At 39.0% G+C, this 144179-nt stretch overlaps 3 protein-coding genes across 8 annotated transcripts in view; all 3 read right to left on the reverse strand.

Annotated features, from left to right (window-relative positions):
* Window positions 1–5674: 5674 nt before the first annotated feature.
* TM9SF4 (transmembrane 9 superfamily member 4) lies at window positions 5675–62695 on the reverse strand. Of its 2 annotated transcripts, none has more exons than XM_074292764.1 (18): window positions 62388–62695; window positions 36931–37047; window positions 34980–35079; window positions 28026–28194; window positions 27782–27911; window positions 26241–26364; window positions 24815–24933; window positions 24602–24713; window positions 23813–23883; window positions 23514–23646; window positions 22865–22946; window positions 22675–22750; window positions 21603–21686; window positions 11763–11938; window positions 10630–10693; window positions 9418–9537; window positions 8805–8894; window positions 5675–7871 (listed from the first exon to the last, which is right to left on the reverse strand). In XM_074292764.1, the coding sequence occupies exons 1-18, from the start codon at window positions 62400–62402 to the stop codon at window positions 7722–7724; spliced, it is 1932 nt and encodes a 643-aa protein (XP_074148865.1). In that variant the 5' UTR covers window positions 62403–62695; the 3' UTR covers window positions 5675–7721. The 2 variants fall into 2 exon arrangements, with proteins under 2 accessions (XP_074148865.1, XP_074148866.1); XM_074292765.1 differs by having other exon boundaries at window positions 62341–62406.
* Window positions 62696–68805: 6110 nt separating this feature from the next.
* HCK (HCK proto-oncogene, Src family tyrosine kinase) lies at window positions 68806–110155 on the reverse strand. 5 transcript variants are annotated; one of them, XM_074292770.1, is made up of 13 exons: window positions 110057–110155; window positions 98137–98254; window positions 97249–97291; window positions 96074–96182; window positions 95397–95495; window positions 94327–94430; window positions 85938–86087; window positions 85362–85514; window positions 84884–85066; window positions 84221–84297; window positions 76249–76402; window positions 74306–74437; window positions 68806–70727 (listed from the first exon to the last, which is right to left on the reverse strand). In XM_074292770.1, exons 2-13 carry the CDS (start codon window positions 98251–98253, stop codon window positions 70525–70527), a joined length of 1524 nt encoding a protein of 507 aa, XP_074148871.1. In that variant the 5' UTR covers window position 98254; window positions 110057–110155; the 3' UTR covers window positions 68806–70524. The 5 variants fall into 5 exon arrangements, with proteins under 5 accessions (XP_074148871.1, XP_074148870.1, XP_074148868.1 ...); XM_074292769.1 differs by lacking the exon at window positions 110057–110155 and adding an exon at window positions 107286–107327; XM_074292767.1 differs by lacking the exon at window positions 110057–110155 and adding an exon at window positions 106883–107290 and having other exon boundaries at window positions 96074–96179.
* A 15638-nt stretch (window positions 110156–125793) lies between these two features.
* The window catches only part of CCM2L (CCM2 like scaffold protein), a 20730-nt gene continuing 2344 nt past the window's right edge, over window positions 125794–144179 (reverse strand). Inside the window, exons 3-10 of the mRNA XM_074292774.1 lie at window positions 141636–141719; window positions 141241–141424; window positions 138017–138564; window positions 134545–134680; window positions 131304–131367; window positions 129265–129394; window positions 128450–128588; window positions 125794–127379 (exon numbers count right to left, since the gene is read on the reverse strand). Of these exons, the coding sequence (XP_074148875.1) occupies window positions 127066–127379; window positions 128450–128588; window positions 129265–129394; window positions 131304–131367; window positions 134545–134680; window positions 138017–138564; window positions 141241–141424; window positions 141636–141719 (1599 nt within the window). The 3' untranslated portion in view covers window positions 125794–127065. The remainder of the gene's footprint in view (window positions 127380–128449; window positions 128589–129264; window positions 129395–131303; window positions 131368–134544; window positions 134681–138016; window positions 138565–141240; window positions 141425–141635; window positions 141720–144179) is intronic.

Here is a 144179-nt window from a genome sequence, read left to right on the forward strand (position 1 = left end):
TAAAATATAGAGAGAATTGATTCAAATTTATAAGAACACAAGCCATTCTCTAATTGGTAAATGGTCAAAGAATATAAACAGATAATTTTCAGATGAAGAAATTAAAACCATTTCTAGTCATATGAAAAGGTGCTCCAAATCATTATTGAGGAGAGATGCAAATGAAGACATCTCTGAGGGACACTCAGAGTGTCTACACATCTCTCAAATTGGCTAAAGTGACAAGAAAAGATAATGATAAATGCTGGAGGGGATATGGGAAAACTGGGACACTAATATATTGTTAATGAAGTTGTGAAGTGATCCAGCCATTCTGGAGAGCAATTTGGAATTATGATCAAAGGTCAATACAGACCTTTTGATCCACAGTGTCTCTATTTCCCCTCATCATGAATCAGTAATAACAAGATAAGTTAAGGAATAGAAATGCTAATTATGTAAAGACCACAATGATTTGTAAAATGAGGAAAGTTGGACCAGAGGTTCTCTGAAACCCTTTTCTAACACTGAGATTTTTGTGAGCCTGTTTCTGGTCTGACCAAGATCTCAAGGAACCAGCAGTCCTTCACTACCACTTCTGAAGAATGAAGAAAGTAAAAGGAAAGCCTAATATAGTTCAAAACCAGAACAAATAAAACACAAAAAACTGAGCACTGAGCTTAGAGTTTCAGGAAACTGAGTCTGGAATCCTGGCTGTAACACCAATATTTGGCAAGTTACTAGCTCCCTGGACTCTTGTTTTCCTCACTTATTGAACAGGGATTCTGATACTTGTATTCACTTTAGTTCACATAACAAGAAAACAGTAAACAGTATATTTCTATAAGAATATAAGCTACTAAGGAAATACTAATCAGGTACCTGGAAGCACATCTGAAATTTGGATTTGACAAATGCTGGCATCAACTTCTGTAGCATCATCTCATGTCTGCTGTTTTTTGAAAATCACCTCAAACTACAGAAGTTCTTTTTTTTTTTTCCACTAATGACTGTTCTCCTTCCTTTGACTACACACAGGAAATGGAAAAGAAACTAAAAGAAACTACCAAAGATCATAGGATGTAAAGTGAGAAGGGTCCTTGGAAACCATGTAGTTCATTGCCCGCACTTTAATTTTCTATGAATAAGAATGTTTTCTCTCCCTCCTATACAATTGTGCAGGGGAAGGAAAGATACCTTGTAACACATATACATAGTCAAGGAGAACAAATTTCACCATTGACCTTTCCCCCCACTAAAAAATGTATATTCTGCATTTTGAGTTCATCACTAATGTCATGTCAGGTGAGTGACACACTTCACCACTTTCAGAGTTAGTCATCTTTATAAATAACCTCAATTCACAAAGGAGGAAACCATCCATGGAGCTTGGTGAAGAATATAGGTAGGACTCAATTTTTTAGCTTGAGCCTTTGAGCCTCAATTTTTTCTCCGGTAAAACAGAATTCCTTGAAATGTCATTTTACAGGGTTGAGTGATTCAAGTACAAAGATGTTGATAAAGCATTTGAAAACCATGAAGCACTGTACAAATGTTAGCCATCTCATATTATCAAATTGCCCACGCAGTTATCTATTTGGCTAGTTATCTAGCCAGAATTCCAGCCTAGGTCTTCTGACCAAATTGAAAATGCACCATTGCATGGAGGTGCTTTTCAGCTATCATGATTTGGGATCTACTTCCTGTTTCCTAACTTCTCTCTTGATCTCCAATCTTGCATCTCTCCACCTATTTTTTAGACATCTTGAAGTGGATATCCAGTAGGTATTTTAAACTCAACATATCCAAACTTGATCTCACCTTTACCTCAAAAACCTCTAACTTCTCCTGCTGCCAAGGGGACCATTATCATCTTAGTTCTCAAGACTCCCAGCCTAGGTGTGATCCTAGCCCCTTTTCTCTTACTTCCCACATCCAATAGTTGCCAAGTCATTTCTACCTCAGTTAGCATTTTTATATGCCCTGTTCTTTCCTCTGGCATGGGCACTACCTTGGTGCAGGCAGGCCCTTATCACTTCCCATCTGGAATACCCTCATGTCTTGCTGCTTGGTCTCCCTGCCTCAATTCTCTCCCCACTCCATCCTCCACCAAATGTTAGAATGATCTTCCAAAAATTCACCCCTCTATTACGTGAACTCCAGTGACTATCACCCCTAAGATCAATGATAAAGTCCTCTGGTTTTCAAGTCCCTTCTAGTCGTCTTACACATTCTCTGTGATCCTGGCCTCTTTGCTGTTCCTCAAACTCTGTCTCCCAAATCTTGAATTTTCACTGGCTGTTCCTATGCCTGCAATGCTCTCTCTCTCTCCCTCATCTTCCTTCCTGTCTCAGAGCTTAAGCACTTCTTTCTGCAAGAAATCGTTCCAATCTTCTGTAATCTTGTTTTTCCTGAGACTCTCCCTGATTTTTGCTATATTGTTGGTACATGTCTGTTGTCATGTTGTCTCCTCAATTAGACTGAGCTCCTACTAGAGCAGACTAAATTTTTTTAAACCTTTCTTTGTATCCCCAGATCTTAGTATAGTGCCTGGCACATTGTAGGTCCTTTAATAAGTGCTAACTGACTTTCTATGCTAAGGTATAGAATTTAGAGCTGGAAAGGACTCAGAAAAATGAACTATCTTAAATGTCTTGCTCAAGGATCTTACCTAATATGTAGATCTAGTTATGTCTTTCCCTTACTCAAAAATTAATGGTCTTGTATGGTTGTCTCCCCTGGCTTTATGTATGCATTTGAATATTAGTGAGGCAGGCCAAGATCAGCAACCTCAAGGCTCACTTATGAGATCCAATCCATTTTTTTTTTTTTTTTTTTTTTTACCATATCTCATAGATGGGAAGGATTAAGGCCCTCTGAGCAGTTGGGCTGCTCTTATATGCAATCCAGGGAATGCCCTGGGCAAACAAGTTCAGTTTCATTTGAACTTCTATAGATCCCCAAAAGGCTCTATTTGTACCTCCAGCCAATGTCAAAATAACCTTTTTTTCCTCATGCTTTTCTTCAAAGTTGGACATATTTTTTCACCTTAATGGAAAAGTCAGAGTATAGACTTTAAGAACTAGAAGCTCTGTAAACAATTTCCAGTCCAACTTTTGTAAAGAGTTTCCAGTCCAATTATCCATCCTCATGTAGGAGGGAAGCTAAGCTACAGAAAAGCTTGTCTACTTCACACCAGAGAAAAACATTTGTTAAGGAAGTGGAATAGATTTAGCACCCGGTATGATTAGCAGACACTGGCAGGGTTGAGGATTGTCATAGAGAGCTTGCCTAGCTCTTAGGAAAACGGTGAACAAAGAACCATGCTGCTCTGGTGGGGAAGATGGAGAGATGTGAACTCTTAGGTAGGGTGTTCAGAGTTAGATCAATGAGAGTTCTCCTAGACTCTGCTCCAGTCAAACTACATCTGAACTCTTAGTGGGGAAAGGGAAAGAAATGAGCATTTATTAAGTGCCTATTATATTCCAGGCATTGTGCTAAGTGCTTTTTACACATATAATCTCATTCCATTTCATACACATCCAGGTGTTATATTTTAGAAAGGACATTGACAAGGTAGAGGGACATCCAGAAGATGCTGGGTGAAGGGTCCCAAGCTCAAGCCATCTGAGGATGGGTTGAGGTCTAAAAAAGACATCCTAAAGGAGAGATGACTGCTTTTGGCGATAGTGGGTCCCTTTTTACTGGAGGATATGAAGTAGAGGCTGGATGATTCGTTACCAGGGATGACAGGGTACAGGGCCTTCTGAGTCAGGTGTGGATGAGACTTAAGTTTCTGAGTTTCCTTCTAATTTAGATTCTGTGATTGACCTCATCCCAAGTCTCTAGTGGTAGAGGAGGAAAGAGAAAGAGCCTTGGGGAATCTGAAATTCTAAGGCAATTTGCTGAGTCCTGCTTGGGGTTATTTCTGGTCGATGGTATTTTCTATTTTTGCTCCCTCTCTTTGCCTCCTCTAAGGGTTAGGGCCAAGGTAGCCAGGGGAAACAGCCCTTTGAGTAAGGGAAAGCCATGACTAGATCTTTATATTTCTTTATAGGGAAGGTGGTGGTAAAGCAGTGCAGGGGAAAGACGATTGGATTTGTAGTCAGAAGACCTTGGTGCACAATCTAGCCCTGTCTCATCCTCTGAGCCTTGTTTTACTTGTAAAATCATCTGTACCATCTATCTCATAAGAAAACTGTCAAGAAAATGCTAGAGAAATGGGTATTATCACTTTTATTTTTAAAGAAGACATACTTTTTTTAAAGGGGCAAGCATACTCCTCAGAGCACGATACACAGACGAGTACAAGGGGGAACATTTTAATATGATTTGATTGATTGCTGGAAAGAAAAATAACATTGGTCTCATTTTAAAGGAATTTCTCAGTTATTTTAATTCAGAGATCTCATGGTAGCCCTGAGCAGGGATAATTTTTATGATTCAACAGGTTGCTAATCCCTGGCCTTCATTAGTACAAATAAGTATATATTCAAGTTTGAGGGAAACTCCTGAGAATATGGCCAAAGAGCGGATAAATGTTGGAAAAAGAGTTTCCCTGGAAGGCAAAGGGGAAGGGGTAGAGAGAAAGAAGAATGAAGGGAGCACGATATAGTGGGTAGGGTGTGATATTCCCTAGTGAGGAAAAACAGGATTCAAATCCCATCTCAGACATTAGCTGTGTTGGTCCTGGTTGTGTTTCCTCATCTGTAAAATGGACAGGATGACTTCTAAGGTCCCTCTAGCTATAAATGTATGCTCCTTTCTAGACCAGCTTGTTCCTTCCCTAAAACATAAGGGGATCAAATTCACTGATTAGGAAATTTCAATCTCAGAAAATGGAAGGTGCTTAAATTAATTCTGTCCAACCTTATTATAGATGAACAAAGTGATGTGGAGATGGGAGTGTGCCTTGTTCATAGATACACAGCACATTAGTGGCAGGGCTGGCACCGGTATTTTGATTCCCAGGTCAATTCTAGTTCGTAGAAGCCTTAAAAGAGCAACTATCACATATTCCTTTGGCACTTTAAAGCTGTAAATAAGCATGGCTATTTCCTCTTTACAGGTGAGAAAGCTGAGGCATGCAAAGCCATTAGCCTATGGCTCTGACCATGGTCCAGAAGATTTGGAGCCCCAGGCTCAATGGTTCTATTTGCTGTGACTTCTGGACAAGTCACTTCAATTCTTTGGGCCTCAGTGTTTCCCCTTCTAAAATGAGAGGGTTACTGCACTAGCCTGGAATCCTCCAGCCTGAGAACTGGGATTGTGGGAACCGGCCTTCTGCCTCCCAGACCACAACTCTCCAGGACTCTGGCTCCTAGACTAAGAATCCACAAAGGCCATCTAATCCAAGGCCCTCCTTTCCTTTGACTATAAGGAAACTAAGGTGCAAAAAGACCTTGCTCACGATGTCACCTAGCTGCTCAACCTCCACAGTGAGTGGCAGAGCAGGTCTGCCTTCAGGTCCCCTTACAAGGTAGCCGTGTTCACACACATGGGCGATGTGACAGGCTGAGCAAGAGCACTAGACAAATACGGAGTAAGGTGTGTCTTCATGTGTTTGTGTGGGGAGAAGCAGCACTGACCCAGCATTATGGAAAATTAATTTCCCTTCTTGCTTTGGGGCACTCGCCCACCTTGGCATGTGAGGAAAGAAAAAATGCATATTTACATAGGATCCAAGAGACAGAACAACAGGACAATGGCATATTTATTTACAACAGGACAAAAAGATATACATATTAATTAAAAATTAAAAACCATAAAAAAAGTCAGAAAAATCTATGATGGTTTGAACTTCTCCATGAGAAGTCCATCCCAACATTATCTCTTAGAGAGAATATCCCAAATCTAAATGAACTAAAGTTTCCAAATCACAGTTTAATGATTGTCCCCTGGTTCCCCTTTCCCTTCCTGATTCTTGGCTGATCCAACTTTGGTGTTACAAAGTAACCCTGAAAGACTATTAGACAAGATTGTAAAGTATGTTCAATGCTTTTAGCTGGTGAGTGGGTGGAGCTCAGAGAAACTAGAGGGGAACAGTACCTCACTTCTCTCTTAAAATAGGAGTTAAATCAGTCAGCCATCTATAAAGAAACAACCCTGAGCTTTGTTCTGTGGTGGGAACCAGTGAGAAGGAATTAGGGCAAGAGAAAAATCCCAAATACATCCCATCCAGGTATTAATTCTGACATGGGCTTGGTCTTTTACAACAAAACAACAGGAAAAATTGGTCAGGGCAGAAAGAGAACTATTCCTACGAGGTCCGTGTGAATGATTAAGGTCACTGTCTGTTGAAGGGCCACATTTGTCCATATATGTCAAGATGCCTTGCCTATCCCAAAGAAAAAAGATGAGGAAAGGCTTCCCGTTCTCTCACTGATATTTGGGGAAGCCTCAATCCTACTTCCCTCTTTCACTGCTCTCTCCATTTTAAACTTAGTAGTTGTGATTCTTCCAAAGGAGGAAGGTGAGAATTCAGACTTGGCTCTAAAGCCTGGAGATGGATGGAAGGGGTTCCTGGAGAAGGGAAGCTGGCTGTAAGAATACAGTCTACAGACTGAAGGAAGGTTTTTTCCCCCCCTTTCTCAGCCAATTTGCCACCAAAATGCGCTAAAATAAGGAAACCAGTTTTCTCTAATCTAAGTCCGTAAGAGAGCGCCAAGGGCCTAAAAACAATAATGAGACGAGCTATCAAAACATATGTAAAAAGTTCAGCCCTTTTGAATTATAAAGATGACTCCTAAGTGAGATAAGCCTCCCCACCCATTCATTCATCAAAGTCCTCCCCTCCCATAGTGATGCAGGAAGGCACATTGCTCAGTCATGCTTCTTGGCACCTCAGAAACACTGATTGGTTTGTGTGAAGGCCTCTCTTCCTCTCATCCAATCCCTAAGACAAGGAGATCCCTGGTGCCCAGAGAATGATGTCATCCCGGCATCTGGGTCTTTTCCCCCTCATCACGGGTGCTGGTGTTCAACTCTGACCTTCCTCTTTCTGGCCAAAGGACAGGGCTTGAGTTTTAGTTGTCGTAGAGGGCATCACCAAGCTCTTCCCTGCATTGCTCTGTCTCTGAACATCCAGGGTCAAGCCTGGGGAGGGGAAAGAAGAAGCAGGATAGGTGGAAGATGGAGGCAGAGGGCACTTAATGCTGGGGAGACAGAATGGCCCATCTCCAGAGTGAGAACTGCATTCGCAAAGATCCATGGAAAACACAACCAGGGGATGATGGGGAGAACCCCAGAAAATGGATGAAAAGCAGCCTCAAAGATGCCCTGGATGTTTCAGGATTTCCTCTTCCAGGTGGTTTCTGGGGGCAGGAGGCGGAAAGGCTCTCCCCAAATCAAAAGCCCTGGTGACCAAAACTCAGTGTCCTGGAGACTCCTTCTGTTTCCAATCTTAAATCCATTTTTGTAAAATCGAGGGAAGAAAAATAAACAAGTCAAAGAATTATGAATGGCGGGGCTTTTCTTGGCTTTAGAGATTAAAAAAAAGTCCCCTATAGAACTGGAATAATATAATAAAATGCAAGATTTATCTACATGTCCCTCCCCCCCAAGTAGCCTCAGGATCCATGAACACTGTGCCAAAAATGACATTCCAAACGAGCAGGAGTTATTTTATTTCACTCATCAATCCCCAATGGTTGGTTTCCTTCAGAGACCAGGGAAAAGAATCCCCCTTCCTTGCTGGTAGGAAACGCACAGGTCTGTCTCTTTGTGCCAAGCGAGTTTCCTATTCAGTCTATCTTCACCGCTGCATAGATTTTGCGAACAAACATGTAGGCTGCATAGAAGCCGATGGTGCCGGTGAGCAGCCAGAAGGACAGGACCATGAGGGCTGTGTAGCCAAAATATAGCAGAGAGGGAATGAACTCGACGATGTCCAGCTAGAGGAAGGAAAAGAGGAAGGAAAGGCCATGTCAGAACTGCCCAGTGCTCAGTGTCAGGGCCCCTTTCTGTCACTTTGCTATATGAGAGGGGAAGCAGGGTGGCCTGGGGGAGCCAAGGCACTGGGAAGGCAGGAGGTTAGATCTCCAAGCTCATATTTTTCTTTTGTTGGTTTTTTGTTTTGTTTTTTAGCACTTTGAGGTTTAAAAGTATGTTCCTCAAAGAAACTCTCTTAAGTCAGGGGGTATAAGTCTCATCCTTATCTTACAGATGAGGAAACTGGTTGGGTTGAGAAAAACAAAACAACTGGCCACAGGTAGCACAGAAACGCTAGAAGCTACCTAGGGCTAGAACTCAGGACTTCCTAGTTGCCTTTTTATACCTGAAGGGCCGCAGTTTGTGGTTCCATTGTTAAATTTTGTGAGCAAGTCTTTGTCCATACAACTTAACCCCTTAAGGTTTTTACAGTATTACCATAAAGAAGAGATCAGCCAGAAGGCACATGGTTTCCAGTGTCAGACTGGGAGTCAGGAAGACCTAAATTCAAGGCCTATGCTTATTGGCTGTGTGATCCTGGGTAAATCCCTGTACCTCTCAGCCTCAATTTCCTCCTCTGTAAAGTGAGGAAAATAACAGGATGAGTCCTGTTGTGAAGATTAAATGAAATAATCTCTTTGCAAACTTTCAAACACTAACTGCTAGCTTATCTATCCATTTGTTTATTGAAAGAAAAACCTAAGAACTTAAGTCCTAAATTAGGGGCCAACTTCTCCTTTGTCAGAACTGGGGCGGGAATAGATTGTGATAGAAGGGGGTGGGGAAGATGGCTGGATACCCTTCTGGACATATGGGGATCAAAACTCAGAAACTTGACTGTTCCTAATCCCCTGAAAGATGGGAGATGGTAGTGGCCTCTAGTTTGTAACTTATACCTTATTAACGAAGTAAAAAATGGCATAAATCAGGACGTAAAAAGCAGAGCCTCCAGAGACCAGGAAATTCCTCCACCACCAGCGATAATCCTGAGCAGGAAGCAGAGAAAAGAGGGAATCAAAATTACTGACTCCAGCCAGACCCTCCTTCCCCTACCTACCATGGCTAACCAGAAGTCTAAAATCAACAAGTTCAATTTATTGAGGGGATGAGATAGTGAATTACTTGGCCCACTCATCCTTCTGACAGGACACAATATTGAAAACCTGGTATACCCTAAGGCCCTGATTTTGAGTCTTTTAAGGTCCCTTTTACCTCTGATATTTATGTTCCAAAGGACCTTTTAGCAGTGACATTCCATGTTCTAAAAGTTATTATAGTCATAACATATTCTTTGCCTCATGTTCTAGGATCCCTCTTTGCTTCTAACATTCTATGTTCAACTCTGACATTATATGGTTCTATGATTTCTGAAGGCTGATCTTTCAGTTGAGTAAGGGCTGAATTGTTTCTCACCAATTCTGCTCATATTTGTTCTAGATTCCTTCCTTTCTCTTGGGTGTAAGCTAACAAAATCAGGTGCTAGCTTCCTATCCCTTCACTCTTACTTACCTCAGCGCAGAGCTGAAAATACACCATGACAATGCTGATTTGGGAGCAGGACACAACCAAGATGATAAACACGAGGAACAGAAAGCCAAAGAGATAGTAGAACTGATTCTCCCAGATTGCCTGCATATAAGAGGGAAGTGTTTCAGATAACCTGCCTATCCCGGTCCTCTTGTCTTTCTATTGTTCTGTCGTGATCCCAGAGAAAAAGGAAAACAAGGCAAGCTTTTCCTATTTTAGGGATAGGATTCAGTATATGAGCTGAGAAGTAGGTAAAGAAACAATCTTGCAATGTGTCAGTACAGAGGACGGTCTAGGTCTAGCCTTAAAAACTGAATAATGGGTGACCTACAGCAGAAGTGTCAAACTTCCAACGGCCCGTGGGCCAGGGAATCTGGCCTGAATCAGATTAAAATCTAACTAGTTTAGTACTCACAACAAAACAATAATAATAATTTGTGATTTTCTAAGTCAATATTTTGCTTACAGGAATACAGGGATACAGGGATCTGTTTCCAGTTTAACACCATTGATCTACAATAAATGAAGCACAGAAGAAGCCAAGAGTCCTAGTCAGCAGAGGCCGCTCTCCAAAGCTGTGGCCTTATCCCATGCTTTGTATGACTCCTTTATTGTCCTACTTCTCATGGATTCCAGAAGCAATAAAAATGAGAGGCAGCATACACTGAGACACTGTGATCAACAATAATACAAGACTCCATCCTTTTTAAAACTATTTTTTCACAAGAAAGAAAAGATAGGAAATAATTAATTTATGATTAAATGGGCAAAGGCTTTCCAGATAACGTGGGCTAAAATCTTGACTCCACAACTTACTGCTTATGGGATTTTGGAAGAGTCATATTCTGCTCTTTAGGTCTAAAATAAAGAAGTTGGATTAGATGATTTCTAAGGACCCTTCCAGTTCTAAGATTCTATGATTACTTCTGAGCAGTGCTTTACACCTTAAGCACCAAAACAGTGATAGCTCAGGACTCTCCCATGGCACCTGGGGCAAGAAGTAAACCTTGTAAGAAGCACCAGGGTTCTTTATTATGGAAGTTGGAGGGAGAAAAACAAAAGAAGAAAGTCACCATCTACACAGTATTCTGAAGGCAAATGGTTGTGTGTGTGTGTGTGTGTGTGTGTGTGTGTGTGTGTGTGTGTGTGTGTGTGTCTATTTCTGTCTCTTTCTGCAGGAGAGGGGATGCTCACACTGAAGATGAAGAAGAGTTCAATGAACATGGCTCCAAAGGGCAGGATCCCAGCCATTAGGATACTACATGAGAAAAAAAGAAGAGAGGGTGAGGTTACAAAAGGGCACAAAGTATCACAGGAAAGCAAGACCACCCAGCTTTACTGCTATGGATCGCAATGGTCTCTCACACCTACATGAGGAATGTTTTCAAACCACATTCACATTATTCATCATACATTAGTCCTATGACAGCACTATGGGATAAAGATAGGTGTAACATTCTAATTTTATTTTGTTTTATTTAAATCTGAATTTAAAAAAAAAAAAAAAAAGTTTTACCAATGCTTTTCATTTTATCACAACTGTTTTCCCTCCAGATTGACAAACAGTTCAACAAAATGGCTTATACAGTGACCTTATCAGACATTGTATATAATATTCTAATGTTTCCCTGTTTCTTTCTTATAAAGGGAGATAAAACAACAGAACAAAACTTAATTTTTAAATGAGGAAACGGAAATACTCAAGTGACTTCACATAGGTCACATACAGAAAACAATGAGTGAATCAATGGTGGAGATAGGATTTGAACCCAGATCTCTCCATTGGCACTTTCTCCATTAGATCAATATACGGGTGAAATGGAGAGGAACAGTGCCATCCCTTTTAGTCCCTCTAAGAGCACCTTCTCTTTAGGTACTAGTCAACTTTGCTTCATCTGCTGACTGGCTCTAAAGAGATGAAGGGAGAGCATTGGAATGGGGTGCCCAATTTCCCAATACAGTGAAAAGTCACTATGGTGTGTGGAAAGAGACTGGATTTAGAGTTTAAGCCTGGGTTGTTATGATGAATCTTAGACATGTGACTTCTCTGGAGAATTCAGTCCTTTATCTATTAAATGAGGTTGGATACATTAGGAATATAGTATATTGTAAACTGAATAGCAATACCTGAATGGGAATTATGATGCAAAGTACTAAACAATAAAGACACTAAGGTTTAGCAGATAGCCTGGTCAAGATCCCCTACTAGTTCTTTCCCAAGGGCCCACTTGTCTACTCTCTTGGAAGAACAGATAACTCTCATATACAGGGAAAGGAAGGGCATTTCCCCTTCTGCCACCCAAGAAACTTATAGGCACTCAACTCACCCCACGAATCTGTTCATGTACCACCGTTGCTCAGGGATCTGCCTGGGGATCTGGTTGGTGCGCACTGGGTTATCATAAGGCTGCTTGCGGAATCCAAAGTAATAGCCTAGGTACACCAGCGGTAGAGAGATCCCAAACCACATGCACAGCAAGGCTACCATCGTAGGGAATGGTACCTGGAAACATTGTATTCAGGACATGAATAACTTCTAAGAATCTATGAAGATCCTACATATGCAACTTGATTACATTTAGGTTTTTAGAAATCTGCCTAATATTTTCTTAAGGAACATACACTCAAGATAGTTTGGTCACTGGCAATTAACTGTATGACAAAGAACAGAGAATGTTTGAGGTTTCATAAAAGAATTGTCGTTGGAATGTAGTACCAAGAAGAGGTGAGTTTGCCATTGAACAAGCAGGGGAGCTATAAGCCTTAACTTATAAAAAATTTCTAATCATGGAAACTGGCTCAGTGACTTATTGGGATTGTGATATGTCTGTTTTCCTGCCAGAGGAAATCACCAACTGGAAAGGCACGTAGGAAATGCATACTTCTCTACCTTCTTGAGGAAAAGGCAAAAGGATTTGGTTTCTTTACAATCCAGATTATTTGGAAGAATGGAAAGTTCATTATATAAAATTCAAGAAATAATTTAACAAAGAAGTCCAGAAAATAAAAGATCCTAAGGAGGCAAAAGAATGTTAGAATGAGGGTGTGGAAGTTGTTGAATAGAAGAACATGATGTAAGGGAAGAAGAAGAATAGATATCTTTCACTTAGAGGGAAAGGAAGGAAAAGAAGGGAGAATCCCCTCTGCCACTCAAAGAATCCAAGTCAGTTAACTCACCCCATGAATCTGTTTATGCACCACTGCTATTCCACTGCCCAGTGAAGCTAAATAATAGATAGGCAGTATTTTTCTTTCTTTCTTCTTCTTTTTTTTTTATTATAGCTTTTTATTTACAAGACATATGCATAGGTAATTTTTCAGCATTGACAATTGCAAAACCTTTTGTTCCAACTTTTCCTGTCCTTCCCCCAACCCCTTCCCCCAGGTGGCAGATTGACCAATACATGTTAAATATGTTAAAATATAAGTTAAATACAATATACATGTCCAAACAGTTATTTTGCTGTACAAAAAGAACCGAACTTTGAAACAGTGTACAATTAGCTTGTGAAGGAAATAAAAAATGTAGGCAGACAAAAACAGGGATTGGGAATTCTATGTAGCGGTTCATAATCATCTCCCAGAGTTTTTTCGCTGGGTGTAGCTGGTTCAGTTCATTACTGCTCTATTGGAACTTATTTGTTTCATCTCATTGTTGAAAAGGGCCATGTGCATCAGAATTGATTATCATATAGCATTGTTGTTGAAATATATATAATGACTGATAAGAGGTTACTTTTCAAAAAAGATCTATTTGGGACCTCAGTGAAAAGCTGCATCTATAAAAAAAGATAACCCAGAAGCACCAGTATGTGCTTGCTAAAAAATCAGTTACAGGTACCAGGAGAATAAGACAAGTTTTTGTCTAGTTTTAGTGCCTAGTAAATCACTACTGTGCAGCACAGAAGCATGTCTACTTTAGAGAAATGCTTTTTTCCCATCTGCTGTGTTTTGTGATGTGATGGAGAACCTGTCAGGACTACTTAATCATAATGACTAGCTATTTATTGTGAGAGTTTCTATAAGAAGAAATCTGAAAAGGTTTGTAGGGACTATAAGGAATCTGGGCAGGAAATAGATGTGGGGCCTAAGTAGTAGGGCCATATCTTCTTTCCAATGAAAGGTTTGGATTTCAGAACAGAAAAGACAATAAAAGAACTAAACAGAGTTTAGTTAAATGTTGGTATTCAAGAATTACCTGCCAAATCCAATAGTCTCAATCTTCTTGAATTTTCTATAGCATTGAACCAGGCTCTCCTCCCAGACCAGTAGTCTCTTAACTACTTTAAATTTAGATGGTGGAAGCCTGGTGAAGTCTATGGCTCCTTTTCAGAATAAAACTTCTAATGTATAAAGTAAAACAAGGAAACCAATTATATTGAAATAAGGTTCTCAAAATATTTTTTAAAATAACTTCATGGATCCAGGTTAAGAGCTTCTATCTAGATCCTCTGTCCTCTATGAGTTTTCATAACACTGCTCTCACCTGGTTTTCTACCTCATCTATGACTCTTTCTTCTCAGCTTCCTTTACTATTTTTTCATCTTTATCCCATCTCCTATCCCCTTGTTGTTTCAGAGTTGACCTGAGCTCTCTATTCTTTTCTGTCTAAACAGGCATCAATTCTCATTAACTCAACAGTGGCCTATAGATCTAGCTCTCTAGTTCCAGGCTCATATTACTAAATACTTATTAGATATCACCAACTAGATATCACCCAGAGGCATCTTGAAATCAATGGTATTTGAAAAAGAAATCATGTCCTACCCCTTCCCCATGTTCTCCTTTTCCAAACTTTCCCATTTTTGGAGTAGAAAGTTAGAGGGGAGCGCTTCCAATGTGTTAAGTTCACAATCTCAAAATCATCTTAACTTTGCCATCTTCAACCCTCATCCCCAAGCAGATGCCAAGTTCTACTGATTTATTTTCACGCTGTTGCTCTCATTCATTTCTATATATTTTCTTCCCTTCATATGGTCACCATTCTAGTTCAGACCCTCGTCTCACCTAAACTACTGGGAGAGCCTCTAGGCTTTGTCTAAGCACTGTTGTTCCTAAATGTTGATCATAGTGCTTAATATTTAGAGTTGAAATAATACCATATGATGATCAATTCTGATGGATGTGGCCCTCTTCAACGATGAGATGAACCAAATCAGTTCCATTAGAGCAGTAATGAACTGAACCAGCTACATCCAGCAAAAGAACTCTGGGAGATGATTATGAACCACTACATAGAATTCCCAATCCCTCTATTTTTGTCCGCCTGCATTTTTTATTTCCTTCACAGGCTAATTGTACACTATCTCAAAGTCTGGTTCTTTTTGTACAGCAAAATAACTGTATGGACATGTATACATATATTGTATTTAACTTATACTTTAACATACTTAACATGTATTGGTCAACCTGCCATCTGGGGGAAGGTGTGGGGGGAAGGAGGGGAAAAATTGGAACAAAAGGTTTTGCAATTGTCAATGCTGAAAAATTACCTATGCATATATCTCGTAAATAAAAAGCTATAATGGAAAAAATATATTTAGAGTTGATAAAATGGGCAATGGCAAAGCATTATATGTTAAGATGATACTGAACTGATAGCATAGTATGTGGAAATAAAAAGGACTTTCTTAGTGTATAAGTCTTAAAGTACTATAAGTGCTCAAAATGAGGTGAGGGAACATTAAGAGTCCCAATGAGGCAATTTTAACTCATCGTACCTCATAATTCTATATGCAACCATTTCTTCTTGATCAGTGACTTATTGGGATTGTGATATGTCTGTTTTCCTGCCAGAGGAAATCACCAACTGGAAAGGCACGTAGGAAATGCATACTTCTCTATCTTCTTGAGGAAAAGGCAAAAGGATTTGGTTTCTTTACAATCCAGATTATTTGGAAGAATGGAAAGTTCATTATATAAAATTCAGGAAATAATTTAACAAAGAAGTCCAGAAAATAAAAGATCCTAAGGAGGCAAAAGAATGTTAGAATGAGGGTGTGGAAGTTGTTGAATAGAAGAACATGATGTAAGGGAAGAAGAAGAATAGATATCTTTCACTTAGAGGGAAAGGAAGGAAAAGAAGGGAGAATCCCCTCTGCCACTCAAAGAATCCAAGTCAGTTAACTCACCCCATGAATCTGTTTATGCACCACTGCTATTCCACTGCCCAGTGAAGCTAAATAATAGATAGGCAGTATTTTTCTTTCTTTCTTCTTTTTTTTTTTTATTATAGATTTTTATTTACAAGACATATGCATAGGTAATTTTTCAGCATTGACAATTGCAAAACCTTTTGTTCCAACTTTTCCTGTCCTTCCCCCAACCCCTTCCCCCAGGTGGCAGATTGACCAATACATGTTAAATATGTTAAAATATAAGTTAAATACAATATATGTACCTAAGCTAGACATTCTTAACCTTCTATATATCATGGACCCATTTTGCAGTCTGGTAAAACATGTAAAGTTGATCTTTTTAAAAAAAAAAATTCATAATCGAAGAAAATGCTAAAATTTCACTTAAAGATTAATAAACATAAAGATGTAATATTCCCCCCCTCCTTTCCCCTCCCATCCAAGTAGATAAGATCCCTTGAAATCTACCTATGGTTAAAATGGTTAAAAAGTCCTGCCCTAAGCTGAAAGAATTTAGGAATATGATAAATGGCTTTTTATAAATTTTTTTATTTTTTTGCTGAGGCAATTGGGGTTAAGTGACTTGCCCAGGATCACACAGCTAGGAAGTGTTAAGTGTCAGAGGCCACATTTGAACCCGGGTCCTTCTGACTTTAGAGCTGGTGCTCTATCCACTGCGCCACCTAGCTGTCCCACTTTTAGCAATCTTTTAAGAAATTTTGTTGATAGCAAATAATTGCAAACAAATTTGATGTTCATCAATTGGGGAATGGCTAAATAAGCTGTGGTAATTCAATATAATGAAATATTTTGATCAATACAGAGAAGCATGAAGAGTTCTACATGAACTGATGCAGAATAAACTAAAGAGAAGCAAGAAAACAGTAGACTCAATGACTATAACGATGTAAAATAGAACAACCACACACACAAAATCAAAAATGAATATAACAAAACTATAAAGTTCAAGCAGGACTAGAATGAAAAGATAAAAAGGGACACTCCCAACTTAGCCTTTCATAGGAATGAGAGGTCTAGAAGTGTTATGTATGTTTTTGGACTTTTTCAACATATTAATCAGTTTGTGCTGATTTTTTGGAAGAAATTCTGGTAAACAAAAAAAAAATTCTGGAAGCTTGAAAATGGACAAGTGTATCAATTTTTTAAAAAAGATTAAGAATTATTTTATCAATTATTTTCAGATAAGACACTGATGATGGCAACATTTTATAGAATGGATTATTAAAGAGATGATTTGTGAACAGTTAGGAAGTAATCATTACTAGGAAGGAGCCATCATGTGTTCATTAAGAACAAGTTTGACAGGGTAAACCAGGGGAAAACTTAAGCAATATTTCAACAAGACAAAGTATCTCCTGGATAAAGTCCTTATGGACAGTGTGCTGGAGGTTACTACAATTACAACGGCTGCTCCAAAGAAAATTGGTTTATGGATTCACATCAATCTGACGAGAGGTCTCAAATGACTTACTATGCCACAGAGCTTTATTCCAAACTCTGTTCTGCTCAATATTTTTTATCAATAACACAATATTCTATCTGTAATTTTCCATTTTCTGTCCTCTATACCTAGAATGCCTTTCCTTTCTAACCTGTGCCTCTTAGACCCCCTAATTTCCTTCAGGCCAATCCAAATGCCACCTTCTATATAAATTAGCCTTTCAAAGTTTTCTCAACTCTGTCTCCCCCCTAGTTTCCATGTATCAATTGTATCAATCTACCCGTATACATACATATTTGTTTCTCCTAACTAGACTGGAAGTTTCTTGAGGGTAGATGCTATTTTATTGTCATCACCAATACTCAGCACTAAGTCTAGTACATAAGCATGTGAAAAATTCTTCCAGTGAATTCAACATACATAGTGGGGAATGACTGTGATACTAAACTACTTTAATACATAAGTATAATTTCAGAACCATGTCTTCCACATCCTCTCTGAAAAGATCATCTACAATACACACCTCCCCTTTTCTCTCATTTCCTCTTAACCCTTTACAGTCTGACTTCTTACCTTATCACTCCACTGAAAGTGCTTCCTCCAAAGTTACCAATGAAGTAGTACTTGTCAAATCCAATGGCCTTTTCTCAATGAAAGGATTCTCCATGACCTCTCTGTAGTTTCTGAACTTGATCATTCTTTCCTCCTTGATACACTCTCTTCTCTATAGTTTTTGGGGTACTACCTTCTCCTAGTTTTCTTCCACATTTGTTTGTTTCTTCATAAGTCTCATTTGCTGGATCTTCATCCATACCACACCCTCTAACCAGAAGTGCCTCTCATAGTTTTGTCCTAGGTTTTCTTCTCTTCTCCCTTCTATACTACTTTATTTAATAATCTCATCAGTTCCCACAGATTCAATTAGCAATGATATGCTGACAATTTTCAAATATCTCTATCTTGCCCTCATCTCTCTGACTACCTCCAATCTTTCAGCTCCAACTATCTTTCAAACATCGTAAACTAGATGTCTAGTAAATCTCTTAAACCCAACATGTCCAAAATTGAACTCATTTTTTGCCCCTTTAAACCATCTCCATCATTTATCTTCCCTGCTGATTGTAGAAAGCAATACCATTTTCACAATCCCTCAGTCTCTCACAATCAAGGAGTCATCGTAGCCACTTCACTATCTTTCCTGTGTTGTTGTTTTTTTTTTTTTTTGCTGAGGCAATTGGAGTTAAGTGACTTGCCCAGGGTCACACAGCTAGAATGTGTTGTGTCTGAGACAGATTTGAACTCAGGTCCTCCTGACTTCAGGGTGGTGCTCTATCCACTGTGCCACCTAGTTGCCCCCACTTCACTACCTTTCAAACCCACACTCCCTCCATCCAATTTGTTGCTAAGACCGATCAATTCTGCCTTTGTAATATTTTTTGAATATGCTCCTTTCTCTCCTTTGACACTGCCATTATTCTGGTGAAGGTCCTTATAATCTATCAATCATACCCATTATACCTTGAAACACATGAACAAAATATGATTTGAATACTTACTTACTGTCTCAAGAAGGGAATTTCCTTCAAGTTTTTAGACCCCATGGGTTACAGCTATGAGTTTTGTTATGATTTATTATTACTGCTAGAAGATCCACAAACAGGGAATTGAAATATTACTTTCCCCATCCCAAATCTCTCTCCATTCTAATCTATCCTTTATTCACCCAGCAAAGTGATTTTCCCTAAAATGCAAGTCTGACAATGTCACCTGCCTAATCAATAAATTCCCAGGACTCCCTATCACCTCCAAAATCAATACAAAATCCTGTCTGGTGCACAAAGCCCTTCAGAGACTAGCCTTCTATCTTTTCAGTGTTCTTACACCTTATTTTCCCTCATATACTCTTCAATCTTGTAACATCATCTTCTGGGCTGTTTTATGAACAAAATATTCTATTTGTAGACTCCAGGCACTCTCTCATGCAGGGGAATACTTGCCCTCCTCATCTCCATCTACTGACTTCCCTGGATTCCTTTAAACCCAACTAAAATACTATCTTGTACTGGAAACCTTTTCCAATCTCTTTTCAGAATCTCATGCCTTCCTTCTCTTAATTTTCTTTTTATCGTGTATATAGTTCATCTGTACACTGGTGGTTTTTTGTTGTCTCCCCATTAGACTGTGAGATTGTTGAGAACAGGAACTGTCTTTTGCCTCTTTTTGTTTCCCTAGTGCTTAGCATAGTGCCTGGCACAGAGTAGGCACTTAATGTTTACTGAATGACGGACTTAGAAAAAAAGGCAATAGTCCTATCTCCTGGTCAAACCATATTTAGAGCACTGTGTTTAAGTCTGGGCACCATATTTTAAGTAATACATTAACTGAGTAAGCAACAAAGATGGCAAAGGGGCTTTGAAAGCATGTACTAGGAGAATTTGCTGAAGAACTGGTCAGGGGGTAAGGTGAAGAAGGGGCTTAGCTTGGAGAAGAGAAACTCCTAAGAATCTGAAAGATTATCATGTGGCAGGGAATTAAATTTCTTCTGTTTAATCCAAAAGGGCAAAACCAATATTTAGAGATGTTTGGGGTTGGGCATGGTGTTGTACACCTATAATCACAGCTCATGGGGAAGGTTAGGTTATTGGATCTCTTGGGCTCAGAAGTTCTGAGCTTCAGTGTATTATGTTGACTGAGTGTCTTCATTAAGTCTAGCATAAGTACGGTGAGCCTCCAAGAGTGGGAGGCAATCTGGTCAGTTAAATAAACAGAACATGACAAAGTCCTCATGTCAAATCATAGTGGGATTTCATCCATAAGTAAGGCCCTATCAGCCTGGTGACGTAGGATAACCTAATCTTTAAAAAAAGAAAAAAGAAATGAGTGGGAAGGAGAACGTATGGAAAAACTTTATAACAAATGGAGCTTTAAAAAAATGGAGTAAGATTTTTTTTATTGAGATGAATTCCCCATCTCTGGAGGTCTTAAAAGAGAGCTGAAGACCAGTGGTTGGGATTTTTGGACAGGGGACTCTTAGTTCAAGTAAAAGTTGGGCTCCTACACTCTCTTTAGTCTCTTCCAGTTCTAGGATTCTATGCTTGGATAACAAATAGTTCAACAAAGAGTCTTGAGCATCAGAATGGGAAGACATGAGAGGTGAAAGTTTTTTAGCCGTGAAACAGTTGGGCAAGACTGGACAGTTAGTTCAGAGGTAAAGATAGTAATGGTCTCATCAGGGAAGCAGATAAGTCCAGAAAAAATAAATTTCTAGTTAGTGAAAATTTGTTAAGGAAAGCAACCAAAGCATTATCCCTTGACCTTTTCACACACAGTTTGGCAGAAAACAGCAAAGAAGGAAGAGGTCCAAGGAGAGGAAAAAGAACAATTCCATCAAGGGTAAGAAGGGAAACATTAATTCATCCATTCATCTAGTTAGCATTAGCTAAGTAAAAGAGACCAACTTAAAAATGGAGATAGTGAGAGCTGAACAACAAATTACACCCAGAAATTCCCCAACTACAGACCCAAGGTGTCCTGTTTCTTGATATCAACTTCAATAAAATGGTTTGCCTAGCTTCTGAGAAGGAATATTTCCTTGGCACATTGGTACAGTGTGGAAGAGATTTCTAGTCTGAACTAAGAATCCTTACCTAAAACCTTTAAAGGACATCTTCATGACACTTTTGCATAGGAGTGGTACAAGATTTCCCAGGCTTGCCAAGACCATGCCCTGGAACTTGCAGTAATAATCCCTTAGGTTCTACAATGGATGACATACATAGTGGGCAGAAGCTTGAAGGAAAGTCCCTTCTTGAAACAGTACAGATTAATTCAAATAAGCCTCTGCTTTGTTCATGAGTTCCAAGGAAAGAGAAGTTGCCCATTCAATTTTGTAACCTGCAGAAACTTCTAAGTAGTTTCCATTTGGAAAGCCTGTGGGTAGTTTATTTTTTAAATAGCATGCTTCAGTCTGTATTCAATCAATATCAGTTCTTACTCTGGAAGCATATAAATGCTTTTTCATTAGTCCTTTGGAATTATCTCAGTTCATTGTATTGCTAAGAATAACTAAGTCATTCATAGTTCTTCATCAAACAATAAATTACTGTGTACAATATTCACTTTATTCTGTTCACTTCACTATGCATCATTTCATGTTTTTCCAAGTTTTTTCAGAAATACTTTGCTTGTCATTCCTTATAGCACAATAATATTCCAAATACAATCAAATACCAAAGCTTGTTTAGCTATTTCCCAACTGATGGATATTCTCTTTGATTTCCAATTCTTACCCACTACAACAAGAGTTGTTATAAATATTTTTATACAAATAGATCCTTCCCCCCTTTATAAAGCCTGTTTTTTTTCCTTTTTTTTTTTAAGTAAATTATATAAAAGATATTTAGGAGCAATTTCGTAGGACAAAAGTAGGCAGGGCTAAGGAAATCCTGCTTACTACAGAGTGCTCCCTATCAGGAATAAGACCCCATTGACCCTAAACAGAAAAGCAACAGCAATCACCACAGGAAAACAGATTTGACCAAGGAGTTGGGGACTTAGGGAACACTTACCGCTCCTGATGAATGCTTCCCCCAGATGAAACAGTTCAGAACAAAGCAGATGCCAAAGACCACCCCAGGATACAGCATTGCCGTCTGCGGACAAGAGTGATTCAAGTTGACTAGAGGGACCTGACAACACGCAGACACTATCTACCTGTCCTAATCAGAGCTCCCTTTGCTGAGTGTCTATCTGACCCAAGAGTGTTCTCCCTCAACAGGTAGAACAAGCCCATAAGGACCCATTCTATGGTCAATGCTACAGCCTAAATAGAAAACAGATTTAGTGCATTTAGTGCACTGCAAATTTCTCAAGTTAATCATAGGTAGTTACAGCCTCCAGTTGCCTAAAGTCCTTCCTAGTTAGGAGCAAGGTACTCCTGGCAGTTGTACATGAATGATTTTCAGGTCACTGATGACCACAGTGTTTTGCTGCTTTGATGGACTGTTTCAAGTCTAATATCTTATGAATCTGCAAAACTGTTAATTTGAAGAGCCAATGCCATTTCCCACAAGGTTTAATTTTCTTTTGAGACAAGAGTCAAGAAGATACTGCATCATTCTTTGAGATATTATTTCTAATAGTTAATAGTAACAAAATATTTTTCTGTTCAAAGCCTGTATTTATTTTCCCTTCCTCACCAGTTCTGAGAGGGACAAAGGGCCACATATGTTCTCAGTTGATAAGAAAAAAAAAAAAAAAGCCCTAAAATACAAAGGGATTATTTTTATTTAATAAAGCAATTTCCCTTCTCTTCTTTCTCCCAGCCATTAGTTTTCATTGTTGTTCTGAGCAGGAATCTGTAGAGGTTTTATGGCAAAGATTATTAGGAAAGAATCCTTCTAAATTTCTACAGCTCTACACTTTGCCATTATACTGACCCACAATTCTTTACCAGGATTTTCTGTCTGTTTTCTGACTTATTACAAGTCTTCAAAATCTGACCCTCCAGCAAACTTTCTTCCCAGGTCTATCTTTCCCCTAATATCTATCACAGTCCCAAATAAATGAATAAAAAACATTCAGGCCTGCTGAGGAAAATCTCTGCTTCTATCATAATACTGGATAAAGAGAGCTACTCACACAGAAGGCTCCTTTTTTCCATCGATGACCCTTCAGGGTCCGGTACAGTCGGCCAGCTGAAAATCCACCAAAAACCCTGTGGGAGAACATTGGGAATTATTCTACTTAGGGGAAGGACTATTTAGAAAAATAATGAACATAAAGATTTCCTCCTGACCCACCCTTCCCAAATAATGAATACATAACCTACCCCATGAACATGAAAAGGAAACAAGCTGTGGTCATTAGAGCACCCCGACTGGAGGGAGACAGCATTCCCAGCATAGCAACAACTGGGGAGGGAGAAGGCAGAAATGATGAAGCAGACATACTTCACACCTGTTTTTTTGCAATCTTACAACTCCTTTGACTCATTCTTTTCTCAAGATGGGAAAATCCCCTGTTTATAGCAGGTGGAAATATGGATGCTAACTACATCTTTGCAGTAGCTCTGTTTTGGAAGCTTTATTAGTCATGGAAAACAATCTCTAAGCTTCAAGTAAAAGAGAAACACACACACACACACACATACACACACACGCACATACACACATGCACACACAGAAAAAGAGACAGAGAGAGGGAGACTGGGATTCCCAGAGAATATGCTATGATCACTGATTAGTAAAAGAAACATGTGAGACTAGTGTGGACAGCTTCTTCAAAGACGGCACTTGTCTGTTAGGGACCTAGAACCTCAAGAAGTGGTGACCCTCTTGAGCACCTGCTCTTACCTTTCTCTCTAAAGTGCACCCTGGGCAAAAGAGAGTGACTAATACACTGAATAAGCTATTCTGGCACAGAAAATGACTTGAGCATCAGGACAACCATTATCCTTCCAGTCCCAAGGTATTACTCACAGATGACAATCAGAATCATACAGAAGAGTTGAATTCCAGAGCCTAGCAAGGAGCTGAGAATCATGGGATACTGGGGGGGCCTGAAGACATCACCATGTACCAGTTTCCAGCCAGATTCCTCCATGGTGTCCTCCTATAGCAAAAATCCACAGAGATGGTATTGTAAGTCTATAGTACAATGATTACCATGTAAGAGAGTTCCTTACATCCTTAGCTCAGATTCAATCACATCTAAACCCCTTCTCCCTTCCCTGATGCTAGGAGGTACCCTCTCCCATTCCCCACCAAGGCCATCATACAATGTCGTCCTCCTTGTTATAGTTGGCAATGTCCTTTCGGAGAGTCCGGATGATGATCATACTGAGGATACCTGAAAGATGCACACAGGTGGATCTATCAGCTCCATTATGTGCTTCTCTTTCCACCGCCTGTCAGTGTTTCACTGAGTACTGATGGGGTTTCTTCTGTTAGATGGACTATTAGGTGTAGAGGATCAGGGATTCCCCCATCAGAAGACACATCAGAAGGGATCTCTAGTCAATCTGTATCTGAGCAGAGATCACCTCTTTGACATTCTCAACATGGAGTAACTCATCTATTGCCTGTAGAGCTCCAGTAATGGGAAAACCCATTATCCCATCTGAGGCCACCTAAGGCCCTTTTGGATAGCTCTAATTACTCAAAAATTTATTTTTACATTAAAAATAAAAATCAGCTTCTCTGCACTTTCTAAGATTTGTGCTTGTTCTGCTTTCTGGGACCAAGCAGAATAAATTTGATCATTCTTTTGCAGGATAACCTATCAAATACTTAAAAGACAAGAGACAGAGAATTAAGAACCTTAAAGTTCAATGCAGACCACTCAGCTCTGTCCTTAGGACAGGACATATGGTGGCCCACTCTCCACTTGTGAGAAAGGTTATGTATGAGATGATAGATAAAAGGTAGCACAGGATGACTTTACTCTTGTGGGCTATTATTCTCACCCTCCAAAGGCCCTACACCTCCCAGTCAATGCTCTTGCCCCAGTCTGTAAATGGGGAGAGGAATGATCCACAGACCTCTTCCACAATCAACACCTCTCTCACCTGAGAGGAAGAAGACCACCACAACAGAATTAATGATGGAAAACCAGTGGATCTGCACATCACTCATTGTCAGATAGGTATCCCAGCGAGAGGCCCATTTAATATCACTCTCCTGGGAGGGGAAACAGACAGCAGGGTCAGGGCTCTTTCAGTGGAAATCCTTGAAAAAAACCAATCATTTTTCCAGCCCAAGGACCCCAGCTCCTGCCTCACCTCCCAGTGCACAGAGTAGGTGAACAATAGCTGGTTCTCCTTGGTGGGATCAATTTCTTGTGGGGCAGAGCCTGCAGCATCAGGCAGTGTACACGAGTTCTTCTCATCCACCTTGAGGTCTGTGGGAGATACAAACTTGGTCTGTCCCTGACAAAATATCCAAGCTCCGAGAAAGGCTGATATATTAGTTTCTTGATGCTGAGACTCTCTCCCTTTTACCCTACAAAAGATGAAACTGGACTCTAGCATCCTGGCCTGGTGAATTAGGGAGAGTATTCAACTTGCTAACTAAAGGAGAGATTAAGCTCACTCATCTCCCAAAAGGTTCCACAGCTAGGAGAAGAGAATGTCTATCTGAATGAGACTAAATATCATGAGAAGCTGACTGAAGGAATATGGAGATTTTTAGAAAGAGGACTAGGATTCTTACAATTTTAACAGGACAACTTAGCTAAATTCTCACCTCCCTGATATGATGCCTAGTCAGGGCATAAGAGCAACACATTCACCATTCCATAGCACTTTTAAGGTTTACAAAATACAATTATCTCCCATCTTACACATGAGGAAACTGAGACTCATAGAGAAGTCCCAAAACTAGAGAGCATTTGAACTGACATTTGAACCCAGGTTTCCTGACTCCAAGGCAAGGACTCCTTTCAGTACATTACATTCTGAAGGAGGCTACAAGGTCCAAATGTGACATGCCTCCCAAAATAAAAGTGAAGCAAGGGCCTCCAAAATGGAAGCTAAAAATAACCAAAATTAAAAGGATAAGATCAGCCTCTTACAGAAGTCAACCATCCTAAGATTTTCAGTGTATTCCTAAAGAGACCCAGGCATGGCCCATTACACAAAGCAATCTAAATATAATTCATATATACAAAACTACTCATTTTTAGGGTAGCACTTTACTTACATCATCTCATTTAATCCTCAATAACTGTGAAGGAGTAAGGCATTGTATTATCCATATTTCACAGCAGGGAACACTGAAGCTCAGAGATTGCCAAGGTCAGAGAAACCCAAGGCTTATAACTCAATGCCCCGTGCTCTACTTTAACACACTGTAAGGTGTTACACACATTGTTTACCAGTAAAACACCAGTGTTTTACACAGTCAGTGTGTTTTCTCTCATTCTTTAGGGACTGACCTACCTCAGTCTACTTAGTAGGTAACAATACAGTATACGATGAAAGGGTATTTGACTTGGGAGAAATCAGACCTGGCTTCTGCTCTGGATGGATCTCTTTGGCCCAAGAAACAAACTTCTAAGAAGCAAGTGCTCTTTGGCCAGAATCTGGCCTTTCCCAGTTTTATGGAAGAAGCGAGAGCTCAAGCTCTTACCTATCTCTGCATCTAGAAGCACTCTGGCTGCGGAATTCCAGCCTAGTCCTTCCCCTCTGACCACAGCCCCCCACTCACCCTCCAGTCTGATGCTCTGGGGAATCACCTCAAAGCGGACGACACGATAATTGTGTTCCTGATCTTCTTCTACATCCTCTCTGTGATAGTAAAGGATGAACGAGAGATGGTTATGTAGATAAATCTGAAACAGAAAGAAAAGGAAAAATAATTATACATATCAATGGTTAGATGAATGGCTGTATAGAGAAGTAGAGTTGGTCTCAAAGCCAAGAAGACCTGGGTTCAAGTCTTGCCTCTTATAAGTACTTCCTCTATGGTCTTGGGCAAATCACTCAGTGTCATAGCTTTCTAGGCAGTTCTCTAAGACTATAAATTATATAGAGGAATTCCCTCACTGCACCACTGGAATCCCAAGCTCAGTCCCTCCACCTATCTAAGTTTTCTGTTAACATCCTTTTTAAGGAGAAAAGGACCAATCCAGGGGTCTAGAGAACAACATACTGGGAAGAGCACAAGTCACTAGGAAGTACTACCAGGTGAAAAAGGCATGTACAGGCTTAGCAACACACTGTATCTATCACTTCAGTTTCAGCCTATTGTTGGAATTCAGGGAGGCTTCATCTTCAGAAGACCACCTGCGGTTCTGATTTGCATGCTGAGGAAATAATGGATTCATGTATGGAAAGTCAAATGAGATACCTGAAGAAGTTATCAGTTGATGAGAAGACTGACAGAATGACCAGTTAAAAAACAAAAACATTTTAACTGATCTTCCTGACTCCAAGCCCTCTCCATCCTTCAATGTAGTCCAGCTACATTGCCCTTCCTAGAATGCCTCCTGGAAGATGTCTTTCTCCTCCTTCAAAAACCTGCAATGATCCTCATTCTTTTTGGAAAAATTTCAAAGTCCTTCACCAGGCTTTCAGGAATCTATCTCCTTAATGTCGTCCTGTTTCTCTTTCCAAGCTTTCCCCATCTTACCTGAACTCCAGCTAGATGGATATGCTTCGCCATGCCCCAATACAGAGTTCTTCTTCCAGAACTGAATTCCTTCCTTCTTGTCACTGCACTCCAGCTCATCTTTCCAAGTCTAACCTAATCCAATTCCACAACCTATCCCCTGATTACAGTGTGCTCTTCCACCTCTGACTCATAAAAGTGACCCCTTAGCTAGACTGAGTGGTCCTTAATGAATGGACAGGATCTTGTAATTCTTTGTATCTCCTTAGGCTCCTATCAATGTTATGCACACAGCAGACTTTCAATAAGTCAAATCCAATTATAATAGTTAACTATTTAGGTTGCATAGTTATGGGTAAAGGAGAGAACCTTGGGCTGTGAACTAGAAGCCCAAGATTTGAGTACCAATTTCACTATTTACTAGGTATTGGAGAACCCTCTCTCTGGGACTCAGTTTCTTCTCCTACAAAATGGAGTTGCTGGACTAGATGGTCTCTTCTACTCTGTGCAGATGGTTCCTCATTAAATTTTCTGTGCTATGGATTTAGTCTTTAACATCAAACTTTCCTGATCCCTAGCTGGCATCCTATGAATATAAACCGTGGAAAGAAATTCCTGAGCATTTGGAACCTGTTTACCTTTGTAGCATCCGAGAAGCCTAGCCTGTAGCCATGTTCAAACTGCACTTCCTTCTCCTTTTTTTTGCCCTCATCATCACGGTTTGAGTACAGCTCCAGCCGAGTAGCCACAGGTAAGTTATCTGCAATGCTGAAATGCCAAATCCCCAGTCAATCCCTCCAGGTTTGCCCCAACTGGAAAGCAATCCTCTTGGGCAAGGAGAAAAAGAAGGAAGAAGAGGAGGAGAAAAGAAAAGTCACTCACAGGTGGACATAATAATCCTCATTGATGCGTTCAGCCACAAGTTTGCTCTGCTCAACTGTCAGCACCACCGGCTTTCGGAGCTGGTAACACAGAACCTCACATTTCTTCTCGCTATTCATTAACACCTGGAAAGGGGTGTTAACAATCCGATCCCCTCTCAGCACCTCTCCTGACACATGAAAGAGACACAGAAAGAAGAAGTCCATCACAGAGTACCTGTTTGGTCTCAACAGAGGCTCAACTCTTCTCTATCCCCTAAGGACAATGTGAATTTGTAATAACAGATAAATGTAACATATAAATGCTTTATAGAGAGATTATTTTCTATATTTACAATTCTGCCTCTGAGGCAGGTCCAACACTTTTTCCTATTGTTTACTTAAGCTTCTTCCTTTAAGAAGGAAAGACGACAGGGGAAAAGTGAGAAAAGTTTATCAATACAAACATCACTTTTTGAAATACAGAAAATATACCTAAAACAAGAACAACAATATAGTGGGGCACTTTGTCTTTTTGACATGGGGCATCATTGTGCCTTATCACTTTTTTTTCTGTTGCAAGCTGATGATTATGCTACATGAGCAATAATAAACTATGAAGACTGACTATATGAGAATAGAATTTATTGTTCTGATTAAATAAAAATGATAAAATTCATTTCAGTATATTTAATGATGATCATAATACAAAATATGTTTCATAATAGAGCAGATAACTCCTAAGTGGATAGACACATTAGTGATCAATTGATTCTGTAACACTTACATACATGGTAAACAGACTTTTTGTACACCCCAAGCAAACATTTTTCTTCTTCTTCTTTTTTTTTTCTGAGGCAATTGGGGTTAAATGATTTGCCCAGCTAGGAAGTGTGAAGTTTCTGAGGCCAGATTTGAATTCAGGTCCTCCTTACTTCAGGGTGCTCTATTCACTGTACCAACTATCTATCAAAGCAAGCATTTCTTAAGCAACTAGGGAAAAGGAAAGTAGAAGCTTCTTTGAGGTCTCATACAAGATCTCTGGAGACATTAGTCAGGAAGACTTACATATAGGTTTTCCTACTTCTGTGGCGGAAGGGAAAAAGTTAATAGGAAACTGGAAATAAAGAGACCCAAAGGGAATTTGGGACTCTCAAGCCTTTTTCCTTGCCAAGGAAATTAGGAAAAATTAGCCAGAGAAACAACCATCCCCCTTTCCCTTCTTAGTTTCTTCTTAATTTGAGGATGAGGACATCCTATTTTCTGTCTTTTAGTCAATCCTGTTGAATGCTGACACATCTAGTTGACCTCAAGAAACTAGTATTTGCCCCACCTTAGATTCCAATATCTGGACGTGGTAGTGCCTGGTGACCAAAGGTTCCAAAAACACTAGATCATGGCTGCTCTCTTTTTGAGAAGGAGGCTAAGTACGTGAATCCCCCAGAGTTGCAAAACCTGATTCTATTATACTCAGTTCCTTTGTTCTTTCCCGCCTCCCATGTAGGAGGAAATAGGAGACAACAAATGCCCCTCCTTTCTCCCAAGTCAAACATATTCTACTTAAAAGCCCACCATTTAAAGAGACTCATTTCAGTTAACAAGTAAACAACAGCAGATGATAAGGGAGGCAATCTCCACCTTAGTGTGAATTTATTTAATAACATTGGTTGCCAGCTGAAAAGCATTGTGATTGGTCAATAGAATCTTAAGTGTTAAAAAGCACTTTGGATTCCCTGGTCAAACCTCAATAGCTAATACAGGAATCTTCTCAGTAAAATAAAAACAATAATAATCCTCTCTATAATCACAAAGTAGACGTCCAGGCTCTCTTGAGGTTGCAGGGGCTACTGTTAGTTACTTCTTCCTTATGTTTTGTTTTGGTTTTTGGTTTTTTTTGGTGCTGAGATAATTGGGGTTAAATGACTTGCCCAGGGTCACACTGCTAGGAAGTGAGACCATATTTGAACCCAGGTCCTCCTGACTTCAGTGCCGGTGCTCTATCCACTATGCCACCTAGCTGCCCTATTCTTCCTTATGTTTTAATTGATACAGTTTATTATGGCACATTAACCACTTCCCCATAAATTTTCCCCATATACATTTCTAGCAAAAATTTTCTAATATAGTCATCATACTGATTCTGAAGAGTTGATTATTTTAACATTAGTCACAATATTGGGCTTGAAATCTGTTGCCTTTTAGTTGAAATATGTTGCTTCTTCACTTAACAATACTGCAATCATTATGTATACAGTTCTTTTGGTGCTGCTTTCATCACCTGCATCAATTTATATATACTTTCTCACATTTTTCTGAATTCTCCAAATATTGTACTTAAAGGAACAATAATAATCCATTATTTTCTTGTTTCACAATTTGTTCAGTCTTTTCATAATCAATGGGAACTTACTGTGTTTTCAGTTTTTTGTTCCCATAATAAGTATTACTAAGAATACTGAGACACATAGAGGAATTAACAACTTCTTTAGGGTATGATACCCACTAGTAAAAATTATAGGGCAGGTAGGGGGCACAGTGGATGAGGACTAGGCCTATCTTCCTGTTCAAATCCATCCTCAGACACTAGCTGTATGACTTTAAGCAAGTCACTTAACCCTGTTTGCCTCAGTTTCATCATCTATCAAATGAGCTGGAGAAAGAAATGACAAATCCCTCTAGTATCTTTGCCAAGAAAACCCTAAATGGGGTCACAAAGAATCAGGTACTGAAATAACAAAAACAATAACAGTAAGATGGACAGATAAAAGAGTATGATGTACTTATAACTTTTTTCACAATTCCAAACTGTTAGAGGGAACACCCAGGTCAATTCACAAATCTGTCAGCAGGTAATTAGCATGTCTATTCAACACTGACTATTTCTCTTTTACCATTCTTCTTTTACTATCTTTGCCTGTATGATGGGTCTGAGAGACAACTCAGAAGTGTTTTAATTTGCATTTCTTTGATTGTTAATAATTTTGGATATTGTAAAATATGATTTTGATAGTATGTAGTCTTTTCTTGAAAATTTACCCAAAGTTACAATATATGAATGTAATAAAATATTACTTATATGAAACGATGTGCAGCCTGATTTCAAAGTCTGGAAAAACACAAACTGATGCAAAGTGAGGTAACTAAAACCAAGAGAACATTGTACACAGCAACAAGATGATTATGTGATGATCAACTCTGATGGACTTAGCTCTTTTCAATAATAAGGTGATTTAAGGGAATTCTAATAGCAATAATTCTTTTTTTTTTTTTAATTTTTTTATTATATATATACATATATATATATATATATATATATATATATTATAATATTATCCCTTGTATTCATTTTTTCAAATTACCCCCCCTCCCTCTATTCCCTCCCCCCGATGACAGGCAATCCCATACATTTTACATGTGTTACAATATAGTCTAGGTACAATACATGTGTGTGAATATCATTTTCTTGTTACACAATAAACATTAGAATCCAAAGGTACATGCTAATAGCAATAATTCTAATGGAATATGTCATACTCATTTAGAGAGAAGCCTATGAAGACTGAATTTGGATCAAAGAATAGTATTTTTACCTTTTTTGTTTTTCCCTCATTTTTTCCTCTTTTCATCTTTCATGTGGAAATATGTTTAGAAGAATTGTACATGTTTAATCTATATTAAATTATTTGCTGTCCAGGGGAAGGGGAAGGAAAGGAAAGAAGGAGAAAAATTTGGAACATAAGGGTGAATGGTTAAAAACTATCTTTGGGGGGCAGCTAGGTGGCGAAGTGGATAGAGCACCAGCCCTGAATTCAGGAGGACCCGAGTTCAAATCTGGTCTCAGACACTTAACACTTCCTAGCTATGTGACCCTGGGCAAGTCACTTAACCCCAGCCTCAGGGAAAAAAAAAAAACAAAAAACAAAAAAAAAAACTATCTTTGCATGTATTTGTTGGGGAAAAAAAGCTATTATTACTAAAAACAATAATAATGACTTATTTATAAACTTTAAACACTTAAGCTACTTAGGAATGGATGCTTACTCTTAAAGATTTCTGTTAATCCCACATAGATTTTGGATGTCTGTTGTTTATAAAAAATGTTGAATGAAAAATATTTTTTCTTCTTCTTCTTGTTGCACTTTTGTTCATCCAAAAGCCTTTTAATTAATATACGCGAAATGATCCACTTTGACTTTTATTATCTCAAAAATCTTTAATCTAGTTATACATATTTCCCTGATCATAACTGTGAAAGATAGTACCTTTTGCCCTATTCTATTTTTCTCCACACATCCCTCTTTATATTTAAATTTGTGTTCATTTAGAATTCATCATGAGATTAGTCCAAATATGACTCCCTCTAACTTCTACCCAATGGCTCTTATTCTCTCTTTTGGAGACACACAAAATATGAAAAATCCCTATTCCACACAGCAGCCCTTCAAACATTTGTAGATTATTATCATGTCCTCTGGAGTCCTCTCTTATACAGTTACCTCACTCATTCTGCTTATAACATAATTTTTAGAGCTCTACCTCCCCCTTCTTGGGAAATCTCCACTATGTCAAGGTCCCTCTTAAAATGTGAACCAGGGATGAATATAATACTTTAAATGTGATGTGATGTGATCAGGGCAGGGTATGTAGAGACTATCACCTCTCTCTTACAGATATTATATCCCATTGATGATCCACTGTAGTTAACCAAAATGCCCAGATTTTTTTTTTAAACAGGAACTGATGGACGCTGTCATATCTAATTTATCTCATACTTTTTTAAACCTTAGTATTAGACTTAATAACATTAATTATCCCTATTAAATTAGTTAAGCTAGTTTATTTATTTATCTTGGAGGCTTTTTGGAATCCCAATTCTGTCACCAAAACCATATTAGTTTTGTTTCACTTGCTAATTCATCAGCACTGATATTATGTCTCCTTGAAAACTGCAGATGAAATGTGGAACCCATCATGGTCCCAGACAGAAACTTTAGCTACTATTCAAGGCCTTTCTCCAAGTTCAACTCAACAAATATTTATCAGATGCTAACTAGGTAGAAACCATTGTATCCAGAATGGGGGATATGGGAGCAAAATGAGAGAGGCAGCAGGGTGTAGAGGACATAGTGCTAGACTTGAATTGAAGACTTTGTTTTTTAACCTGGAGATTATGGGTCACCTAATTTTTTAAGCCTCAGTTTTCTATTTGTAAAGTAAGGTCCATAATATCTATAGGGCCTACTTACAGAGTTGTAAGGCTCAAATGAGATAATATATGCAAAACATTCTGCAAACCTTAAAATAATTATATGTCAGTTGTTATCAATAAAAAGATAAAAATTATATAATCACAGTCCTCAAGAAGCTCATACTCTCACATGAGGAGGAAGTAGTGCAAGAGGAAGAGATAACAAGTGCTCCTCTGATGAAGGTAGAATGTCACAGCATTAGAAGAGAGCCAGGAGGGGACCTAAATAAAGCACCTTCTTCTGGAAGTGTAGGGGAGAGAGTGGGAGTGGAGTGTTTTGGGCAGCAGATGATATCTGAGTGAAATCTCTTAAGGGAAGTGAAGGACTAGGTTCTAAGTATGGCTATGGAATGAGATAAGAGTATCCTTCAACAAAGATGGGAAAAAAGAAAAAGAAAGAAGGCTAGAGAGTAGTTCAGTCTGATTGGCACACAAAATAGATGGCTAGGTAGATGGGCTAGAGCAGTGGTCCTCAAACTTTTTAACTGTCCCTCAGTTCACTGTCCCTCAGACTGTTGGAGGGCTGGACTATAGTAAAAACAAAAACTCACACTCTGTCTCCGCCCCTCAGTTATTTGCCATAACCCGGTGGGCTTCAAAAATGTCTTCAGCGGGCCGCATCTGGCCCATGGGCCATAGTTTGAGAACCCCTTGGCTAGAGCCTAACTTTTCCTACAATTACAAAATATTAAAAAGAAAAAAAAAACAGTTCACAGATCCGCCAGTGTTGAATTAGTGTGTCTGTCCAGTACCTCTTAAAGAGGGCCTAGACAAAAAAAAAAAAAGTTATTCAAGCTGATGTAAGGAGGTCATTAATGCAGCTTCTGCAAAGTAATGGGGCCACATGACAGACCACAAAGAATTTAGGAATGGTTGGCAAGAAAGAGGCAAAACTGCACACAGACTAATGTAAGAGTTTGGTGATAAAGGGTAGGAAAAAAGTGGAACAGATGATGAGATCAAGGAAAAGTTTATTTTTATGAAAGAGAGCCCAGAATGTTTATAGGCTCAGGGGAAGAAGATGAGAGAAAAACTGAAGTTGCATGAAAAATGGAGTTAGTTCACAGAGAACATGGGATAGAGAGATATATGTGGAAAGGACAGCTTTAACAAAAAAAAAGGGGGGGGGGAATCAGTGAAGATACTGTAATGAAAAGAAGGATAAATAAAAATGAAAAAAATTCAAACTGGATGGTCTCAATTTTCTTAATAAAGTAGGAGGCAAAGTAAATCTTCAATTAGGGAGAGGGAACAGAGAAGGCAAAGGCAATCCTGGAATATGAGACACTTTGAAAGAGGTCAGGCTTGGGAAGGATAGAGGTTTTGTCCATCCAGAGGATGACAAATTGATTACAAAAGACAAACTCTTTTCAGTCTACCAGTTCCCATCTCCACCTTCTCTTAATTTTACTCCTGAAGTGGGAAGGGAACAGAAGGTTAGTAAGGAAGATATTTAAAACAGATTCAGGGAGCTACCTATTTAGTGATCAGTATACCAACTTTTACTGGGACAAGAGTAGATGTGGGCAGCCAAGACACATGCAGAGGCACATTGTATTATTTCTAGTTCCAACTTTGTTCACTGTTAGATTTGGGATAATTATTCTTTCAGTCTGAAGACCAGCATCTGACTGAGAGACCCAGAAATAGCCAAAGAGAAAAGACTTGAGAGAAAGCAACTCTTAATGCCTCATTGGATCATGCTATCAGGAGGAAGGAAGGGCTTACCAAGATTCTCTGCCTTATATGTTATCTTCTTGGGCTGGCAGAAGGGCAGTGAGTAATATTCATAGGGTAACTGAGTTCGAGAGCTGGTCAGCTTCACAGCCTGGAGAGAAGAAAATAGAAAGGGCATCATCCTAAAATCAGACAAACCAATAGGATTTGCAGTACTCTTCCTCTTAGATAAAGATTTTCAATATTTTCTAACCCCTGGCACATTCTCAACTAAACTTTTCCAAGGGGAGAATGATAGCAAATATCCACTTTACAAAAATCAAATGTGAAATTCAGACTTTAGTCCTTGAAGAGTCGATATAATATACTCCACTGGAAGCAGACTGTAACCCCTGAAATCTTAATATATGGTTCTATGAGTTGCTATAACAACCCCTCCCCCTCAAAATCCTCTGGTGGGCAACATTTAGGGGATGAAACTTCTTTGCATTTAGCCAAGCAAGTGCTTTTCCTTAGCTTTACATAATTTAATTCAATAATCATTTATTAAATGCTTTCTATATATCAGGCAACTTTTTAAGCATTGGTGATACAAAATGAAACAAACGATAGTTCCTGCTCTCAATCCAAACGGGGAGATAACAAACAAATTATATATAGGATAAACAGGAAATAATAGGAAAGCATTAAGAAGGATTGGGAACAGTAAAAAGTGAGATTTTAAGTGAGACTTAAAGGAAATGAGGGAGGTCAGTGGTAAGAATGAAGGAGGGTAAACATTCTAGACATCAGGGACAGTCAGAGAGAATGCATAGAGCCAAGAGATGTTCATGGAACAGCTAGAGAAGAAGTATCCCTGGAGCGAAGTGTACTTGTTGGGGAATAAGAATACCAGTTGGAAAGGTAGGAGGGGCTGAGTTATGAATAATTTTGAATGCCAAACAAAGCATTTTGCATTTGCTTCTGGAGGAAACAGGGAGCCACTGAATTTATTGAGTAGGAGGAATGACATGACTGGACTTGTGTTTTAGGAAAATTACTTTAGCAGCTGAATGGAGAATGGATTGGAGTAGGGAGACTTGAGGCAGGCAGAACCACAATATTGCAATTATCAAGGTGAAGGGGGTTAAGGGCATGCATTAGTGAGGTGGCAATGTTCAAGGAGAGAAGGGGATATATTCCAGAATTTGTAAAGGCAAAACTGACCAACCTTGGCAGTAACTTGGATATGGGAGGCAGGTAAGGAAGAGGAAGGGAGAGATACTGAGAATCCTGTATATCCTTTATATATATATATATAAAGAACTCATGCTATGGTGAGGGAGCACTTTTGTGGAGGGAACATTAGAATATCATGTACTTAATGAGTAAATGTACTTAATGAGAATACCAAGTTGTATTTTATCACATTGTCTAAGGACAATCTCTTTGACAACCTCTGAGGAATAGAGAAAGCAAATATTATTGTCCTTCAATTTACAGGTGGAATACCTGAGGCATACAGGAGGTAAGTACCTTGCTTTGACCAAGGTCATAAAGTGAGATGGAAGAACTAAGAATAAATCCAAGATCTCATCTTTATTCATTAGATAAAGCTACTCTCCTATAGTAACATTTTGGGACAAAACTGAAACAAAGAGGGAATTTAGATAGAAATACAGTAGCAGCAGCAGGAATCATTCTCACTTGTGACTAAACCATAGCATAAATAACCCTCCCTCCCCCAAACAAAACAAAACAAAAAAGCCCCCCAACATGAATTAAACTACACTAAAGAACTCCAGGCCTAGTAAGTGCCTTACCATCTAGATACATAAAGAGGTCAGGATAGCCATTTACCTGGTCCAAACACTAGAGAAATGAGAAGGCAGTCCAAAGTAAAGGCAAGTAGCACATCTAGCACCCTCCTCTCTTATCTAAGGATAAAGAATTCTTCTGTTAACCTAAAGATTCTCTCAGTCCCACCTGCTCTCTCTCTCTCTGTAAGCATAGATACACTTACCTTGATTTCTACAGGGTCATTCTGGTGGAAGTTGATTGGTGCAACACCAGGAACATAGAAGGAGTTTGTTCCACAAACAAGTGAAAGAAGTCCGAGGGCCCGTGGCAGCAACCAGCCCTGATAGGAAGAAGAAAAGTTAGGTTGCATGAAGCAGGAAGGAGCATAGGATTTTGCACTGAGGGGACCTTAGCCATCATTTAATCCATCTCTCACTGTGATGAGGAAACTGGGGGACAGAAACATTGTGATATGTTCAATATCATATATGTGATATGAAGCAAAGCTGGGACCAAACTCAAGTTTTGTAACTTTAAATCCAATATTCATCATGCTTGGATGGCTTGAGGAGGGACCATCATCCAATGGACAAATAAAGTCACCAAAATGAAACCTAAATCAATCCTTGCTACTAACAAAATATTTTTCTGTCGAAGACCAAATCATTTTATATTTGCTGTTTTCCAGTGTCTAAAAGGCATTTTTCTTCCCATGAAAAGGGTACCAAAATGCAAAATGAATGATAAGGCTAGAAATAGAAGCCAGATATCTCATCGTTCTTCCTCTTCTTGATCCAGTTGACCTAGTAGAAAAAGAACACTGAATAATGTCTTATTTTCCAGGAAGCTGTCTTCTTCAAATATTTTTAAATATTTGCAAACAAAACAAAACAAAACAAAAACCTCGAATCCCATCAGTCTGACAAAGTGTTTCTGCAATCATTTAAACAAATCAGAATTCATATATTCAGTTCAATCTGACCAACATTTATTAGTCATCTACTATATTGGAGAGATGAGGCAGAGTGAAAAGAAGAAAGAATAAGAAAAAGAATAAGGAATGTAGAAAAAGAATAAGGAAAGCCGCAGTCTTCTTTGGTAAATATGGACACAGAAGCTAGTGATGAGAACACTGGCAAGTGGCTTGAATTCTCATTAAGACTACAAATTAATTTCCCTAGCATATGGATTTTCTATCTGTCCGGCAACCAGTCTTTGTGGATTTAAATTCATGAACCTCTTTCCCCTCCTTGAAGTGTCCTATGGTACACATTACTTGTAAAATTAAATGTCTTCTGAGTAAAAAAAAAAAAAAAAAAAATTACAAATCTTTTTTTTTACAAATTACAAAGATGTTATCAACCTACATGGAGATAGTTTCCACAATGATAATGTACACCAATGAAATTATGGGTCCAGATTCTTCCCACCATTTCCCCAAAATAATGATACAAAGATGAAAAACAATATAATCCTTACTCTGAAGAAGCATCCTACTTTCTCTATAAAACTTGCTTAGATTCACTTTAAAAATGAATCCCGTTTCCCCTCACCCTGCCCCATCAGTCACAGAAATTCTATGGCTATTTTCCCTCATCACCAATAATAACTATGTCTTTTACCTTTAATAAGCACCTCCCTCTGGGTAAATATATGAATAATCTTCCATATGTACAAATCTGACCAAATTATTTCACAAAATACTCACATGGCTCTCTATATTCCTAGGCTTGACATTCCCACTGCAAAACAATCTGGTACCACTCTATATAGTCTGTTCTTGTAATATCATTTCCCTGATGTTTCAAGAAAACTGGATTTCTCAGGGTTTCTGCTAGAGGTCTTATTATGTTCTGTACTTCTACCAATAATTTACTACGACATAACATGATGAAACTGGGGCAAAGGGAAAAGGGGAGAAGAAAGCATTAAATTTGGAGGCAGAAGATCCACCTCTAATATTTATAAACTAAGTGACCTTAAGCAAGTGTCATATACCTTTTTCTAAGACTCAGTTAGCTCAACTATAAAAAAGTGATTAATAATAAGAATAGCCTCACAAGGTTGTGATGATGAAATATCCTTTCCCAGACTTCTCTCTTCATCTTGAGTCTAGGATTTTTAAGAAACAGCACCAATGTTCCTTTAGTCATGAAGCTTTTCCTAATCCTACCCATCCTACAACCCTTCAGGGAAAACATGATTTTTTCTTTCTTGGCCCTCATATAACAAACACTTTGCATCTTCATATTTTTATATTTTCTGAAGCACTTTGTCTGGATCTTTTCTTTATCCTTATCCCATTTTTATCTTGTAATATAATTTTTTGTATACTTTTCTCCTTCTATTAGGCTGTAAAATTCTTAAGGGCAAGGCTATATTGCTTTTTCCTTTTGTAACTCCAATGCCTATTACAAAGTAGTTACAAGGTAAATAGCCACTGAATTGACTGTGCTATTTCATATTACGTTATATGTGTCTCATTTTCCCTCTTAGACTATAAACTTCATGAAGGCAGGAAGAGCATCTTTAATCTTGGACAAATTACTTAACTTCTTTTGGAAGTTCCTATGTATAGTCTTTAAGGTCCCTTCCACTTCTAAATCCTATGACCTTCTATACTATATAAATCTCTACAGGTCAGAAATCAAGTACACTTAATTCAAAGGTGGGCACAAGTGCATAGGGCACTTAATAAAGATTTATCAGTAAGGATGGTGATGAAAGTATGCCTTGACATTAAAGAGAATAAATAAAGCTAATTAGAAGCCAATATAGTCCATTTTAACCCTGACTGACTACCAAACAGAGCCATTGCATTGACTTCATTGTTATAGGCCAGTGAAACTTGTACAGTATATCAATGCCATGCCAGAAAACTGTATTGCTTCTATTCAAATTGTGTTAGGAAGATTCTGAAGATTATCCGGCCAGATAATATAACTTTCTGAGATCCTTTCTTGAACTAAACTGCCAAGCATTCCAATTCTATTGCAGAGAGCACAACTCTGTTCGGCTGGTCACGTTGTTTGAATGCCAAATGTATGCTTATTAAAAAAAATTATTTTATGAAGTTACACACGGCAAGGACTGGAAAGGCATTCAGAAAAAGTGATACAAGGATACTCTCATGGTATCTCTTAAGAACTTTAGAATAGACTGTATGATAATGGAGACCCTGGCATAGGACCACAACATGCTATGCTCTCATCAGGGATGGAAACACAAGATATGCAAAGTTAGAGAAGAGACCCCAAATGTTCATATGGACTATTTGTGTCCAACCTGTACCAGCAGAGCATTCCAAGCTTGTATTAGTCTGATCAGCAACAGCAGACACACTTTAACTTGTGTCTAATATAGTAATATCATTTTGGTCCTCTTTGAGAATCAAGGGCAACCAAATACCAACTATACTTCATGTACCTACTGGGTGTGCGGTACCCTAATAAAACCTAATAAATATTTGTTGGATGATTAAAAACAAAAAAGTTAAGTATGAAACAAGAAAAAATTAAGAGTAAGAATCTATGAATATTATGGAATATTATTGTTCTGTAAGAAATGACCAACAGGATGATTTCAGAGAAGCTTGGAGAGATTTATATGAACTGATGCTGAGTGAAATGAACAGGACCAGGAGATCGTTGTATACTTCAACAACAATACTATATGATGATCAGTTCTGATGGACGAGGCCCTCTTCAACAATGAGATGAACCAAATCAGTTCCAATGGAGCAGTAATGCTGAACCAGCTACACTCAGCGAAAGAACTCTGGGAGATGATTATGAACCACTACATAGAATTCCCAATCCCTCTAATTTTGTCCGCCTGCCTGCATTTTAGATTTCCTTCACAGGCTAATTGTACACTATTTCAAAGTCTGATTCTTTTTGTACAGCAAAACAACTATAAATATAATATAATATATATAAATATATTGTATTTAATTTATATTCTAACTATTTAACATGTATTGGTCAACCTGCCATGGGGGGGGGGGGGGGGAGGAAGGAGGGAGAAAATTAGAACAAAAGGTTTGGCAATTGTCAATGTTGTAAAATTACCCATACATATATCTGGTAAATAAAAACTATTAAAAAAAAAAAGAGTAAGGATGACTTTTAGGATAACAGATACTTGAGTGGAATAAAAATAATAGGTAATATTATTACTATCTTCAAATATTTAAAGGATTATTATCAGGAAGAACATGGAAAAAGAATTTTCTATGGCCCTAGGGGCAGAATCAAGGAATTTAGGAATTGGAAGGATCCTTAAGATTATGTAATGCAACAATTCTCAGAAGAGTTCATCCTATTCACAATATTCCCAGTAAGGAATGGTCATCTAGGTTTTATTCCATCCTTGAATAGTTCAAATTGGTAGGAAGATTTCTTGTAAGACATTCCATCTCCTATCTCAGTGTCTGGCTAACCCTCCCCCACCTTTATATTTTAGGATCCATCATTTTCTTCAAAACTCCACTCAATGAATTTTCAGGAGGAAGGAGATATATGCAGAAATAATTATAGAACTAGAACAAAAGAAGTGTTATGGGGAGGTCAGAGAAGGCTAAAATGGATGCAGGGCAGGAATCATTTTAAGCTCAAGTCAGAGTTGTTAAAGGGATTTCCAAGATGAATAAAGAAGTCTCTGACTTTGAGGTGGTTGGAGTAGACAGAAAGATCAGATAAATTGGGGTGAAGATACAAGTTGTTGCCTACCAACTCAGAGAAGCCTCTCAGCTTTACTGGTTCAAGACTTTTGTCTATTCTTCACTCCTACCATCCCAGTCCCTGAGCCCCTGCTTGTCCTCTCTATCAGTGTTCTAATACAGCATTTTCCTAGATCACTGAATGAAGAATGGGAATATGGGCTTGAACTCCACCCTCCCTGTAACAGTTTCCAACACAACTATACCTACCCCTTCACCAATTATAATTCAACACTCCCCTGCTCCCCATCTCTTGCAATGTAAGAACAGGACATTGACTTCTCAGGGTAGCTATATCCTGTTATTCTAGCACCCACAGTAACAGTTGAATATGTGTCACTAGGAAAATCTCCCTCCTATTACCTTCCTTTCTTGTCCCTTCCACCACTGATCATTTCATGGCAATCGCAAGTACTCTGGGGGAGAATAAGACCACTTCTCCAATCCCTATTTTTGTTTTAGTTGGGTAGTGAGTCTTACAGCATATTTATACATATAATTTATAAATAAGTGTGCATATACTGAAGATATGTGCTCAAAAAAAACATTTTATCGATAGGGGTACACAATCAAAAGAATTTGGAGTCCACTGTTCTTATCTATTGTTTGGTAAATGAATCTGCCCATCGGATTTCTAGGTTATCTGAAGCAGGCCACTCTGCTTAAATGGTCTTTAAAGTCCTGACTTGTTATCTGAAAACTCCTCCAAGACCTTCTTTTCTCAGTTTCAAATGGCTAGAGATAAGCCACCATTTGTTCTGTTTAGCAGAATGAGGGACAATGGTGGAAGTTGCAGAAAAGCAGACAGGTTTGATATAAGAAAAAAGTTACTAACAATCTAGTTTATAGTAAAGTGCAAGGGACAATTATTGGAAGAGGTAGTGAGTTCTTTCCCAGTGGGTGGCCTTTAATCAAGAGCTAGATGAACACACACATTGTATAAGACATTCTTATTTGTCACAGTGTGGATAAGATGGCCTTCAAGACCCCTTCCAACTCTGACATTATGATACTCTGAGACTATCTGGAAGGCTCTCAGAGAAAGGAAGCATTTGCTTTGGGTTATATTGGTCTAAAGGGCAAAATTAGGATCAAAAGGTCCTGGTGACAAGGAGGCAGATTTAGACTCAATATTATGCAGAAACCTAATAAATACATGTACTACCATGTAGCGAGTAGTTTCTTTCAGAAAAGGATTGAAACTTGCTAACCATGACAAGTACCAAATAATCACCAAATAAATAAATAAAGCAGATAAATAACTGATGCTTATATGGAAGTTACTTCCAAATAAGCTGAGTCAAACCAATGACTTGTAAGATGAAAAATCAAAACTGGACTTTACCATCCCCTTAGGAATATCTTTATTAAAAAACTCATCATCTGGTAAGATAGCATCAGTCATGGTACTTACACCTGAGCACCCTTCTGATTGGAGGGGGAAACAAAGAACTCCCAAAATCTCCATTTAAAGAAGGCTCATAAGATTAAAGGAATAAGAGTAGGTAATGAAGAAATCAAACTGTCACTCTTTGCAAATGATATGATGGAATACTTAGAAAACCCAAGAGATTCTAATAAAAAGCTATTAGAAATAATTCAGAACTTTAGCAAAGTTGCAGGATACAAAATAAATCCACATAAATCCTCAACATTTTTATACATCACCAACAAAATGCAACAGCAAGAGATACAAAGAGAAATTCCATTCAAAACAACTGTCGAGAGCATAAAATATTTGAGAATCCATCTATCTACCAAAGAAAAGTCAGGAATTATATGAGCAAAATTACAAAACACTTGCCACAAAAATAAAGTCAGATTTAAATAATTGGAAAGACATTAAGTGCTCTTGGATAGGCCGAGCGAATATAATAAAGATGGCAATACTCCCCAAACTAATCTATTTATTTAGTGCTATACCAATCAGACTCCCAAGAAACTATTTCAATGACTTAGAAAAAATAACAACAAAATTCATATGGAAGAATAAAAGGTGGAGAATTTCAAGGGAGTTAATGAAAAAAAAAAAGTCAGATGAAGGTGGTCTAGGTGTACCTGATCTAAAGCTATATTATAAATTATCAGTCACCCAAACCATTTGGTATTGGCTAAGAAATAAACCAGTCGATTAGTGGAACAGATTAGGTATAAAGGACAAAAGAGGGTACAACTATAGCAATCTAGTGTTTGACAAACCAAAGATATCAACATTTGGGATAAAAATTCATTATTTGAAAAAAACTGTTGGGAAGACTGGAAATTAGCATGGCAGAAACTAGGCATGGACCCACACTTAACACCATATACCAAGATAAGATCAAAATGAGTCCATGATTTAGGCATAAAGAATGAGATCATAAATAGATTAGAGGAACAGAGAATAGTTTACCTCTCAGACCTGTGGAGGAGGAAGGAATTTATGACCAGAGGAGAACTAGAGATCATTATTGATCACAAAATAGAAGATTTTGATTACATCAAACTAAAACGTTTCTGTACAAACAAAACTAATGCAAACAAGATTAGAAGGGAAGTAAAGGTTCTGATAAAGGTCTCATTTCCAAAATATATAGAGAACTGACCCTAATTTATAAGAAACCAAACCATTCTCCAATTGATAAATGGTCAAATGATATGAACAGACAATTCTCAGATGATGAAATTGAAACTATATCCACTCATATGAAAGAGTGTTCCAAATCACTACTGATCAGAGAAATGCAAATTAAGACAACTCTGAGATACCACTACACACCTGTCAGATTGGCTAAGATGACAGGAACAAATAATGATGAATGTTGGAGGGGATGTGGGAAATCTGGGACACTGATACATTGTTGGTGGAGTTGTGAAAGAATCCAACCATTCTGGAGAGCAATTTGGAACTATGCCCAAAAAGTTATCAAACTGTGCATACCCTTTGATCCAGCAGTGCTACTACTGGGCTTATATCCCAAGGAAATACTAAAGAGGGGAAAGGGACCTGTGTGTGCCAAAATGTTTGTAGCAGCTCTTTTCGTAGTGGCTAAAAACTGGAAGATGAATGGATATCCATCAATTGGAGAATGGTTGGGTAAATTATGGTATATGAAGGTTATGGAATACTATTGCTCTGTAAGAAATGACCAGCAGGAGGAATACAGAGAGGCCTGGAGAGACTTACATTAACTGATGCTGAGTGAAATGAGCAGAACCAGAAGATCACTATACACTTCAACAACAATACTGTATGAGGACGTATTCTGATGGAAGTGGATATCTTCAACATAAAAAAGATCCAACTCACTTTCAGTTGATCAATGATGGACAGAAACAACTACACCCAGAGAAGGAACACTGGGAATTGAATGTAAACTGTTAGCACTACTCTCTATCTACCCAGGTTACTTATACCTTCGGAATCCAATACTTAACATCCAATAAAAAAATTGGATTTACACACATATATTGTATCTAAGTTATACTGTAACACATGTAAAATGTATGGGATTGCTTGTCATCTAGGAGAGGGAGTGGAAAATTTGGAAAAATGAATACAAGGGATAATGTTATAAAAAAAATTACTCATGCATATATACTGTCAAAAAATTTATAATTATAAAATTAATAAAAATAAATAAATCAAGAAGGCTCATAAGCCAGTTATCTCTTTATTTCCTATTCAGCTCCCCTCCTTCATGTTAGTCTCCATCATGACCCCTAGGTGAGAACCTTGAATCCCCCTTTCAGCTTTCTTTTGCTTGTCATTTTTCTTCATTAGATAGTAAGTTACTTGAAGTCAGGGACTGTCTTTTAGCATATGTAATCCCAAAGTTTAGGGCAGTGATTGACATATAGTAGATACTTAATAAATGTTTACTGACTGAACTGATTTATACAGGTAATACAAAAGTAATGGAAGGCATAAAAGTTAGAAAAATGTATGGTATGCAATTAAATCAACTCCAACCTGAGGAGCCTCCCCCACAAAATTAAACAATTGGAGGAAAGGATATAGACATTAACCATAAGAATTTATTTAAAAAAAAAAAGTTTAATCAATGAACAAGTTTAAGGAGATATTAGAGAAACAACTAAGTCATTCAAAGCGCCTGGAAGGAAATCAACAAGACAACCCCATCCCCAAAAGAAGAGCCATTAAAAAAACTTGTAATGTTTTGTATCAAGGATTCTAACTTAAGTCCTAAAAGTGGGGCAGAAGAAAGGAGAATTGCAAATACAAGATCTTATTGTGTTTACTATCTGATTACTAAAAAGCCTTTGATTTGATAAGAGTAAAAAGTTGTCTTAGAAATTCTCCTCTAATAAAGTGTCTCCTAAACATGTCAAAATCATAAAAAATACTCTGAAAGATGCAGTAAGAGATAATTTTGTTCAATGATGCTCTTAAATTAACATCAAGTGAGGAATAAAACAGGCAGGAAAAGGTATTCACCTTTGTCAAGGAGAATGCCCAGTATAGAATCCAAACGAGAGGATTCCTATAATAATGAGGTTCTCAAGAGAGTCTCTTTATAGATGACATTATGCTCATGTTGTCTTGCTCCAGAACATTACATAGCCTCTTAAATGAGATCCATGATATTCTAATATCACATAAAAACTTAAGAAAGCCTATTGCCTATGACTATCATGATACTTGGCTAGACAATGTATAGAATTCAGTTTTGAGTACTTATATCTAGAACAGTCACTACAAAAAACCTGGAAACAAAAGAAAGAACAAGCTGGATTGCCTCTGGGAAATTATCCAGTAATTTTCCAAACTTTTCCTACAAGGAAAAGTCCAAATTCCTTTAGTTTAAAAAAAAAAGAAACTATAGGGGCAGCTAGGTGGCGCAGTGGATAGAGCACCAGCCCTGAATTCAGGAGGACCTGAGTTCAAATCTGGTCTCAGACACTTAACACTTCCTAGCTGTGTGACCCTGGGCAAGTCACTTAACCCCAGCCTCAGGGAAAAAAAAAAAAAAAAGAAAGAAAGAAACTATAATTATACATAGCATTGAACCCTTCCTTGTAACAAAGGAAAACATTTAAGCAAAACAACTAATCCTCCATCAGAAAGTAGAGAAAGAATTCTTTATCTGCAGTACATCTATCAGGGGAAGGTATTCTTTATCACTTCTTCAGGACTGAGATTACTTCTTACAATTCAAGTACAATAGCTTATTTAGTACTGTCACTGAAATTATCAGTTATTATTAGGTACATAGTTTTCTAGGTTTTGCTTTCTTTACTGTGCATTATTTCATACAAGAGTCTTCCTATTTTTATCTGAATTTCTCGTATTTCTTATGTTGTAATACCTTTAATATATTTCAACCATTTGCCAATTGGTGTACATCATTTTTTTTTTTTTTTTTTTGCTACCCAAAAGAAAATGATCACTATTTTGTTCTATTTGGGACCTTTTTGTCATTTACCTTTTTGAAACATATGCTGGGTCAAAGAGTATAGACAATTTAGTCTACCTTCTTGTATTATCTAAAAATTTTCTCAAAATAGCTAGATCAGTTCACAACTCCATCAATAGCTTATTATTATGTTTGTTTTCCCATAGTCATGCTACCCTTGGTTGTTTCCATTTTAAAAAATCAACTTCAATCTAATTCAGTTTCAATTGATGGACAGAATCAGCTATACCCAGAGAAGGAACACTGGGAAATTAGTGCAAATCTCTTTTCTTTCTTCTCCTCAATGAATATATACATACATACATACATATATATATAACATATATTTATTAAAAGAAAAGACTAACAATCAGTATATTAAAATCAGTCAACATATCAAAAAAAATTTCTATAGTCAAAGTCTCCTGCCTCTGCAAGAATTGGAGAGAAGCCTGTGCTGTCTCTTCTTTAGAGTTAGGCTGGATCATTATAATTTTAAGTCATCTAGTTTTGTTTTGGCTTTATTTGGTCTTTCTTGCCATCAATACTGTTGTAGTCACTGTAAATATTGCTTTCTTAAATATGCCAAATTTGATTTTCATCAGGTCACATGTCTTCCAATACTTTAATCTATTCCATATATATATATATATATATAATTTTCTACAAAGGAGTAATTGAACATGTATTAAACATTTACTATGTATGGAGCATTGTGCTAAATGCTGGGGATATAAACACAAGCCGGTAAAGCAGTCTCTGCCCTCAAAAACCCCTACATTTTAATGGGAGAAGACCACACATAAAGGGAACTAGCAAGGTGGGATACTCATGGCAGCATGGTTTGTAAATAGTTAAGAAATGACATGGAGATCTAGCTCCAAGAAGATAAAGTGAGAGCTTATCCATCAGAGTTTAGGGTGGGTCTGGTATCAGAGTCTAAGATTCCAATGGGAGAGGGATGAGGAGGTTGAGGACAGTAGCTGGGGTACAAGTAACACTGGAACATTCATTTATTACAATTTTGTCCAGCCATTTCCTCATCAATGAGAATCTACTTTGTTTCCAGCTCTTTGCTACCAGTGATGGCTACAGCTATTATGTTGTATTTGAAGCCTTTCTTTCTGCCAGTGACTTCTTTGGGGAAGGCTCATCTTTTTAACCCTAGTATTTTTCCAGTGATAAATGGCTGTGAGTAATAGAATGCTATGGTGTCTAAAAAACTGAAGTTGAAGATCATGTAAAGGGAAATAGATGGTATTAAAAGGCTACATGCATCACAAGAGACTACATGGGATAAGTATAAAGGATACCATCAAAAGAATGTATGATCAGAAAAAAAAAGGATGGGCCCATCACATAGAAGGAATGTGGGACAACCAAAAGACAGCCTCCATTGGTATATTTAAGTATTGTAGAGATTGTCAGGAAGATCCCCCCACCCCCCAATTAAGGTATGGAAGAAGATCACACAGAATAGACAAGACAGACAGGCATGGACGTATTGCCAACTGCATTGTTGAAGGGAATATCCACATTAGAGAGATCACATCTCCATTGGAATATTTAAATATAAGACAGAACTTCCTAATTATTTTTAGAGCCACCTTACCATAGCAAGTGCACTACTAGTGGAAGTGTTCAAGAAGAAGGTTTGATGATTATCTCTTCTGGAAATTGTAAAAGGGATTCCTGTAGTGGATGAAAGACTAGGGGACTTCAGAGGTTCCTTCCAACTCTGAGATTCTATGATTACCCTAAAAACAGGGTACAGCTAACACATTTTCTCTCCCCCTACTTTGATGCAAGAGCTAAATGCTCACTTCCAAGCAGGATGTGACAAAGGATGTATGACTCTATAAGCTCCCAGTTATACATTATGGCCCATTTCCCCCAGAAAGTAGGAAATCTTATCTTTCTAGGTTTCCTCATAAAACTATTTTCATATAAGCTCTGGTAAGAAATACAAGGTCAAGAGAATAGATAGCACTGACAATACTTTAAAAAAAATACTAAAGTATTTTTCAAAGACTAAAGGGACTATTCAAAGAAAATATCAACTTTACTGATAAGGAATTCCTGTCAGTACCTTTTGCAATAAAAGTGTGCCACTATTAATAGATTGTCCATATAGTGGAAATACTGCATTCAACAACATTTGTTAAGGAACCTATTCAATGCTTTGTGGTGAGGAAGAAGAAAAGAGCAAGGCAGAGCTGTAAGGCCAGGAGTCTTTTCATTGCATCATGCTGTCTTATCATCATGTCCTATGCCTTCAATTCTGTAAGCTAAACCTCTCCAATTATATGGTATTTTCTCCAACCTTTCACTGTTCTGGTCACCCTCTTCAGGGCACCCTCTAGCTTATCAATGTCCTGGCTAAAATGTGGATCTTAGAACAGAACATCAGATTACAACTCTATCACCTCTACAGTCAATTACCCTGACATGCACTGGAGTTTTCTCAGTAGCAATAACAAAGTAGTTGATAAATATTTTTTTAAATTTAATGATAATTTCATTTTTTAAAAAGGATATATAAAGCAAGGAAGAAGAACTAAAAACTGGCTATTTCCTAAGAAATGAGCGGAACCTTGAGAAGAAGTGACTTAACTCACTGTTAAGATAAAAAAGGAAAAAGCTGGAAGTAGAATAACATGCATTCTAGATATTAGGAATAAAAAAAGATATTAGGAATAAATAAAAAAAATCTTATTGTCTAAGATTTCATAGGGAATGTGGCCTAAAAAGAAGCAATCTGATGAGATAAATGGGAAATGTACGAAAGTATAGATTTTAAGAAGATATAGTAATAATCAATCATTTATCACAAGTATCATAAAAAAAATAAGAATTGAGAGAAACAAGGGAAGACATATATGTAATGATACAAATTAAAGAAAGCAGGACTAAGAGAGCAAAATAAAAATGAAAATAACAATGTAAATAATAACAGAAACAATACTGGTCTTAAGGAACTAATAGGAAAACACACCTTATGAAAGAAGAACTAGAGATATGAAATTCAATATGCACAATTAACATACATTTGCTGTTGACTGGCTTTATGCCTAGCACAGTGTTTTAAAATAACTATCTTGGACATATAATTCTAACCAAATATCCATAGCAACTCTATGAATGTAATGTAATATTACTGCAATATAAGAGATGAAGATGAAGAATTCAAAGAAATATAAGAAGTCTGTAGTGAAATGATTCAGAATGAAATAACAAACCTAGAAAAAACTATAAACTATAACCATAATAAAGTAAATGGAAAAAACAAAACTAATTTGTTATTATAATGAACAATCTGGTCCAAGAAAAGAGATGCACCCATCCTCTTGGAGAGGAAAAGGGAGAAAAAGAGCCAGATAATGTTACTCACTTTGTTACAAGAGAAGCTTCACTGGGCAGAAGGAGAGAAGGACAGCCCAGCCACAAATTACTGATCAAGTGCTAGGAGATCAACTGTAAAGGAAATCCTCAATGAGAAATCTCTTCATCAATGCAGATAACAACTATTCTTTATTTTTTGTGTTATAGAGTTGCTTGGGGTATTAAGAAGTTAAGTGTCTACCTCGGAGTAACAAATATCAATCAACAAGCAATTATTAAGAATCTACTAGGAATAAGGTACTGATAGAGATCCTAGAGTTTATAACTAGGGAAAACAAACACGTGCAATCTGAAGACATATAAATAAATACAAAACATATATAAAGTACACACAAGAGAGTTGTGGGTGTGGGGTGGGGAACACTAGCAGCTGAGATTATCTGGGGAAGATTTCATGTGACTCGAGGTGGGTTCTGAGCTGAAGGAGAGAAGAGTTGAGGGTTATTCTAAAGTAGCAAGCTTAGGTAACTAGGAGGATAGTGGTATCCTCAATGGAAAGAGGGAAATTGGGTTTTGAGGGGGGAAATAATGAATTGTTTTGGATGTTTGGATGTTTCAGATGCCTACGGGACATCCCATGGGAAGTTTATATGGTGACATAATATGATAATAATATGGTGACAAAGGAATACAGCTCAAAAATGAGGTAAGGCCTGGATAGATGGACTTTGGATTCTTCACGGAGATGATAAATGAAACCAGAGGAAACAATGAAATTACCAAAGAAAAGAGATGGAGAAGGGCCCACAAGGACAGGATCTTGGATAAAATTACAGTTAAGGATTAGGATATGAGAAGATGCTGATTCAGCAAAGGAGACAAGGAGTAGTAATGCAATTCAGAGGAAGATAAAGAAAGAAAATGTCATGAAAACGCAGAGAGGAGAGAGTATCCAGAAAGGGAAGGTGGTCAACAGTGTTAAATTTTGTAGTGAAGTTATAAAATTGAGCCTGGTGGTCTTCAGATCATGATAGTTTCTCCTTAAGGGAAGGTGTAAATTTATAGAATATACTCATGGAAAAATATTTTTTGAGAGTTAGCACAACTGTGTTCCCCAAATAATATTATGTCTACCAGCAGTTTTTCTTCCTGGTAACATAGCCCCCAAATAATATTTTGCTCTGACCCTGCTATGCAAATCTGCCTGTGGTTAGCCCATGGGTTTTTCCTTAGACAAAAACTGGGTATCCAGAAGAGAACTTAGCCCATTGACAACTTCATCTACACTGTTGGAATATGGCAATACAAAAACCAAGAGTCAAAGGTACTGTTATGCCAGAGGGCTGTCACAAAAAAAGAAGTCAAAAAGGAAGACTGAGAAAAGGTCATTGAATTTGAAATTATGAAAATTTTGGTGCCTTTCAAGAGGTCAACTTCAGCTGAATGATGAAATCAGACATTAGACTGAAAGGGGTTGAAAAAGAAGTAAAAAGAGAAGAATGGAGGAGGAAAACTTTTTCTAGTGGTTTCGTTTAAAAGGGAAGAGGGATATAGAATAATGGCTTAAGGAGATAATGAGTTTTTAGGAAGGAAGGGCTTTTTAAAAATGAGGAAACTGGGGCATGCTTATAAACAGCAAGAAAGAAAACAGTAGATAGAGAATGAACTTCAGAAGAAAGGGTAAATGACTGAGATGATTGTAGGGGTAATCTGTTGAGGAATTATCAAGGCGATGGGATCAGCAGTCCAAGTAGAGGGATTGGCCTTGGTGAGAAAAGAGACCTTTTTTTTTTTTCCCCATCAGAAAACAGAGATTATCAAACAGAGGCATCCGATGTGAACTCAATAGTTTTTCCAAACTGTAAAGCTAATTATTACTCCATGCCATTTTTTAAATAATAAAATCATATACAGCATTTAACAGCAAACATGAGGTGTCATTATTACATTACTACAGTGATCAAGATAAAAGGGGAAATAATTTTGCCTTTGGAAAGGCACAAGTCTGGGCCCATTCCTTTGATAGGATCATCAGGATAATTCTCAGAGAGTCTGACTTTTCATCAGTGAGAATCTGGTTTATCTATCTACATGATAGATAAACCAGACAAATACAACTCTTGCTTCTTGGAGAAGTTTTTTTTTTTTTTTTTTTTTTTTTTTTTTTTTTTAAATCAACAAAGGAAAAGAATACTGAATTTGAAGTCAAGAGATCCCATATGTTCAAACTTCAATCCTGCAACTTCCTAACTGTAGGCTCTTAACAAGTCAAATAATTTCATAGGGTCTTATTTCCCTATTCTTAAACTAAGGAACTACATAATTCCTAAGGTCTTTTCTAGATTTAAGTCTCATGTTCCTAATGACCTTCATAATGGTTCCAAAACTTAGTTTCAGTTTGAGAAATTGGAGTGACAAGTACTTCTACTAGGTCCAACCCTTACTACCCAAGGAAAGGGATTTTAAGAGATGTGAAGGAACAAGATTCAGGATTTTATTTTTTTTTGCCAGATTTCTTTCTAAATGCTGAGGTGATGGCATTCTGTTTCAAGGTAGGGGCAACTTAAGAGTTTGCATGGAATGTAATCTAATGCACCATCTTAGACTTCAAGATGACCTAGAAAGTTGGAAAACATAAGAGGCCCAATAACTAAGGTCTCCTTCCTCAAAGGTACTCTTCTTAGGGTTAAAATGTGCATGAAAACCTAACCTTGTGGAAGAAACAGTGCTGGAAGGGACTTAAAAACTATCTAGCCCAATGTTTTTTCTCACAACTACCACCCTCCACATTATTTTCCAAATGAGAAAACTGATATATTGAAAAGGCAGTTGTTTACTCAAGCATTGCCTTCTCAATGAAAGGAAAGGGAAGAGGAGAAAACAAGACAGAATTAGGAACTCAAAATTTAAAAAAAAAAAGTTTTAATCACTTTTATAATTGGGGGGGAAATAAAATAAGAGTACATAGCCCATGTAAAATAAAATTAAAATTAAAATGCTACTCACCTCCTAACAGAGAGGTGATAGACTCAACATGCAGAGTTAGACTTTTTTTTTTTGGACTTGGCCAATGAGGAAATGTTTTGCTTGATTGTATATAATTGTAATAAAGGTTTTGTTTTTCTTGCTTTCTTAATGAGGGGGTAGAGGGAAGATGAAAGGAAAAGAATGTCAACTTGAATATAAACAAAAATGAATTTTAAAAAATTAAAATGAAGCACAAAATAATTGTATAAGGATCAAAATGTTTTCCCTTCCCCATCCTAATACTCCTGTCCCAGACTGGAATATATGAATAAATAAATATTAAATAAATAAGTTCTACTGAAGCAAATTAGAGGCCTGAAGATGAAATATTAATTCATGTCATAATATCTAAGTTACAAGAGATGTGAAAGGCCCAATCTTTTACCCTTTTAAGAAATTTCCTTTATGAAATATATAAGACATTCAACAACTTCTCTGCTTGAATACTTCCAATGATAGAAAGATCATTTAGTAAGATAACCCATTTGATTACAGAATCTCATAGAATATAAAAAAGCTGGAAAGGAATCTCAAGAAATCATCTAATCCCATTTTCTATTATAAAGAAAGTGAGATTAAGGAAAAGTAACATGCCCAGAGTTACAAAGCTAAAGCTAGTATTAAGCAAAATTAAATTCCTCTGGTCTATGGATCTTTCCATTGAGCCATACCCACTTCTTGCCAAAAGCTAACCTTCCCTTCCTTTTCCTTTTCAATACAAAAATTATATTGAAGCATTTTGATATCGCTTACTGTCTAGTACCAGTCTGGTCCCTGGGAGATCCAAGGAATATATGTAAAATGATGACATGAGACTAGATGCCCCTAAGCTCCCTTCCAAGTCTACACATCCCTCTTTGGAAAGAATTGCTTTTTTCCCCATATCTATTTTCCAAATCCCCACACTAATTGTTTCTTGTGGGAAAAGCAGCTAAAATTATCATCTCTCTCCTCAAGATCATAACAACATGTGCTTCTTCATACTAGTCTCTTTAGAATCACTCTACAACTTGCCACCTTAGAGCCCAGAAAATCAGCCTCAACTCAAGCTAGCTAGCAAGAGACAAAAGGCTTTGGGGAGAAGGTCATAAGAAGTTAATGACAGCAATTACCTAATCAATTAAAGCCTCCAGAGAATGGAGACACAGATGAATGACAGCAAAAATACACTTAGCAAGAAGACTTTGTAGAATAAAAGAAATCATGAAGAAAAAAACAAAAGCAAAACAACAAAATTCACCATGAGAAATTTGAATAGATCTGAGGGAAACAATAGGCAACATAAAAGACAAAAACTATTTTGGAGAAGCACAAGAAATATACAATATAGTGAAGGGTCCCTTTTATATAGAATTTAGAAGACAACAGACTATAAAGAGTCGTTTGATGAGGTGATTCAGACCTATTCTAATAGACTTGTGATGGAGAAAGCTATCTGCATCCAGAAAGAGGACTATGGGGACTAGGTGTGGATCACAACATAGCATTTTCACTTTTTTTGGTTGTTGTTTGCTTGCTTTTTGTTTTCTCTTTTTTTCTCTCTTTTAATGTTGAAAACTATCCTAAGCATATTTTTTGAAAATAAAAAACCAAAAATAATCAACAACTTAAAATAATAAATTACATGGCAAAAAAGAAAAGAGTTGATTGCAGAAAATGTGTAACTGGAGTAAGACTAGAACACAGTACAAACCTTCCTAACTAAAATCACAGGCTCCTTTAACAGCAGAGCTCAAAGGAACCTGAAACTTTATCTGAACCAATGATATCATGTAACAGAGATGAAAATTGAAGCCCCAAGGGAAGAAATGACTTGCCCGAGGTCATACAACTAATTAGTGGCATAGCCAGAGCAAATTCTACTATCTCAAGATCTTCCTGAAGTTCCCCAAGGAGGAGGAAGGCAGTTGAAGCCTCCAGTTCAATAACCAGGATCCGTAAAAGGAGCCCAGCTGCCTGCTGGCTTCTTCCAGATCTCTCTTGTTGGCTAGATGGGAAATCTCGACTCTCCTTTTTGAAGCAGGCTTGGAATTCAATTATAGCCCATATTGTAGTGCATATATGTTTTTTAAAAGTCCTACTGGCTACATTTAGCAAGATCCCTGAATCCCAAAGGTTTTTCAAATTTATGTTTGTCTCATTATGCAGTAAGTATTAACAGGGAGGAAGGAATTAACAGGAAATAGGAAGGAAGGAAGTATTAACAAAGTAATGAAGATTAACAGAATAATGCAAGGTCAGTATATGAGATTGGGTAAGGAATCGTGGTGAATACTGAGAAGTGACTGAAAAATTAATATTCTTTATGTAATGAAATTAACATGTAAATAGTTACCAAGTGAATTTTATTAGCTAACATTTAATATTAAGTTTTTAATAAACATTGAATAAAAGATTATTAGAATAGAAGTTCCAAGCGTCACTGGTCCACATCTGGAAAAAAGTGGTTTAAGCAAATGGTTCATGGATCAAAGTAGATTTGTTGATGGGTGGTTTCTATCATTCAAAAGAAGCCAAATGGCTCTAGGTTCATCTAGTGTCTTCCCACCCTCCCAGATCAAAACTCTGAAAGGGAAGCACCATGACCATCTGCATTCTCCTGCCTGTTAGTTAAATGCTAGATCAAAGGAAAACTTTTGCAAAGGTTGTAAAAGAAAAACCAGGTGAAGGAGGAAAGCAAGTAGCAACTCAATGTTATTTCCATTCTTCCTAGAGTGTCCTCTATAAATGGACTGAAAGAAGATAAGATAAAAAAGTTTTGCTATTTAAGGAGAAATCACCACCTGTCCTAGTGTTTCATGTGTATACACATGGAAGAGAATGAGGCAATCAGTTAAGTGTTCTTATAGTCCAGTGATGATTGCAGAATAGAGTACCTGGCTGAACATAGACTGAGGGAGTAAATAAATACACAGTGATACAACTAATAATTAACATGTCAGGAGAAAAAAAGATAAATCTTTATTGAAAACCACAAGGGCATTGAGAATGAAAGGAATCAGAACAATTTTCGCCTTTAAGCTTCATGGAGAAGCAACCTTTAACATTGCAGCTCCCTACACAGAATCATGGAATGCCATAAAACTAGAACCATCCCCACATCACCCTCTCTCATTTACAAATGGAGAAAACTGAGGTCCAATGATAGAAAGAGACTTGTCCAAAGTATTGTGGCTAATTGGTGACTGGGTCAAGAATGGTCCACTGGCACACTGCTCCTTTTAATGCAGCAACATTTCGCATAAAGTTCCCAAGACTGATTCACAAATGCTTTTTTGGCCATGGATAAGATAAGTAAAATGCCTTTTCTTTGTGATGCTGAGCATCATTACAGCCTCCTTAGTTCTCTTAGTTGAGATCTTTTAGTCATTTAAGTAGGACCAAAACTAAACATTAAAGACAGGGTGACCAAATATATCTAAAAGGGAAGAAATTGGGGCTTTATTCTTTAAAGTGAGTCTTAAAGTCTCCTGAGGTAGCAAAACTAAAACATCATTACATGAAAATTCCCCAAGTTTACTAAAATATCACCAACAGTAGCTGTCTCCACTAAACAGTAAGGCATGCTCCTTCTTCATGTTACATTGCTGGCTAATTTAACTCTTGATCCTGAAACTTTACAGTAATGACTCAAACTCAGGTTTAAAAGACATTTGGAAAACCAAAGAGAATGTATGGAATTATAGTTAGCCCTGGTGCAACAGTGGAAAAGGTAGCACCCAAACATTGATTCATTTTATCCTAACACAGATGTGGTTGATGGCAGTCCAGAAAGGGGAAGAGAAAAGGCAAACAATATAAAAAGGAAAGACAAGAAACAAACAAAAAGTATAGGGCAATATGTGCATAGGAGAAGATGGAAGGAAAAAGCAGAAAAAAAAAAAAGCCAAAAAAAACCACTTTGAGAACTTTTAGACAAGCACTTAATAACCTTAACTTTTCAAAACATCCAGCTCCCACGACCATGAGGCTACACAGTCACTTGCTTAGTTTCTGTTTGGTTGTCTTATAACCAAGTCTTGCCACAGGAATCTAAAAACTGAAAGGCAAGTTACATCTTACTAGGTTGTGAAATCTGTATGTCAAAGGTGGAGTCCAGCTCCCCTATTACAGACTGAATCAGCTATCCATTCTAGTCAATCTGTGACCAAAATTTGTATATTACACACATCTTTTCTAACAAGTTAGTTTTTCAACTCTCACTATTAGACCTAACATGAAATCTCCTTCACAACATCCTTTATAAATTGTCTTATATTTTAGTTCCTAAAAAGTTCAAGTGATTATGTACAAAATACACAACATACTGAGCTCAGAATGCGCTTGTTTAATATAATATACACCTTATTTCCTTGTGGAATCCCTGACAGTGAATCACAGCAGAAAGTTTTGTTTTTTTTTTATGGTAATTTACTATTCCTTAAGAAGAAAAAAAAAAACCAACAACAACCAAAAACTCCCCACCTCTGAAAAGAATATTCTACCATTACCAAATACGGTCAATACAGCTTTACTGAACATCTTTACTACAGCAGGAACTGGTCTAATTTCCCATTACTATCTTATTCCACAGATTTCCTATGTCAAAAAAAAAAAAAAAAAAGGAAAGAGGAGGAGGGAAATGGGTTTCTATGCACTCTTGTTACTATAAACATATTTTCAATTAATAAATCAAAATGATCAATAAGTATTAAGTACCTATGTTCAAACAATTTCAATTAAGAAATGTCTAATATTTCCAGAAAAACTATGAAATAATTACTGAGGTACTTAAATTCCTTTCCAGGCAATTATTTCGCTTTAAACTGAAAGGTTTAGTCATCTGTCCATTAATAAGGAAAGTAAGTCCACAACAATGTATCACTCCTGGAGAAGAGAAAACCAACACCCAGGGATATTCTTCTTTGATGAGTGACAAATGTCACTTACTTGCTATAGGCTTTGTTTCTGTAAATGTCCACGGAATGAAATTAACAGGTATCACTCCAGAAGAAATTCCTGTTGAATGACACTTATTATGGACCAAGTAATTTTTATTTTAACAGCTTCTGGAAGAGGAAGTTATGTGTGAGGGTGGAATGTTACTGTTCTCTTCCTATTTAGTAAAAGCAGTTCACATTTATAAAGTGCTTTACAAACCAAAAAGCACTTACTTCACGGTTCTTTTGTGATGAATAAAATGGTGGAAGCATTATCCCCCATTTTACAAATAAGGAAACAGACTCTTAGAGGAATAAAGTGGCTTACAGAATTATATAGACATAGTTATAGATATAGTTATAGTATAGTTCTACTGGAACAGAACTAAGGGATCAACAAGGACCTTATCTGCAACCACTTCCCATGGGTGGACCCTGGCTCCTCTTCTTTCTTTACTCCAATTTCCTGTACTCTAAACTTCATGGATCACATTAGAATGTGAACTACTCAGGGATGGTTTTCTTTGTACTTGTATCTCCAACACTCGTCAGTTGATTGAGGTGATCCTGACATCTCTTCAATGCAATGCTGTGTATCTTTGTAGAGAAGGAGAGTGCTTACAGAACATTTCTACCTGGGTGTCCTACTGGCACCACAATTCAACAGAGCCAAAATCAAATTTCATTATCTTTCCTCCCATACCTATTCCCTCTTCTGACTTTACCACTTCTGTCTGTAACACAACCATTGATTCCTCCATATTACTATATGAGGGACAGTTAGGTGGTGCACTAAAGTCATGGGCCTCAGGAAGACGAGTTCAACTTTGACTTCACATACTATGTTACCCTAGGCATGTCACTTATCTTGTTTGCCTCAGTTTCCTCAACAATAAATGGGGATTCACAGGGTTCTTGTGAGGATCAAATAAGATAATTGTAAGAATAGTTTTTACTCTTCAAAATACAAGCAAAAAGTTTTCAACATTCATCCTTGTAAAATTTTGTGTTCCAAATTTTTCTCCCTTCTTCTCTCCCTCCCCTAGCAAGTAATCCAATATGGTTTACATATGTGCAATTCTTCTAAACACATTTCTGCATTTATTATGTTGCATAAGAAAAATTAGATCAAAAAAAAGAAAAAAATGAGGAAAAAAACCACAAGCAAGCAAACAACAAAAAAGGTGAAAATGCTATGTTGTGATCCACATTCAATCCCCATAGTTCTCCTGAATGCAGATGGTTCTTTACATCACAAGTTTATCGAAATTGCCTTGAATCACCTCATTGTTGAAAAGAGCCAAGTCCATCACAGTTAATCATCATATAATTTATGCCCTTTGGTATAGTTGATATGGTATATGTAAACCATTAAGCATAATACCTGACATAGTAGGCACTTAAAAATGCTTATTTCTTTCCATATTCATAACTTTAGGATTATCTTTGGATTGAAAGATGAGAAAAGAATCAATTACAAAGTCTATCAATTTTACCTGTGCTGAATTTCTGGCATCAAATACCTACTTTTTTCCCATTCCAACTTACTACTTACCCATACTATTTTAATAATCTCTAATTGTTCCCCTCATCAATTCAGACATTATATTGAACCCAAAATCTTATGTAAAGATCTGGGCATGTAACAACTCTACACAAAAATCTTTGATGGCTTCCTATTATTTAGTAAAATTCAAAATTCCACCTGCTCATGAAGGCCCTCAACAATGACCCTCCAGTCTTCTCTCATATCACTCTCCATATACTCTATGATCCCAGACAAACTGGATTCCTCCATTCCTTGAATATGAGTTGTGTGCTCCTACCTCCATGTCTTTGATTGATTCTGGCCTCTTATACCTGAAAGATCCTCCCAACTCTCCCTTTTGCTTTTCAGTTTTTATCTTACCTTTTAAAACCAAATTCAAAGGCTATTTCCTCTGTGAAGTTGAATTTAATCCCTTCCCCTTCCAATTCAAAACTTGCATATAACAGAGTTTTGTAACTCTCCAATATACTTTTCATGTATGCTATATCTTGTGGCTGCACCTTATCAGTTTGCTGTTTTTCAATTATGTCCAGCTCTTTCTCAGCAAGAAACTGGAGTAGTTTATCATTTCCTTCTCCGGTTCATTTGACAGATGAGAAAACTGAGGCAAACAGTATAAAGTGACTTGCTCAGTGTCACATATTTAGTAAGTGTCTGAGGCCAGATCTGAATTCAGGAAGATAATGCTTCTTGACTTCAGGTCCAGCACTATATCCACTGTAGCATCTAGCTGCTCTATCTTATCCACTTACTAGACTGAAATTCACTGAGGTCAAGTTTTGTTTTTTCTACATTTTGTATCTCTTCCAGTTCCAGAATGGTACTCTGTAACATCTGGCACTTTTAGTAAACGTTTGCTAAAATTGTGAATGAACTGCACAAACAATGGAACTGAAAGGAACCTAAGAAACTGTTTCATTTAATAGAGGCCCAAAGAGGGTCAGTGACTTTTCCAAAGTTTAATAAGTGATAGAACTGAAATTAAAATCCAGATCTTCTAACTTCAAATTCAAAGTTTTTCTCCACATCTACTAGCTCTCTAGAACACAAAACAATCACAAACCCAATTCTAGTTTGCCTATTATCCATATACCTGTTGTTTCATGGATAAAAGCTGCATTTAGAATCAGAAAGACCCAAGGTTTTAACACTTACTAGTTTGGAAAAATTCACTTTATTTCTCTGTGGCTCAATATATCATAGAATTTGGAGCAGAAAAGGACCTTAAAGAGCTGGGTTTAAAATCTGCTTCCCAAGCTCACCGGTTGTGAGACCCTGGGCCTCAGTTCCTTATCTGTAAAATGAGGATACTAGTAGCTCCTATTTCACAAGAGTCCTGATAAAAATCCAAAGATAACTCATGTAAAGCATTTTTATGAATCTTAAAAGATTCTACATGTTAGCTACTTAATCCTTTTACAGAGGAAGAAACTGATTTCCAGAAAGTTGCCATTGCTTGGTTTTCCTCTCCTTGAGATGTGAATGTTTCTGTACACTATAAAATGCTTGAGTTAAAGCGATGGCCTTAGAGAAAAGACTTGATTTCTTGGCGTTAGGAAGACTGGTTCCAGTACTGGAATCTCTCAAACTGTGAAACTTCCTGGTAGCATGAACTGGCCAAGTCACTTATTTCCTGTGCCTCCAAGAGACTAAACTGTTGCCTGTTTGAATTGGTAAATTTCCTCATCAAAAATAAACTATACCAATAATATATGTATGTAAATTGTACACACATACACTTTCTAAGTCCCAATTAAAATACTATCTTCTACTGAAAGTCTTCCCCAGTCCCTCTTAAGGTCAGTGCTTCCTATTTACCTAGTATAGAGTTTGCTTTGCATATATTTTTGCACATTGTTTCCTCATTGTAAGCTCCTTGAGGACAGGGGCTGCTTTTTTGCCTTTTTGTATCCCTAGCTTAGGGCTGGCACATAGTAAGGGCTTAATGAATGTTTACTTAATTGAATATGTGTATACACAGACGCATACACCTGGGTATCTCTATAGCCTTGTCTGCACCCATTCTTCTCCAGAACTTTTTATGATTTGCAAGGAGACAGGTAAGATAAGCTTGGGGAAGTAAAGTGACTGTCTCCGACACCTTCCACTGAGCCTTAGTAAGTGTCTATTGCGTGCATTAAACCTGTCGGGCAGTCCCCTCTGCATCAGGCACAAGATTCTGGCACACTGAGCTAGAAGGAACCTTGGAATTATCTAGTCTAATCGGTTCATTTTATGGATGAAAAAAACTGAGGCCCACAGAAAGGACAGGTCCGATAGCGGCATTTTTACAGATGAGGAAACTGAGGCCCAGAGAGCCGGAGCCACTCGGCCAAGGTCACAAAGGTTCAAGTAAGCACCTGGGATTCGAATTCAGGTCCGCTCCCTTTAAGTCGGATACCAAAGCCCGGCGCCCCGGCCCCGGCCCCCGCCCCGAGCCGCCCCACGGAAGTTGGGACCAGCTGCCCCCAGGAGGCCGAGGGGCTGCACTAAGGGTCTGGCTTCTGGCTCTCCGGGGAGTGTCCAAGGCGGCGCCTCCGCTCAGGCCTCGGCCCGGGGAGAAGAGGTTCCTCGGACCCGCCGAGGCTGAGCGGGGCGAGAGAAGGGAAAGGGGACCAGGCCAGGGTGGAGGCGCGGGGAGGCTCGGCCGCAGGTTCGACCCCGGCCTTGGGGTCCCTACCGCAGACACCCCGTTCTTGCCCCGGCTCCGGCTTCTCCTTCACTCACCAGCACCACCGCCATCTTGGATCCACGTGTCGCCGCCGCCGACGTCAGCGGAAGTGGCGCCCACAGTCTGACGGAGTTTAAGCCGGGCGGTAGGGGTTGTTAGTCCAGGGCTGCCCCTGGGCTTCGGGCCCGTAGACCGGAAAGGCAGAGGGGCGGATTCTGGGACTCGAAGGAGGACTGCGGTATAGCCGATTCGCCGCAGGAGAGCAGGGGGGAGGCAGGTAATCTCTGAGCACCATCTTGGTTCCTGGCGACGGCTTCTCTCCCTTAGTCAGCCATAAATGACTTTCTTTGCCATCTTGATTCCTGGCACGACCTCCTGCCTTCATGGGTTATTTACAGCTGGGTATTCGCGACATCTTGACTCCTGGCAACGACTTCCTTACTTAGTTACTCACGATTGGCTACTCTGCGCCATTTTGCTTCCTGGCAGGAGAAAACGGTGCCTGGGTCGTTTCGAGCCGGATTTTCTCAGTCGGGGGCAGATATCCCAGACTTTGGGTGCTCCAGTTAACTTCGCCGAGGACTCGGAGCCGGTCCTGCAGTGACGTCACCTAAAAGCCCTTGCTATTCTTGAGCAGAGAACCTCAGTTTTCCTAATCTTAAAAATGGATCTCCGGATCTCCAAAAATTCGTTGTTAAGATAAACTGTAATACAAAACTGGAAAGAAAAGCATTAGAAAGAAACAGTGCTTCAGGAACTAGATGATAGGATTTAGAGCTGAAAAGATAATCACGACTGATGGGGTTCTAGTGTCAATCAGAGAGCTGTGGAAATTCCCTTTTAGTCTAGCTAGTCCTTCGTGAAAGAATTCACGGACCCAAAGAGCTTTAGGTGGCAAAAATGGAAGTTTATTCTTTGAGAAGTCGGCTTTGCTAAGGACTGACTTCCTCAGTGGCAAGTCCTGTTAGGGAAAGGGAGGCTGGCCCAGAGAGGAGAATGCCTTCTCAATGGGCAGGGTCCTGGTAGCTGTACCAAAGAGCATTCAAGGAGTTTTAGAGTTTCGGGGTCCCTTCATTTCTTTGGATGAAAGAAATAAAAGTACTGTGGACTCCTTACTTTGGGTCATTCTGCCTTCATCATCTGTTGACTTTATTTGGCTCATCACCTTTAGGAAGGCAATATTGAGAGCTGAAATGTACTTTTATTTTATTTTATTATTTTTTATTTAGAATTTTTTCCCCACAGTACATATGCATGAGTAATTTTTTTATAACATTATCCCTTGTATTCATTTTTCCAAATTATCCCCTCCCTCTACTCCCTCCCCCCATGACACCCAATCCCATACATTTTACATGTGTTACAGTATAACCTAGATACAATATATGTGTGTAAATACCATTTTCTTGTTGCAGGTTAAGTATTAGATTCCGAAGGTATAAGTAACCTGGGTACATAGACAGTAGTGCTAACAATTTACATTCGCTTCCCAGTGTTCCTTCTCTGGGTGTAGTTATTTCTGTCCATCATTGATCAACTGGAAGTGAGTTGGATCATCTTTATGTTGAAGATATCCACTTCCATCAGAATACATCTTCATACAGCATTGAAGTGTACAGAGATCTTCTGGTTCTATTCATTTCACTCGGCATCAGTTGATGTAAGTCTCTCCAAGCCTCTCTGTATTCCTCCTGCTGGTCATGAAATGTAATTTTAAAGGACAGGATTCACTTTTCTTGGCAAAGGCGTTATCTTCCCTTAGTCATTAGCAACTCTACAAGAAAGGGAGAGAAACAAGTTTTTTTCAAATCACTACCCCTTTACTCTTGGCTCTTTTGGGAGCTATGGATCTGATGTTGAAAGCAATGCCCACTTATCCCTGGAAAATGCAGAATGTTCTTCCCAATCTTTCCTTTGGGATGCTCTGGCAAATTATCTCCCTGAAAGCTAAGGGAAAGACAGTGGACCTTGACAACAAGGAAGAAATATAAGTGATTCTTCAGTCTTTAAGAGACTAGGATGACTGAGAGATAGGGAAAGATATTACCCATTTAATCCTTTTGCTTTGTCCATGGATAAAGGAAGAGATCGAGAGCTAGGGTCAGAAAATGCGGTTTCAGTAACCTGGTGATTAATGAAGTAGAAGTCATAACCAAGGAGTAGGGATAAGGGAGGATACAGAATGGGCAACAGAACAAAGGGAAAGGAGCTGACATTTTGGGCCAAGAGTCAGCAAGCAAAGGGATTGCATATATTTAGTTTTTGCTACTACTACTCTGCTTTAGAGTAGAGATGTCCTTAGAATTCTGTTGGTTCTCATGGACAGCTATCTGTTCCCAGCAACTCTTCTAGTTTTTTCTTCAGCTTCCAGTTGTATAGTGACAATCTGACTAACTTATGATCTTAACACCATAACTATAGCAACTTTGAGGAAATGGCTGTGGATTTGGTTGTGATTTTTTTTCTTTAGAATGGACCTTCAGAATTAAACTTGGGTTTGTTATCTGTTCCGATCTAGAACTGAGGTCCTAGTCATTTACTATTAGCCGTAAAGTATTGATGAGAACTAGATAAGGACTATCTAAATGAAATTAGGTTTAATTGAGGTCTAATGGCAGGTTGGGGGTACAAGGAGTCAAATAGAGCTCCCCTGCAACCCCTTTGGATTCGGCGCAAGGATACAGAGTTAAATGAGGTCTAGTAACGGCTCAAGAGTCCTTGTAAAGGAATTTACAGACTCGAAAACCTGGATTGATAAAAGAGGTTTTTTGTGGGGTTTGGAAGTAAAGTTTAGTTAGTAAAGTTGAGGGTAGAGATAAAAGGGCACTGGATCTATAGGTCCGGTGGACAGAAACCTTTGACATGGCCTGTGTAAGGATGCCATGTTTGGGATCTCTGCAAAGAATGGACTCCAGTGTTACCCCTTTTATAATAGAGGGGCTTTTGATAATCTGAAGGGGCTCGTGGGTGGAGTCCCAGGTTGGGTTGAGCTTCAGCCAGGGTTAGAATTTGAATAGAATTCAATGGGTTTTTAGATAAGGAGGAAACTTGTTTGTGCTAGGTGGGGATTGGGAAACCTGAGCAGATCATTAGAATGGGGGCTGGGACAGCCCAAGTTGGCTCAGATTCGATGGGGGTTGGGAGAGCCCCGGATATCTCCCATTGGAATTCAAAAGGGTGCTTTTGACCAGGATTTATGAATCAAAGGTCAGCCATGGGGGTTGGGAATCAGAAAGGAATCTTAACCCACATCAGTATGGTCATATTTCTTCCCCATTGTCAAAGGATAGAATGTTTTAGGTATTTCTCATTCTGTCTAGCCTTAGGCCTTAAGAAGTTAACTAGGCTGCATAACATTAATAACTGAAACAATATACATAATCTTTAGTCCTGAACATCTGGAACAAGAATAGGCTAAATTCATTAAAGTCTACTTTTTGATAAATCATGTATCAATAAGAAATTATAGATCTTGGTCTTGACAGGCTATTTATTCCTCTGCAGGAATATTATTCACCTGGATGTGTCCTACTAGATACGAAATGTAGCGGAACACATTAGCATGTAGTTTTCTTGAATGTTTGTCTGTTTTTAATAATGGATTTTTAAAATCCACATTATCTGCCTCATTGATTCAATCTCTGTAAATCCTGAACCTGCTTTTGGGGCCAGGTATGCATTAGGCCTAAGATGAGCCTAGGTTTTGCATATCTTTAAATATCCAACATAGGCTTTTGATTGTACAGGTAATAGAGAACCACAAGACAACTGAGAATAACAAGATCAGACTTGATCTTTAGGGAAATCAATTTGGAATATGTGGGAGAGGTTGATACAGATAGGCCAAATAGGAAGCTATTGAAATAATCCAGGTGAGAGACTGCAAAAGATTTACTCTAAGAAAGGAAGGGAGGGAAAAAAGGCATACAGAGCTACTATGTACTAGGCACTGTGCTAAGTATTTTACAAATATTATCTCATTTGATCCTCATGACAGTTCTGAGACAGGTTTTATTCCCATTTTACAGATGAGGAAAATAAAGCAAGCAGTTTAAAATGACTTGATTGTAAGTTCTGAGGGCAGATTTGAAGCCAGGACTTCTTAACTTTCAGGCTCACAGCTGTTATGCATCGCACCACGTAGATGCTCACCACCACTCATAGGTGATGACTATGTGAATGATTAGGAGGGAATGTATGGGGAAAATAAATCTGATCGGCTATATGGTATGAGTGAGTGTAAGGTATCCAGAATGACACAAAGTTCCCAGGTTGAAGAGAAATCACTTGCAGTAGTGACAGGGAAATTTCAAAGACCAGTGGGTCTGGGAAGAAAGATAATGAATTCTACTTTGAACAAGTGTGAGATATGTACAGTACATCCACTTTGAAGTGTTCAGTAAAGAGTGACAATGCAGGGCTGGAGGTCAAGAGAAAAACTAAGATAAGAGGAGGGAATCATTGGCTTAGAGGTAGTCATTGAACCCATGGGAAATGATCCCCAAGTAAAAAAGTATAGAGAAGAAAGGGAAAATGGCCCAGGACAGAGTCTTGGGCTGTATCTAAAAAACAAAGAAGACTGAGAAGCATCAGTCAAAAAAATAGGACATGAACTAAGAAAGAGCAGATCTTGAAAACCAGAGAGAAAAGAAAGTATTCAGAGGGAGAGCAAGTATCCAGAGCTTGAATTCTAATCAGTGTTGTATCTAGGTTGCTGCTGCTGTTGCTTTAAAGAAGTTTTTATTTATGCTTTTACCCTCCTAATGACCACCTCCTGAAAGAAAATAAATAAAACTCCCCTTCTTGAAATGCAGAAGTGCAATTAGGCAAAACAAACTGGTCCATTAATTGTGTCTTATTCCATGGATGCTTCTCAGTGTTTCTACCCTTGTGGTGGTTGTTCTTGTTTTAAAGTCACTTTCACATCCATGTTCTTCTTTGATGCCAGGAGAGAGGCAGGGCCAATACTTTCATTTCCTTTTAATAGATGTTGAAAGTGAAGCCAGAGTCCAAGATAGTTCCTTCTCTTTCTAGTCCTAGAACTTTGAATCTCCTGATTCATCCAAGGCTTAAGGACCTCAAGGTTCTCAGCCCGGAAAAATAAAATACAACTGCTACAGAGGATCAGCTCTACTGAGGCATTTCCAGTCCCATATAACCATTGATCCTACAGTGATTTTGGAGAAGAGAAAGAGGGAAGAACTAACTGACCATAGAATGCTAATGGGGGAAAAGGAGCCTACTACTTTTTCACAAAAGGCAAGAGCAGATTACCAAAGCAAATCTTATACCTCTTTATTGATAGTTAAAACAGATGACAAGGAACAGGACCTATTGTAGTATCCGTGCCTTAGAGGTCACATGACAGGAAGAAGAGATTTGCTAGAGAAGGGGATATTTTTAAAAATATAATTGGAATCAAAGGTAAATAAAAACTTTTCATTTTAAAAGAAGTCACAAATTCATAACCTCGTGACAACTTTGCTTGTATCTCTCCATTACAATAGTCTTATTCTCCCTGATACCATAGCTATTCATATCCTTATGTTGAGGGTGGTAGCCCCTTTGTTATTCTTTGATCTCCAACTTCCTTTGGGACTTGGATCTTTGATACAAGATCTGGTCAAACTAGTTTGGGCTATCTGAGATGGCCAGGGTTTTACAGCCCCCCATTCTAATCTGCTCAGATAGACCAAATGGCATCAGGAAATTCCTTTTTGGGAAGAGACTTCTGTCTCTACTCAAAAGATAACAAGAGAGTCCTTATCTTAATTTACATCACTCTCAGGAACCTCCCTACATCACTGCATAAAAGAGAGAACGGGAATCTTCTCTTTGCAAATGGCCTTGTACCATGCAGCCATTCTGCCCACCGGCTCTCCGGTGTTTCCATTTTAATCAATAAAGACTATGTTTCCATACAGCATTAAGTAGCAAATTCCTTTGCTGCCGAACCCGCCATTGGTTACTTTGGGGAAGGAAGGAGAGAGAGAAAAGGAACTGAACCATCTCTGTTTAGACCACAGTTTACTCCTCAATTTACTACCCATCATTTACTACTCATCATTTAATACTCATCATTTATTTTCTATCAATTAGATTGCAGATTCATTGAGGGCAGGTCTTCACCATTTCCATGCCTGGGCTCTTCTGAGTACACAGAATAATGTTTTTGGCCTTTTGAACTCTTACTTATCCTTTAAAACCTAGTTCAAGTAATACCATCTCTAGAAACTTTCCTTGTCTCCTTAGTCAATACCACTTATTTTAAACCTCTCCATCATATTAAAAGTATCTGGATTTGTGTCTTGTACATCTCTTACATTGTGCATTCTTTGAGAACTGGGAACATGTCTTGGCAAACTTTCATACTTCTTCCACTTTCTGGCACTGTGTTTTGCACACAAATGTGTGGCGTGGTGCTCTGTACTATTAGTAACTATAGGTTAAATGAATCAATCCCCAAAAGCAGAATGCCTTTCACTGTCATTGTTTATTGAATAATCAATGAATCAGAGGATTTAAAAAGACTAAGACTTTGTAGTGAGACATTCAGATAAAGTGCCATGCTTCTTTGTGCACAGTAATCATGTCTCTGACCCACCACCAACAAGAAGTGTCTTATGAGTGTGTTTTTTCCATGGCAGGTATTGGCTGTACTGGGCTATCTGCTTTCTTTTATCATGTATCTCTCACAATTAGGACAGTAATATGTTTGATGGATAACCAGAGTTCAGAATGTTGGGGATATAGCTACATCTGTGAGACTAGATCCCGTTCTTGTCCTATTCAGTGACCCACCTACCAGTTCTCTGGCCTTAAATGTCCCAGTGGCCATCTCAACGAAGAAAGGGAAAAGAAGCCCATCTCAAATACAAGTGAATGGGGTGAAGTGCATGCAGTTAATTTTAAATCGCATATTGTTAACATCTACAGATCCAACTTTGAAGTACAGAATTAATTAAGCCAAGCAGGACTTCAGTGAGTTCTTGGAGAAAGATGTGGCTGAAAATGTGGCCACAAATTCAAGTACAGTCTGAGTGGTCTGATTGGTCTGGGACCCCCTGGAGCTTGTCTTTGTATTCTTTCTTCCTGGGAGGAAAAAACAAGAAGGAAAGGTTCAAGCTAACTATATTTTCCTCTGTTATTTTCTTGTCTCCTCATTCTTCTCAGGAGCAGGATAGTCTCTTTGCCTTTGGAGATAGCAGCTCCCAAAGAGCCTGGAGAAACAATCTAGGAAAGGTCAACTCACATAGTTCTCATCTTCTACTTTCTTAAGTTCCCCTTCTCCTTCAATAGGGCCAGGCTCCTCCAAAATCACTTCCTACCAATCCTAACATCCTCTTCCCCACAGACAGATTTCTGACAACCACACTGGCCAATTTGGGATAGGAAGCAAGGAGGATACAGCCACTCTCACCAGTCCTGATGAGAAAGCCAAAACCTTAATTTGGTGTGGCAGGAAGCCAGTGCCTCATTTCTTGAGAAATTTTTAATGAGAGGCTAAGTTCCCAGCTCTCCTGAGACAATAGCATGGACACTCTCAGACTTTGTTCCTAACACTGGTCCAATTTCTAGCAGATTAAAGGGAAAAAAAAAAGTCCCCTTTCTCTCAGGTCTGGTTTCTGGGAGGTCCATCCCAATTTTTTGCTTAGTTCTGCTAGTAACTAAAAAGATTGGAAGAAGAGGAATGTATGTTTGTTTATCTAGAAATTCTGTGACATTTATAGTGCTTGTATATGTCCATTTGACCCAGATCTCTCAAAGCTATGGCTAAAACTGGACTAGAACAACTGTATCAATCAATTGCCAATAGCAATAATGACCAATTGTTTCCCTAAGAATCAGAGAGTCAAATAATGTCAGAACCCAATGTTATGTCAAATGTTATAACCTTAGAACATAATATTGAATGTTAGAGCTAGAAGGGAACTCAGAAATTACCTAATGCAACCCTTCATTTTAAAGAGGAAGACCCAGAAAAGACAAGTGATTTGTCCAATAATCCACTGAGTTAGTGACAAAACTAGAACTACAACATGGGTCTCCTCACTCCCAGGCCTAGAGATGGAACTTGGAATGGAAGTGGGAATTAGGAAGATAAATACGGCCCTTAGGGAATGCGCATGAAAGCAACATAATGGAATTCTGATATGACCCAAGAATTGGTCACAATGCTTGGGATGCTATTCCTCATGGCTGCTTTTGGTACTGGCTCTCAGTGGCAGTGTAGAAGTCCTCCAGCACACTCTGGAGATACTCAAATGTAGGCCGATCCTCAGGTTTATTCATCCAGCAGCGAGTCATGATGCTGTATAATTCTTCTGGGCAGTTTTCTGTACGAGGCATCCGATATCCACGTTCCAGGGAACGGATCACTTCAGGGTTAGACATTCCTGAAAAACAGGGAAAGAATCAAATAGAAGCAGGGAAAATGGGAGCCAACCATATATTCTCACCATGAGTGAATTTGAGGGACACAAAACTGGAGTTTAGAGGGGTTATTCATGGCCCAGAAGTAACCCAATGTTTACCCTCAACTTTTTTCAACATATGATTTACCTGCAAACTTAAAAGGACCTTCAAGAGATATGGTCTCATCTATTTAACCTAAAGATGTTTACCCTGAAGAAGAAAAGGTTTCAGGGAATATTTCCTCACTGTTCTTAAACATCTGTTATGTAAAAGAAGGATTCAATTTGAACTACATAATCCTACAAAACAGAATTGGAACTCCAGTATAGAGGCTTTAAAGAGGCAAATTTCACCTCAATATAGGAAAAAAACATCCTAAAAATTAAGGTGGTTTAAAAATATAATAGTCTGCTTTGGTAGCTGTTGAGCTGCTTGCCACCAATGATGTTTAAGCAGAGGCTGGAAAACCACTTATCTGAGCTAGTATAGAAAGGATTCATATTCATTGCACTTGGGCAAAATAATCTCTCTTTCAAATCTGGGGTTCAACTATTCTAGTGATCTGTCTATAGTATTTATGATAGCACACACACATGTATATATGTATATATACATATGCATATAAACTTTATCCTTTTCATGGTCACTTACTATTTGAGAGAGTGGCAGTCTAACTCTACCTGGTCTTCATAGGGTCATCTATACTTTTAGCTCTCTCCTTTTCAGCTGAATTGAATTTTTTTGACAGTAGGTTCTGGAAACTGATTTATAGTTATTAATAAGAATTTTTGGAGGCAATCAGGGTTAAGTGACTTCATGTCACATAGTCCTGAGGTCACATTTGAATTCAGGTCCTCTTGACTCCAGGGCCAGTGCTCTATTCATTGCACTAGCTACCTCAACAAGAGTTTAACTGTTAAGCCAAAAGAACAGTTTAGAAAAAAAAAAAGTTAGTTATAATAATATATAGTTTTAATATAGCCTTCTATTGTAAACAAACACTTTACATATATATATATTATCTCATTTGATCTTCATAGTACCTCTGTGAAATTCATCATCCCTATTAGGGGAAAATGTAAAAATGGCAATGAAGCCCAACCAATTAGAATGTGAAAGAAAGGACAAAAATAGCATTTATTATCTTCTAGGTGCTGTATTAAGCACTTTACAAATATATCATTTGATCCTCACAACAACCCTAGGAAGCAGCTACAACTTATTTTACAGTTGAGGAAATGGAGGCAAATACTGGTTAAATGAATTGCCCAGAATCACAAAGCTAGTATATGTCTGAGTCTAAATTTGAATACAGATCTTCTATACTTCAGACCCAGTTCTCTCTCTACTATGTCTGTTTCTGATGTAATAGAATCAGGACAGGAAAACAGGTCTTCTGACTTTAACTCTGGAGTTCTTTCTACTATAATACAATGTTTTTTCTTTCTACAAGAAAGATGACCAAGACACTCCTGTTTGCTAGAGAGCTTATCTTTCCCAGAAGGAAAATCTACTTGGAAAAACTAATCAATAATAGAAGGTTGCTTGGCAACAGCAGGTCGAAACAAAGAAAATTGAAAGGTCTGGAGTTCTTGTTATCCAGATGCATTCTTCCAGCAGAAGAATAAGGTCACACAGAGGGAAAAGTATCATGGTTTTGGATCCAGAAGGCTTGGATTCTGGTTCTGGTTCCTTCAATACCAGTTTGTTCATTCTGATTGTTATTTTCTTTTTCTGAGTTTCAAGTCCCCATCTGAGAGGGCTGCTATAAAGCTCAAATGAGATAACATATGTAAAATGTTTGGTAATTATAGAATGTTCTGTAAAAATCATCTATTATCATAGAGTATCATTAGTAAATTGCTATGTTTGAAAAATTAACCGTGACACTTGCTTTTTTTTCCATTGTGACCTGGTCTCATTTTCTTCCTTTTTAGGAGTACTGGACCCAAACAACTGGAGAAATAATAATTGCTCATGGATAGACTAAACTAATATTTTTAAAAAGACAACAGTATCTGAATTAGTTCACTTATTTAAGGATCAATAATTACCAAATGATTTCTTTGTAGAACTAGGGGGAAAATCATTTAGAGAAACAAAAAAAATCAAGAATTTCAAGGGAAATAATTTTTTAAAACCTCTTGGAAAACTGTAAAACAGTCTGGCAGAAATTTGATATAGTCAATCTTCACACCATATGTCAAGCGAAGTTTCAACTGGATATGTGACTTAAAAAGTCACATCATAAACATATTCAAGAAGCAAAAAAAGAAATTATCTTTTATAACTATTGATAGGGGAAATTTGTGACCAAAGAAGATATAAAGAGGGTCACAGAGATTAAATAGACCATTTTAATTACATATAATTGAAGGCTTTTATATAAACAAATATAGGTTTATCAATAAAATTAGAAGGGAAGCAGTTACAAGGGTATTTTTTTTCCTTTTTCTTTTTTTTCTTTTTTTTTCCAGTTTGGAGGGAGAATGAATAGGAACAGTTTTTTGTCCACAAACAAAAAGAGATCAGAAGAATAATAGATTTTACAAATAGAACAGCTTTGAAAGTTACATGTTAAGTTTATTATAATTCTTTTTTTTTTTTCCTGAGGCAATTGGGGTTAAGGGACTTGCCCAGGGTCACACAGCTAGGAAGTGTTAAGTGTCTGAGGCCACATTTGAATTCAGGTCCTCTATCCATTGTGCCACCTAGCTGCCCCCAGTTTATTATATTATTGAAAAGAAAAGCAAGTTCTGTGTATTAGAGGTTTCTGTTCTACAACATATAAGGAAATTCTCAAAATTAAGATAAATAAAATGAGAATAATTTCTAAAGTTCCTTTTAGTTCTAGTTTCAATGTAATAATGACTTACAACTTTGTTATATAAAACATTTTCTTTATAAAAATCTTACTGAATTGACCAGAAATTAATGATGACCATTACCCTCTTCTCTGGTCAATGTTAGGGACACAATAGCAAATTCTTACTAAGAGCTTTAATTTTTCATTATTATCGTCAAAAGCAGCCTTCTATATTATCAACCTCACAGGGCTATTAAAAATTATTAAAAAGTTTAAATGTAAGGCACTTTACAATTGTAAAGCATTATAAAATTTTAATCAGTTTTGCATACAGACTAGACCTTTTTCCTCCATATTTAGTTTACCTAAAATCTGAGGGCAGGCTATAATAGGAATTGTTTTCAAAGAGATTTTATGTTAAGGATATTTGGGATAACCTAATATTTGGGATAACACAATATTATTGGACCTCTGGCAACTGATTTTCTTAAATCAGTACATACACATATTACTTTGTGCTCAACGATTTTTAATGGTTATTTAGTCTTATAACATTGAGTCGAAGATCCTCTAACGTGCTTTTTTTTTTTTTTTTTTTTTTAAATGCTGAGGCAATTGGGGTTAAGTGACTTCCCCACTATGACATACTTTTAAGGTCCTCCTTATTCTGGTTTCATAGTATTTACCTTCTCTTCACTTTTTCCTCATTCCATAATACAGTTTCTTTGTTTTTGAAGGTTTCATCTTTCTTACCTGGATAGGGAATCCGGCCATAAGTGACAATCTCCATCAGGAGGATGCCAAAGGACCACACATCTGATTTGATGGTAAAGGAGCCGAAGTTTATGGCTTCTGGAGCTGTCCACTTGATGGGAAACTTAGCTCCTGGTAGAGATAGAATTCAATCAAAAGAGTTAAATGCAGAGATAGGGTGAGAGTTATGGTGTGAATGGGATCCTCAAATGGTTCCCTGGCCCAGCAGTTACGGTATAACCCTGAAGATCCAGTCCACCCTACCCTCATACACCCTTAGGTACTTTCAGGTGGAGGTCTTGGAGAGCAATTAGGGAACAAAATCTAACTGCAACTGTTGTTTTTCTTGAACACATCAAGAATCTGATTTTTTGGATATAGTTGCTCCCTACATTGAGTCTGATTTCAATCCTTTTACTTAGTAATAGTTAGCATTAGGATTAATAGTTAGCTTTAGGAGATATTATCAGAATCAATAATAATGTAGTTAAATATATGTATATGTATACATATATACATATACACATATTTGTACTTTGTGTAAGACATGTGTACTTTGTATAAAGAAAAGCATATATTTACATAGATCAATACTTCAAAGTTCTGAGGAAGAATTTTGAAAATTTGAAAGCATTATAAAAATATGAATTAGTATTATTTTTGCACTAGACTTGTGATTTCTGGAGAATTCTCAGTGAGGAGACTTTCAGCCAATGAATACTGGAGTCTGCTTTGTGATTTATTGTCCCGCAGGAGTTTTTAGCCTTTTTTTAAGTATCATGGACCCTTCTAGCATCTAATAAAACCTGTGGACCTCTTCTCAGAAGAATGTTTTTAAATGTATAAAATATAATAGTATTACAACATAAACCATTTGTATTAAAATACATTTATCAAAATGTTTTTTTAATCAAGTTCAAAAACCCCTGGTTAAGAATCCCTGTCTTAAAGAGCTGCTAGAAGAAGCAAGAGGCAATTAGGTGATTCAGAGAATAGAGTGCTGGCCCTGGAGATAGGAGACCTGAATTCAAATCCAATCTCAGGTACTTACTGTTGTGCAACCTCCCTATTCTGGCCTCTGAACTTCAGTCTTTTTCTCTGTCGTTTCACAAAGTATACATTCGGTGAAACCAGTCCATGTTTAAGATAAAAACCAATCCTACCATTTTAAAAGGTAAGGCTGGATGCTCTTATCTGCTCATCACTGGATGGTCCAGGTCCCCTGCCTGCTGAGAGTTCTATACTCAAAGCAGATGAATCTCCACTCTCTGTCTCTGTCTCTTTCTCTGTCTCTCTCTTTTTGGCTGAGGCAACTGGGGTTAAGTCACACAGCCAGGAAGTGTTAAGTGTCTGAGATCACATTTGAACTCAGGTCTTCCTGACTTCAGGGCTGGTGCTCTATCCACTGCATACCTAGCTGCCCCTATCCATTCTATTTAATATCTCCCTGCTTTCTCCACTTAAGATTTGACCTGAAATCTTCCCCCATTAGTCCCAAATGGCTCAGACAGCCAAATATAAACTCCCATTAGTATGATCAAAGTTTTGAACCTAGGCCCAGAGGAAACAGGTCACTTTTGAAGAGGAGAGTTATAATCTTATATATCTTTTATTTTTTTAAGCTGTTCATCTGTCCATTTTACAAAGGGAGAGAATGTCTGCCTAATGCCCCACAGATGGTAAGTGCAGACCCTCTCTGACTCCAAATTCAAAACTCTCAAGTGCACCACAGTCTCCAGCCTCTTCATATGACTCAGTCCCAAACCAGTTAGTGTTGCGATGAGGTGAGGCCTGAGGTCTCTTAAGGCTCACTCACTTCTCTGTCCCTAGCTGATCTGCAACACTGAGGCCTGAGGAAAAGGAGCTGTTGGACTGGGCATGAAGAAGATTGTGCAAGAGAACTAAGGGTGTCAGGGAGTGGGAAGAAGCCGGGCAGGGCCTACCTTCTCGGGCATTGTACATGTTGTCCTCAATGAGCCGAGCTAAGCCGAAGTCAGCAATCTTACACACCAGAGCCGAGGACACAAGGATGTTGGCTGCTCGGAGGTCCCGGTGGATGTAGTTCCTCAACTCAATGAAGGCCATTCCTTCAGCAATCTAAATGTCCCAAACAGCCAATCATGCTCAAACTTAAGCCAAATTCCAACCAGCAGAAGAGGAGTTAACCAAATAAGTTGACCCATCATCTTCCTCTCTTCCCAGAACCCTTCTGGGCCTGCAGAGTCCAGGGAGATCCCTTGGGCTTGGAGCACCTATTGAACTTCTAGACTTAATCTTGAGAGATGCCTCAAAAACACATCTAATTCAACCCAACTTTAAGAAGGAATTTTTCTTCTCTTACACCTTAAGCAAATAATCATTCAGCCATGAGGTGACCATGTCAGTTTCTGAACAACTTCAGTTTCTTTCCTACACTGAAGTGAAATTTGCCTCCTTATAACTCTGAGCTATTTGTCCTAGAGATGCTGATAGCAGATTAGGCTGCTTGAAGGGTTGTAGGTTCCCCATCCCTGGAGGTCTTCTAGTGAGATTGGTTGAGCACTTTCCAGAAATGTTGTAAAAGGCTTGATCCTTGCTCTGATAAAGGGGGACTCTATATCCTCCTCCCACTCCCAAACTTTTCCAGGTTTGAGTGTTCACCCCACCCTATCCTTGAAATTAATCAATATTGGTTGTTCATATTTTATATTTACCAGGATACATGTTTCTCTCAATTGAATGTAAGCTCCGTGAAGGTATAGCTTTTCCCCCGTATCCCCATAACCTAAAGCCTGCCTGAATTGAAGAGCATTAAAATGCTTGCTGAATTGAATTGAAAGGCCTTTGGAGATCATGTAACATAAACATATTCCCTCTTCTCTATAATAGCCCTTCAGATATTTAAAAAGTTACCTATTAATTCCTCCCCTGCCCTCTTCTTTTCTTTTTCAAGCTAACCATCCTTAGGATAATTGACAGTCAGCATTAACTCAACTCACTTAGGCAAGTTGATTTCTCCCCAGTTTGTGATGATCTAACATTTTTTTAAACACTTTTTTTGACAGGTACACTAATACTGACAAGCAGTTAATTTTTAACCTAGGGACAAATGTAACGGTGAAACTTCAAAAATAATTGAGTAAATTAGAACAGGGCTTCTTAAATTTTTTCCATTTGCAATCCCTTTTCACTTGAGAAATTTTTAGTGACCCGTTATATAGGTATATAAAATAGGTATACAAATGAAATATTTACTGATAAATAATCATAATTTTGTGACTCCAACAATTTAAGAAACGCCACATGGAGTTGTGAACCACACTTTAAGGAGCTGGGCTTTAGAACAGAAAGTATTAAACCTCAGGGAACTGGGGATTCATATCCAAGCCTTGACTCCAAATATAATATTCTTTCTATTGCGTGACACTGCCTTGGGATGCAAACACAAAAAGATGGAACTTATAGAGAACTTGGACCATAGAGCATTAGAGCTGGAAGAGTACTTACAATTCTTCTAGTCCAGAATATTCATTTCACAGAGGAGTAAAAAAAAGTCTAGAGAAGGGTCATGATGTGTCTGAGGTTGGACACTAAGAAGCAGAACTTGACTTTCAAACTCAAGTCTTTTAAGCCTAAAATTCAATAAGCTTTCAAATATCTCATGCTGTCTCATTCAGGAGGAACCCAGGTAACCATCAGATAACTGGGAATGCTTTCCTAGTCCACTCTGAGGGAAAGGAAGCAAAAGTCAAGGAAATCAGCTCATACCAGGGATTAAGTATAAAAATCAATCTCTGGGCCACAGGCTGGGTACCTCTGTAGACTAGAGATGTGGCACAATGGCTACAGCACTGGACTCATGTCACAAAAATGTGAGTTTGAATCTTGAATCAGACATTTTTCTGTGTGATCCTAGGAAAATCACTCCATTTCTCTCACTTAAGTCTCTTCATCTTTGAAATGAAGATAATATATACTAGTGATATAATGAAATTAGAAGAGCAAGGAAGAAATTAATAGTAAGATCTTGAATAAGGAAAGAGTTCATGATCAAACGAGAGACAGAGGGGTCACATAAAGTAGAAAATTTTGATTATTTAAAATTAAATTTTTGCACAAACAAAATCAATGCAGCTAAAATTAGAAAAGAAACAGGTAAATGGGGGAAAAATCTTTGCAACAAGTTTCTCTGATAAAAGTCTCATATCAGATATATAGGAAACTGATTCAAATTGTATTCCCGTTGATAAATGGTCAAATGATATGAACAGCCATTTTCAGAGGAAGAAATCCAAATTATCAATATGAAAATCACTATTATTTTGAGAAGTGCAAATTAATACAATTGTGAGATTCTCCCTTATACTCTTCAGAGTGGTAAAGTTGACAAAAAAAAGAAAATGACACATTGTAGAGGGGCTATATGAAAACAAATACATTAATATATTTTGAAGGAGCTGTGAACTGCTCCAGTCAACCTGCAAAACAATTTTAGAAATATATCCAAAAGCTATTAAGTTGTATATACCCTTTGACCCAGTAATACCACTATTTGGCCCATATCCCAAAGAGATCAAAGAAAGAGGAAAAGGAACTATGTATATAGAAATATTTATAGTAATTATTCTATGGTAGCAAATAGTTGTAATCTGAGTAGGTGCCCCAGAACTGGGGGAATGGTTGAACAAGTTATACCACATGAATGTGATTGAGTACTATTGCACTGAAAGAAATGAACGAGGTGATGATTTATGACAACTCCAGGGAGATTTGTATGAATTCATATGGAGTAAAGTGATCAGAATCAGGACAACAGTTTATACAATAAAAACAATAATATAACAACAGACCACTTTGAAAGTCTTAATAATTCTGACCAACCATCATTTCAGAGGACTTAAAGTGAAAGTCTATTTACTTCCTGATAGAGGAGTGATAATTGAGATACTTTAAAAAAATAATAATAACTAATACAGGAATTTGTTTTGCTTAACTTTGTGTGTTGTCACAGGGATTTTATTTTTCTTGATTTCTCACTGTGATTGAGACGGGGTAGTTGAAAAGGACAGGAGGGAAAGAAGGTAGATCTTCATAAAAATAAAATTTAGTTTTAAAATAATAATACTTATCTCACAGGGTTATTGTGGATCTAAGGAGATAATACATGTAAAGCCCTTAATAAACTTTGTAAATACTATAAATATTAGCTAGTATTCTTATTAGGATTGGGACTGTGATTTCATTAATATAAGAAACTCTTGGGTGAGAAAATTCCATTTACTAATACAGGATGTTTTCAGAAAATCCCAGGGAGACATGTATGGATTTATGCAGAATAAAATGAACAAAATTACCAAAACTCTATCATTGCAACTTGAGTTTTAGAGAGTCAAATGATTTGTCCTAGGCTTACATAGCCAATATATATTAGAGGTGACACTTGAACCTCTCTTCCTGGCTCTGAAACAATTCTAAGGTTTTCACTAGGTCAATTATTATTGAATGAAGATTTCTGGCCTTATCTAACCGAGGAACTCAATTAACTGGAACACCCCTCTCAAGAAATCTTTATAACCTGAGTTTTGCTCTATTTATTTAGTGTAGAGAGGGCAGAGAAAGCATTCTAGCTAGGTGTCCAGGAACTTGAAAACCTACAACCAAGATGGTGGTGTCCTAGATAGGTTACACCAGCAGATGGCAGCAAATGAACACTATTGTCACAAAGCCAATCGATCTGATTCCTGGCTTTGGATTTGCTGAGAATCTTTTAGGACCAAAGGACTCGGAAATGGAAGCAGCTTTAGAGCCCATCTGTTTCAGGTATGAGGAAACTGAGATTCAAAGAGCTAAAATTACAGAGTTAGTATATGGCAGATTCGGGTTTTAAATCCAAATTTTGGAACTCCAAAAACTAGTGTTCTTATCTTAAGATGGGGTTTACTAAGCTCCTAAAAGGAATATGGAAAGATTTTAGGGGGCCTTTTGGATGGGGGAAAATTATATCTTTGTTTTCAGCAACTATCAGGTGAAATTTAGCATTTCTTTTTTTTTAATTAAAAAAGTTTTATAGTATTTTATTTTTCCAAATATATGCAAAGATAACATCCAACATTCACCTTTGCAAAACCTTGTGTTCCAAATTTTTCTCCCTCTCCCTTTCTTCTCCTCAAGACAGCAAGTAATCCAACATAGGTTCGACATTTGCTGAATATTTCCATATTTGTCATACTTCACAAGAAAAATCAGATCAAAAGGGAAAAAAAAAACAAGAAAGAAAAAAAAGGCAAAGCAAACAAGCAACAACAAAAGATGAAAATGTTATGCTTTGATTCACATTCAGTCTCTATAGTTCTTTCTTTGGAAGCAGATGGCACTTTCTGTCCTAAATCTATCCTGTCTATTGGAATTAATATTTCTTTTAATTATTTAAAATCATTATTCTGAAAGGGGGTCCATAGGCTTTACTAGATTGTCATTTTTGCACTGAATGCTGATTTTGTACTCAGAGATTTGAGATTGGGCTTTGGCTGTTTCACTTACTACCTATGTGATTAGGGAAAGTTATTTAACCTATCTGGGATTCAGTTTTTTCATCTATAAAAAAATAGGTTAATGAAGATTCCAGTTTCTTAAAACCTGCTTTGCAATGAATGTTAGTGGCAGCCCTCTTTGTAGTGGCCAGAAACTGGAAACTGAGTGGATGTCCCTCAATTGAATAAATTGTGGTATATGAATATTATGGAATATTATTGTTCTGTAAGAAATGACCAGCAGTATGATTTCAGAAAGGCCTGGAGAAACTCATATGAACTGATGCTGAGTGAAATGAGCAGAATCAGGAGATCATTATCATTATACTTTATCATTATACTTCAACAATAATACATATGATGATCAGTTCTGATGGACGTGGCCCTCTCCAACAATGAGATGAACCAAATCAGTTCCAATAGAGCAGTAATGAACTGAACCAGCCACGCCCAGTGAAAGAACTCTGGGAGGTGAGTATGAACACTACATAGACTTCCCAACCCCTCTATTTTTGTCCACCTGCATTTTTTATTTCCTTCAAAGGCTAATGGTACACTATTTCAAAGTCTGATTCTTTTTGTACAGCAAAATAACTGTATGGACATGTATACAATATTGTATTTAATTTATACTTTAACATATTTAACATGTATTGGTCAACCTACAATCTGGGGGAGGGGGAAGGTGGGGAAAAATTGGACAGAAGGTTTTGCAATTGTCAGTGCTGAAAAATTACCCATGCATATATCTTGTAAATAAAAAACTATAATAAAAAAAACATGCTTTGCAACTTCTTATGGAGTGTGGGGGTATAAAATTGTGATTTATTATCAGGAAATGTTTGATTTGCATACCTATTTTTACAAAACTATATACCTAGGATCATGTAAAAACTTCTCTGGCAAAAAGGAATTTAAGAAGCCCTGAACTAGATGACTTTGATGGTTCCTTCCTGCTTCAAATCTGTGATTCTGTATACCATCTTTTACAAGCTACTGGTTGCTGTTGGCCTCTAGAGGCTCAATTCAATTTAATAAAGATGTATTAATTGATTAAGGGCTCAGTTATTAGGGTCTGAATTCTCAGGAGAGTCTGAATCCTCAGTATGTTCTGAGGTAAGCTACCATCATCAACATCACTGAGGAACATTCATTCACCAGCGGCTGAGACTGACTTTAAATCAGATGGTATCCATGTAGGAGGAAGGGCTCTCAGCTTAGAAGCAGGAGACCTGATTTCTGGGCCTGCCTCAGACTTGGTGTGTGATGTTAGACAACATCTCTTTATTTCTCAAAGACTCATTTTCTTCCTCTGCCAACTGAGGTGGTTGATCTGTACACCTATCAATTCTTTCATTGTCCTAATAGAGTGAATTAGTGATAGAGCCAGGACTGGACTGGAGGTGATTCCAGTGGTTATTATTATTGGGTTTCCTCTCCAAACATTCTATATCATAAGGATCTTTCCTCCTCTGACATTCTCTATTTTGAAGTTGGAACAAAGCAGTTTATTGTCTTCCTGGAGCAGGACTGGAAATTTCAGAGCCTCATTTCCATACTCCTCTCCTGAGAGTCCCCTGGGAAGCAGGTCCATTTATTGTGCATAGTTCACCAACCTTAAGTTTGCATAGTCAAAGCTGCTTTTTCCTCCCTTCATTGTTCTTAGGTGTACTCAGAGATCCAGCCCTTCCCTGTAGTCATTGTGGAATCGCTAGGATAGAAAATCTTCCATTTATACCCCTCCTCCTTTCAAGGCCTTCCTCAATCCCCTCAGTAGAAGTGCCTTTTTTTCCTTTAAATGCTCATGCTTTTTCTTTTTGGACTTCATGCAGGGTCCATATTGGATCCTACCTTGTATTTGTATCCCTATTTCAACTTCTTACTAGAATGTAAGTCTTGAAAAGGACATTCACATTCATATTCTCACAAAGCCTTGTAAGTAGTAGTTGCCTAATTAATGTACATGAATGAATGATGCTCTGGAGTCCAAGTGCAATCCACTACATCTCATAGAATGTAAGCTCCCTGAAAACAGGGATTGTTTAATTCTTTGTATTTATATCCCTGGGATAGCTGGATGGTACAGTGAATAGAGTGCTAGACCTTGAATCAGGAAGATCTTAGTTAAAAATCTAGCTTCACGAATGTAAATTGTTAGCACTACTGTCTATCTACCCAGGTTACTTATACCTTCGGAAGCTAATAATTAATGTGCAACAAGAAAATGGTATTTACACACATATATTGTATCTAGGTTATAGTGTAACACATGTAAAATGTATGGGATTACCTGCTATCGGGGGGAGGGAGTGGAGGGAGGGAGGGGATAAATTTGGAAAAATGAATAAAAAAAAAAATCTAGCTTCAGACACTTCAGAGTCACACTATGTGACAAACCACTCCAGTATTTTTGCCAAGAAAACCTCAAATGGGGTCAAGAAGAGTAAGAAACAACTAAACAACATCACTTATACCCCTAGAACATAGAGGATAGTATATGGCAAATTCCGGGTGCTTAATCAATAATTGGTTATTGATTGATTGATCTTACTGTACTTGGGTCCTAGTTATTTGAGTATCTGTCATCACTAGGGGAACCCTTCTCCTGTATTGTCCTCTCTTCTGGCATCCTTTCCTGGCATCCCAACCCATGGCCACTCTGCTTTACTGTCTAGTTTGTCTGTATTCTCTACACTCCCCTGGCATTATTATCTGACCTATTTATAAAACTAATGGACCCTGGGCCTTGCTCTCCATTTTATCATTGCACCTTTAGTTCTTCAGCTGAACTTTCTTTGCTATATTATCTCTCCCAATTACAGTGTAACCTTCTTGAGAGGTCTCACTATTTGTTATCCCCAGTACTTAGCACAGTTCTTGATACACAATAATTGCTGAGGATGTTTTTTTATTCATTCATGTCATCTCCCCTACATTTGTAAGGGTGATGAGGCTAGGAACTGTGTCTTATTTATCTTTATGTATTCTCCATGGTCCAGCACATAGCAGGCACTATTAAGTTTGTTTAAATGAATCCAGAAAAGCAGAAAACAGGAGGAAGAAACTTCAGAGATCACCTAGCTCAATCTCATCTCCAGAGAGAATACTGAAACCCGGACACATGAAGTGTCTTACTCCATGTCATACTTAGTATCACGAGGGCCAAAATTGGCCTTAAGAGTCAAGACTGTCTCCCTGTAGTAGGAGGGGCACGCTACTAAAGAACAGGAGTTATAATAGACACAGGGTCCCAATCCCAAGTGCTTCTCCCACTGAGTTTCCATCATATGGAGACCCCCAAAGGAAAATAGGAAAGGATAGTTGGGATAGTGGGCTCTTCCCCATGACAGCACTGATAATGAGAGGGAGGGGGTTAAAGAATTTCCCAAGAAGAGTACCCTCTCACCTGGGCTGAGAAATCAATGAGTTTTGGCAGGGGTTGTTTTCGGCCTTCATCAGTTTTCAGAAAGTCCAGCAGGCTTCCTAATTGGGGGGAAGGGATGGGAAAAAGCTGAGCTGGGCCAGCCAGACTCACTAATCAACCCTGGCTCCCCAGCCCTACTCTTCCTAGGCTATATCAGAGCTGGACTTTGCATCCAGGTCTCCCGAATCCAAGGCAGTGCTCATCATACCTCAAATGCCTCACTCATCTCTTTTTAACTAGACTATTAGCTTCTCTTGTTGGGAGTCTCTGAAGCTCCCAGCACTGGGCAAAGTATAAAGCCTTTCCTAGGGTGATGATCCCAGACACTTGCCCTCTCCTCACCAAGAGCAAAGGTAATTTTGTGGGGGGGGGGGGGGGAGGAGGAGCAAAGGTATTTTTATTATTCCTCTAAGTAGTTTGATCATGGAAACATAGTCTCAAGAGTTGGAAGGGCATTAACATATTGTTCCAAGTTAAGGAGTTTCATAAAAAAGGCACCTCAGTACTAGGTCAGAGAGAAGAAAGAAATGACTATTTCTATTTTCTGTGACTAGGGAGGGATCAGGGAGTGGAACTGACTGGGGTAAAAATAATGAAAGCTTCCTGGAGAAGGCAGTTGATCTGGGTCCTGGTGGCCACACCCACCTTTTGCCATGAACTCAGTGATAATGTAGATGGGCTCTTCCTTGGTGACCACAGCATGCAGTTTCACCAGCTTGTCATGTTGCAGAGACTTCATCAGATTGGCCTCAGCCAAGAAGGCTTCCACGGACATGCTCCCTGGTTTCATGGTCTTCACAGCCACCTTGGTGTGCTTGTTGTAAGTAGCTGAAAGGTGACAGCAAAGGGTGTAAGAGGGGTGCTAGAGTGGGGACTCTAATGGGGACTCCCACCAAGAAACTTTCCCAACTGATCACACCCAAGGAGAGAATCATCAATTTCTGGACTTCATTACTCAGAATGTTAGGGGCACAACTTTAAGGACAAATTTGGACAAGCTAGAGAATTTGGTTTTTTATCAGAGAAATTACTTTTTAAAAGTCATTATTCAAATCCGCTCTTCATTCTTCCACTCCTGGGTCCTTCCCTAAATCTCCCATCCAGTCCAGCCCAGTTCTCTTACCCATCCAGACTTCTCCAAATTGCCCGGCTCCCAGTTTCTTCTCCAACCTCAGAGATTCCCTGGGGATCTCCCAGGCATCCTTCTCCCAGGGTTTTTGGGGCTTGGGGACCACACAGGGCATTGTTAGCTTCTGGCATAAGCCATCACTTCCTTCTACAAGAGAACCCAGGTATCAGTTCTAGGTGACAACCATCAACTGGAGAGGGAATATCAATCACTAAGGATACCCAGTTCTTTTTAGGTCAGGGAGTGCCAACCAGGCAAGCCCAATCCATTAGTTGATTTTAAATTTTAACTGGAATGACTTCTAAACCAGTTATTGCTGCTGTACCCACCCCACCCCAGAGACATAATAGACATTCACCGTTAGAAAGAATATGAGAGATCATTTCCCCACTTCCTTCTGAGGCCTCTTCTGACTAATTCAGAGTTACACAGTTAATTCAGAACCAAGTAGGACCAAAATCTCCATCTCCAAGTCCAGTGCTTTTATCTCTACAGCTTCAGCCCCTTCAGATACCTGGGATTCCCTGAGGAGGACCTTGCTCTTGGCGCTGGGGTGGGCTGCATACTCACTCTTGTAATGAGCCACTAAATCCTGCAGAGTGCTGAAAGTGTTCCTTGGGGAGATATAGAAACCACCATTGTCCAAAGTCCGGATCTTATAATGTTTCACTGCGTCCTGATGCTGGGGATCATAATCCCGTATCGATAAGGAATAGCTTCCTGAGTGGGCAGGAGAGGAAAGATCTCTTGTCATGGGATTTAAGAACCCCACCATCCTTCTTTATTTTTTATTTTTTTTTTTAAATTTTTTATTTTATTTTATAATTATAACATTTTTTGACAGTACATATGCATGGGTAATTTTTTACAACATTATCCCTTGCACTTACTTCTATTCAGATTTTTTCCCTTCCTCCCCCAACCCCCTCCCCCAGATGGCAAGCAGTCTTATATATGTTAAATATATTACAGTATAATTTAGATACAATATATGTGTGTAGAACCGAATTTTTTGTTGCACAGGAAGAATTGGATTCAGAAGGTAGAAATAACAGTTTACATTCATTTCCCAGTGTTCCTTTTCTGGATGTAGCTGGTTCTGCCCACCATCCTTCTTTAACCCTTTCTTCCTTCTTTAAACTTCTTTGTGGGCAGGGGCTCCTAGTACCACTCCCATCATTTCCTCAGATTTTCCCTAGGGCACATATCCTTGGAGAACTGCTCTAGCTAGTGGGTTACAGTTGAATGAAGGAACTGATAATGCCATTTAATAATTTCCCAGTCGTCATAAATAAGATTGTTAATGTCCCTTTCCCCCACAATTGTGCCATCCAGGCAGGCTCCTTTAGGAACAGTGGCTTAGAAGTACCCTGGTACAATCCAAATAAGTTGAACAAGAACAGATTCTTATACCTCAAATCATTGTTTGCTCACAAATTATGTGATGGTTAGAAACAATAAACCTTCAAACCCTCTATTAACATATAACCTCTGAAAATCATGATGGCCACGCTGGGGAAGACAAGTTAAATCAATGGCATCGTGGACTCCCATTTTATTAACTTTTCCATAATCATTTTCTGCTCTCATCTGAAACACACACCATGATCCCTGACTCTCCCCCAGGGCTCTCTCATTCTGCTCTCTGGATGGCTTCTGATCCCCATCCTTATCCCTGGCTATGCAACTTCTAGAATCTCATCTAGATAGTCCCCATCAAAATGCAGCCAATTGTTCCCCTTCTCATCTTGGGGCAGGAGGTAATCTTGGTGCAACAGGCAACAACAGAAACCCTTTCCTTCTTAACCCTAACACCAGTCAACTAGATGAAAAACAAATTGGATGTTGACTGTGGAATGTTATATATGGTGTCAGACAAGGTTACAACCTCAGTGAGCTTTGATTCACTGTTTTGTTACACAGAAGGGTTGCGTGTAGACCATGTGGTCAAGCTGAGTCTTGTTTTTAAATCTTTTACATTCAGCCTATGAACCTGCTAAGTGAAGACTGCTCCTCTCCTGCCCTCTACTCTAGCATCATCTCCAACCTGCCATTTGTCCAGCCATAATCTTATAGTCACACATATCTCTATATAAATAAATAATATCTACAAATAAAACATAAATAAATATCTACAAATAAAATCTATAAAAATAAAGCCATTCTTATTTCTATAGCACTTTCATGATCATGAAATACTTTTCTCATAACAGTTTGGTGAGGTAGGAAACAAACATTACTATTCTCATTTTGCAGATTAAAAAACTTAGTCCCAGAGATGAGACTTTCCCAGGATCATATGGTTGATTAAGTGGGATATCTAAAATTTGAATCCTGACTTTTGGGGGTCCAAGACCAAGATTCTTTTCACTTCACCATACAGTATGCACACATAAACAAAACACATATATGCATGCATACGGAAGCATAGATACACAGAATATTCCAGACACATTCATATGCTCACTCATGCACCTATTCTTTTTTTTTGTTTTTTAATCTCTACCATGGTTAACACCCTTCTAACCTGATCAAATACAATGAGGAAAATGGGCATCCTGGGTCATAACAACCTGATTGGTTCATAGGGGCATAAACATAGAGATCAATTAATCCAACTCCTTGTTTTACAGATGAAGAAACTGAGACTCAGAGTAGGATAATAGCTTGCTTAAAGCTATTCCAACAGCAGAGTTAGAAACTCAAGTCCTAACTTTAATCCAGGGTTTTTTTCTGTTTTATCATTCAGTTCAAACCTCGCAATATTGCTTAACAGATGGATTCAATTCATCACTATTTAGAGAAGGCTCCTTCCTTTTTTTTTTCTATCCTTCCTTCCTTCCTTCCTTCCTTCCTTCCTTCCTTCCTTCCTTCCTTCCTTCCTTCCTTCCTTCCTTCCTTCCTTCCTTCCTTCCTTCCTTCCCTCCTTCCTTCCCTTCCCTTCCCTCCTTCCTTCCCTCCTTCCTTCCTTCCCTTCCTTCCTTCCTTCCTTCCCTCCCTCCCTCCTTCCTTCCTTCCTTCCTTCCTTCCTTCCTTCCTTCCTTCCTTCCTTCCTTCCTTCCTTCCTTCCTTCCCTTCCCTTCCCTCCTTCCTTCCCTCCTTCCTTCCCTTCCCTTCCCTCCTTCCTTCCTTCCTTCCTTCCCTCCTTCCTTCCTTCCTTCCCTCCCTCCTTCCTTCCCTCCTTCCTTCCCTCCCTCCTTCCTTCCCTCCTTCCTTCCCTCCCTCCTTCCTTCCCTCCTTCCCTCCTTCCCTCCTTCCTTCCCTCCTCCCTTCCTTCCTTCCTTCCTTCCCTCCCTCCCTCCTTCCTTCCTTCCCTCCCTCCTTCCTTCCCTCCTTCCTTCCTTCCTTCCTTCCTTCCTTCCTTCCTTCCTTCCTTCCCTCCCTCCCTCCTTCCTTCCTTCCCTCCCTCCTTCCTTCCCTCCTTCCTTCCTTCCTTCTTTCCTTCCTTCCCTCCCTCCCTCCTTCCTTCCTTCCTTCCTTCCCTCCCTCCCTCCCTCCCTCCTTCCTTCCTTCCTTCCTTCCTTCCTTCCTTCCTTCCTTCCTTCCTTCCTTCCTTCCTTCCTTCCTTCCTTCCCTCCCTCCCTCCTTCCTTCCTTCCCTCCCTCCTTCCTTCCCTCCTTCCTTCCTTCCTTCTTTCCTTCCTTCCCTCCCTCCTTCCTTCCTTCCTTCCTTCCTTCCCTCCCTCCCTCCCTCCCTCCTTCCTTCCTTCCTTCCTTCCTTCCTTCCTTCCTTCCTTCCTTCCTTCCTTCCTTCCCTCCCTCCCTCCCTCCTTCCTTCCTTCCCTCCCTCCCTCCCTCCCTCCTTCCTTCCTTCCTTCCTTCCTTCCCTCCTTCCTTCCTTCCTTCCTTCCTTCCCTCCTTCCTTCCTTCCTTCCTTCCTTCCTTCCTTCCTTCCTTCCCTCCCTCCTTCCCTCCCTCCTTCCTTCCCTCCCTCCCTCCTTCCCTCCCTCCTTCCTTCCTTCCTTCCTTCCCTCCTTCCTTCCTTCCTTCCTTCCTTCCTTCCCTCCTTCCTTCCTTCCCTTCCTTCCTTCCCTCCCTCCCTCCTTCCTTCCTTCCTTCCTTCCTTCCCTCCCTCCTTCCCTCCTTCCTTCCTTCCCTTCCTTCCTTCCCTCCCTCCCTCCTTCCTTCCTTCCTTCCTTCCTTTCCTTCCTTCCCTCCCTCCTTCCTTCCTTCCTTCCTTCCTTCTTTCCCTCCTTCCTTCCTTCTTTCCCTCCTTCCTTCCCTCCCTCCTTCCTTCCTTCCTTCCTTTCCTTCCTTCCCTCCCTCCCTCCCTCCCTCCTTCCCTCCCTCCTTCCCTCCCTCCTTCCTTCCTTCCTTCCCTCCCTCCCTCCCTCCTTCCTTCCTTCTTTCCTTCCTTCCTTCCTTCCTTCCTTCCTTCCTTCCTTCCTTCCTTCCTTCCTTCCTTCCTTCCTTCCTTCCTTCCTTCCTTCCTTCCTTCCTTCCCTCCTTCCCTCCTTCCCTTCCTTCCTTCCTTCCTCTTTTTTTGGGGGGGTTAAGTTTCTTGCCCAGGGTCAAACAGCTAGAAAGTGTTTAGTGTCTGAAGTCATATCTGAACTCAGTTTCTCCTGACTCCAGGGCAGGTGCTCTACCCACTGCTCTATCCAGCTGCTGCCTGTCTTTATTTTCAACCATACCTTTTACATTTCCTCCTCATCCCCCTCTCTCACTTCAGAGAATCTTTCTTAAAATTTTACTAGGAAAATGAAGACTATAAAATGTAAGCCCCCCTCACCATCTCTAGTCCACACCTCCAAACTGCTTTACACTTTTACCTACCCTCTTTTCCTTCATAATCTCTGAGTAGCTGCTAGGTGACTCGTTGCATAGAGCACTAGGCCTGGAGTCATCTTGAATTCAAATCTAACCTCAGGCACTTACTAGTTACATGATCTTGGGTAAGTCACTTAGCCCTATTTGCTTTTATTTTCTTATCTGTAAAATGAAGCAAATGGAGTTACAACTCAACAAAAAAATCTTTGAGGAAAAAGTAATTCTTCTCTCTTCCCATCTTTTCTTGAAACATGCTCTATTGCTAAGTCCCTTCTCCTCTCTTAGCTTTAGTCTGTCGCTTTCTCCTGGCTCATTTTCTGCTGCTATGGATGCTCCCTGTATTCTGCAGTCTTAGAAAGTCTTTCCTTTCCTTGACTCTGTCACCCCTTAAGTTAATATCCTTAAGATCTCTGTTTCACTACCAAAATTCTGGCCATCTCTATAGCTATCTTTACTTCTTTGCCACCTACACACTCCTCCCTCTTTTAGAAAGTGTTTTCAGTTCCTACTTCTTTGCTGAAACAAATCTCTCCTAGATTACTAATGATTTCTTTCCTTCTAAATCCCAATGCCTTTTCTCAGTCCTTGGTCCCCTTGACTACTCTGAAGCTTTTTGGCACTGTTGAATACTCTTTCCTCCCAGATATTCTCTCAAGCCATGGTTTTCATGATTTTTGAAATTTCTTGGTTTCCTCATAGCTGTCTGATTGCTCCTTTTCCCTCTCCTTTACTGTTTTAGCAATCTTCTCTTAATCCCTAAATATGATTGTTTTTATAAGGCTCTGTCCTGGGTACTCTTCTGATTCTATATTGTCTCTCTTGGTGATCTTACTATGCCCAAGAGTTCAATGATCACCCCTCTGCTGATGAGTCTCATCTCTATATATCTAATTCTAATTTCTCTCTTGAGCTCTAACCTCACATCACCAGATATTTGTGGGACATTTCCACCCAGATATCTCTTTGGTATATCAAAATCTATATGTATCAGTTTACCTGATCATTTCTCCTTTATATCTGACCTTCACCTAAACTCCCTTTTTGTTATTTCTGATAAGGACATTAAAATTCTTTCAGTCACACATACTTTCATAATCTCAGAATCATCCTTCCCTCTTCCCGGCTCATATTGTCTTTATTTAATCAGTGGCCAAATCCTGTTAATTCTACAGCTACATCTTATGTATATCCCTTTCTTTATACTCAAAATCTAACTGGAGGGATAATCTATACCTATAGAAAAAGTTATACACGGGGAATAGACAATGCAAATATATGAATTGAGAGATGAAATGTCATGTATGAAGAATAATAAGAAAGCCCATTTGAATAGTAGAAAGAACAGAGGGGAATAATCTAGAAAGTAGTTCTAATTTGGTAGCTGGGAGTCAGGCTGTGAAGGATTTTAAGTGCCAAATAAAAGAGTTTATAAATTTGATTCTGAATGTAATAGAGAGCCATTGCAGTTTGCTGAATAGAGGAATGACATGATCAGACTTATTCTTTAGAAAAATCATTTTGGCAGCTGTGTGAAGTATGATTTAGAGAGGCAGGGAGAACAATGAGAGGCTGTTGCTGTAGTCCAGGTGAAAGATGATGACAGTCTGAAATAGGGTGGCAGCTGTGTGAAAGGGAAGACAAAGATAATTTGAATGATGTGGTAGAAATAAAAACAATAGATTAGACAACTAATTTGATATGTATGGTAAGTTAGAGTGAAGAATGATGATAAGGTTGGGACTTCAGTGACTGTAATAATCCTCCACAGAAATAGGGAAGTTTGAAAAAGGAATATATTTAGGTAAGACAACTAGTTTATTTTTAAATAAGTTGAATTTGAGATATCTTCAGAACATTGAATTCTAAATGCTCAACAAGCAATTGGTAATGCTGGATTAAAATTCAAGAGAGAGTCTAAGGCTGAATAGATAATCTGAGAGTCATCTGCTTAGGAATGATAATTAAATTTATGTGATCTGATGCTGTCAGTGAGAGAATATAGAATATGTAATAGGGTCTGGGGTAGAGTCTTGAGGATATCCAAAGTTAGGGGATATGGTATGGATAACGATCCAGCCAGCAAAGGAGACTAAGAAGAAATAATTACACAGATAGGAAAATCAAGAATAGTTTTAAGAAAACCCAGAGGAAGGAGCTTTCAGGAGGAGATTATAATAAAGAGTGTCAAATGTGGAAAAGAAGCCAACTAAGATTAGGAATGAGAAAAGGCCATCAGATTTACCAATTAATATTGGTGACTTTCAATTGACTTTCAGCTGAGTGATGAAGTATGAAACCAGATTGGAAAGTTGAGAAGTGACAGGAGAGAAGTGGAGGCAATGAGGGTAGATAGATTTTTCTAAGCTGAGAAAGGAAGGAGAACAATGGTCAGAGAGCAGGGGAGGGCCAAGTACTAAGCTTTTAAAAAGTGGTAAAGATGGGTATATTTGTAAAAAGGCAGTGGAAAGGGAGAGATTAAAAACTAGAAAGGTCTGTTTGATGATTGTATGGGCACTCTATTGAAGAAGAGAGGTTGGGATTCAGAATACAAACACTGAAGGATTGGGCTTGGCAAAGGGATGAATGCTACCTCTTTATTGAAGTAAAGGAGGAAAGAAATGTGTGTAGGGGTATAGATCATGTTAAGGGGTTGTGAGATGAAGAGAAAGAAGGATCTTAAGGCAAATGGATTTTATTTTCTTGAATAGTCAAGATCTTCAGCTGCAAAGCAGGGATATGGTGTGAGAAATTTAAAGAGATTTTCAATAGCTACTGTGGGGCAGAAAATCAATTAGGGAGGAGTAAAAGGATTATTTTGCAATGAGGGATGGGTAGAGATCAGATAGCAAATTTGTACTGGACTCTTCAAAATTATGTGATTTCCTCCAGTTCCATTCAACAATATGAAAGTAGCAACCTAGGAGAAAGCCAGGGCTGCAGTTTTGTTGGACTTTACCACCCTTCACATTGTCTATGTTGTTCTCCAAAGTCAAGGTTGCATCTTCCACCTCTGCACATTTGCACAGGCTGTCCAATGAACTTCCACTTCATCTGTTTCTCTCATAATCCCATATTCCTTCAAAGTATACTTTAGGAATTGCCTCTTCCAGGTAACTTTCTCTTATTCCCTCACTTGCCTGTGCTCTCTCCCTATTCAAATTACCTCATGCTTACTTCTGTATATACTTGAATATCCCAAGCAGATGTAAACTCAATAAGGCAAGGACAATTTTGTTTTTATATCTCAGTGTCTAGTACAGTGTATGACATATAATGTGTGCTTATAATTCCAATAGATTTGTGATGGAGAGAGCCATCTGTATTCAGAGAGGGGACTGTGGGGACTGAATATGGATCACAAAATAGTATTTTCATCTTTTTTGTTGTTGCTTTGCTTTTTTCCTTTTTGTTTTGATTTCTTTTATGCAGCATGATAAATGTAGAAATATGTATAGAAGAATTGTACATGTTTAATCTATATTGGATTATATGCTGTCTAGGGGAAGGAGATGAGGGGAAGGGAGAGAGAAAAATTTAGAACACAAGATTTTGCAATGGTGAACGTTGAAAACTATCTCTGCATATATTTTGAAAAGAAAAAGCTGTTATTTTAAAAAGGGAAAAAAGCTATTATTTTAAAAATATATTATTAATAAATATTTGTTGAATTTTAAATAGTAGAAATATTCCTGACACAGAGAAGAAAACTTACAGTCAAATTCTAGCAGGCCTTTCCTTACAAATCATTTCCCTTTTGAATTTCAGTTTACTCATTTCTAAAAGGGATAATAGCATTTGTATTCTCTCTCAAGGCTTTTGTGAAAAAAGCAGTTTGTAAATTTGAAAACTCTAAAGAAATAGAAACTGCTATTATTAATCCTCATTCAGATGTTTGACCATGGAAAGGGTTATCTCCAAATGGTAGGGCTGGGCTGTTAGGGGGACCCCTCTTCAGTTGTCTTTCAGGAATAATAAGACCATAAAATGTTAGAATTTCAAAGGGCCTTAGAAATAATCTAGTCCAACTCCCTTATTTTATATATGTAGAAGCTGAAGACCCAGAAAGACCCAAAATCACACAGGCTAGAATCTGAACCCCCAAACTCATGACTTTAAATCCAAATCTCTTTTCACTGTGGCAGCTGAGGACTGTCTGCCACCCTGTATCTCACTGCCACCCAAAGACTTACCTTTGGTGGTTTCACTGTCCCGAATCATGAAGGAGCCCAGTACATTCCCAGGTGCCAGCAGATGACGCTCTGCACCCTTCCGACTGATGTCTTTGAAGAACCATCTGTGAAAGGAGAAAAGCAAAGTGTGTGAGGGGTTTGGGGGCTGAAAGTCAAGAGAGCCCACAGTGCATCCCTAATTCCTGGGGCATGCTGGGGGTCACAGTAGAAAATCATAGCGACTCTGAGTGATAAAGTAGACTCTGAGCAAGATAACTGGTCTGGGATTCAAAGAAGGTAGTCCCACAGGTAAGAAATCATTGAATTAGATTCTTTCTCTTCTTCAAGGCCCAGCTCACATGTCACCCACTTGGATCTCACAGACTTCTGGGTTTTCCATATTCTGATGTGTCTTGTATTCCTTTGTGTCCACATCTTATCTGCCTACTAGACCATAAACATGCTCAATGAGGACTGGCATGAAATATTATTTTTGTATTTCCCGAGAGCTGAGCGCAGAGATCTCAAAATAGTAGCTTCTTAGTAACTGTTGGTTGAATGGAGTTAGAGATCCAGGATCAAAGATTTGAAGGGGTGCCTGAGGTGAGAAAATGGGATGTTTTCACCTCCAGAAAACAAGAGATAATGAAGAGATTCCACAGAGCACCATGGCCTTAGAGCACATCACAAGGAATTCAGTTTAGACTTAAAGCAGAACTTACTATTTGGGAAGATGAGCTTCACAGAAAGGCAGTGACCCTTTTTTCTGGGAAGACATTTTAGAATAGGGTAGATCTGGGGCAGCTAGGTGGCGCAGTGGATAGAGCACCAGCCTTGAATTCAGGAGGACCCAATCCGGCCTCAGACACTTAACAGGGCCTAGCTGTGTGACCCTGGGCAAGTCACTTAACCCCAGCCTCAGAAAAAGAAAAAAAAAAAAAAAAGAATAGGGTAGATCTTCATCTGTCTGAGATGGTCTATTATGCTTGAGACTCTAAAGCATCCCTGCTTGGGTATAGATCATAATGACCCTCTCAGCCATACAAATCTCTAGACTTCCTTCCCCAAGGATAGGCAATAGGTATACTTACTCCTCTGTCTCCAGTGAGTTGATCTGGGCTACATAATTACTTGGAATATAGCCCTCCTTCCGGGTTGCAAGGGATCGGGCTTTCCACCATTCTCCAGATCTGCAGGAGGAGAAAGGAGGATCATCCCATCAATTAGAGTGCTTCAAACCAATACTTAGGTCTTTTTTTTTTTTCCCTCCCTAGGGAATCAGAGACCTCTAGACTTGACCTGAGGGTCAAAGAGTATCAGAGTTGGGCATCCAACAGCGAAGGAGGTTGGGCTTATTATTTCTTAATTATTTCTAAGGCCTCTTCCAGCTCTAACATGAATGAATCACATTTTCACATGAATTAGGAGTTACATTCTCCTTTGACGTTCTCTTATGAAGCTTCCCTGAATTGCAGGTGATCCTGGACTCCATATTAGCTCTGGCTGATGCTAGATAGCTGAGAAGATTTCTAGTAAAGGTGATAGCCTGAATGACTCCTTTGAGGACCCACTAAAGTGTGGATGGACAGGCTTAACACCAAGAGGATGGATCCCAGGAGATGAATTTTGTGACCACAAAAACTGGGAGTGTTTTGGCTAAGATGAGACTATAGTTAGCAAGAGTTTTGTCTGTCCCTTCCAGGGGCTCTCCGTGAACCCTTGGTAGGCAAGTCTCATTCAGGGAGACAGACAACATCCTAGGACCTACTTTTCTAAGATCGCCATCTGATCACCCTTCCGGAAGCTGAGGTCCTCACTGTGGATGGCCTCGTAGTCATACAGGGCCACGACTGTGATGTCCATGCTTTCAGAACCTGCTGGGAAATTGATTCACATGGATCATTAGGAATTATCAGGTGAGGGCTAGGTCTACCTTCCCTTCTCCCTGGGGGACTTCTCCAATATTTCCCTTTCCTATATGTTTCCTTTCTCTTACAAAAGAACTATAAGTTTGCTATAAATTTAATAAAGATTTCAACAAACATGAAAAGAAAACACAAATTGAGTAAGAAAGCAACCCAGCATAATAGAAAGAATACTACACTGTGAGTTTGTAGCCCTGGATTCTCTTATTAGCTTATTAGCTGTGTGACTTTGGGCAAGTAGTTTCTACCCTACCCTATCTTCAATTTACTCTTCTGTAAAATGGGGATAAGAATACTTGTACTTTCTGCCTCATGGGACAGTTGTGAGAAAAGCAAATTCCTATCAGAATATGGGCAGCTATTATTATCGCTAGCCTAAGAGCTGTCAATAAGATCATCACTCCAGAGATCTGTGTATAGGGTATATTGTGAAGAACAAAGTAACAATAGGAATGTGATGCTATTTTTTCCCACAATCATCTTTTATACTTTACAAGACTACATATAATATCTATTATACAAAATTAGAGTAACATTTAATTTGTTCAGTATCCCCATCTGAGCTTTTGTAAGTCTATAGAAAGTTTTGTTTAAGACTTTAAAATGTTTTCTGTCAAGTGGTGAAGGGTTTAGCATCACAGTGTCATATAAAGAGCACTGGGTGAGAAATGAGAAGACTTCAGTTCTAGAACTTGTTCTGTCACTAATTTGATGTTTGACTTTGGGTTCCCTCCTTAGGCCTTAGTTTTCTCCCTTTGGAAAAGGAGCAGATTGGTTTAGATCATTTTGAAAGGAGGAAAGGGGGGAAAGAAGGAAGCTCAGAGGAGAGAGAGAAGCAAAGAAGGGAAAGGGGAAGAAGGGAGGGAGAAAGGAGAAGGGAAAGGACTCAGAAAAACAAGGAAACTTTGGTTTCCAAAGCCAGATACTTCCTGCCTTGGAGCTTCCTTCTCTGTGTAACTCCCAGTTCCCTATCCCATTCCACCTTATCACACCCCTGTGTGACTCTGGGATCACATACCATGAGAGGAGATGACCTGGCTGACATCAGAACTATGGCCTGTCTGTAGAAAATGAAGAACAGAATCAGGATCAAAAAAAGAATGAGTCTTGGACCTGATGGGGATCTTAGCGTTGAACCTCTTTATTTTGTAGAGAAGGACACTGAATCCCAGATGGGGCTTGTCCAAGGCTACCACAGAAATTCAATGGCAGAGATCAAATTAGAAGTCAGATGTCCAGACTCCCAGCCCAAAGCTCTTTCCATAGTTCTACCCTGCCACCTCAGCAGGTCTTGAGAACCAGCAGGAAAATTTGTCATATCCTGGAGGAATGGGAGGAAGTGGAGGGGGAGGGAGGGAATACAGGAAGAGTTGGGCAGCCCTGGATTTGAAGCCAGATGATTTAGGTTCCCAGTCTGTCTCCTGTGAATTTTGGCAAGTCTTAGTTTCCTGCTCTATAGAATGAGGAGTGAACTAGATAATCTTTGAGGTTCTTCCTAGTTCCAAATCTTGTGATTCAATTATTATGGACAAGGATGGGGTACTCAGTATAGGGAGAAATTATATGCTGCAGCAAAAGATGACCAAGTCTGGGACCTTGCACAGCAGGTGATAAATAAGGAAGGGTTGGTTTCCAACTTTGTGTGGGATTCATCAGTACTTTAACAGGCTAATACAAGAGGGTACTGGGGATTTAGGAATAAAGAATCAGTCACCTTCTAGAGACTTCACAGCAGATCTGTCCAAGTGAATTGGAGACTAACACATGGATTAAGGGCTTTCTGGACATGTCCCCCACAAACAAGATAGGGAAATGATAGAAAAGAAAGGACTGCCTGTAGCACAAGTCAAAGTCCTAACATAATAGGGAGCTCACTCCTCCCACCAAATCTGAAAGTCTTGCTCACCTTTTTTCCAGGGGATGTTGGATCTGGCACATATACAGGACCCTGGGTGTTTGTTTCAGACTCTTTTTTGAAAAACTTCCCTCCATTCTGGGTAAACTTGGATTTCACACACCCCATCCTGGGATAGAAAAGAGGAAATGTAGCTCTGAGACCATAGCATTTCCATAGACCCTATCAACTCATTAATAAAGCCACCCTTTTCTGAGTATCCAGCATAAAAGACTATAAAAGCCAATGTTTTTCTAAAATAATTGCCATAATTAATAACATAAACAAAAACCCCAATACCATATAATTATGTTAATGGATACAGAAAAACATTTCGTCAAGATATAACATTCACTTATTTAAAACAAAAAACAAAACAAAAAAAAAAAAAACCAAAAGCACAGAACTAAATGAGTTCTTCTTTAATGTAATAAAAATACAGATCTAGAACTAAGAGCTAGCATTATGACTAAGATAGAAGCATTGAAAGCTTTTCAAATAAGCAAAAGGGTAAAACATGGATTCCTCCTTTCTCTACTATCATTTGACATAATACTAGAAATACCAATGATAGCAATAAAAGAAGAACTATAAAGACATCAGCAAAGAGAAGGCAAAATTATCCCTTTTTGCAGGCAAAATAATCACTTATGTAGAAAGCCTCAAAGAATTAACAAAGAATGAACCACAATGATTAATAGTCTTAGCAAAATAACAGGATCCAAAATAATCCACAAAACCCCCAGCATTTTTATATAGCATAACAAAAACACATTACATTACACCCCTAAACAGTGGGAAAAGAAATGCCATTCAAACTCTCTAGAAAATACAGAAAATATTTGGTGTTTACCTAATAAGACACACAAAGGATTTATAGAAAAATATTACTAAACACTCTTTACAGATATAGACAGAGGGGTGTATAGTCTCTCTCAGAAGGAGTCCTTCCCTACTATTCCTTGGGTGTCAGATACTCTGATTAATATTACCCCCCTACTGGAAATTCCACTCTTCAATTCAGCATGTTATTAATGAATTTCTTAGACCTCTTAGGATAGTGAATCCAAGACAGTTTAATTAGTGGTAATATAAAAAATAGCAGGCATAGTAGCAGAAACTCTGTGCCTTCTCTATAGAAATAAAGGAAGGCTTAAATAATTTATTGTTCATGGTTGGACCACACTAATATAATATAATAATATGATTTTGCCACCTAATTTAATTTATAGATTTAAAAAATATTAAACCAACCAAACTGCTGTGGATTTCTTTTTCACTAATTTAAATAATAGCAAAATAAATTGAAAGAACAAGATTTGCAAAGAAAAGGAAGAAGAATGAAGACGAAAAGGAATAAAAAGGGCCTAGATTACAAGGACAAAAACTATATGATAAAACAGTAATAATCAAAACTATTCGTATTATTTTAATAAACTGAAAAGTAGATCAGTGGAACCACTGAGAAAATGAAGAGTCAAAAAGCAAACACAATACCCCAGAATTCTGTAATCTCAAGAGACCAAATTGCAGGGGAATAGACCCCCTAATAAACAAGAAATATTGGGAAAAAATGGAAATTATAGAAGTAGCTCATGGTGCAGTGGATAGAGTGCTGGGCCTGTCAGGGAATCTTGAGTTCAAATTTGGCCTTAGACACTTAGTAGGTGTATCCCCCTGGGCAAGTCATCTCACTGCTGTCAGTTTTCTTAACTATAAAATGGAAATACCTACTCATAGGGTTGTGTAATGACCATGTGAGATAATTGTAAAAAATCACTTAGCACATTCTCTGGAACATTGTATATTCTCTTGTTATTAGTAGTAATAAAAGAGACATTATGTGTATATAGCACTTCATGACTATAAATAATTTTTACATTCACCCTTGCTGAGGTAGAACAACCAAGGTAGTTGAGAGTGAATGACTGGGGCTGCTACGTCCAAATAAGTGCCAGGATGACATAGTGGATGGATGCTGAAATTGGCATCTGGAAGACTTGAGTGTGAGTCTCACTTCTGATATTATCTATGTGACAAGTCATTTAATTTCTCTGAGCCTCTTTTTCCTATCTATAGGAATAACCTCTCTCTCTCTCTCTCTCCATATATATATATATATATATATATATATATACATACACACACATATATATATACACATATATATATGACATAGATATATAGATAATAACTCTATCTATAAAATAAGGAATAGAATTCCTTTCCTCAAGTATTTTATAATGATGGAGAGAGGTATCAGTTAGCTCTCCCTCAAATGCCAGGGAAGAAGGAAAACACCAGGTCAGGGGAGAGAGATCCTCCTCTTAATGGTAAGAGGAAGATTTCTGCTATGCCCAAAGGGCTATTGAACTGTGCATACCCTTTGATCCATCAGTGTTTCTACTGGGTTATATCCCAAAGAGATACTAAAGAAGGGAAAGGGACCAGTATGTGCAAGAATGTTGTGGCAGCCCTCTTTGTAGTGGCCAGAAACTGGAAACTGAATGGATGCCCATCAACTGGAGAATGGCTGAATTAGTTGTGGTATATGAATGTTATGGAATATTATTGTTTTATAAGAAATGACCAGCAGAATGATTTCAGGAAAGGCTGGAGAGACTTACATGAACTGATGCTGAGTGAAATGAGCAGGACCAGGAGATCGTTATACACTTCAACAACAATACTGTATGAGGATCAATTCTGATGGAAGCGGCCTTCTTCAACAATGAGATTACTTAGACCAGTTTCAACCGTTCAGTGATGAAGAGAGCCATCTACACCCAGAGAGGGAACAGTGGGAACAGAGTGTGGATCACAACATACCATTTTCACTCATTTTGTTTTTGTTTGCCTGAATTTTGTTTTTTCTAATTTTTCCCCTTTTTGACCTGATTTTTCTTGTGCAGCATGATAAATGTGGAAATATGTGTAGAAGAATTGCATGCATTTAACATCTTAAATTATTTGCTGTCTAAGGGAAGGGTGAGAGAAAGGAGAGGAGAAAAAATTTTGGACTCTAAGCTTTGCAAGAGTGACTGTTGAAAACTATCCATGCATATATGTTGAAAATAGCTTAAAACAAAAAAGAAGAAAGTTTCTGAGGCTTTGGTCTGAAAGTCAGGAAGGGCCTGCTGTTTGAGATTTGGGACCTAGAGATGAGACCTCATGTCTGAGTCAAGAAAACAAATACAATTTTAGGTTTCATGAAGAAGAGACGTGACATCTAAAATGAAAAAGTCCACAAACTTTGCTCTGATTTGATTATATCATAATATCTTGTCTATTCATTCCCATTTCCATATTAGCCCAGTTCCCTCCCCCCACCCCATCACTTCTTGGCAGATCACTGAAATAGTTCCTTATCAGGTCTCCTTGCTTCCTTGTCCTACAATCCATAGTACCTGAGTCAGATTCTTACATAAACCTGTCATTATGTCCTATACTTCATCCTCTCAGACAATGAATGAGCATTTATTAAGCACTTTACTTTGTACCAGCCATAATGAAAATACAAACAAAAAGAAAAACAAGGAGCTACTGTTCTAATGGAGGAAGAGAACATCTAAAAATGGAACTGGAAAGTAAGGGGTAAACGAAAAGAAAGAGTCTATAATCAATAAACATTTATTAAACATCTACCTTCAATGTTTCAGGCACTATGCTAAGTGCTGGGCATACAAAGAAGGGCAAAAGATTTTGTATTCTTCCTTTTTGATCTGATTTTTCTTGTGCATAATTGTGAATATTTGTGGATATATGTATAGAATTGTGGATAATTGTGGAACAATATATATATCTATATATATGTAGAGGTATTACACACATTTCACATATATTGTATTACTTGCTTATATAAGGGAGGGAATGGGGAAAGGGAAGGACAAAAAAATTTGCAACGTAAGGTTTTGCAAGGGTAAATGTTGAAAACTATCTATGCATGTGTTTTGAAAATAAAAACTTTGGGGCAGCTAGGTGGTGCAATAGATAGAACACCAGCGCTGAATTCAGGAGGACCTGAGTTCAAATCTGTCCTCAGACACTTAACACTTCCTAGCTGTGTTCCTAGCTGTGTGACCAAGACACTTAAACCCAATTGCCTCAGCAAAAAACAAATAAATAAATAAATAAAAACCTTTAAAAAAACACAAAGAAGGGCAAAAGGCAATCCCTGAATTCAAGAAGTTTAATGGGAGAAATTTGCACATAAAAAGAAGTTAAAAGGGAAGGAGGAGAGGAGAGGAGGAAAAAGGAGAGGGAAAGGATACCCTGCAAAGGAGTAGCATGGATTCCCATAGTCAGGTGGGAAATGAACTGTTCCTCATGTGGACTTCATCATTTTCTCCAGAAACTCATTTTCCTATATGATTACATCAGTCCTGAAACACAGCACCTCAGGACCCCCTGCCCCTGATAAGAGGGAGATATCCAGCCTAAATCCAGAGAATTGTGGATGATTGACCTGGGCCCTTCTCCAGAAAGGATTCTAGGAAGAACTCACTAAAGAGAAAAGGGTCATGTTGGGACAAAAGGAGAAGAAGTTGAGTCATGGTGTCTAAGTTCCCCGTTCCAAAAAACCTTCAATAGTTCCATAGCATTGTTCAATTCAAAGAACTCAGGTCTGATAAGCCAAGAGTCTTGGCTGTGATCATAATAACTAGCCAGATATTGAGCAAATTATTCTCCTTCGTTGAGTTTCAGTTTCCTCATATAGAAAGTAGGGGTGAGTCTAGATGAGTCTCTTCCCAAATTCTGTGTTCTATGAATAAAATCTAAATTCTTTTGTCTGGCCCTTCACAATTTGTTCTCAATCTACCTTTCTACCCACCTGCCCCCAAACTCCAACACTGCTTCTCTTTACACAAACTCAGATTTAGCATAGTTTCTTAAACTTGTCCACTCATGACCCCTGTTAGCCTGAGAAATGTTTATATGACCTTATGTATATAGGTATATAAAGAAAACATTTACTGATAATAAATCATAATTTTATTTGCATTCAGTTACCAGACCCCCATATAGTATGGAGAACTACAGTTTAAGAAGCTGGAAGTTAGAGGACTATTTATTCATCTCTGAGCACATCTTTTGGTTTCACTTTCTCCCACTTCTGAAATTCCTCTAGTCTCTCTTCCTCTCATAACCAATTCTTAATTTTTTTTTTAAATAACAAGCTCTATCTTAGATACCTCCTTCTCCCAGGAGACTTCCTTAATTCCCTCCCACTCACTTGAAGTGATCTCACACAACTTTGTTTGACCCTCTCAAGTTCTCTTCACATTCTATCACGCATTATAGCTTTTTGTATTCTTATCAAAACCTTCTACTAGATCAAGGTTCTTCATCTTTTGGTGAAACTCATGAACTCTTTCTCGGAATAATATATTTAAATGCATAAAATAAAATACAGAGGATACCAAAAGTTAGTGAACATAAAGATGTAATTATTTCTCATTGAAATTCATAGACTCTTTGAGTGTCTGTGAACCTTAAGTTAAGAAATACCTGTACTAGACTGTTTAAGGATATGAGACTCAAATAATGTTAGAACTGAGAGAAACTTTAGAATGTTAGATCTGAAAAATATTTTAATGCACAAAATGTAAGAACTGGAAGAGATCTTTGAGTATATAATAGTGATTTCTAACACGTGGATTACAGATTTTTGTGACAACTCAAACTTATTTGCAAGGAATCCTCAAATCTAAAGGCAGTGTAGTGGTATGGTACATTGGATTTGAGAATTCTGAGTTTAGATGCTTATTAACTATGTGCCTTTGGGCAAGTCACTGGATGGATGTCAGCTTCAGTCTCCTATCTGTAAAATGGGTATAATTATAGCATTTACCTCCCAAGATTGTGGAAGAATCAAATAAAATAATAAAGGTAAGGCACTTTACAAACTTTTAAGTGATACATACATATATATATATATGTTTATGATTGTTGTTGTTGTTACTATGTGCACACTACACTTTGTCATTTATATTACATTTCATTTGGGGCTGAGAGAAAAAAAATCCTTTGAAACTAATCTTCACACCAAAAGCATCTGGCTGACTTGTGGCTACTTGTTTTTTCTGATTGCCCAGAGACATCTGATAAGGCTATGAGTATCAGCTGCCTTTTTCTCCACAACATATGTTTGTGAAAGTGGATTTTCTGCACTTGGTATTGAGATCTAACTCCTGAAGTAAGTGGCATGTGGAACCAGCTTTAAGCTTCATAATTTCATCCCTTCAATTAGATTTCCAATATTGAAAGCTATAAGCTGGGCTCTATCCAACAAATAAGTGTCCTTTGTGAACTGAATAAAGAATATCTCCTATCACAATGTTTCAAATATACATAGAAGCTGCTGTAATTAATAAAATATAAATTCACTTAAAAGCATTACTAAATTCATTGTAACTTTTTGTCAGAGTCTGCCTATTTTTTCAATCAATATGTTAAGTGGTGGTCCTTAAATTTTTTTTTATCATTAAGAAAGGGTCCTTAAATTTCAAAAAGTTGGGAACTACTGTTAAACAACATAGAATATCATAACTGGGAGAGTTCTTAGAGGCCATTTAGTCCAACTAGATCATTTTTCAGATAAGTAAAATGAAGAATGGAAAAGAGATGCTATGGACTCACAATTTCCTATCAGACTACATTTCCATGGCCACAGGTTCACTTGCTCTCAAAATCCTGGGATAGGTTTAGGTGAATCAATCTTATTTCCTGATGTATTAAATTGAAATCCAAATGGCAATAGTGACTTGACCAAAACATATAGAGAGCTAGCTCAAAAATCCTGAGTAGCTACGTGGTGTACTAGATGGAATGTTGAATTGGAGTCAAGATTTCAAAATCCACAGTCAGATACTTATTAGCTGTATGACCCTGAGGAAGTCACTTAACCCTGTTTGCCTCAGTTTCTTCAACTGTAAAATGGGAGTGACAATAGAATCTACCTTTTGAGGGTTGCTGTGAAGATCAAGAAGGAATTTTTGTAAAGCACTCATCACATAATATAGACTAACTAAATACTTATTTCCTCCTCTCTCCCAGTCTTTTTGTACACATAGTTCTCATTTAGTCTCCTTGAAAAAAAAAAAAAAGAAAAGAAAAGAAAGAAAGAAAAAAATGGTCCAAACCTATAGTCTCCATCTACCATTCTCACCCTAGGGAAATGAAGGTGAAAAATCAGCTATGTAGGAGAGGTCTATTTCTACCACTCTCACCACACCTGCCTGTGTACCACACCCACCGGCCTACCAACCTCACTCAGTACGCTTTGTCCCAGAAAGAAGCTTTTACAAGGACAGGATCTAGAGATTTTTTTACACCTTTTTGTTACCAATGACCAGATAGTGCTTAAACTCTGCACACAGCAAGAGAATAGAATCGACTTCCGATCTAAATCAGGGCTCAGAAGTAGTACTATGGAGTTCCAGCCTGGGAACTGGGAGAACTGTGCTCTATTACAAGGGAAGTATGACCTTGAAAAATTCAATTCCCCTTTCTGGGCCTCAGTTTTCTTCTCAGTAAAAGGAAAGGATTAGATTAGGCAATTCAAAGAGCGCTTCCAGTCTTGGCATTTCATATTCCTAGATTTCTTTAGTTCTACATTTCTCTGATTCTGGTTCTAATATTTACACTTCTGGTCCATCTGCCACAATACGCTGCCAGATTACTGAGTTCTAGGTTTCTTCGTACAGTTGACTTGAGCTTTATTAACAGGTTGGAGTTAATCTCTAAAAGAAATCATTGTGTTAGAATCCATCTCCGTCCTCCAAGGACAGGAGCTCTTCAACCTTCTCCCTAAAATAACAGTGTATCCTCTTATTTTGTCGATGGATTGGAGTAAGAATAAGGAATAGATAATTAGCTCAGTGGTAGGAGAGATCCAGACCTGAAAACTGGGATTCCTGGGTCTTATTCACAGATCTATCTTCTGAAAGACTATGATGGGATTGGGGATAGGATTGTTCTTCTCTGGACCCCAGGAGTCTGTTTGATTTCTTCCCCACTGGGGCCTGTGACTATTGTCTTCTTGTAGATAGATGAACACAGGGCAGGAGGACAGGATGGAAAGATTACTCAAGATCTTCTGGGACTCTGGAAGGAAGGTCTAGCCCGAGAGAAGAGTCCAGCTAGAGCTTACTGATGCCACCTACACATGCCCTAACAAAGCACCCAGCCATTTCCAGCAGCCCCCCGCTGCGTAGCCCCTCAGCCACACACACCACTTCTCTAATTCTCTCTAGTTCAAGAGACCTCAAAGCCTCTCACATAGTTTCCTGAGAGGAACAGGAAGAATCTATGAGTTCTTCCCATTTTGTAGAAGGGGAACCTGAGACCCAGAGAGATTAAAAATTTAATCTCAGGTCACACAGCCAGGGCTTCTGGTGCCTTCTCCATTTAATGTTCCTAAACCAGGGCTATAAAACTGGCTTCTCCCATTCTGTCAATATTCTAATTTCTTTTTCCTTTACTTTTTTATCCACCTTTCTACCATTCTTCATATCGTATCCTCTCCTCTTCCCATTTTCTCACGCTCTCTAGGGCACCCAATGCACACAGCTCTTCCATCCTCTTCCCTTTCGAATTAGGTTCTTATCACCACTTCCCCATAATTATCCCGGGTCTGTAAATACACCTGCAGGGATGTCCACAACTCGCTGGCCCCGTTTACATTACTCATTTCTTCCGAGAAAGACAGTGGTGCGGGTGGTTCTGGGTATCGCCCCCACGAGCCTTTAGGACTCACCTGACCTTCAGTCTTCTAAACTGTCCCAAGAGGTGCGGCTCCAGCCCTGCCCTAGGCGTCCCCAATTCAGTCTTCTGGGGGCTCCGCCGCTCCTGGGGCATCAGGCTGCCCCAGGGCGGTTGAGGGGAGGCTGGCGCTGTGGTCTCTAGACAGTCTCAGTTTCCTTTTGCACGAGGGGTCTAGGCTCCTCTCCGCTTTTCCAAAGGATGGAAAGGAAGAGAAGTGGTTCGGCCACAGGTGGAGTAATGCTCAAACGGGCATCCTGGCGCGATCTTAGCTCTAGTCTTTCTTTCCCCTTCCCTCTTGCTTTTAGTCTTAGCAGGATCGCCTTGAGAGAGGCGGGGAGGCGGGCGGACACCTGGAGCTACAAGAAAATGAACCTCGTCTTTAGGTGGTCCCTTACCGCTCAGCTGAGCTTCTGGCTTCCAACCAGCTGGAGGCAAACTCCGCCTACACTTTCACTAGTCCAGGAAGGATTCTAAAGGCACCCTTGAGCTGACAACTACCCAAAAGATTCTAGTCCCGCCCACAGGAGTTCTGACTCTGAACAAAACATTCTAGTCTCGCCCAGAAGCCGTCCAACTTTCCTGTTTTGGTTTCTTCCCCTACCTCATTTTCCCTTAACACCTCCCCCGTCCGAGTCACCACTTCCCATACCCTTCGCAGTATTCTCCGAGGTGTAAGATACCCTCCTCTCCGCCCCTTTTGTGGGTTATTCAAACATCACGCAAAGGTCTCTAACACGAGAACATTGGCTTTGACATTTGGGGGCATTGATGGCAACCTCAGAACAGCTCAGAGGTTTTCTGAGACAGGGAGATCAAGCTGTCACCTGTGTGGTTTTTTTCACTATCTCGATTGCAAGGTTTATTTCTTCTGAGAGATTCCCAACAGATGGTGATCTGTTTATGATCCTCCAGGGGAACCTGTTTGTGGGGTTCAGTTCGAAGAAATGGCGTCCTGTGAAGATCCCTGGACTTAACAATCAGAAGATGATAGGGATTCACTTCTGGGCTCGCCACTCCTGGGTAAACACAGGAGAGTCATTTTTCCCTCTCTGGGTCTCAGTTTCTTCATTTGTAAAACTGTGAGAATTGGACTAAATGATCTCTCTTGTCACTTCTAGTTCTTAATTAATCTAACACTGGAGAAAGGAAGGACAAGAATTCAATCATTATTTCTATCCACAGTAACAGAAGCTCGATTATTTCATGAGTTTCCTATTTTATTCTAGACCAACCCTCTCTCCACGCTAGAGGACTGTAGAAATAGAATATTAGAGCTGGACAGTTGAAATTACTTTACCCAGAGCTGATTGTATCAAGCCACTGAACATCAAGATCAGTATGAGATCAATAGTTGCTTGGGAGAGGGTAGAATAAATAGAAGAAAAAATAATTTCCAAAGACTTACAACTGACCCAAATCCTTTCTTGTTCTAGCCACCTTCCTTTGGACATATTCTCAGTTGTCTTTTTTTCTTTTTTTTTTCTTTTTTTAGTCTAGTCTTGCGATTTCAATAATGCAGGGAATTCCCAAAGAGGAACTTCTTCTTCTTCTTCTTTTTTTAATCAATACAGATAGACACTTGCTTTGCAATGTATAGTCTCAGAGAGTTATTTGGAGGTTCCTCCTCCTCCTCTCTTTCTGTCTCTTTTTCCTCTTTCTCTTTTTCTCCTCCCTTCTGTCTATATCTCTCTGTCTCTGACTTTCTGTCTCTCCTCGATAGCTCTCTGTCTCTGCCTCTGGCCTGTGTCTCTGTTTGTCTCTCTCTCCCCTCTCTCTTTCCTCTGCTCCCTTCCCCTTGCTTCTCTGTCAATGTCCTTTCTAAAACATGAGGGCTAGAAGTAAACATCTGGAATGTAGTGTTCAAATTTTGTTAAAAAAATCCATAAAACCTAAGAGTTTAGATGAACCTCAGAGAAATCCTTCTATTCATTTCCTCTACAATATCTAAACACATCCAGTGACAGAGTTCCTGTCTCAGGAACCTCACAGTGAACCTCCTTTTTTCATATTGATATATTTCCCCATGTTAGAAGTAAGGAACTATAGGAGCTGAATAGGTCTTTTGGTAATCTAGCCCCACAAATACAAAAAAAATTATTAAAAGTATGTAACTAAAGGAAGAAACCTAGAAAGGTGATTTCTAAGGTTCTTTCTAGCTTGGATATTCCAAGTTCTAAGTCCTAAGTTGTCTTTGAATTCTAATGTTCTTGGGTAGGAAGAGGGGAAGAAGGAAGACACAATTACTATTGCTTGAGGCTCTTTCTGCTTTGCTAGATGCTACTGCCATTACCCCACAAGGTGTTCACTAGGAGATATTAGAATTAATTAATTTGTTTACTTAAAACTTTGAATTGGGAGACAGAAGACTTGGGGTTGTCTAACTTAAACACTAATTTGTTGTCTGAGTTTGGACAAACTTTCTACCAACTTGGATATGCCATGTTCTAATCAATCTAAACTCTGACATTGTATTCCAGTTTTAACATACCATGTTGTACGTTATATGGTCTCTTGGAAATTTAATATCCAGTGTTTTAAGCTGACTCACAACTCTGATATTCTGAGTATAGGCTTCTTTTTTCCTTAATTAGGGCACATCCTGAAGTAATTGTCTTAATTTCATATTAAAATATGAAAAAAGCAAATCAATATTGGAATCTCATTTTTAAAAGTTAATTCTTTTGCACTTTTTGTATCCCTAGCAAAGCACTGAGCTCCTTAGTGGACAGACACACAGACACAGACATACACACACACACAAACATGAATGCATACACTGTTGTACCCTCATATGTGTTCACACAAACACATACATATTGGTATATATACATTTACATGCACACAAGGCACATTCACATAGATGCACAGTGCACCAAAAACCACATGCATGTGCACACACAGGTATAATTACAAATATGCACAAATATACATACAGGCAGATAGACATGTATACCTACATAGGTATACTCAAAAGTACACAAACCTACACACAAACACACACAAGCAGGCATATACAACTTGCACACCCAAATAAATACACATAAATACACAATACAGGCATATCTCCTGTAGGCACACATAGATATACTCACATATATGTGTATGTATATATATATAAATATAAGTATATAAAATATATATGTACAGACATACAGAAATTTCTTACCTTTAGGGAGATTACAGCTTCTTTATTGAATCAAGGTGAGTATATATGCATGAAATAGATAACAAGACAAGAGATTAGATATATAACATATACTGCTAACAGTATGGTAGAGATTCATAGAACTATATATGTGGTGTACAAGTCAATACCATAGGAGCTCAGAGTTGGGTGAGAAGAATTCCTGTGGACAGAAGTGTTTAAAGAATAGTCAATAGAAACTGTGGAGACACTTGTTCTGATTAATAAGGGAGAAACGAAAGAAAGGAAGGAAGGAAGACAAAAAGAAAAAAGGGAGGGAGGAAAGAAAGATTGCTCCTAATTGAGCTCCCAATTGCTACCAATGAGCAATGGAAGGGAGGAAGAAAGATTGGAAGGGATGGAAGGAAAGAAAGGAAGAAAGAAAGAAAGGAGGAGAAGCAAAGAAAGGAAGAAAGAAAAAATAGAAAAAAGAGGGAAAGAGGAAGAAAGGAAAGAAAGAAAAGAAAGAAGAGAGGAAGGAAAGAGATAAAGAAAGAAAGAAGGGAGGGAGGAAGAAAGGAAGGAATGAAAGGAAAGAAAGAGGAAAGGAAGAATAGAGAGGAGAAAAAAAGAAAAGAAAGGACACCAAATCCAATTGTCTAAAGATCCCATGTTCTTGTTAAGTCATTTCAGTCACATCTGACTCCTTGTGGACCCATTTGAGATTTTCTTGGCAAAGATACTGGAGTAGTTTGTCATTTCCTTCTCTAGCTCATTTTATAGGTGAGGAAACTTAGGTAAATAGGGCTAATTGACTTACTCAGAGTCACATGGCTAATAAGAGCTTGAAGTCATATTTGCATTCATGATTTCCTGGCTCCAGGGCTGATGCTCTTTCCACTGCGTCATGTATTCACTCTTATACAATTCAGGAGGTGGCCTACATGATCTCCATCTTTCAGGCCAATGTTTAGGGATCAGTGTTTTTGGCTCCCGCCTCCTTCATTTTCATTTTCAGTCCCTTTCGTTAAAAACAGGCCCCACAAGATTGATTGTACTCTATAGCAGGACTGCTGCCAGCTCTTTAGAAAAATTATTTTCATATTTCCAATAGCATTTGCATTCAATATTTTACATTCTCTTGAATTCCTATTGATTATCCAGGTATTCAGTACAGGACTGACTTGATGGAGAGGAAGGACAAGGGAAGATACACATATTTTGGTATAATATGTCTTTGCTACCTTTTGATTTGCCAGATGTCCCTGTTATCACATCACAAAGACCTTCCCTAAGAAATGTTAGGATTATCTTGCTCTGGATTGACAGGCAGGAGACCTGGGATGAAGACCAGATAATGTTATTAATTTTCAGTGAACCTTAGAAAAGTTCACTACTCCCCTCTGAGACTTACTTCCCCCTCTAATATGCAGGTATTAAACAGCAACAGCCCCAACAACTTGTTGTGCTTCTGACATAGAGCTAAGATAAGGTTTGGGTAAGATAACAGATGGGAAAACTTTATTAGCAGAATGTGAAGCAGAAAGATCAATGGAGACAGGAGTGAGTCCTGGCATTGCCACCAACTCCTGTTCCCCTGTGGGACCTCAGCCAAGTTGGTTCCCCACTTCAGTCCTCCCCCCTCATCTTTAGGTTCTTACTTAAGTGCTAATGAGATAATGAGATGTTAGGTTCTTACTAAGTGCTAAGTTGGTACTTAACAATTCTCTAGTCCACACCTTTTGGTTCCAGCCTTTAAGAGGAGTTTACCCCTTTGGACTTCTGGGGAGAAGTTTACATATTTAAGAGGAGCAAGTTCATTGTTGAAGTATTTTTCCCAAAAGCCCCTGAGTTATTCCACGCCCATTCTCTGGGAGGATAAAAGAAGTTAGAGTCTGGAAAGTCAGTTCTGGATTGGGTCAAGGAGAAGACATCCCATGGATTTGCAAGTCCAGCAATCCCATACTTTTGGAGAGGAAGAAGAGTCAACTCTAGGTCAGAGTTGGGACAGTTCTCTACAGGAAGAAGAGTCTGGCCGGGAGATTAACCCGGCTACTACATAATTGGCAATGGATTTTTGAAGAAAAGGTTTCTAAAGTTCCTCTTAAAAGACCAACAATCTTTACAGACGCCTCCAAAGAAAATATTTGTGCTGTATACTCTCGTGATTTAACTATAAAGAGAGTAGTCAGGACTCCTTTTTAGTCCACTCAACAGAATGAATTATTTGCTATCATGCTAGCTCTTATTTATTACCCAGGAAATGTAAATACAATTACTGATTCAGCCTATTCAGTAGGTGTAGTACAAAGAATTGCCACAGCCCAAATAAAATTTGCAGCCTCTAATATTTATCAGCTCTTTAAGGAACTTCAAGAGCAAGTGAGAAAGCATCCAGGCAAGATTTATATCTTGCATCTCCACTCACATAGTGGACTTCCAGGTCCTATTTTTGATGGAAATTCAAAGGCAGATAGCCTTTTAACTATGTTAGCCAGTACTCCTTTATTTCAGGAAGTACAAGAATCTCATTCTAAATATCATCAGTCTGCTTGAGCTTTACATTTACAATTTGGAATAACAAGAAAGGAAGCTAGGAGCATAGTAAAAAGCTGTACAGTTTGCCTTCCTTTCCATGCTCCTACACTCCCTCCAGGAAAGAATCCTCGTGGTTTGAGACCCAATGAAATCTGGCAAATGGATGTGACCCATTATAAATCTTTTGGTCATCTGTCTTTTATCCACGTGTTAGTAGATACCTTTTCAGGATTCACTTTTGCAGTGCCAACGTCAAAAGAGACAGCCCAAGTGGTCACCGAATTCCTTATCCAAGCATTTGCAATTATGGGTGTGACACAAGAAATAAAAATAGATAATGGACTTGCATATTCTTCTAAACATTTTGCACACTTTTGTGTACAGTATAAGATTTTACACACCACTGGCATACCTTTTAATCCACAAGGTCAGGCAATAGTAGAGAGAAGAAACAGAGACATTAAGACACTCCTCCAAAAACAAAAGAAAGGGGGAGCCACAGATAACCCTAGAGAACTTCTAAATTTAGTTCTCTATACCATTAATTTTCTAATTTTTGACAAAGATGCACTGGCTCCAGCAGACAGGTTTTATAACCCACCAGAAGGGCAGTGTCCAGTGCGAGCAGCTCCACTGTCCTTAGATAATCTCCAGGTGATGTGGAGAGACCCAGAAAGTGGTGAACGGAAGGGACCAGATAGGTTAACTGCCTGGGGGAGAGAGTTTGCTTGTATTTCTTCAGATGGAGAAGGAATCAGATGGGTCCAATGAGTCGTATTTGCCTTATCCATCAGAGAGAGACAGAAAAAGAAAAAGACCTCAAAACAAAGGAGAAAATCTAAGAAACATCTGACACTGAAAGAGCATGGCTAATAAGAAGGACTGTTTAAAGAAACTTTAAAAACCAGCAGGAAATCATTGGATTTTCCTAACATAAGATGAGACTAATGGGACAATGGACTTATGGACATTTTATAAAATTCTCAATTTTATGATTATTTTGATCATGTTTATTTGTTTACATACTTTCTAGTATGTACTATGTTTACTATGTTTATTAAGTTATTATGTGTTTTATGTAATCTATGTAATTATGTGTAAATGCCTCCCCATATTGATGGATTTTATGTTTTCAAGGTCATGACCACCCTATATTCTAAATCAAAAGAAAGGGGGAGATGTTAGGTTCTTACTAAGAACTTACATGTTTAAGAGGAGCAAGTTCATTGGTTGAAGTATTTTCCCCACAAGCCCCTGAGTTATTCCATGCCCATTCTCTAGGAGGATAAAAGAAGCAACATTGGGCCTGGAGGAGGAGTCTACTCTAGGTCAGAGTTGAGACGGCTACTCTACAGAAGAGTCTGGCTGGAAGATTAAGTTGAGACAGCAGATCTCCTCCCAGAGAGCAATAGGCAGTTTCTGGAGACAACAGAATATTATACTCATCCTTCTTTTAAAATGAGAAGGTTGAGTAACACTCCCAAGTCATATTTGTACACTTTCAAAGACATTTTCTTCCTTTGTGTTGTGTGTGCTCTGTGTATCTATTATTGCCCCCCTCTTATAGGAGGCATGGAGAAGGGAAAATGACTTGTCGGCAACTAAGAAGTATCAGGGTAGAGTTGGATATGTATGTTTAGATACACACTTATATGTGTTTGTTCATCATTTGTCCTTCATTCTCTAAAAGGGCTATGACATTGGGAAGGTGATGTCATCACTTGCAAGTGAGTTGGATGGAAAGTGAAGGAGGGCTGTGCAAAGTTACCAGTCTAGTTTTCTCCTGTAGCTATCTGGGTCCAATGGCGAGGTATAGATCAGGGTGACCGGAGATGGCCCTAGATGCAGTGGGAGATCATGTGTGTGTGTGTGTGTGTGTGTGTGTGTGTGTGTGTGTGTATGCACTGAATCCCAAGTCCAGTGTAACTTCCAGTACCAACTAGATAAGCTCTCTAAATAAGGTTCCTTCTAGTTCTAAAATATTATGACTGAAATGCAAGTTGCTTTTTACTGTTTTAGCAACACAGATACACCCTTATATCCTGAGGAGAGACTCCAGTGAACTTCAGGAATGGCTGGAGCTATCTGCCCAAGGTCACATAGCAAGTTAGAGGCAGAACGGAAATTAGAACCCATAGCCCTGTGTAAAAGGAGAACATGATACCCCATGGGAGTCTTTTGGTCAACTTGTTTATAACCTTCTCTGCCTCTGGTGTTAACCATCTTCAGCTGTGTACTCTATGATGTATGAATTGAACATTTCTTCCCTTAAATTTTTTTTATAGTTTTTGTTTTTACATAAAAGTTATTTGCAAATATGTCCCAACCGCATGCTTACCAATGAGCAAACATGAAAAAAGAAAAACAATTATATAAAAATCAATTAATCCAGAAATGCAGCCTTCATCAAGCAATACTTTTTCACCTCTTTGATTAAAGCAGGGAGGTACATTTCCTTATCCTTCTGGCTTTGTTTTAGGATTCTTTTAGTATATTTTACTGTAGTCTCCTTTTAAGTTCCAGCCAAAATCCTATCTTCTATAGGAAGTCTTATCCCAACTTCTCTGAATCACAAGACCTTCCCTCTGTTAATTATTTCTTATCTATCCTTCATATTACTTGTTCGTATACATTTGTTTGCTTGCTGTCTTCCCTTTTAGATTATAAGCTCCTTGAAGACAGGGACTGTCTTGTGCTGCTTTTTATATCCCTGCTACTTAGCACAGTGCCTGGCACCCAGTAAGCATTTCCACTATATTTTTCTTGCAATATGGCTAATATGGAAGTGTTTTGTATAACTTCGTATGTATCATATGTATCACAGCCCTTGTCTTTTGGATCAGTGGGGGAGCAGATAGAACAAGGGAGAGAGAATTTGGAATTCAAAATTTTAAAATATAAATGTTAAAAAGAAATTCCTTTAAAATTAATAAATGTTTATTGGTTGAGTGATTGTAACTATATATCTCTTTTTCCTTACTCTTTCTAGCTTAATAAAATTACATAATTGCACTTCTTTCTCAGTTGAATTCGTTCATATCTACCACCATTGAACACCCTCCTCAGATTCTGAAAGAGGCTGGAAAACTACTATAGATCCCAAGCTATTGGATGGATCATTTAATTTGTATGATTTGGAAACTTGCCTGGTGGTCAGACTTTTCTGAGCAGCATTGATGTTGAAATGCAAACTAGATTTAGACTTCTCAGACTTCTTCTCTGAGAACTCCATAAAGCTTCTCCCTTGGTCAGCGAGTTCCTCACTGCTCCCTGGACCTGCTTTGCATTTTAATCTTCTCTTCTCCTCCCCCTAACTCTTGACCTCATCTTTGTTTAAAATATTTTTATCCTTCAAGGCTCAATTCACATCTCATTTCTCTGGGAGATCTTCTCTGACTACCAAATCCCACAATACTCTCTCTCCTAATTTCCCATAATTTTTAACTATTTATATTACTGCTGGGTCCTGATTATATAATTCCTAGGAATGTGAATGATGATATTATAGCAATGGTTTATATTTCTATAGCACTTTAAAGTCTGTGAAACTCTTTCCTCAAAACAGTATCTTGTGAGAAGTCAAGCCAGTGTTTTTATTCCTATGTTACAGATGGGGAAACTGAGAAACTATGTACTTGAATTCACACAGAGAGGGACAAAGGCAAGACTAGAATTCAGATCTTTTGACTCCTAATCTTATTTTTATTCCAGTACATTGTTGCTGCTCCTTTACTAAGTAGATATTCCATGTTCATAACTGTGCTAGGTTCCATATGAGTCAGAAAAATGTCCAGTACCTTTCCTTGAGAAACTCACAGTTTATTTGGAGTATATGATGATCTAGGTTTCGATTTAAAGAAGAAAGACACAGGGACCTCATTTAGTTATAATATATTGATAATATAATGAGGCATTATGACAATAGAGCAATAAACAGAGTATTGGACTTGGAGTTAGAAAGATCCAAGTTCAAATCCTGCCAGACACTTACTAGCTGAGTGATGTTAGATAAGTCATTCCCCTCTATGAGTTTTACCTTTTTTAATCTATAAAATAAATTGACTTGGTAATCAATAACATCTCTTCTATCCCTGAGAAAATATCATGCTGAGGTCTTTTTGCCCTGATTCACAGCATACCTGGGCTCCATCTATAAGCGTTCCAGATATTCTAGGTCTGCAGCCTGACCTGAATGTTGGGGATGAGGTTGGGCTTTTTTATACTCAAGAGAACAAAAATTACTAAAACCCTTTCAACCCACACTGACCTAAGGTAATTACATCCCAGGCACCTTTGAATATATTAATCATGAGTAAGCTAGAGAGTCACACGCAGAAGTTGAGAGAGTTCTTTTGGTGATTAATGATTGATTACACTTTTTGATTATATTTCCCCTCCTCCTTTTATTAGAATGGGGAAGTTTGACCAAATTGTCTCAGGGAAGCTAAGGGATTTGGAAAAAAAAAAAAAAAAAAGCAAAATTCTATCAATTGCATGGAACCTGTGCTTCATGGTCAAATCAGAGATATAGAAATCCATAAGAGAGAGAGCTCTTTGGGTCCACACAGTCAGGAAGAATGCATGAATGAGGCAAGATTAGAGTTGGGTGTTGGAAGATGGAAGAACGTAGATAGGTAAAAAAGGAAGAGAAAGAGTCTTTTAGGATGTATATGCGCAAAGACTGGCTTATTAAGCAACACTGTCTGCTCCAGAAATAGACAATCTCGCAGAACTGTCTTTCAACTCTGACCTAACCCAAATCTTTTTTTTTCAATTTTTGACATTTTTATTTAAAGCTTTGAATTTCAAGTTTTATCCCTCCTTCCCCTTTCCCTTTCTGAGACAATAAATAGATATAAATTATACATGTATATTATATGTACATTAGACATTATATTTTACATGTGCACATATATGAACATTTCCACATTAGTCATTTTGTACAAGAAGGCTTGAATTAAAAAATGAAAAAAGTGAAAAGTAGCACATTTTTCTATATTCAAACAATATCACTTCTTTCTCTGGAAGCAGACAGTATAGTATGCTTCATAATTAGTCCTTTGGAGTTGTCTTGGATCACTGTATTGCTGAGAATAGTAAAGTCATGCACAATTCTTTATTAAACAAGGAACATTGTTGTTGCTATATAAAACATTCTCCTGGATCTGTTCACTTCACTATGCATCAGTTCGTGTAAGTTTTTCCAGGTTTTCCTTAAAATTGTCTTGTTTGTCATTCTTATAGCACAATAACATTCCATTACAACCATACACTATTAGCTTGTTTAGACATTTCCTAATTGATAGACATTTCTTTGATTTCCAATTCTTAGCCAACAACAAAAAGAGCTGCTATAAATGCTTTATAAAATGGGTATTTTCCCCTTTTTTGGATGTTTTTGGAATATAGACCTAACACTAGTATTGCTGGTTCAAAGGGTATATATGGTTTTATAGCTCTTTGAGTATAGTTCCAAATTGTTCTCAAGAATGATTGGATCAGTTCACAACTCCACTAAGAGTGCATTAGTGTCCCATATCCCTTTCAACATCCAACATTTTCCTTTTTTGTCACATTAATTAATCTGACATATGTGAGGCAATAAGTCAGACTAACCCAAAACCTAACCATTAACTAGGAGATAAAGTGCAAACATCTCAGCTTGACATTAAAATTCCTCCATAACCAAACTTCAAACTCCTCTATTCCTTCTCCTTCTCCCCTAACCTATCCATCCTCTCCAGATTTGTGTCTCTCTGACTTGCAAATACATTATTATGCCTCATTATTACATCACTCCCCTACTTGTACTCTATGATCTAACCAAATTCTTCTTCCCTCTGCTCTGTCTTGCTCCATTGTCATCTCTAACTGTTACATGCTTGGAATGTATTAAAAAGCCCCTCCCACCATCACTTAGAATTCTTAATTTCCTTCAAAATTGCACTCAAGTGACACCTTGTACTCTGAAGCCCGATCCTCTCGGCTGCTAGTGTTCTATTCCCCTTTCCCCCAATACCTTTTATTTCTTTTGCATTGCCCCAGGCAATGGATAAGAGTGGGAGAATCTACTCTGGAAACTACAAACTAGCAACTGGCCAAAAGAAAGGGCAGATCTTATTGAGTGTTTCTGGAAGGGTACAAACAAGAATCTGAAAGAGTGTGGGTGGGTCTCATTCTGTACCAATAGAATGATTCTCAACACAGTGAGATCATGGACCCATCAAAGTATTCAGGTATAATTGCATAGGAGAAGAATGGAGTGTTATATGATAATATGAGGTAGGGATTATTTTTAGCTGAGTAGAATCAGGAAAAGCTTTGTGGAGGAAGCAACACTGAGCTCAGTCTTGAAGGATATAAAACAGGTGTTCTTAACATTTTTTTTTTTTGAGCAGTTTCATGGTGCAGTGGACAGAGTACCAGGTGAGTTCGAATTTGACCTCAGATTCTTACTAGTTGCATCATCTAACATGAATCACAATTTCTCTTTGCTTCAGTTTCCTCATCTGTAAAGTGTGGATAATAACAGCACCTATCTCAAAGGATTGAGGTTTAAATGAGATAATAATTATAAAGTGGTTTGCATAGACCTGGTACATAAGTAAGCACTATATAAATGTTAGCTTCTGTTTATTATTAGTCATGTTATGGATTTATTTGACAGTCTAATGAAGCGTCTCTCAGGATTTTTTTTCCCTGTGGCAATTGGGATTAAGTGACTTGCTCAGGGTCACACAGCTAGGAAGTGGTAAAGATCCCAGGCCACATTTGAACTCAGGTCCTCCTGACTTCAGGGTTGGTGCTCTATCCACTAAACCAACTAACTACTCCTCTCAGGATACTTTTGAGGGAATAAAATTAAAAGATATAGAATTACAAAGGAAATAAATTATATTTTAAAAATTATCTTCTTTTGTTGTTGTTGAGGCAATTGGGGTTAAGTGACTTGCCCAGGGTCACACAGCTGGAAGTGTAAAATGTCTGAGATCAGATTTAAACTCAGGTCTTCCTGACTTCAGGGCTGGAGCTCTAACCACTGAGCTACTTAGCTGCCCCCTAGTTATAATTAAAAAAAAATTTTTATAAACCTCAAATCAAAAGGCAGAGATAGGTGATCACGGGAGCTTTTCAGCCCTTTATTTTTATTCAATTAATCTCTATCTTAAATGTCACCTATGAGACTGATGAGATGGGATGGGAGGGAGGGAAATGAAGGGGGAAGTGTAGAGAAAGAAAAGGGTATAATATAAAGTTGTTTTTCTCTCCCAGCTGCATGGACACCTCCAGCTGGTGGCCTGTCCCCCTAGGGGATGGCCAGTGGTGGGGAGGGGAACCAGGAACGGTTCAGTTACACAACCTACAGGTTGCTCCCTTCAGAAAAGAGGAAGTGCCTACTGGACTTCCTCTTTGTCTAGGACTGTTAAGTTCAGCCCTATTGGGGGAAGGGGAAACCCCAAAGGCATGGGCAGATGAAAGGAAGAGACTGCCTAGGCTGGTACTCTGGGCCCAGAAAGCATAGGGAGGGCTGCTGGGACTTACCCACCCCAAATTACTGTCAGAAGTGAGCTAGTGTGAGTGGTGAAGAAATTGGTCCCTACTGAAAAATGTGGGTGGGGTGAGGATGTCAAAAGATAGTTTTGTCTTATTTCTGAGATCATCATCAACATAAAAACAACATTGATGGGGCTGAGATGGCAATACCTACTTTGAAATAAACATGTGACAAATTCACAGGGCTATTCTCTTTGCCAAAAGGAAGGTTTAATTAGGAGAAGAATTTACAGACAAAATAAGAGAGAAGATAGGCACCCGTTGTGACAAATATGAAATACATTTGGGAGGCATAAAGTTAGAAAGGAAAGGGTTGGAAGAATCCATTAAAGGAATATGCCATGAGGCCTAAACACACCATAGATTGCTAGGTTAGATCCATAGAGGAGTTTAGCAGACTAATCAATTAGCCAGAGTAAGGATAAAGGCATCACTGAAGGGAAAGTACCATGAGGGAGAGAGAGTACTTCCCAATGGGCTTGGACTTGAGAAGAATTTAGCAAAGATCTTCATCATAAGCATATTTATAAGGGGAAATAGAGCCTTGGGGGTTTCTCAGGTGCTAAAGGAGGGAAGGTCTGCACCTGGCAGACCTAGTCCCAGACCCATTAAAGATGTGCTACTCAATATCTCAAAGATTATTGTGAATATCCTTAAAGACGTTAACTAGATTGGAAATAGGATAGATGAATTAACAATAAGTTTTGACTTTACATTATTCTATACAAACAGGATTTGGGATTCTTCCTGACAGGGAAAGGTCTTTCTCATCAACATCAGCTTTCACTCTAAATACTTTCTCTTATGCCTCCTTGTAGCCTGAAAGTGGACTATGCTAGTTGAGTCCAAAATCCACATAAATCCTACCAAAGTTCAAAGGCTTCAGTTCCAGTAATGGTCTAGGTGCTTGCTTTATAATGACCAGCCCAAGCTCATAAGGTCATAGATTTGGAGCTGGAAGGAAGCTAAGGTCATCTAGTCCCACCCCCTCACTGGGGGAACTGAGGCCCTGAAAGGTGGGGTGTTTCTCCAAAAGGAAACAAGTAATAAGTAGGAGAGCCTTATGAAGACATGCCCCTGGACCACAAATCCAGCATGCTTTCCTCTGCTCCATGATGCCTCCAATAATGTCAGGAAGCCTTATTATGAGGTTGATGATGACTTTTTGGTTACATCAACTTTCTTTACATTATAAAATAGCATAAATGCTATCCTTTTTCAACCAAAATACATGCTCAGTCAAGTTCGACTCTTCATGGCTCCATTTGGGGTTTTCTTGGACAAAGATACTGGAGTGGTTAGTCAGTTCCTTCTCCAGTTCATTTGATAGATGAGAAAACTAAAGCAGAGTGAAGTGACTTGCCCTGAAGTTAAGGGACTTGCCCTAAGTCATATAGTAGGAGCAGCTGGATGATGCAGTGGATAGAGCTTTGACCTTGGAGTCAGGAGGACTTGACTTCAAATCTGAATTCAAACAAGTAATGCTAGTGTGACCCTGGGCAAGTCACTTAACCCCAAGTGCCTCCCCACCCCCCAAAAAATCAAGATTCCTACATCACATAGTAAGCAGTATATCAAGGTTTTGAACCCGGGCCAGTATTCTTTCCTCTTGACCAGGAACTTAAGAAAAAAGAAATGAATGTCCCTCCCTTTTCTTTGCTTTCCTCTGGAGCAGATAGCCTCCATCCTTGAAAGTCCAATTCAAAGCCTTCCCTGATGACTAGATGCCTCAGGGAACTCTTCCCTCACACTTCTAACCATCTCTATCTCTTATGGGATACCAAGCAGGATAGACTGCCTGAGATTACTTAACCACAGAGTCATTTCTCCTCAAGTAGAGGATAACTTTCTCTTTATAACCTGCCCCTCCCTCTGTCTCTCCCTCTTTGTAGCTAGGTAATATGCCTGAACCCAGATCTGTAGTTGCTGTGAAGCTAGGTGGTGCAGTGGAGAGAACCCAATACCTAAAGTCAAGAAGACTCATCTTCCTGGTTCAAATATGGTCTCAGACATTTTCTAGTTGTATGACCTTAGGCAAGTCATTTTACCTGTTTGTCTCAGTTTCATCATTTGTCAAAAGACCTGGAGAAGGAAATGGAAATGCAAATAACTCCAGTGTTTGCCAAGGAAAACCTAAATAGGGCTTCACAGAGTTTAAATAACAATTAAGTCTGGAGTAGGGAAAGAGCATTGAATTTGGTTTCAAATCCTGGTTCTGCTATTATTAGTCCTGTGACCTGGAAAAATAACTTTTTCTTTTTGGCCCTCCATTTCTTCAGGTATTAAACGAAGGAACTGGCTTCTAAGATCCTGTAATTCTATGAATAAGTTAAGATAGTTTCCATTACCTCTTCTATATGCCCATCTGATCTTTCTACTGGACCCTGCTGTGCACAAACTGCATACCCCTAAGGAGGGGCAGGTTGATTTGGTGACAAGATCAAGTCAAGTCAAGTAGCATTTAAACACCAGGCACAGTGCTATTATCTCACCTAAGATAATATTTGTAAAGTGAAATACTTATTCCTTTCATCCTCTTTCCTCCCCTCTACTAAACACTGATTATGTTAAATTAGTAGCTCCAGGAAGATCTCTTTTACTTCCTTTACCATCTGTACCTTTAACAGAGGAATAAACCCTTCCTCTCTCAACAAAAAAACATGGATGAGGCTATAGGTTTCTGTCTCCAAATTAGCTCTAACAATAGTCCCAGATTTAGAAAGGACTTCAAAGAACATCTTAAATGACCCCCTGTCTGAGTAGTGGTCATTTAATTTGTGCTTGAGCTGCTCCAAAAAAGGATTCACTCTCTTACAAAGACACTTTATATACATCAGCACCATTTCACTTTTGGACAGCTCTTATTGTTAGGAACTTGTCTTTCTTTATGTTGAGTTGAAATTTGACTCTCTGTAGTTCCACCCAGTGGATCTCTTTTTGTCCTCTGGGTCCAAGCAGAACAAGTCCCATTCTCCTACAAGATAACTCTTCTGATCCAGGAATCACCTTGAGCTTTCACAGATCCTTGGCTCTAGCTGGTCAGCAGGTCTGAAAAGCTGCAGTGAGGGAGGGTGGGTGAGAAGGCCTTGAGGAGAAAATTCTTTTTAGTGCTGGGAAATCTAAGAGGCAATGAATTGAGAATAAATTTCACCAAGTTCACAATTTAATAGCTGATGCAGTTCTATACCAGCCTGAGGGGAAGTTCCATGTTGTTGCTTCCTTCACTAGGCTGAGAATCAGCTTACCCCACTACTGACTTCAGGGGAGGGATGGGAAGAAGTGACTGTCAGGATCAATGTGAGTCAGTTGTGGGAAATGAAGTGGGGAAGTCCTGACCCCACTGGGGGCAGTAGGCCCTCCCTTCTAAGGGGAGCTAGTTCATTAATTTTTTTTTTATTCTTTTAAGTAAAAGGGAAGTGTGGGGTGGAGTGAGGACTTCCTCAGTGATGAAGGAAGTTACCCCATCCCTGTTATGGACTGCTATGGTCTTTCATCTTCTTAGGGGAGACTGAGCTCCAAGTTATGGGAGACTGGTTAGGAAAGACAGGCTCTGTGAGCAGATCCTGAGCTGATACTGGTTCCTTGGCCATTTCTAGAGTCCTTTAAGATTTATAAGCCACTTTCCTCACAATTACTCTGTGAGTTAAGCAATGCAAGTTACCTTAGGAGCATCTGGGGTTCAATGGGATTAAATGATTTGCCCAAGGTTCACAACCAGGAAGTATAAGTGGGGATTTGAATCCAGGCTTCCTGGTTCTCAACTTAGTTATCTTTTTGCTTCATATACAACTTTGCCTTTGAGAAAGTCCTGAGGAAAATGTTTCCTCTGAAACTTAACCTAATAGTCTTCCATTCAAAAACTAACAAGATTTCCCAACTTAACCTCTCCAAATCTGTTTCCCCATTTGTGAAATGAAAATAATAAATAAACAAATTTAATAAATAAATTAAATAGTAAAAATTTAAAAATTAAATAAAAACAGGGTTGTATCAAATAACATAATGCATATAAAGTGCTTTGCAAACCTCTTAGTGCTACACACATGTGAGTTATTGTCATCATTGCTACATCATTCTCATCTTTTCAATGAAGTTACTATTATGACTAAGATTTTTATTATCACTTCATCCCAAATTATGTCCAAACTCTTCAGTTCTTCCATTCCAAGTATTTAACATAACTTTGGCTCACTGTAACTAATCAAACTTTTTTACTCCTACTCCCCTATAAGCAGCTCTTTGCTCTATCCTGGTAAGGGGACCCCTCAACATCCTCTGAACACTCCAGGTCCAATAAAATGTAGGGTCCCTAAGGGCAAGAAATTTGTTCTTTGCCTTTGTATCCCCAATGCTTAGCATAGTTCCTAATTTATAATTAGTACTTAACCAATGCTTGCAAATAATTGATTTTTACCTCTATGCCTTTATTTAAGCTGGCTTCTCCTTACACATCTTTATTGCCTTTCCACTATTTGTTCTCTGTCAAAATCCTACCCCTAACAATCTTGTGTATTGTAGAAAATCTTTCCTAACTGCATCACATCGATCATCTCTCTTTCCTAAGGCCCAGAACATTTGCTATCTTTTGCTTACTTTAACCCTCTATTGCATTAAGTCTAGCATTTGATTCTGCACTATCCTAATTCTGTTTCTGATGTATGAATCTTCCTAACAGTCTTCCTAAATGAATTATGAATTCACTGTGATCAAAGACATTATTTACTACTTCTCTTGCTTTTCTCTTTACTACTTCTTCTTCTTCTTCTTTTTTTTTTTTTTTACTACTTACTTTACTACTTGCTTTTCTCTTTACTACTTCTCTTCTCTCCAGTATTCTTTCTGAATACTGGACATTGGACCAGGTAAATAATAAGTAATCAGCAAAGACTTAAAAATTTCCTGGGAGTGGAGTATTTGTGGTACCTGCTGCTAGGGAGGATACTGGTGGATTTCTTGAGCATGAGAATTTGGAGCTTTATTAGGGCTTGAATTTAGGAGTTCAAAGCTACAAAAGGGCCAAAGAACCAATCCAGTGTCCACACTAAATTTGGTATCAATATGGTGATGGAGAGTAGTAGAGAGTTACTAAGCTACCTAAAAAGGACAAATCAGCTCAGGTCAAAATTGTAGCAGATCAAAGCTCTCGTGCCAATCAATAATGGCATCAAGCCCATGAGTAGTAGTTGTATTTCCAGCCTGGGTAAGATAGGAAGATCCAGCTTTCTCCACCACCATCCCCCAAAGACAGAAAGCTAAAGAATGCCAGAGCTAGGAGAGACCTTAGACTACAGAATATCAGGGAGCTGAACATAATCTCAGTACATAGAGCAAAGGATATCAGAGCTGGAAGGAACATTAAAGCAAATGTTCAAAGGGATTGCAGAGATCATTTACACCAACCCCTGCATTTTATAGATGGAAAGCTGAGAACCAGAAAAAGGAAATCACTTCCCAAAAGTGACATAGTGAAATAGTGGGAAAGCCAGGAATAGAACCCAGCTCTCCTGATCTCCAGTTCAGAATTCTTTTCACTAATCCCTTTGGACCTCAGTTCCCTCCCCTGTAAAACAAGGGGATTGGTTTAGATCATCTTGAAGATCCTTCCCAGTCCATATTCCACAATTGTCATAGAATTTCACCTTGGATTCCTAAATGGAAATTAACTATAAACATTCATTCAAAAGATATGAGTGCAAAAGTCTTTTAGTTTTTATTAACACCAGGTTATTCCCCATATCTATGAATTTCCTCCTTTAGTGCCTTCTTGTGGCCTCAACGAGACCCTGAGAACGAAGAATAAAAGCTCTGATATATCCAGCCTGGGTGAGAAAGGAAGACCCAATTTTCTCCACACTCCTCCCCAAAAGACAGAATGATGAAGAAAGCCAGGAAACTGGAAGGATTCTGGGGCCCCAGGTTGCATTTGTTGTTAAACATTGCCAAACTCATTATCTGAGGCCTGGCCACCACAAGATGGTTTGTTTTTGTTTTGTTTTGTTTTGTTTTTGACTATAGAAACTCCTGAACCCAGATCCAAAAGTCTGAAAGAGCAGGTGTCTACATCAGGAAAGAAATCTGCACTAATCAAATAATATCTCCTTTAAAGTCCTGTAGGTTTTCCCATAGTTCTTCTTCCCATTAGGAGAGATAGAGGATCACCTGGGTCCTAGTCAGTGTGGCCCTGTTCAAGGGTAATTAATGTTCTCTCTATAACTCCATTCGTGTCCAGTTTGCCCTCTTAGAGTATCAAAGCTCATGCAAGTTGGGAACTAAAAGAGTTTGCTCAAGGAGCCCCTTCTCCTTTCTCCCTTCCTCCACCAAAGGGACAATATCAGACTGGGTTACTGAGAATGTGGTGAGATATTCTTAAACCATGAGTGACTAAGAACCAGACCCACAATCCCCCTGCCGGCAAAACCCAGAACTGCAGAGGCACTGTAGCTCTAAACTGAAAGGGCTGGGCAGGTGACTAGAGCCAGCCCCAGGGTTCTGGCTCCCTTGTCAGGTCTGGCTTCGGGAGTTCCCTGGGTTATCTTGTTTACTGAAGTCCCCATTCCCTCCCCAAACTCTCTCACCCAGCCCCCACTTTAAGTCTGGGAACATTTTAAATGCTTTTAAATTGAGTATCTGCCTTTTCTGAGTATATAAATCACAACAGGACCTAGAGACTATCACAGAGATTCTTGGCCATTTTGTGTCTGTTTCTTTTCCCATCGGAACCCCTCTGAAATGTACTTTGTCCACCAACTCCTGGCTAAAATCCTCTGATCTAGTCCAAATCCCCCCCCATTTTGCAGATGAGGGTTAGTTTAGGGTATTTGTCCAAATTTGAATCAAGGGCCTCTGACTTCCAATCTAATGGTTTTTTCATCATCTGGCACCAGTGAAAATCTCCCAGGATGTCCCCACATCCCCAGCCCTTTGGTCAGGGCCTCCTTTGGAGTTTGGGGAGGGGGCTCTCACAGGTAGTTGTCCTCTCCTTCCTCTGCTCTCTCTGTGCCCTCGCCCTCCTCCCCGCTGCCCTCCTCCTCTCCCTCCTGGGCCAGGGCCTCGATGTCCTGGGTGATGCCGGTGAGAATGCGATTGAAGGCCTCGGCCTCTGGGCGGGGGGCCCGGCTGTCGTAGCTGCGGACGGCCGAGGCCGACGTGGAGCTCATGCTTCGCTTGATCCGTCCAAAGCTGTCCGTGAGGATGCCCCCCTCGCGGATGCCCACGCCCTCCAGGAAGCCTTCGAAGTAGCCGATATCCTGGTCCGGGATAAAGGGCCGCATCCCTGTGGGGGCGAGAGGCAGCAGCTGGCTTGTGGTCCGCCCTGCCCAGCCCAGGGAGAGGGGGACCCAAAGCCACAGTTGAGCCTCTGAATCAGCATCTTCAGCTCTGTGTAGTGCCTTAGTAGGAGTGACTAGGAGTTAAAGGGTTAAATATCTAGTCCCACTTTCCCATTTTATAAATAAGGAAATTGACACCCAAAGGGGTCACTAATAAAAGGCAGGGTCACTTGTAAAGGGCAGAGGTCACTCACAAAGGGCAGGGGTCACTAGTCAACACCAGAGTTCAAATTTGAACCATGTCCTGAGACTCCAAATCCAGGCCTTTTCTCCTTGCTACCTATCTCAGAGGAGGTGTCAGACACTGAATTTGGACTGAATTTGATACTCCACCAGATTTTCTTATGTACCGATTTCTGTGCCTTACCTAGCAAGATCCCCCTGGCAAATGTGCTTGTAGCATATTTACTAAGTCACTAGAGGAAGCTTTAAAAGGTCAGGGACTGCATCCTTAGTCTCAGGGCTCCACATTAAGTTCTCACATTCTCATGCTCAATAAGGTTTATTGAATTAAATATAGAAATGTTTTCCTTATGATGGTGATCCTAAGTATAATTAGGATGGTTGTGAAGGGCAGATAGTAGTAATAGTGCTAATATCTAGACAGTAAAATAAAATTTTCATGGACTGAATGGTGAGGGGAAGGAGCCACAGAAATTTATTGGGATGATGACATTGATGATATTGGTATAATGGGTGTGATAATGGCAGTAGTGCTGGAGATAACAGTGATGACTGAGTGAGATCCCATGATATCCTCATGGATCACCAAGTCCAGCTCTCTCCTTTCAAAAAGGAGGAAACTAAGATCCAAAACGAAGTGACTTGCCCAAAATTATATAGGAAAAACACGGCAGAGCTGGGATTTGAACATGGTTCTTTGGGGTCCAGATCCAGCATCCTTTGTACTGTGCTATATGATGATGACAGGGGTAATGGGCATGGGGATAGAAATGATGGGGATGGACACTAAGGCTGACCTTTGAAATGGGAGAAGGGGTTAGAGGATGCTCACCCAGGAGAAGGAACTTCCTCTTGTCCCCATAGAGACGAAGAAGGTGCCCACAGTACTCCTGCACCGATAGTCCCAGCCTGTATTCTCGTAGCAGCAGAGCAAACTGCTGGATCTCAGGAGGTGACAGCTTGTTTCGCAGCTGTGAAGAAGATCCAGGAGGAAGGACCAAATGAAGTACAAAGAACAAGCCCATTGGCGAGCCCCATATTCCATATGGCAAAGTATATTGGTAATATAACTGCTTGGGGGGAGGTCATAGGCAATACAGGGGGCATAGGGCCCATAGAAAGGAGGCTGGTCAGCAATCTAAGTGCCCCAGTAGTTAGAAATGTTTGGGGGAACATGGCTCTCTATATATCCCCTCTCTGCATGCTTCCCAGAGAATTAGGGAGAAGATGGAGACCCAGGACAGAACCCAACTACAGGGACGTATGTCTTTTGTCGTCTGTCCTATCAGAGGACTTACCTGAGGGATCTGGGCATGGGAGCAGAGATGCCAGGTGAGCAGGGGTCCCATGAGAGAGAGGAAGATGTAGACTTCCAGGGAAGGAAAGGAGAAGGGGAAGCTTTCATGGGATACACGGGGGGGGGGGGGAGCGGCAAAAGTTTCATAGGGTACCACAGGATGTGTATAAATGGGAGAGGGGAAATAGGTGAAGTAGCCAGGGACATAAAAGAGTGCAGGGAGAGGGTTATGGGGGAGAAATGCTGTGAGTGAGCAGCAGCTTCCACAGAGTGCAAAAAGAGGCTCAGGAAAGGGGGCAGTGAACTCTCCAGAGCTTGGGAAAGTGGCCCTGATCTTGCTCAGATCTTACCGTCACCATATAGTCCTGTAGCTGCTCCAGACCCAGGCTGCTGCCATCACTCTCACTGCAGTGAGATTCCTGGAAGGAGGGTGTGGATGTGCCACTATAATAAGCTTCGAAGGTGTCATGGGAGCCATTGCTGGAAAGCACAGACAGAGGCAGGTGCCTTGGCTCACTCCACTGGGCTCTCCCTGCCTGCCTGCCTACCCCTCCCCTCTGCTGTGGTCCCTTCAACCCACAGATTAGTTTTCTATGGTCTTCCAGGCTAGTCAGACAGTCAATAAACATTTGATAAAGTACCTACTATGTAACAGGCAGAGGGTTAAGTGCTGTGGATATAAAGAGAATCAAAGGACTTTCTGTGCTACTAAGGAACTCACAGTCTATTGGGGGAGACTACATGCAAACAACTATGTACTAACATGTTATATACAGAATACATTGGAAATAATCCACAAAGGGAAGGTACAAGAATTCTGGGGAATTGTCTCAAAACAGCAACATAGACTACTAGGCATCTTAATTCAACTTTGCCTCATTGACCAGGGCCCTTCGCATAACAAGTACCTAATTAATAAACGTGGAATGTCTAATAAATGAAATCCCAATTACCTGAGGAGGGTGCTCGGCTTTCTGCCTCAGCCCCACACACCCTGCTCTACTCCCCCTCACCTAAATACACAGACATAAGGATGGTTGTGAAGGGTTGATGACAAAGATGGGCTGGAGCCCAGAGCCAGGGTTAAATTTTTAGTGTGCATGTTCATGCCTCAGAAATAGGCAAATGCTATGGATCAAGGCTTGATTGTTATTTTATTGTCTGCTATTTAAGAAAGAGTTAAAAATGCAAATTAAATTTATACGTATGTGTGTATGTAATTTTCCCCCCTGAGATGTTAAAAACATTGACCACACAGCTCTGGTTGAGGGTGACAGTGACATTGTTGAAATAGAAGGTTCAATAAATCTTTGATAAACTTAATTGAAAGGTGCTAGTGGGGGATTTAATTATTGAGGTGATCATAGAATGAGAGTTGGGAAGAACCTTAGAATACATGTAGTCAAACTCTCTCATTTTATAATTGATCAGGGACTGTTCCCCAGATGAGATTTCATTTTTAACCTAGAATCATGAGATCAGTTTTAGATCCACAGGGAAATCATAAGCATGTTACATATACCAAAAGCAACTCAAAATAATTTTTTAATTATATACAGGATTAAAAAGAATGCATTGATTGAAGGAAATTCAAATGCAGCAGAAAGCACCCTGCTCTTGAGAGCAAAAGTACTGTGTCCCAGGACCAACACTTTCATTAATATGATGTGATGCTTGTTGATTGGTGCAGATAATTTGTGAGATAACCCTACATAACCTTGTACTTGCTTTGTGGTGTAGTGGAAAGTGCTAGATTTGGAGTCAGAAATATTTGGATCCAAATGCCAGCTTTTCCATTACAGGATGATTGAAGTTCCTCTCAGATCTTCTATTTATTATAATTCTTAAAGTCCCTCCTAATTCTTCTATTTATTATAATATTAATATTATAGGCTCCTTATATAATTTATAATTAGGCTCTTAGGTTTCTGATTCTGTATCTTATGTGGCTTTGGGTAACTTCTTTCCCCTTCCTAAGATGCTTATTGATCAGTTGAGGGCGCTGGACAAGATGACCTCTAAAGTCTCTTCTAGCCCTGACTTTCTATAATCTGTATTCTAAGATCCTTCTTAATATGATATTCAATAAGTCGATTTTAGCTTGTGCCTTATATGCTTTTTTGGAGGAAGAATTCAGTGAGTTTCAAGCCTACTTGGTGATAGCCAAGCTTTTCTAGTTTTCCCAGTGTCCCCCACAATACCTAGAATAAGGTTAGCACACAGTAGGGACTCAGATAGGAATGCCTTTCTTGTTAGACAATTGTGAAGAATTTCCCCAGAGAAAAAGCAGAGGTGTCTGGGGTAACGAGTGGGGGCATGGAGAAGGATGGCGATTGGGTTGGGGGGAAGAGAAAGAGACACTAACAGCTCTGATGAAAGTGGTACCTACAAAGAACTGCAGCAACTGAAATCAGCATCATAGCCATAGGTCCCATCTGTGCGGCAGCTCTCACCTGCAGTGGGACAGAGATCAGTTAGAAGGCAAAGCAGGATTCCATCATTTCCTGGAGTCATCTTCCTTTCCTCCACTGGCCCCAGCTCCAGTCAGTATCCTAGGAACCACTCCCTAATTCCTATTCTCATGAAATTCATTGTCCCTTAATTATAGGTCATGTTTCCCTAGCCATTGAAAGCTTACAAAGCATTTTCCAGAGTAGATTAAAAACAAAAACCAAAACCCAGTGTGTTAGGTAGCTAAAATGTTATTCTCCTCTTCATACAGAGGAGAAAACCAAGAATCAGAGAAAAATGATTTGTCCAATATCATGTAGTTAATAAATATCAGAGTGAGGATTTGAATTCAGATCTTCTGGTTCCAAAACAATCCTTATAGTCTCCCTTTCAAAGCCATGATATATAAAGGACAATTGAAGGATGTAAGGGTGGTTAGGTTAGAAAAGAAAAGTTTTAGGGTTAAGATACAGACAGACAGGATGGGAGTAGGATCCCTCCCTGTCTTCAAAAATCTTGAAAGTTACCATTAGTTTTAACTTTTTCTTCCTGGTCCCCAGAGAGCAAAACTAGGGGCAGTCATGGAAATTAGAGTTAGGCAGATTTAGGGTTGATGTAAGAGAAAATTTGCTAAAAATGGGCAGATTTATTGGTAGGATCGTATCTAGAGCCAACTAGTCCAACAATTTAGAGATGAAGAAACTGAAGAAGTCTGAAGAGGTTAGGGATACCAGGAAGATATGGGATTCAAACCCAGATGCTCTGTCTCCCTCTAACTGGAAGTGTTCAAATTAAGAATACTGTAGGAAGTTCTTTTGAAGGATGGCAGACTAGTCTGAGACCTCCCAGATCTCTTTTAGCTAGAAACCTATAATTTTGATCTTAGTCTCTTCTCCAAAATTAAATCCCAGGTCCTCCCAAAACAGGAAGCAGGTATATTCTTTCTTTTCTTGAGCATCTCCCAGTGTCCCCTGTGCGCCCACAGGACTGGGCACATGGAAAGGAGATGCTCAATAAAGACTTCCTTTTTCTTTTTCTTTCTTTTTTTTTTTTTTGTCTTATTTTTCCAGGAATGCCTCAAAAGGCTCTTTCAGTGAAAGTCCATCCCCTCCCCCATTATGGGTGATTACACTTTGCAGAATTGAAAGTCATTTTGGGTTGTATCTTGAGGTCCATTGCTTTTTGTCAATAGACTTCTTAATTAGTTGATTAAATCTGGAGCTCCTTAGGACCAGACCCTGTGGCTCTTCAGTTTCCATCTCTATTCTCTTTTATCTAAATCTGTCTTTTTCTTGCTCTTCCCACCCTTGCATGTACAATCAAACTTCTGGCTGAGCTGGATAGGGAAAGGCTGGAGAGACATGGAATCTAACCAAATTGCAACACTCTTTATTTTTGTCCATTTCTGTATCAGCTTCCCCCCACAGTGCATAGAGCAGGGATAGCACATACTGGTGGCTCATCCAAAGATACTCCCTCCTTTGCCTAACATTGGCCCAGAATTTTCACAAGGAACAGAAAAGAGGAATCTGGAGTGACAGCTGGCTGTGGGGAACTGAAGAAGGGATCTTTGTTCAGGCTTCTTGTCCTGGAATGCTCTTTTTCTGCCCCTTGCCCCCATTTCTACTTGCTGAAATCCTTTCTTTACCTTAAGATCTAGGTCAAATGCTTTGACCTCCCTAAATCCTTTCTTAACTTTCTCCCCACTTTGTAAAAATGGACGTGATCTTTTTCATCTAATCTTATAGTACCTTGTTCATACTCCTCTTGAATACTTATTATTGGAGAGACATTTGAGTGGAGTTGGCGTTAGAAGTCCAGGGTGTGAGTCATAGAATCATAACATCTCAGAAATAAAAAGGGATGACAGAGCTATTTGGTTCAGCTGGTACCAGAACAGATATGCTCTCTAGCCTATAACCAACAAAGAGCCATCCAGCTTCCATTTATAGACCTTCCTCGATGGGAGATGCATTACTTTTCAAAGCAGCCCATTTTGGAGAGCTTTAACTATTGTCAACAGGACAGCTAAGTGGGGGTACAGTGGGTAGAATGCTAGATCTGGAGTCAGAAATTCCTCTTCCTGAGTTCAAATCTGGCTTCAGATACTTTAGCTGTGTGATCCTAGGCAAGTCACTTTACACTGTTTACCTCAGTTTCCTAATTTGTAAAATGACTTGGAGAAGGAAATTGCAAATCTATCCAGTATTTCTGTCAAGATAGACCCAAATAGTTAATTATTGTGAAGTTTTTCTTTGTATGGTAGTAAAATCTACAGTATGGATTTGGAATCAAAAGACTTAAGTCCCAAACCTGGCTTAATTACTTATATAATTTTCAGTAAATTCCTTAGCCTCTTTGACCAGTTTCCTCATCTGTAAAATGAAGGGGTTGGATTGAAGGAAGCAAGAATTTATTAAGAGCTTAGTATTTGCTAGGAATTTTACAATTATCTCATTTGATCCCCACAACAACCCTGTGAGGAAGCTGTTGTTATTGTCCCTATTTAACAGATGAGAAAACTGAGGCAAATAGAATTTAAATGACTTTCCCAGGATCACACAGCTAGTAAGTGTCTGGGGCCAGATTTGAAGTCAGATTTTCCTGAGTCTCCCTGCTCTGTTCTTCTACTCTTCCACTCAGCTGCCCCCTTCTACATAGTAGATGCTAAATAAATAGTATGTGGAGGTGACCAATAATGAGGAATAGCTTTCCAGCCCTAGGTTTCTTTCAAAGATAACTGATCAATCCTTCTTTGCCTAATTAGATTCTCTGAGCTGGACTCAAATTCAACCTTCGGATCTTATTACCTGCATGATTCTGGGCAGAAGACTCGCTTCAAGCCTTAAATTTTCTTCATCAGTAAAAAATGAAGGGACTGAACCAGCTGGTCAGCCTCCCAGCTGAGGGGCAATATGGAGTAGTGATAGTGTGTTAGACTTGGATTCAGGAACCTCTGATTTCAAATTCTACCTGATGCTTACTAGCTGTGTGACCTTCAGACATCACTTAAGCTTCTATGCTTCATTTTCCTATTCTGTAAAAATAAGGCTGCACTACCTGATCTCTTGAGGTCCCTTCAAGCTCTAACTTCTCTGATCACTTCGTTTCATTTTGTTCGGGGGCAAAGTGTGAGGAGGGTTGCATTGAGAGGAAGCTGCCTCTGACCCAGGACTCACTGCGGCTGATAAGCCAGGGCCGTTCTGGGGTGGAGGTGTAATGGTAGCCAGCTCGATCCACACACTCAATGGTCTGATCTCCATAGATGATCTGGAAGACCTGGCAGATGAGAGCGCAGGATTCTTCTGCTGCATCCTGGTCACAAAAGAGAGGACACAGTAGCAAATGAGAACAGCTCTGAGCTGAGGTTTGGGGATAATAAGTGAGAACTGGGTAGCTTTGGTAGCCTGGAAAATGAGGGTCACGATGGTTCTGAGAAAAGAGTCAGAAATGGCCAGAAATTGAGAAGACGTACCTCTGTTTTCAATTTGCTACGTGTTTTTGGACAAATTATTTCTCCTCCCTGAGCCTTAGTTCCTTATTTGTGAAATAAATGGGATGGATTGTGTAGTTTCTCTTAAGCCCCTTATAGCATTACCATTCTATGTATTCTCTGAAAAGGTATTCTTCTTTGTTCCTCTCTCACCCATTGTGAATATTCCCTATAAAGGGACATTGGAGGGAAACTGAAATCTCAAGGATTCCATGGTGAAAAAAAAAAGGGGGATGTTATTTTCATACCATGTCTTGACTATTGGGCTACAGATATATTTGAAATAGGTCAGGCTTTGCAGAAACTCCCTTTAATTATGGTTACCCCTTCCACACTGTAGGGCCTAAGGATGTGGTGCTTCTGTGATTTAGAAAATCTGTTAAAATTTTTTTGGTCCTCCCTTTGTATCAGATAATTTTAATTTTTTCTTTTTCTTTTATAGGTATTTATAGTACCTTATTGTCAAATTTGGGTTGATATTACATAATACTACACATGCATTTTATGCATTTCTGAAATCTAAACTTTTTCTGAGTTGTCTGTTACCCTTTGTGTGTCGTCTTTGGCTCTTGTAAAACTCCCCAAAAGATTCTTGTTTAATTTCTTATGCCAATCCACAATATATTAAAATATGGTGGGGAAAGTTGAGATGTGGAAGAGATAATTATACATATTATTTTCAGTATTGTTGTGATGCACAATGAGACTTTGGAGCCCCTCCACCACAATGCTATAACATCCCTCACCTCCATCTTTTCTTTCTTCTTGTGGTCACCAGCCTAGTTCTGTCTGGACTATTAGAGTAACTGCTTAACTTGTCTTCCTGCTTCCAAATCTCTTCTCTGTCCTATCTATCATTTGTGTGATGTTAGAATTATCTTCCTCATACATGAATCTCTTTATTTTACTGTTCTGTTCAAAAAATATTTAATGGTAGCCTATTACTTCTCAAGAAAAGCTCACACTCCTCTACTTGATATTCAAAACCCTCTATAATTTGGCACTGAAGACTCCTCTCATATTTTACACTCTAGTCAAACCAAGAAACTTTGTCTCTTTGTTTATGGAGTGATTAGCATGTCCCTGTGTCCTTCTCCATTTGAATTATTGAAGTTTTTTTACAGCATTATTTTTATTTTTAAATGGTATTTTATTGTTCCAAATACATACAAAAATAGTTTTCAGCATTCTCCTTTGAAACCTTAAATTTTTCTCTCTCCCTCTATCCTCTTCTTCCCCAAAACTACAAGCAATTTAATGTACATTAAACATGTGCAATTATTTTAAAATATTTCCATATTTGTCATGCTGTGCAAAAAAAAAAAATCAGATCAAAAGGGAAAATACATGAGAAAACAAACAAACAACAAAAAAGGTGAAAATACTATGTCTTGATCCATATTCAGTCTCCATAGTTCTTTCTGAATGTGGATGGCACTTTCCATTCTAAGGCTATTAGAATTACCTTGAATCATCTTATTGTTGAAAGAGCCAAGTCTATCATAGTTGATCATCGTATAATCTTATTGTTACTATAATTGTCTCTTGATTCTGCTCACCTCACTTAGCATCGGTTCATGCAAGTCTTTCCAGGTTTTTCTGAAATCAGCCTGCTTATCATTTCTTATAGAACAATAATATTCCATTACATTCATGTGCCATAACTTATTCAGCCATTCTCCAACTGATGGGCATCCACTCAATTTCTATGAACTACTACTGAATCTTAACCTAACCTTTTAAGACTACCTTTTCCAGGAAACATCTGATTCTCCCAATTTTTGGTAATGACCTTGACCCTTAGACTTCAAATAGCATCTATATCTCTCTAAGGACTTAACATATAATATTGAGTATTAGAGTTTTCTGAGTTGGCATCTTCTGCACTTATTAGACTACCAAGGTAGGGACTAGCCAAAGCAATGGATTTGGAATCGGAAAGACTAATTTGAATTTTGAGCAAGTCATTTTTACAAAGATTCCTTGTCTGTAAAAAATCATACCAATTACTTCATAGGTTATTGTAAGGATAAAATGCATGTAAAGTACTTTGAACTTTAAATTTCTAAATTTTGTATTTTTCTCTGTTTCCAATACAGTATTTTGTAAATAGTTAATGGAGCCCCTTTTTTCTAGTAGGAACTTTCTAACTCATAGAAGAACCAGGAACAAAGTAGATACTTCTCATTTGGGGAATGAATAAATAGATTTTGATATAGGAATATAATTGAATATTGAATACTGTAAGAAACAATGAATGTAATGGACACAAAGAAGCATGAGGAGAATTATATAAACCAACATAATGTGAAATTAAGAAGAACCAGGAAAACAATATACATAGTAATTACATGCAGTCAAAGGAAATAGTAGCAACAAAATAATCGAAACTGAATGTTGTGAAATTATAATGACCAAGCTAGGGCTTCAAGAAGGCACATGTAAATATACCTTCATTCCTTCTTAGCAGAGCTAGAGGATTATGGGTATGGAAACGAATGTTGGATTTGGTTGTCACATTGGTTAATTTTGCTGAATTGCTTATTTCTCTCATTAATTCTTTGTTACATGATCAGCTGTTAATGACAGCTTTTCTCAGCAATACAATGAGCCAAAACAACTCTGAAGGTCTTATGATGAAAACTGCTATCCATCCAGAAAAAGAACTGGGATCTTCAAATATAGATTGGCGTTTCTTTTTACTTTATTTTTCTTGAGGGTTTTTTTTGGCTTATATTTTCTTTTACAAATGACTATAATGGAAATGTTTTTACATGACTACACATGTATAATTTATATTAAATTGCTTGTCTTAATGAGGGGAGATAGGAAGGGAAGAAGGAAGAGAATTTGAAACCCAAAGTTTTAAAAAATAAGTTTAAAAAATTATTTTGCATGTAACTGGTGACAAATAAAATACTAAATAAATTAAAAATTAAAAAATTATTTGTTAGAAGACATAACTCTTTAGGAAGGACAAAAGATATATTGGGAAAAGAAGGTAATGTAAAAATAAAAGAAAAAATTAATTAAAAAAGGCTATTGAGTTGAAATTGAATGAATATTATGATCCAGATTGGGGCTCTAGGGCCCCTCAAATCAGAGGCCAAACTCCAGGCCATAGCTTTTAATTCACCTTGGTTGAGGGAGCAACTCACCCTATTGGCAACTGCCAAGATGATGAGATTGCAGTAGGCATCAGGGCTGGGATCCTGAGGGTCCAGGGGGTTGAGACCAGGTTGTCGACGCTCCCAGCTGCCACCACTGAAGGTCTGGCGACGCTCCCAGCTACCCCCAGGCTTGCCTCCTTGCCGCAGTTCCCAGCTTCCTCCGGGTTTGCTCCCTTGTCTCCTCTCCCAACTGCCCCCAGGTTTGCCCCCCTGCCGTCGCTCCCAGCTGCCACTGAATGTCTGCCGACGCTCCCAGCTCCCAAAAGCCCGGCCCACGGCTTTTTTCTCACCAGCACCTTGCTTTCTCTCCAAGCTGCCCCCACCTCCTCCTGTGGCCCGGCCTTCAGGACCCCCCCAAGCCATCCTCCAGTCCAGGCTGCAGATTGTGTGGCGTCGCTCCACACCACTTGAAGGTGGTCTAGGTTCAGGACCGCTGCCAGTTGAGCTCTTCTCAGGGGTCTTGCCAGCCACTCCAGGCTCCCGCCTGCCCCCAGGACACACATCTATACCAGCGGGCACTGGATCCACACCCAGGCCTAGGAGAGGATGGAAGAACGACCACAAGCCCAAGACTAAGTGTTAGTACACGGGAAGAAAAGGACACGTTGCTACTCAGTTTGCATCAGATGCCAACAACATCATTGCTGCTTTTTCTTCCCTTCACGTAGAATAGTGAGAAAGCTTTTGGCAAGGAGTAACAACTGGATCATGGTCCATATTATCTCTAAGTTACTGCTCAGCTTTAACAACATATACAACCAAATTTTAACTCCATCACCTGCTACTTGCTAATCCCTTGATTGCTGAGCCTCAGTTACTTTTCTGTAAAACTAGTGATAATTATCCCCCAATTATGAACTTCATAGTAAGGATCATAATATCTCAGATTTAGAGGTGGAAGAGATATAAGAGATCATCCAGTCAAGAAATGGGTGCAGAGATGTTAGATGATTTATCCAATTGCACAAATAAGTGGCACAGCAGATCCTATGCTTCCCAAAGCTCTATTCTTTCTATTATATCTCACTGGTTCTCAATATCACCAAATAAATAATGAAAGTTGATCAGCTCTTATTGACTGGTGAATACTAGATTTTGAACCAATTGTCCTGGGTTAGAATCCAGTTCTGTTATTTACTACCCTAGCCTCGTTTTCCATAAATGGAAGATAAGAACTAGACCAGATCACATCGAAAGTCTGGAGAAGGAAAGTAGCAAGCCACTCCAGTATCTTTTTTTTAATGTGAGGCAATTGGGGTTAAGTGACTTGCCTAGAGTCACACAGTTAGTAAGTGTTAAATATCTACATCCGGATTTGAATTCAGGTCCTCCTGACTTCAGAGCTAATGCTCTATCCACTGTGCTTTCTAGCTACCCCACATTCTAGTATCTTTGCCAAGAACACTCCAAATGGGTTCATGAGGAGTCAGGACTGAAAACAAATGAATAACATGGTCCCTTACAGTTCAATAGCTCCTGGGATTGCAAACTTCTCTCATCTTCATTTGCCTCATCTGCAAAAATAGGGATACAGTACCTATACTAGCACAATAGAAGGGCTGTAGTACAAAGTGCTTTGTAGAAATGGGAATTGTTATATTATTCCTTGATAATACACTCCATTGCTCTTCTCTCTTTGATGAGTATGAAAGGGCAAAGCCACTCAGAGATAACAAAGAATCAGAAAATTAGGGTTCAATCTTGCCTCCCAGTCAACGACAATAATGTTTCACTTTTTAGTTGTGTCTGATTCTTCCTAATCCTATTTGGGGGAATGTATCCCCAGAACTTATGTCAAGTACTAGGGATACAAATACAAATAAAAATAATGGGAGTCCCTGCCCTCAAGAAGCTTATAGTTTAATGGGATGCCCTCAGGTGGACATTTTGTTGTTTTGAGTTGTTTCACTTGTGCCTCCTTTTGGAGTCTTCTTGGCAAAGTTACTGTTTTGTTTTGCCATTTCCTTATCCAGCTCATTTTACAGATGAAGAAACTGTGACAAACAAGGTGAAGCGACTTGCCCAGGGTCTTATTCTTGTATTTTATCATCCCCAGAATCTCAACTGTGATAACATGATAATTGTATAAATATGTATACATATGTTGTATACATATATATTTTTATTAAAGCTTTTTCTTTTTCAAAACATATTCGTGAATAATTCTTCAGCATCAGCCCTTGTAAAACTTTGTGTTCCAATTTTTTCTCCTTCCCCCTACTCCCTCCCCAAGATGACAAGTAATCCAATATAAGTTAAAAACATGGTAGAAATATATGTTATGATTTAACATATAGTTTTTTTATTATAGCTTTTTATTTACAAGATAAATGGGTAATTTTTCAACATTGACAATTGCAAAACCTTTTGTTACAATTTTTCCCTTCCTTTCCCCCACCTCTCCCCCAAATGGCAGGTTGACCAATACATTTAACATATAGTTTTAATATGATTTAACATATATTTTAAACATGTTTAACATATATTGGATTACTTGCCATCTAGGGGAGGGGCTGGGGGAAGAAGGAAAATTTGGAACACAAAGTTTTTCAAGGGTTAATGTTGAAAAATTCAATAAAATAAATAAAATAAAGAAACCCAGTTGGGCTAAAATGTAGTTGGCATGGATAAGGCAAAAATGGTGGATTAATGCCAGGTTGAAAAAAGATTTAAATCCAAACAAAGATCACTAGACTAATAAAGAGCAATCAAAGTTTATTTAGTTATAAAAAATGTTGGCCCTAAGAGGCTCTTTGGGTGAAAGGCGAGATTTACTCTGTCCTGACTTTCACACGCTTATCAAAGAGAGAAGAGCAGGGGGGCGCTTTGTCCAGGAATAATATTACCAAATCCCCATTTCTACGAAACACTCCGCTCACTACAGCCCTTCTGTGGTGCCAGTTAGTGTAGAAAGTGTAACCCCGTTTTTGCAGATAAGGAAAATAAGGATGAGAGAAGTTTGCAATCCCAGGACATATAGAATAGTAAGGGACTTTATTATTCACTTGTTTTTGACTCTTTGTGACTTTGGTCTGGCCTCTAGGACAAAGCAATTGACCCCACCCCTCCGAATCCTCACTGTTCCCCTCCCTCCCTTCATCCCCATTTCCCCACGCTGGCGATTTACCGTGGCTCGCCCCTCCCCCGCGCTCCCTCCTTCCCCGGCTCCTGGGCCAGCCTCCCCCTCTGCTCCCTCACTCCCAGTGTCTCACCAGTCTTGAGCACCAGAAGATGGAGCGCATCGTCTTGTAGGTAGGAAGCTGCCGCGATCTCGTGCGTGGGTATGCGTAGGATCAGCTCCTCGTTGTCCCGCCACGTGAGGAGCAGGCATCTCGCCGACAAGCTGAGGATGCTGTCCTGCTCCGGGGTGCTCTTCAGGGGCAGCTCTTTCAGCTGCTGCGGGGCCAGAGCCAAGGAGGAGTGTCGAGAGAGTGCCCCCGAAGCCTCAGCCGAGTCCATCTACCCCTCCTCCCATGCACCCACAACCTGCCCTTGCCCCTGTCCCGTCTTAACCTGCCCAGAAGCTCCACGAGAGGAAACTGACGATAGATGGGATGAGCACAATGCCTTGCCCCCCCTCCCCACTCCTACCTTCCGCGCTCCTCACCCGTGCAGTGTCCAACAGCTGCAGGAGCTCATCCCGGCTAGAGGGGTTCAAGGAGGAGGTGACCCACGTTAAGTGGCCTAGAAACTGAACGGGAAGCCAGGACGGTCACAAGGGCACCCAGAACCTTTTGCTCTCTCCCTTTGGATTGAGACACTCCCCTAAAGGGAGAGATCATAAATTTAGAGCTGACAGGGACCTTTTAGAAGGGAAGAGAATAGGTTAAAGGCCCTTACAAATGTCCCATTTGACCCTCACAGGATCCCTTCAAAGCAGCTGCTGTTATTATTATGTGAATAAAGCATTAGGCCCAGAATTGGGAAGATCTGAGTTTAAATCTGTCTTGCACTAATTGGGCAAGTCACAAAACCTTTCTTTGGTAGTTTCCTCATCTGTAAAATGAGTATCATAGCACCTACCTTCCAGGGTAGTGGTAAGGATCAAATGAGATAGTCGTCACTGTAAAGCCCTTAGCATAGAATAGGTGCTATATAAACGATAGCTATTATCATCCCCATTTTACAGTTGAATAACTGAGGAATATAGAGATCAAATGACTTGTCTAGAGTCACACAGTACCAGATTTGAACTTGTGTCCTCCTGATTCCAATCTCAGTGCTCTAGGCACTGATCTATCAGATGCCTCCACTCTTATTTAATCATATGTTAATGTGTATATTATGGTATATACTCCCTTATTACCGATGAGAAAATGGAGGCTCAGAGCAGTTAAATGTTATAGGCAGGATCACATGGCTAGTAATGTCAGAAGTGGACTTCAGAGGTCAGCCTTCCTGACTCCAGATTCAGCAACTTCCCCATTATACTTCTCTGCTCCTCAGGAGATGGGGTAGGGGACATGATAGACAAGGGGAACCTGTGCTTTTTGAGTGCTGATCATAAAAGAATAATGTGTCCCATTATGTAACCCTTTAAGATGTGTAAAATGATCACAGAAACATTATGTAGTATAAATATTATCTGTATTTTGCTGAAAATCAAACTGAAACTAAAAGAATTGGTCATGTCTGATGTCACAAAACTAATTTGCAGAACAGAGTCTGAACCTTGGTCCTTTTACCTCAAATCCAAAGTCATTTCTACCATATCATTGCTGAAATTTGGGGGGTTGGGCACAGGCAAGGCCAAGGCAGGATGTTGGCCTCCTGCCATTCTTTCCCCCGTCCTCAGGACAGTCAACACAGACCCACTAATTCCTGTCAGAGCCCCTCTGATGAGACTTTGTCCTTAGTGAGAGCATCATCAACATCATGGCTCTGGTGTTAAAGGAACCAGGTTCAAATCTCACCTCTGATATTACCTGCATGATTTTAGACAAATCATTGAATTTCTCTGGGCCACATTTTCCCCTTCTGTGAAATAAGTGGGTGGGACTAGATGACTTTTGAGGTTCCTCCCAGTTCTAGATTAATGGTTTTATTTGAACCAGATAAAGAACAAAGAACTTCCTTCCTAAGCTCTATCCACCTTAGACAGCAATGCACTCTCTTCTAAGTCTGTTCTGGGGGGGTCCAAGCATGTCTGGTCCCAGGATTTAAAATTCTAGGACGTTATCACACACAGAGATCTCCTGATCCTGTAAACTTTAAAACACTATGTAAATGTGAACTATTATAATAAACCTAGAGAGAATGAAACAGATTAGTTGTAGCCTATATCCACTAAAGGGACAGCTAGGTGGTAAAGAGAACCAGGTCTGGAATCAGGAACTTGCCAGGAAAATCCCCAAATGAGTCACAGAGAGTAGACACAAGTGAAACTACTCATCAACAACAAAATATCCACTGCCGAGGGCTTCCCATAAGACTATATATAAGCTCCTTGAGGGCAGGGACTACCTTAATATTTAGCATATGCCAGGCACATAGTAGGTGCCTTAATGAACTTAATTCACTGACTGAGGGCAACCTAAGCAACTTAGATCTGTGTCTTACTTGTTGGATGTCAGAAGTGAGTTTGGATGGACCTCTGTGAGAGAGGATATTTGCATCTTCTGTGTTTGCATGTGGCTTATAGAATCACACCAAATGGCACCAGAAGGAATTTTGGAGGTTGTCCAATCAACCCCCTGATATCAGATCAGACTGAGACCTTAGGAATCCTCTCGTTCAGTATTCCATGTTACAAGGCAGAAACAGACCAGACGATAAGGACCACACAGTCTTTCAGCGGTAACGATGAGGCAAGGACTAAAGACTTGTGATCCCTGGGCCAAAACTCATGGCACTATACCACACTGTCTCATTACTAAGAGGGATAGCTAGGCCCCTTTGTACAAGAGCAGACAATGGAATGGAGGTGGAGGAAAGAAAAGGATTAGCATCTGGAGTCATAGGTCTGAGTTTAACAACCAGCTCTACCACTTATTCCCTTAGGGACTTTGGGCAAATTATTTAATTTATAAGCCTCAATTTTTTTCCTCTACAAAATGTAAAGATTGAGCTAGGTCATATCTAAAGATCGTTCCAGTTCTAGATTCATATCCCCAAATTGCTTTTGCCCCCAATTTCCTGCCCATGTCTCTTC

The sequence above is a fragment of the Sminthopsis crassicaudata genome, chromosome 2 (genome assembly GCF_048593235.1).
Source record: "Sminthopsis crassicaudata isolate SCR6 chromosome 2, ASM4859323v1, whole genome shotgun sequence".
Lineage (NCBI taxonomy): Eukaryota > Metazoa > Chordata > Mammalia > Dasyuromorphia > Dasyuridae > Sminthopsis > Sminthopsis crassicaudata.

What these genes read in the sequence shown, in the direction of transcription:
- TM9SF4 (XM_074292764.1), bottom strand. An exon ending in GAGGATTATTATGTCCACCT is followed by an intron (nt 27,912 to 28,025) that starts GTGAGTGACTTT and finishes TTGGCATTTCAG; the next exon opens with CATTGCAGATAACTTACCTG. An exon ending in TATGATTCTGATTGTCATCT is followed by an intron (nt 22,947 to 23,513) that starts GTGAGTAATACC and finishes CTCCCTCCCCAG; the next exon opens with TTGTTGCTATGCTGGGAATG.
- HCK (XM_074292766.1), bottom strand. Translation starts at nt 106,983, where the DNA reads ATGCCCCAGGAGCGGCGGAGCCCCCAGAAGACTGAATTGGGGACGCCT. An exon ending in CAACATCCCCTGGAAAAAAG is followed by an intron (nt 97,292 to 98,136) that starts GTGAGCAAGACT and finishes CATTTTCTACAG; the next exon opens with ACAGGCCATAGTTCTGATGT. An exon ending in ATTTGGAGAAGTCTGGATGG is followed by an intron (nt 85,067 to 85,361) that starts GTAAGAGAACTG and finishes GTCACCTTTCAG; the next exon opens with CTACTTACAACAAGCACACC.